General features: G+C 48.0%; 2 protein-coding genes, 2 long non-coding RNA genes and 12 other non-coding genes across 21 annotated transcripts; 9 read left to right on the forward strand and 7 right to left on the reverse strand.

The window, feature by feature from the left end:
• The first annotated feature begins 36,537 nt into the window (after positions 1-36,537).
• ZNF311 (zinc finger protein 311) lies at positions 36,538-46,409 on the forward strand. 3 transcript variants are annotated; one of them, XM_047858514.1, is made up of 6 exons: positions 36,538-36,971; positions 37,224-37,425; positions 40,929-41,005; positions 41,369-41,495; positions 41,853-41,957; positions 43,459-46,409. In XM_047858514.1, the coding sequence occupies exons 2-6, from the start codon at positions 37,359-37,361 to the stop codon at positions 44,841-44,843; spliced, it is 1,761 nt and encodes a 586-aa protein (XP_047714470.1). In that variant the 5' UTR covers positions 36,538-36,971; positions 37,224-37,358; the 3' UTR covers positions 44,844-46,409. The 3 variants fall into 3 exon arrangements, with proteins under 3 accessions (XP_047714470.1, XP_047714469.1, XP_047714471.1); XM_047858513.1 differs by having other exon boundaries at positions 37,356-37,425; XM_047858515.1 differs by lacking the exon at positions 41,853-41,957 and having other exon boundaries at positions 37,356-37,425.
• On the reverse strand, positions 39,782-54,247 carry LOC125165510 (uncharacterized). Of its 2 annotated transcripts, XR_007152141.1 has the most exons (4): positions 53,317-54,247; positions 41,944-42,075; positions 41,273-41,472; positions 39,782-41,045 (listed from the first exon to the last, which is right to left on the reverse strand). It is a non-coding gene; the product is annotated as an uncharacterized LOC125165510 (long non-coding RNA). The 2 variants fall into 2 exon arrangements; XR_007152140.1 differs by having other exon boundaries at positions 41,273-42,075.
• Positions 53,698-53,779, reverse strand: TRNAL-AAG (transfer RNA leucine (anticodon AAG)). The gene has a single exon. It is a non-coding gene; the product is annotated as a tRNA-Leu (tRNA).
• A 3,800-nt stretch (positions 54,248-58,047) lies between the features above and the next one.
• Positions 58,048-58,119, reverse strand: TRNAE-CUC (transfer RNA glutamic acid (anticodon CUC)). The gene has a single exon. It is a non-coding gene; the product is annotated as a tRNA-Glu (tRNA).
• Positions 58,120-58,652: 533 nt separating this feature from the next.
• TRNAF-GAA (transfer RNA phenylalanine (anticodon GAA)) lies at positions 58,653-58,725 on the forward strand. Its single transcript has one exon. It is a non-coding gene; the product is annotated as a tRNA-Phe (tRNA).
• A 10,753-nt stretch (positions 58,726-69,478) lies between these two features.
• TRNAM-CAU (transfer RNA methionine (anticodon CAU)) lies at positions 69,479-69,551 on the forward strand. The gene has a single exon. It is a non-coding gene; the product is annotated as a tRNA-Met (tRNA).
• A 2,080-nt stretch (positions 69,552-71,631) lies between these two features.
• TRNAK-UUU (transfer RNA lysine (anticodon UUU)) lies at positions 71,632-71,704 on the reverse strand. Its single transcript has one exon. It is a non-coding gene; the product is annotated as a tRNA-Lys (tRNA).
• Positions 71,705-73,534: 1,830 nt separating this feature from the next.
• On the reverse strand, positions 73,535-73,607 carry TRNAM-CAU (transfer RNA methionine (anticodon CAU)). The gene has a single exon. It is a non-coding gene; the product is annotated as a tRNA-Met (tRNA).
• Positions 73,608-74,034: 427 nt separating this feature from the next.
• On the forward strand, positions 74,035-74,116 carry TRNAL-AAG (transfer RNA leucine (anticodon AAG)). Its single transcript has one exon. It is a non-coding gene; the product is annotated as a tRNA-Leu (tRNA).
• A 3,690-nt stretch (positions 74,117-77,806) lies between these two features.
• Positions 77,807-77,878, forward strand: TRNAQ-CUG (transfer RNA glutamine (anticodon CUG)). The gene has a single exon. It is a non-coding gene; the product is annotated as a tRNA-Gln (tRNA).
• A 304-nt stretch (positions 77,879-78,182) lies between these two features.
• On the reverse strand, positions 78,183-78,288 carry TRNAL-CAA (transfer RNA leucine (anticodon CAA)). Its single transcript has 2 exons — positions 78,251-78,288; positions 78,183-78,228 (listed from the first exon to the last, which is right to left on the reverse strand). It is a non-coding gene; the product is annotated as a tRNA-Leu (tRNA).
• Positions 78,289-87,679: 9,391 nt separating this feature from the next.
• TRIM27 (tripartite motif containing 27) lies at positions 87,680-104,533 on the forward strand. 2 transcript variants are annotated; one of them, XM_047858525.1, is made up of 8 exons: positions 87,680-88,201; positions 89,247-89,342; positions 91,736-91,990; positions 97,836-97,858; positions 99,646-99,761; positions 99,893-99,925; positions 101,493-101,519; positions 102,950-104,533. In XM_047858525.1, exons 1-8 carry the CDS (start codon positions 87,782-87,784, stop codon positions 103,543-103,545), a joined length of 1,566 nt encoding a protein of 521 aa, XP_047714481.1. In that variant the 5' UTR covers positions 87,680-87,781; the 3' UTR covers positions 103,546-104,533. The 2 variants fall into 2 exon arrangements, with proteins under 2 accessions (XP_047714481.1, XP_047714482.1); XM_047858526.1 differs by having other exon boundaries at positions 91,760-91,990.
• Positions 104,534-110,633: 6,100 nt separating this feature from the next.
• Positions 110,634-110,739, forward strand: TRNAL-CAA (transfer RNA leucine (anticodon CAA)). The gene is made up of 2 exons: positions 110,634-110,671; positions 110,694-110,739. It is a non-coding gene; the product is annotated as a tRNA-Leu (tRNA).
• A 276-nt stretch (positions 110,740-111,015) lies between these two features.
• On the forward strand, positions 111,016-112,791 carry LOC125165509 (uncharacterized). Of its 2 annotated transcripts, XR_007152139.1 has the most exons (4): positions 111,016-111,033; positions 111,699-111,763; positions 111,947-112,098; positions 112,239-112,791. It is a non-coding gene; the product is annotated as an uncharacterized LOC125165509 (long non-coding RNA). The 2 variants fall into 2 exon arrangements; XR_007152138.1 differs by lacking the exon at positions 111,016-111,033 and having other exon boundaries at positions 111,608-111,763; positions 112,239-112,790.
• A 20,853-nt stretch (positions 112,792-133,644) lies between these two features.
• TRNAR-CCG (transfer RNA arginine (anticodon CCG)) lies at positions 133,645-133,717 on the reverse strand. The gene has a single exon. It is a non-coding gene; the product is annotated as a tRNA-Arg (tRNA).
• Positions 133,718-141,040: 7,323 nt separating this feature from the next.
• TRNAA-AGC (transfer RNA alanine (anticodon AGC)) lies at positions 141,041-141,112 on the forward strand. Its single transcript has one exon. It is a non-coding gene; the product is annotated as a tRNA-Ala (tRNA).
• Positions 141,113-141,523: the final 411 nt, after the last annotated feature.

A 141,523-nucleotide genomic window follows, 5' to 3' on the forward strand; every position in this document is an offset into this window, starting at 1 on the left:
TCCTTCTCAAGCTGTTCCAAAAAACAGAAATGGAAGGAAAGCTTCTGGACTCTTTCTACGAAGCAAGCATTACATTGATTCCCAAACCAGACAGAGACTCCACTAAAAAGGAGAATTATAGGCCAATATTCGTGATGAAAATGGATGCAAAAATTATCAACAAGATACTACCAAATCTAATTCAACAGTATATTAAATTAATTATTCACCATGACCAACTGGGATTCATTCCTGGGCTGCAGGGATGCTCAATATTTGCAAATCAACCAATGTAATATATCACATTAATAGAGGAAAAAATAAGAACCATATGATCCTGTCAATAGATGCAGAAAAAGCATTTGACAAAATACAGCATCCTTTCTTAATAAAAAAAAAACCCTCGAGAAAGTCAGGATACAAGGAACATACTTAAACATCATAAAAGCCATTTATGTAAAGCCCACAGCTAATATCATCCTCAATGGGAAAAAACTGAGAGCTTTCACCCTGAGATCAGGAACACGACAGGGATGTCCACTGTCACCACTGTTGTTTAACATAGAGTTGGAAGTCCTACCTTCAGCAATCAGACAACAACATGGAATAAAAGGCATCCAAACTGGCAAAGAAGAAGTCAAACTTTCACTTTTTGCAGATGACATGATACTCTACATGGAAAACCCAAAACCAAAAAGCTACTAGGACTGATAGGTGAATTCAGCAAGATACAAACTCAATGAACAGAAATTAGTTGCATTTCTATATACCAATAATGAAGCAACAGAAAGAGAAATCAAGAAATCAATCCCATTTACAATTGCACCAAGAACTATAACATACCAAAGATAAGCCTAACCAAAGATTTAAAAGATCTGTACGTGAAAACTATAGAAAAACTATGACAGAAGTTGAAGAAGACACAAAGAAATGAAAAAACATTCCATGCTGTTAGATTGGAAGAACAAATATTGTTAAAATGTTGATATTACCCAAAAGGTCTACCCATTCAATGAAATCCCAATCAAAATTGTACCAGATTCTTCTCAAAGCTAGAATAAACAATCCTAAAATTTGTATGGAACTACAAAATACATCGAATAGCCAAAGTAATATTGAAGAAGAAAACCAAAGTGGGAGGCATGACAATCCCAGACTTTAGCCTCTACTACAAAGCTGTAATCATCTAGACAATATGGTACTGTCTCAAAAACAGACACATAAAGCAATGAAACAGAATAAAGAACCCAGAATTGAACCCACAAATGTATGGCCAACTAATCTCTGACAAAGCAGGAAAGAGTATCCAACAGAAAAAAAGACAGTCTCTTTATCAAATGGTGGTTGGAGAACTGTACAGCAACACACAGAAGAATGAACCTGGACCATTTTCTTACACCATAACACAAAAATAAACCCAAAACGTATGAAAGACCTAAATGTGAGACAAGAAACCATCAAAACCCTAGAGGAGAAAACAGGCAGCAACCTCTTTGACCTCAGTTGTACCAACTTCTTACTCGACAAGTCTCTGAAGGCAAGGGAAATAAAAGCAAAAATGAACAATTAGGACGTCATCAAGATAAAAAAGGTTTCTGCACTGCAAGAAACAATCAACAAAACTAAAAGGCAACCAATGGAATGGGAGAAGATATTTGCAAATGACATATCAGATAAAGGGTTACTATCCAAAATCTATAAAGAACTTACCAAACTCAACACCTAAAAAACAAATAATCCAGTCAAGAAATGAACAGAAGACATAAATACACACTTTTCTAAAGAAGACATCCAGATGGCCAACAGACACATGAAAAGATGCTCAACATCACTCATCATCAGGGAAATACAAATCAAAACCACAATGAGATACCACCTCACACCAGTCAGAGTGGCTAAAATGAACAACTCAGGAAACAACAGATGCTGGGAAGGATGTGGAGAAATAGGAATCCTCTTGCACTGTTGGTGAGAATGCAAACTGGTGCAGGCACTCTAGAAAACAGTATGGAGGTTTCTCAAAAAAATCAAAAATAGAATCACTCTACAACCCAGCAATAGCACCACTAGGAATTTGTCCAAAGGATACAGGAGTGCTGATCCATAGGGGCACATGTATCCCAATGTGTATAGTAGTGCTTTCAACAATAGCCAAATAATGGCAAGAGCCCAAATTTCCACCTACTGATGAAAGGATAAAGATGTGGTTTTTATATACAATGGTATACGACTTGACAATGAGAACAAATGAAATACTGCCATTTGCAACAACATGGATGGAACTGGAAGTATCATGCCCAGTGAAATAAGTCAGTCAGAGAGAGATATCATATGTTTTCACTCATATGTGGAACTTGAGAAACTTAACAGAAGACCATGGGAAGGGGAAGGGGAAAAATAATTTCAAACAGAGAGGGAGGCAAACCATAAGAGACTCTTAAATACAGATAACAAACTGAGGGTTGAAAAACAGGGGCCGGGGAGAGGGGGAAATGGCTGATGGGCATTGACGAGGGCACTTGATGTGATGAGCACTGGGCATTGTATGTAAGTGATGAACTATGGGAATCTACCCCCAAAGCCAAGAGCACACTGTATACACTGTATGTTAGCCAACTTGACAATAAATCAAATCTTTTTTTTCATTTTTTTTAACATTTATTCATTTATGAGACACAGAGAGCACAAGCAGGGTAGAGACAGAGAGAGAGGGAGACACAGAATTGAAGCAGGCTCCAGGCTCCAAGATGTCAGTACAGAGCCCGATGTGGGGCCCAAACTCACAAGCTGTGAGATCATGACCTGAGACGAAGTCGGACGCTCAACCAACTGAGCCACCCAGGCGCCCCTAATTCATATTTTTTAAAAATTCTAAATAAATTAAAAATCACTTCCCCAAAACCAATGACTGGGGAGTCGTGAGGAACTGACTATTGAAAGTTTTTGCACAGTGGAGCTGAAATTATGAGTTTTTGGAAGTCTGTACAATTTGCTGAAGTAGATCTGGGAAAATGGTGGTGTTCCAGGGGAGAAGTGGGGGTAAGCCCATGGACAGTGGACAGTGAGGTGTGGGGATCCCCTGAGTTTCACTGGGAGAGAATGTTCCCCTTCCTGGAGTGCATTTGGAGGAGGTTATATTGCCTCTCCAAGGATAAAAGACCCCCTGGCAACATTGAGTGGTTCATTCAATAGCAGGGGACAGAGGTGCACACAGGGGCAAATAATGTGGTCGCAGCTTTTCTTGTGCTTCAACACAAACCCCAGGAGCCTGCGTGGTTGTGCAACTGCTCTTCTGGGATAGAACAGTACCAGGCACAGTGCCCTTAGGCTCTATTCCAGATGGGAACAGGTCTGCACCTTGCCAGGTCCTTTAAGATTTGGAGTTTTGAATCCCAGTCATGCGCCAGAGAAAAAACACTGGAAGGCTGTCAATGGCTCAGGAACAGAATGGTTGAGAGCAGGGATCTTATGAAACCCTGGGACACAGGAAGAGAGATTGCTTGCTTGTCTGTGAAGGCTACCTGAGCGGTGGTGGGTGTGAGCTCCCTTATATGGAACAAGAGTGGGGTGATGCCATCTTCCCAATGCAACCCCATGCCCACCAGCACAGTTGGACTTCAACGAGCAACACAGCACCCGCAGTCAAGGCTGAGGCCACTTACTACAACCTCCACTCCCCCTGCACCCTGCAGGGGCACCTTTACTAGGGCCAACACAGTGGGCCTCTCCTCCATAGGACCAACACAAGCCCCCACAATGCATGAACCATGTCTACCAATCATAGAGTGCTCCAAAGCATCAGCTTCAGTTTTGGTGGAAATAGGACCAGGATTTGTGGGGTTTTGTTTTGGGGGGAATCAGGCTTAAAGGTTTTTTCAATTTTTTTAAGTTTATTTGTTTTTGAGAGAGACAGAGACCATGTGAGTGGGGGAGAGGCAGAGAGAGAGAGAAAGATTCCCAACCAGGCTCTGTGCTGTCAGTGCAGAGCCCAATGCTGGGCTTAAAGACACGAAACCATGAGATCATGACCTGAGAGTCAGAAGTTTAACTGACTGAGCCAGCCAGGTGCCCCATGGCTTATAGTTTTGTTTTTTATATATATTTTAACGTTTATTTATTATTGAGAGACAGAGAGACACAGAGCATGAGCAGGGGATGAGCAGAGAGAGAGGGAGACAGAATCTGAAGCAGCCTCCAGGCTCTGAGCTGTCAGCACAGAGCCTGATGTGGGGCTTGAACTCACAAACTGTGAGATCATGACCTGAGTTGAAGTGGGACACTTAACTGACTGAGCCACCCAGGTGCCCCATATAGTTTTTTATTCATTTGTTTCTTCATTTCTATTTCTCGTTTTTTGGGATCAACGACCTCCTTCTCCCTGTCTCCCTCCCCCTCCCCCTCTCCTCCTCCTCCTCCCCCTCCTCCTCCTCCTCTTCTTCCTCTTCCTTTTCAGTTTCTTTTTCTTTGAAATCAGGCTTATAGTTTTTTGTTTGTCTGTTGGTTTGGGGTTTTTTGTTCCTTTTCCTTTTCTCTTTTTTTTCCAGATTAGGCCTTTTTTTAAATCAGGCTTATATTAACAAACAAATCAAAGCACATCTAATTAAAGGTCCAAACACTCCCCACTGCAAGGAACTCTGTTGAGGACTGGTCTGGGGAAAAGAACAGCCAAACACAACAGCAGAGTTAAGCATACATCAGAAACACTTCCTGAAGTACCAGGCCTTGGATAGTATATGGCCCCTTTCTAATATAGCAATACTCTCAGGAGCAGGAAACATAAACTAACACTCAACATAACATAACATAACATAACATAACATAACTCAAAAACAGAAACCTAGATAAAATGACAAGATGCAGCAATTCTCCCCCAAAGAAAGATCAAGAAGAAACAGCCAGGGATTTGCTCAAAACAGATATAAGCAATATATCTGAACAAGAATTTAGAACAATAGTCATAAGAATACTAGCTGGGTTTGAAAAAAAAATAGAAGACACCAGAGAAACCCTTGCTGCAGAGATGAAAAAAAAAAACCTAAAAACTAGTCAGGACATAGTTAAAAAAAAAAAAAACATGCTATAAGTGGGATGCAAAACTGACTGGATGTAATCACAATGAGGATGGAAGAAGCAAAGGATCAAATAGGAGATAGAGAAGATAAAATTAAGTAAAATAATAAAGCTGAAAAGGAGAGGTGGGGGGAAGCTATTAGATCATAATATAAACTTAGGGAACTCAGTGATACCATACAGCACAATAATATCTATACTATAGCAATCCCAGAAGAAGAAGAGCAGGAAAAGGGGACAGGAGGTTTATTTGAACAAATTATAGCTGAGAACATCCTTAATCTGGGAAAGGAAACAGGCATTCAAGTCCAAAAGGCACAGAAAACTCCCTTCAAAATCAACAAAAACAGGTCAACACTAAGACATATCATAGTGAAACTTGCAAAATACAAAGATAAAAAGAGAATTCTAAAAAGTAGCTTGGGACAAAAGGTCCTTAAACCACAAGGGGACACATATAAGGTTAGCAGCAAACCTGTCCACTGAAACTTGGAAGGTCAAAGGGAGTGGCAGGAAACACTCAATGTGCTGAATAGGAAAAATACACAGCCAAGATTCCTTTATCCAGCAAGGCTGTCATTCAGAACAGAAGGAGAGATAGAGAGTTTCCAAGACAAGCAAAAACAAAAGGAGTTCATGATCACTAAACCAGCCCTTCAAGAATTATTAAAGGGGGCCCCTTGAGTGGGAAAAAGAAACCAAATACAGCAAAAACTAAAAAGGAATAGAGACAATCTATAGGAACAGCAAATGTGCATGTAATACAATGACATTGAATTCCTATCTATCAATAATTACTCTGAATGTAAATGGACTAAATGCTCCAACCAAAAGACACAGGTTTTGGAATAGATTAAAAAAAAAAAAAAACAAGGTCCATCAATACACTGCTTACAAAAGACTCATTTTAGACCCAAAGACACCACCAGATTGTAAGTGAGAGGGTGGGGAACCATTTATCATGCTAATGGACTTCAAACAAAAACTGGAGTAGTCATAGTTATATCAGACAAATTCTATTTTCAACCAAAGACTGTAATAAAAGATGAAAAAGGGCACTATATAAAGGGGATCCATCTAAAAAGAAGATTAACAATTGTAAATATTTATGCCTGCAATTTAGGAGCAGCCAAATATATTAATTAAAAACAAACTTAAAGAGAAGAAGGAAGATGGCGGCATAGGAGGAGGCTGGGCTTACCGCATCCTGCTTAGATTCCACCCACACCTGCCTAAATAACGCAGAAAACCACCAGAAGACTACCACAATGGATTATCCGGAGCCAAGCGTAGACGAGAGGCCCACAGAAGAGGGTAGGAAGGGCGGAGAGGCGGTGCGCGCTACACGGACTGACGGGAGGGAGCCAGGGCAGAGGGGCAGCCCACCGGCAAAGCAGAGTCTGGCTGGCAAAAGCAGAGGGGCTGGACGGAGAGTGTTCTGACAGCAAAAGGGACTTATCATCTGGAAGGTTATAAGCTAACAGCTCTGCTCAGAGAACGGGAGGGCTGGAGGACAACGGGAGGGAGAGTTGTTGAGCCCTGGACGACAGAGCTCAGCTTGGCGGGGAACAAAGGTGCTCGCCAGCGCCATCTCCCTCTCCCTCGCCCATCCCCCACCAAACCCAAAGGGAACCAGTACCTGCCAGGGAACTGGCTTGCACCACGCAAACACCCAATGCTGTGCTTCTGCGGATCCATCCCTCCGGTGGCAGGTCGAACTCCCTCCTGGTCCCGCAGGGCCCCTCCCGAAGCAGATCACGGAAGGAAAAGCGAGCTGAGCCTGCCCCTCCCGCCCCTGTGCACCTTGCCGATCCACCCAAGCTAATACAGTGTGCAAATAGCCCAGAAAGGGGCCACACCACTCCACAGTGAGTCCTAGCCCTGGGAGAGGGGAAGAGGAGGTACACACGGGTCTGACCATGGCCCCAGCGGTGGGCTGGGGGCAGACATCAGGTCTGACTGCGGTCCCGCCCACCAATGCAAGTTATTCAAGATAGCACAGGGGAAGTACCCTGCAGCTCCGAACCACTCCAGGGACTATCCAAAATGATGACATGGAAGAATCCCCCTCAAAGAATCTCCAGGAAATAACGACAGCTAATGAACTTATCAAAAAGGATTTAAACAATATAACAGAAAGTGAATTTAGAATACTAGTCATAAAATTAATCACTGGGCTTGAAAACAGTATAGAGCACAGCAGAGAATCTATTGCTACAGAGATCAAGGGACTAAGGAACAGCCAGGAGGAGCTAAAAAATGCTATAAATGAGCTGCAAAATAAAATGGAGACAACCACAGCTCGGATTGAAGAAGCAGAGGAGATTATAGGTGAACTAGAAGATAAAATTATGGAAAAAGAGGAAGCTGAGAAAAAGAAAGATAAAAAAAATCCAGGAGTATGAAGGGAAAATTAGAGAACTAAGTGATGAACTAAAGAGAAATAGTCTACGCATAATTGGTATTCCAGAGGAGAAAGAAAGAGTGAAAGGTGCTGAAGGTGTACTTGAAGAAATAATGCTGAGAACTTCCCTGATCTGGGGAAGAAAAAAGGCACTGAAATCCAAGAGGAACAGAGAACTACCTTTAAACGTAACTTGAATCGATCTTCTGAGCGACATATCATAGTGAAACTGGCAAAATACAAGGATACAGAAAATTCTGAAAGCAGCTAGGGATAAACGTACTCTAACATATAAAAGGAGACCAATAAGACTCGTGACGAAGTCTACTCTCTACTGAAACTTGGCAGGCCAGAAAGGAATGGCAAAAATCTTCAATGTGATGAACAGAAAAAAATGCAGCCCAGAATCCTTTATCCAGCAAATCTGTCATTTAGAATAGAAGAAGAGATAAAGGTCTTCCCAAACAAACAAAAACTGAAGGGATGAAGGAATTCATCACGACTAAACCAGCCCTACAAGAGATCCTAAGGGGGATCCTGTGAGACAAAGTACCAGAGACATCACTACAAGCATGAAACCTACAGACATCACAATGACTCTAAACTCTTATCTTTCTACAATAACACTGAACGTAAATGGATTAAATGCGCCAACCAAAAGACATAGGGTATCAGAATGGATAAAAAAAAACAAGACCCATCTATTTACTGTCTACAAGAGACTCATTTTAGACCTGAGGACACCTTCAGATTGAAAGTGAGGAGATGGAGAACTATTTATCATGCTACTGGAAATAAAAAGAGAGGTGGAGTAGCCAACTTATATGAGACAAACTGGACTTTAAATTAAAGGCTGTAACAAGAGATGAAGGGCATTATATAATAATTACAGGGCCTATACATCAGAAAGAGCTAACAATTATAAATGTCTATGCACTGAACACGGGAGCCCCAAATATATAAAACAGTTAATCACAAACATAAGCAACCTTATTGAAAAGAATGTGGTAATTGCAGGGGACTTTCATACTCTACTTACAATAATGGACAGATCATCTAGACACAGGATCAATACAGAAACAAGGGCCCTGAATGATACACTGGATCACATGGACTTGACAAATATATTAAGAACTCTGCATCCCAAAGCAACAGGATATACTTTCTTCTCGAGTGCACATGGAACATTCTCCAAGATAGATCACATACTGGGTCACAAAACAGCCCTTCATAAGTATACAAGACTTGAGGTCATACCATGAATACTTTCAGACCACAATGCGATGAAGCTTGAAATCAGCCACAGGAAAAAGTCTGGAAAACCTCCAAAAGCATGGAGGTTAAAGAACATCCTACTAAAGAATGAATGGGTCAACCAGGCAATTAGAGAGGAAACTAAAAAATATATGGAAACAAACGACAATGAAAATACAACAATCCAAACGCTTTGGGACGCAGCGAGGGCAGTCCTGAGAGGAAAACACATTGCAATCCAGGCCTAACTCAATAAACAAGAAAAATCACAAATACAAAATCTAACACCACACCTAAAGGAAATAGAAGCATGAAACAGCAAAGACACCCCAAACCCAGCAGAAGAAGAGAAATAATAAAGATCAGAGCAGAAATAAACAATACAGAATCTAAAAACCTGTGGAGCAAATCAATGAAACCAAAAGTCTGTTTTTTGAAAAATAAACAAAATTGATAAACCTCTGCCATCCTTCTCAAAAAGAAAAGGGAGATGACCCAAATAGATAAAATCATGAATGAAAATGGAATTATTGCAACCAATCCCTCAGAAATACAAGCAATTATCAGGGAATACTATGAAAAACTATATGCAAACAAACTGGACAACCTGGAAGAAATGGACAAATTCCTAAACACCCACACACTTACAAAACGCAATCAGGAGGAAATAAAAAGCTTGAACAGACCCATAACCAGTGAATAAATTGAATCAGTCATCAAAAATCTCCCAACAAATAAAGACTCCAGGACCAGACGGCTTCCCAGGAGAGTTCTACCAGACGTTTAAAGCAGAGATAATATCTATCCTTCTCAAGCTATTCCAAAAAATAGAAAGGGAAGGAAAACTTCCAGACACATTCTATGAAGCCAGTATTACTTTGATTCCCAAACCAGACAGAGACCCAGTAAAAAAAGAGAACTACAGGCCAATATCCCTGATGTATATGGATTCAAAAATTCTCAATAAGGTACTAGCAAATCGAATTCAACAGCATATAAAAAGAATTATTCACCATGATCAAGTGGGATTCATTCCTGGGATGCAGGGCTGGTTCAACAGTCGCAAATCAATCAACATGATACATCACATTAATAAAAGATAAGAATCATATGATCCTTTCAATCCATGCAGAAAATGCATTTGACAAAATTCAGCAGGCTTTCTTCATAAAAACCCTTGAGACACTCGGGATACAAGGAACATACTTAAAGATCATAAAAGCCATTTATGAAAAGCCCACAGCTAACATCATCCTCAATGGGGAAAAACTGAGAGCTTTTTCCCTGAGATCAGGAACACGACAGGGATGTCCACTCTCACCACTGTTGTTTAACATAGTGTTGGAAGTTCTAGCATAAGCAATCAGACAACAAAAGGAAATGAAAGGCATCAAAATTGGAAAAGATGAAGTCAAGCTTTCACTTTTTGCAGATGACATATTATACATGGAAAATCCATTAGACTCCACCAAAGGTCTGTTAGAACTGGTACATGAATTGAGCAAAGTTGCAGGATACAAAATCAATGTACAGAAATCAGTTGCATTCTTATACACAAATAATGAAGCAACAGAAAGACAAATAAAGAAACTGATCCCATTCACAATTGCACCAAGAAACATAAAATACCTAGGAATAAATCCAACCAAAGATGTACAAGATCTGTATGCTGAAAATTATAGAAAGCTTAGGAAGGAAATTGAAGAAGATATAAAGAAATGGAAAAACATTCCGTGCTCATGGGTTGGAAGAATAAATATTGTCAAAATGTCAATACTACCCAAAGTATCTACACATTCAAAGCAATCCCAATCAAAATTGTACCAGCATTCTTCTCGAAGCTAGAACAAGCAATCCTAAAATTCATATGGAACCACAAAAGGCCCCGAATAGCCAAAGTAATTTTGAAGAAGAAGACCAAAGCGGGAGGCATCACAATCTCAGACTTTAGCCTCTACTACAAAGCTGTAATCATCAAGACAGCATGTTATTGGCACAAAATCAGACACATAGACCAACGGAATAGAACAGAAACCCCAGAACTAGACCCACAAAAGTATGGCCAACTAATCTTTGACAAAGCAGGAAAGAATATCCAATTGAAAAAGACAGTCTTTTTAAAAAATGGTGCTGGGAGAACTGGACAGCAACATGCAGAAGGTTGAAACTAGACCACTTTCTTATACTATTCACAAAAATAAACTCAAAATGAATAAAGTACCTGAATGTGAGACAGGAAACCATCAAAACCCTAGAGGATAAAACAGGAAAAGACCTCTCTGACCTCAGCCGTAGCAATCTCTTACTTGACACATCCCCAAAGGCAAGGGAATTAAAAGCAAAAATGAATATTGGGACCTCATGAAGATAAAACGCTTCTGCACAGCAAGGACACTATCAACAAAACTAAAAGGCAACCAACGGAATGGGAAAAGATATTCGCAAGTGACATATCGGACAAAGGGCTAGTATCCAAAATCTATAAAGAGCTCACCAAACTCCACACCCGAAAAACAAATAATCCAGTGAAGAAATGGGCAGAAAACATGAATAGGCACTTCTCTAAAGACATCCGGATGGCCAACAGGCACATGAAAAGATGCTCAACGTCGCTCCTCATCAGGGAAATACAAATCAAAACCACACTCAGGTATCACCTCATGCCAGTCAGAGTGGCCAAAATGAATAAATCAGGAGACTATAGATGCTGGAGAGGATGTGGAGAAACGGGAACCCCCTTGCACTGTTGGTGGGAATGCAAATTGGTGCAGCCACTCTGGAAAGCAGTGTGGAGGTTCCTCAGAAAATTAAAAATAGACCTACCCTATGACCCAGCAATAGCACTGCTAGGAATTTACCCAAGGGATACAGGAGTACTGATGCATAGGGGCACTTTTACCCCAATGTTTATAGCAGCACTCTCAACAATAGCCAAATTATGGAAAGAGCCTAAATGTCCATCAACTGATGAATGAATAAAGAAATTGTGGTTTATATACACAATGTAGTACTATGTGGCAATGAGAAAGAATGAAATATGGCCCTTTGTAGCAATGTGGATGGAACTGGAGAGTGTGATGCTAAGTGAAATAACCAATACAGAGAAAGACAGATACCATATGTTTTCACTCTTATGTGGATCCTGAGAAACTTAACAGGAACCCATGGGGGTGGGGAAGGAAAAAAAAAAGAGAGAGAGGTTATAGTGGGAGAGAGCCAAAGAATAAGAGACTCTTAAAAACTGAGAACAAACTGAGGGCTGATCGGGGGTGGGATGGAGGGGAGGGTGGGTGATGGGTATTTAAGAGGGCATCTTTTGGGATGAGCACTGGCTGTTGTATGGAAACCAATTTGACAATAAATTTCATATGTTTAAAAAAACTTAAAGAAATTCATTGACAATAATATAATAATAGTAAGGCAGAGGTGCCTGGGTGTCTCAGCCACTTAGGTGCCTGAGTCTTCAGTCTTCATTTTGGCTAAGGTCATGATCCCATGGTACATGAGATCCAGCCCCACATCAAGATCTGCATTGACTGCATGGAGCCTACTTGAGATTCTCTCTCCCTCTCTTTCTGCCTCTCTCTCTCTCTCTGCCTCTCTCTCTCTCTCTCTCTCTCTCTCTCTCTCTCTCTCAGATAAATAAATAAACTTATAATTTTAAAAAATAGTAGGGGACATTAACACCCATCTTACAGCAATGGACAGATTATTTAAACAGAAGATCAACAAGGAAACAATGGCTCTGAATGACATACTGTACCTGATGGACTTAACAGATCTATTTAGAACATTCCACCCTAGAGCAACAGAATATACATTCTTCTCAAATACACATGGAAGATTCTCCAGAATAGATCACATACTGGGTCACAAATCAGGCCTCAACAAGTATAAATAGATTGATATCATACCATGCATATTTTCAGATCACAACACTATGAATGTTAAAGTAAACCAGAAGAAAAAAATTGGAAAGACCTCAAATACATGCAAGTTAAAGAACATCTTACTGAAGAATCAATTGATTAACCAGGAAATTAAAAAGAAATTTAAAAATACATGGAAGCAAGTGAAAATGATATCACAACAGTCCCAAGTCTTTGGGATGCAGCAAAGGCAGTCATAACAGGAAAGTATATAGAATACAGGTCTTCCTCAAAGCAAGGAAAAGGGGGGCCTGGGTGGTTCAGTCGGTTAAGCGTCCGACTTCGGCTCAGGTCATGATCTCACGGTCCGTGAGTTCAAGCCCCGCATCAGGCTCTGTGCTGACAGCTCAGAGCCTGGAGCCTGCTTCTGATTCTGTGTCTCCCTCTCTCTCTGACCCTCTCCGATTCATGCTCTGTCTCTCTCTGTCTCAAAAATAAATAAACGTTAAAAAAATTTTTTTAAAAAAAGCAAGGAAAGCCTCAAATACACAACCTAACCTTTCACCTGAAGGAGCTGGAAAAACAACATCAAATGAAGTCCAGAAGAAGAAAGGAAATAATAATATTAGAGCAGAAATAAATGATACAGAAATTTTAAAAAAAACAGTAGAATAGATCAATGAAACTAGAAGCTGATTCTTGAAAATAATTAACAAAATTGATAAGCCCTAGCCAGACTTATCAAAAATAAAAGAGAAAGGACCCAAATAAATAAAATCATGAATCAAATAGGAGAGATCACAATTGACACCAGATAAATACAATTATAAGAGAATATCATGAGCAATTACATGCCAATAAGTTGGGCAATCTAGAAGAAATGGACAAATTCCTAGAAACATACACTACCAAAACTGAAACAGAAATAGAAAATTTAAACAGACCCATAACCAAAAAATAAATTAAATCACTAATTTTAAAACAACAACAACAACAAAGGGGGTTCCTGGGTGCTCAGTTGGTTGAGCAGCTCGCTCTTGATTTTGGCTCAGGTCATGATCTCACAGTTTGTGAGTTCAAGCTCTACATCAGGCTTGGTGCTATGTGGAGGCTGCTAGGATCTCTCTCTTTCTCTCACTCTCTCTCTCTCTGTGCCCCTCCCCTGCTTGCTCTCTCTCTCTCAAAATAAATAAATAAGCATTAAAGAAAATCTCCCAGGGCATCTGGGTGGCTCAATCAGTTAAGCATCCGACATCAGCTCAGGTCATGATCTCACAGGTTCATGAGTCTCAGCCCTGCCTCAGGCTTTGTGCTGACAGCTTAGAGCTTGGAGCCTGCTTCAGATTCTGTGTCTCCCTCTCTCTATGCACCTCCCCTGCTCACACACTCTCTCTCTGTCTCTCTCTCTCAGTAATAAAACATTTAAAAAATTAAAGAAAATCTCCCAACAAAGAAGAGTCCAGGGCCTGATGGCTTCCCAGGATAATTCTACCAATCATTTAAAGAATAATTAATAATTATTATAATATACATTTACTAATCAATACCTATTACTCTGAAACTGTTCCAAAAATAACAGAAATGGAAGGAAAACTTCAAAACTCACTCTACAAGGCCAGCATTACCTTGATTTCAAAACCAGACAAAGACCCCTCTAAAAAGAATTACAGACCAATATCCCTGATAAACCTGGATACAAAAATTCTCAACAAGACATTAGCAAATTGAATCCAACAGTATATTAAAAGAATTATTCACCATGATCAGGTGGGATTTATTCCTGGGATGCAGGGCTGGTTCAATATCCACAAATCAATCAACGTGATATACCACATTAATGAAAGATAAGAACTATATGTTCCTCTCAACAGATGCAGAAAAAGCATTTGACAAAACATGGCATTGTTTTTTTGATAAAAACCCTCAAGAAAGTAGGCATAGAAGGAACATATCTTAACATCACATAGGCCATATATGAAAGACTCACAGCTAATACCATCCTCAATGGGGAAAAACTGAGAGCTTTCTCAGTAAGGTCAGAAACATGACAGAATGTCCACTCTTGTCACTGTTGTTCAACATAGTAGTGGAAGTCCTAGCCTAAGCAATCCTACAAGAAAAAGAAATAAAAGGCATCCATATCAGTAAGGAAAAAGTCAAATGTTCACTCTTGGCAGACGACATGATACTCTATGTGGAAAACCAGAAAGACTCCACCAAAAAATTGCTAGAACTCATACATGAGTTCAGCAAAGTCACAGGATAAAAATCAATGTACAGAAATTGGTTACATTTATATACACCAATAATGGAACAGCAGAAAAAGAAATCAAGGTATCAACCTATTTACAATTACACCAAAAACGCTAAGATATCTAGGAATAAACCTAGCCAAAAAAGGTAAATAATATGTAAATTTATGAAATAAATTGAAGAAAACTCAAAGAAATGGAAAAACAGGGGCTCCTGGGTGGTTTACTCAGCTGAATGTCCAACTCTTGATTTTGGCTCAGATCATGATCCCAGGATCACGAGATCAAGCCCTGCGTCGGGCTCCATGCTGAGTGTGAAGCCTGCTTGGGACTCTCTCTCTCTGCCCCTCTCCCCCACTCACTTTATGAAAGAAAGAAAGAAAGAAAGAAAGAAAGAAAGAAAGAAAGAAAGAAAGAAAGAAAGAGAAAGAAAGAGAAAGAAAGAGAAAGAAAGAAAGAAAGAAAGAAAGAAAGAAAGAAAGAAAGAAAAAGAAAAACATCCCATGCTCATCGATTGGAAGAACAAACATTATTAAAATGTCCATACTACCCAAAGCAATCTACACATTCAACTGAATCCCCACCAAAATACCACCAGCATTCTTCACAGAGCTGGAACAAACAGTTCTAAAAAAAACAAAAACTGTATGGAACCAGAAAAGATCCTGAATAACCAAAGTAATCTTGAAAAAGAAAAGCAAAGTGAGAGGCATCAAAACTCCAGACTTCAAGTTATCTTACAAAGCTGTAAGCATCAAGACAGTATGGTATTGGCACAAAAACAGACATACAGGTCAGTGGAACAAAATACAGAACCCTGAAATGGACCCACATCTATATGATCAACTCATCTTCAACAAAGCAGGAGAGACTATTCGATGGAAAAAAGACAGTCTCTTCAACAAATGGGTGCTGGGAAAACTAGAAAAACATGCAGAAGGATGAAACTAGACCACTTTCTTGTATCATTCATAAAAATAAATTTTAAAATGAAGGACTTAAATATGAGACAGGAAACCACCAAAATCCTAGAGGAGAAAACAGGCAACAACCTGTTTGACCTCAGCCACAGCAACTTCTTACTTGACATGTCTCTGGAGGGAAGGGAAACAGAAGCAAAAGTGAACTATTGGTACCTCAGCAAGATTAAAAAAGAAAAAGAAAAGGAAACCTGCACAGCGAAGGAAACAATCAATAAAAGATATATGCAAATGACATATCAGATAAAGGGTTTCTGCTCTCTCCCTATTCCCCCCCACCTAAGTAGAACCTGGGACAATCCCTCTACATCTTCACCCAGAGGCTTAGATTTTTCCCTGTGCCAGAGTCCTAAGTAGGGGACCCCTGCCTAAGCTAACCTGACAAGCCCAGTAAGGGCCAGCCCTTCCCAGGCCTCTTATGGGGAGAAGGGCTTTAGGGATGATGTCCTGGACAGAGGGCCCCTGCCCTATTTACTGCAAGTAGAAACCAGTCTGCAGGTCCACATACAGGCTCTCCTACCTACGGTCCATGAATAGTTCCAGGCTTTGGGATTTAAGCAAGTTCTGAGGACTCAGGGACTGTGACCCAGGAAGCACCCAAACACCGACCCAAGCTGCAGACTCAAGAGACTGGCCTGCTTGTCCCGCTCTTGACTGATACTGATGTCCAGAGAGAGCTTTGGGAGTGGGGGAGGGTAAAGACAGAACTATGAAGCCTGGAACTGCTGAGAACAGGAAGTTCGATCTCCATAGCAACTTTTAAGAATGAGATGTGAAGGGGCACGTGGGTGGCTCAGTCAGTTAAGCGTCCAACTTTGGCTCAGGTCATGATCTCACGGTTGGAGCCCTATGTGGGGCTCTGTGCTGAGCCTGGAACCTGCTTCAGATTCTGTGTCTCCGTCTCTCTCTGCCCCTCCCCTGCTCATGCTCTTTGTCTCTCAAAAATAAATAAAACATTTAAAAATTAAAAAAAAAAAGAGCGAGGTGTGAATCACCCAAAACTGTGAATCACCCAAAAGCCAACACTGATAGTCTGCTAACATTTTCTGTTAAAGAGCCAGATAGCAAATATTTAGAGCACTGCAGGCCATACGGTCTCAAGTCCTATGCATGTGCTCAATCCTGCTGTAGCATGAGAGCAATGCATAAACAAATGAGCCTGGCTATGTTCCAGTGACATTTATGGGCACTGAAATTAGAATTTTCAGGGTGCCCAAGTGGCTCGGTCGGTTGAGCGTCCCACTCTCGGTTTCAGCTCAGGTCATGATCTCACGGTTGTGTGGGTTTGAACCCCAGGTCGGGCTCTGCACTGACAGCACTGCAGAGTCTGCTTGGGATTCTCTCTCCCTCTCTCTCTGCCCCTCCCCGACATGCACTGTCTCTGTCTCTCTCAAAATACATAAATAAACTTTTAAAAAAATTTTAAGAGCTTTATCATTTTCACATGTCACAAAATACTGTAATTCCTTGGATTTTGCTCAACCATGTCTACGTCTTTAAGACGCAGAAACCATTCTTCATTTGGAGACCATATAAAAACAAGCAATGTTTTTCCTGCCCTAGGGAATAGGGCGGCTACTGTCCAGCTCACAGCAGAGTGGGGGTCCTTCAGGAACAGCGAAGGAGTGGTTTCCAGTCACTTGAGGACAACGCGATGTTCATTCGGGTCTGTTTTTAAATATTGAATGTACAACATCTAAAAATCAGTTCTCACCGCCATCCTTTGGAAGACTTGCTCTAGCCTCTTTTCTACTAGACTTCCAGAATGCTCCTCATTGGCAGGAGGTTCACCGCCCTTGCGGGACCCAAGGAAATGGGATGACATTTTCAGGCTGGATAACTGGAGAATCCGAGGCTGATGCCAAAATCTGCGGCAGCCCGCTCCACCCGTCCTGGGCACTGGGGGCACCCGGATGTAGGCACAGCATCACGGGAGGAGAAGAGAGCTCGAATTAAAATCCCACGAGAGATATGAAGGCGCCATCTCACTGGACTAGGGAGGGAAAATCCAATTCTGTTCCATTTGAGCCGAGGACTGTACAGTCCTTCCTACAAACGCGGGCAGCTCCAAGGGCTGTATCAGCACAGTCAGCAGCGGGATTCGGGGAAGAACCTCAGCTGGGGGGCTTTGCCACTACCCCCCCGCCACCCCAGGACCACTACCCATTTCACGGTTGGCCTCCTCTCCCCGATTCTTCCCCAAGAAGATCAACCTGGGGGTGTGGGGGGAGCCAGGATCCCACATCCAGCCCGGCTCTGTCCAGGCAGCACGTCGGGGACCGCTCCTCAGGACAGGCCTCCCAGAGGGACCCGAATCTCCGTGAACACCCATCTGAGCCCCGGGGCAGGGGCTGCCCTGCGTGATCTGCCCACTGGCAGCGTGGCTCTGGACAGCCCTGCAACCCGAGGCTCCGCCTGCATGTCAGGCCGTGGGCCTGCAGGGACCAGCAGAAAGAGGGCCACGTCCACAGGTGCGCGTCACTAAGGAGCGTGTGGCCCCAGGGGAAGAAAAGTGGCAGCGAAAAGGCTAGCTGAGGCTCGGGTCGGAATCGGGGCGGTGCGGGCGGAGTCGGTCCTGGGGCGACACGGCAGCGCCCACCTGCCCGCTGGGCGGTCTCCTCACCTGTCGGCCAAGAACCGTATTGGGACTGAGGGGCAGGGACGGAGGAAGAGCAGAGGAGGAGCGGCCGCACGCACCTGCCACAAGCACCTGCCTCTGGCCCCACGCACCTGCCGCCTGCCGTATGCACCTACTGCCTGGCCTCACGCACCTGCTGCCTCCAGCGCTTCCCACCCGCACGCACCTGCTGCACGCACGCACCTGCCATAGGCCACACAGCCCGGCCGCCGGCAGCTCCTCCCGCCGCTCCCCACCCCCACCCGAGGCGCCTGCCGCATAAGTTCGCGCCCATGTCTCCATGGCAACGTGGGGCCAGCACTTCCAGGACCACAGACCGAGCGGTACACCGGCTGCATCCTGCTTGCTGATTTGGGGCTGTCACCGCTCTGAGAACAGATTAGCTGGAGTCTGAAATTTGTCTTCTTCGGTGTAGGAAGAGAGAGAACAAAGAAAGAAAACAGAAGCACGACTTAATCGCAATTACTTGAATGTCGCTCCAAACGCAGAGGTCTTGAAATGTTCACTCCTGCATCCCAAGCTCTGGGAACAGGTGCTGAAGAAACACTTGTAAAAGAATGAATTGAAATGGGTCTGAAACAAATTGCTGGAAAGCATCTTTGACTAATATCTGCATTTCCCTCTTCTCAGTAGCTTTATTTAAGAGAACCAGTGTTTCATACATTTAAATGTGCTATCATTCTTAGGATTACAAAGATCCAAGGCATACATTATAAGTATGCTGTATTTTCCAAAATATTACATTTCCAGCATATGGTATTTTTCTATATTTTCATTATGTTCTTTTTCAGTGTGATCAGCAGCAGAAACTTGAACAGAACATATTCCACGTATGTAATAAAGTTAAGCCCAAAAGATAAAAGTTTGAGGAAGTAGTAATACTTTATAGATTTTTCTTTCCCACACTAGAATATGAACTTTCTAACATATAAATTATGAGATATTCTATTTTTAGAAGGGGAAATAAAGAAATGTATTTCTAACTGCCAATATAAACAAAAGAAATCCATAAAATCAAAGCTAAACAAATACTTACCAAAGCTCTGAGTTGAACTGTAAAAGTAATAAGGACAATTAAGAGAATTATTAGAAGGAAAATGAAAAAAGCCTGTGACAGTTGTTAAAATCAAAAACAAACTGGCCAACCTTGAAAATTCCCTGTGCAGATAAAATCAGTTTAGTCACACAAACAATACTAGCTTGGCCTGCATCATTTCTTGCTTACGCCTCTGGGAATATAAGCAAAACGTAAACTGTTTCCCAAGGTTGATGTCAGGTAACCACTAACCAATTACCTATCATTTAAGAAAATTATAATATTATAACCAATCCCTGTGAAAAATAATCACTGCTTTCTCACTATGTAGGCTGCTTCATAGCAATGTACCCCTGAGCCTCATTCTATGCTTTCGTTTAAGTGCTTCTGGTTTGTAACATGTCTTTTTAACAAACTTTTACTAATTTCTACTGTGGTGATTCATTGGTTTTACTTTGGCTATTTCTTTCCATTTTTTTAAGGTTTATTTATTTTTGAGAAAGAGAGACAGAGCACGAGCGGGGAGGGGCAGAGAAAGAGGGAGACACAGAATCCAAAGTAGGCTCCAGGCTCTGAGCTGTCAGCACAGAGCCCAATGCAGGGCTCGAACTCACGGACCGCAAGATAATGACCTGAGCCAAAGTCGGATGCTTAACTGACTGAGCCACCCAGGCGCCCCTACTTTGGACGCCTATTTCTGAACTCTTGCCACAGTTAAAAAGAATGAGCTGAAGCTATATTTCATTAAGGATAAATCTAAAAACCATAAAGTTGAGTACAAAGTATATAGTTACCCCTATGAAGTATTCTAGAAAAAAAACACTGAACCTAAATCAAATTCAGCCCTTCAAACTTAAAAGATATGTACAGAGTGAAACTATTTGTATAAACTTTGTAAAACATGTAAATTATACTATATGACATTTGTGGCTATGCACATGTGTACTAAAAATATACAAACGTGCATGGGAATAATATCAAAATCAGGATAGGAGTTTACCTGAGAAGGAAAGAGGGAGTAACCATGAAGGAGCAGACAAAGGGATTTAATTGTATTTGTAATATTTATAACTTAAGCTGGATGTTGATTGTTCCTAATATTATTTTTTGTATGCCTGAAATACTTGTTTTACCCCAAAAGCTCCAAAAGGAAATGAATTTGATAATTTCAACAGATGGCAAATGAGCCATAGAATTACTTAACATCAATCAGGCTTCTATTTCTCCATCAAAGAGCATGACCTTGAAATTGGGAATGGTAAGACAAACATTAACATAAGGAAATTTAATATCAGATAGTAAAGGTATAACTATTTGCCTTGAATGAGTGCAAGTCTTCATACTGAGATAAAATCACTGGAAGGATCCTGAATGTCAGACAGATTGGCAAAGGGACCCCTGGAGGCCACTGTTAAGAAGTTTCACTAATGCGCGACTCAAAGGGGAGGAGCCAAGATAACGGAACAGCATGGAAGCATTTTGTGTGTCTCACATCCATGAAATACAGCCAGACCAACACTACACCATCCTATACACCTAGAAAAATGATTGGAAGATTAACACAACAAGGTGCACAACCTGAATCACAGAATTCAGCAGGTACGTGACACAAAGAGCTGAACTTGGGGAGCAAGAAGCCATGAAAGGTAGGGAACCCCTTTTGTGGGCAGAGAGAGGATGGAGACTGCAGAGGGGGGGGAGCATACAGGAAAAGCACCCCTTCCCGAAAGCAGCTGGAGAGAAAGTGGAAAATTGGATACAGCTGCAGGGACTAAAAGGGAGAAAGGAGAAAGGAGAAAGGAGAGGGTTTAAATTCCATTAAGACTGTAACCAAGGGAGCGCAAAGGCTGCAACTCCGCAGCTCCATACCTAGCAGTGCTGTGGTGGGAAAGGTGAATCCCCAGGAACAGAGTGGGGTCCGGAAGGTTCTCAGGCCACGTGGGGAAAAGCGGTTCCACTGCTGGAAGGACATTTGGTAGAGACTGTTGAAGCCACCTGGTCCCAGCAGACCCCCGAAGGCAGTCACATTCACTGGTGCTGGGGCAAGGTTGTTGAGGGTGAAGCCTGGTGCCAGATGTGTGTGGTGATTTTCCATAATCCCTGAAATGCTGATTCTACACTGTCTTGTGATCTTTTTCTGGAGCAGGCTGGCACCTGGCCACAGTCTCGGGGCACCAGCAACAACAGGGTCCAGCAGGTGTACCTGCGTGCAGCTGACATTTGGCCATTGCTCAGTGAGACCCTCCTGCTGAGGGGCGGAACAGATCAAATCCACACTCCTTCGGAAGTAAGGGGCCGGGGGAAACAGCCACATCTGAGACAAAACTTGGGAGAGAGGTACTGCCTGGGGCCTGGTCACGGAGAGTGGGAAAGCAGGGAGTGGAGGAGAGCTGAAGACAGAGTACCAGTGTGCCATTGCTGATGCGGGAGAACAGACTGGGTAGCTGGGTGGCGCCATTTTCACCGCTCCCACGCATGCGCACATGCACCTACCAGCCCCTCAACAATCCACTCCAGTAGGCTAGCAGCGCCATCTAGTGGAGAGCAGAACTGTTACACCGAGCCCCACCCAACTGGGCCAACTTCACTCTTCAAAAACACAAACCTCACCACCAGCTTAATTTATGGACTATAAAGAACTACATGGACTGACCTCTAGGGGAAAACAAAGCAATTTCAGTCCTACTCCAATCTGTTAGCAGGTTCATCTATTCAATTTTTTTCTTTTTTTTTTCTTTTTCATTTTTCTCTTTTACAATTCTTTTCTTTTTCATGAATACAGAAAGAGAAAAAACTCATTTTTATTTTCAATTCTTATTAAAAATATGTTTTTAATTTTTATTACTATATTTCTTACTTTTGTGTAAATTTTTGCAAATTCTACTTTACTTCCATCATTTTTTTAGTCTACTTCAGTGTACTCACCTTTCCAAATTTTCAAACAATTTCCTTTTTTTCTTTCTTTTCTTTTCTTTTCTTCATTTCTTTTCTTTTCCTTGAATGCAGAAAGAGAAAAACTTCATTTTTACTTTCAATTTCTTTTCAAAATATTTTTATTTAATTTTTATTACTATATTTTTTGCTTTTATGTAATTTTTTTCAAATTCTATCGTACTCCCATCATTTTATTTGTCTACTACAGTGTATTCACTTTTTCAAATTTTCAAACGATTTTTTTCTTTTCTTTTTTCTTTCTTTTTTTTCGTTTTTTTTTTTTCAACGTTTATTTATTTTTGGGACAGAGAGAGACAGAGCATGAACGGGGGAGGGGCAGAGAGAGAGGGAGACACAGAATCTGAAACAGGCTCCAGGCTCTGAGCCATCAGCCCAGAGCCCGACGCGGGGCTCGAACTCACGGACCGCGAGATCGTGACCTGGCTGAAGTCGGATGCTTGACCGACTGCGCCACCCAGGCACCCCTCTTTTTTCTTTTTTTATCTTTTTTCCCTTTTTCATTTATTTTCTTTCTTCTTACATACAGAAAACGAAAAAATTCATATTTTTAATTTTTATTAAAAAATATTTCTGTAATTTTTTTCTACTATATTCTGTACTTTTGTGTATATTTTTTCAAATTCCATTTTACCCACATCATTTTAGTCTACTTTAGTGTATTAATTTTTTCAAATTTTCAAATGATTTCCTTCACCCCCCCTTTTTTTTTCATTTCTCTACTCTGTCAAACCATTTTCAACACCCAGACCAAACACACCTAGGATCTAGCATGATCTATTCAATTTTTGTCTGTGTGTGTTTTTAATTTTTAATTTTAATATTTTTTTAATTTTAATTTTTTTATTTCAATTTTTCTACCTCATTAATTCCTTTTCTCCCTTCAAAATGACAAAACGAAGGAATTCACCCCAAAAGAAAGAGCACAAAGAAACAACAGCCAGGGATTTAACCAACACAGATGCAAGCAAGATGTCTGAACAAGAATTTAGAATCACGATAATAAGAATACTAGCTGGAGTCAAAAATAGATTATAATCCCTTTCTGCAGAGATAAAAGAAGTAAAAAATAGCCAGAAGGAAATGAAAAATGTTATAACTCAGCTGCAATCATGGATGGATGCAGCAGTGGCAAGGATGGACAAGGCAGAACAGAGAATCAGCAATATAGTGGACAAACTTATAGAGAATAACAAAGCAGAAAAAAAGAGGGAGATTAAGGCAAAAGAGCACGATTTAAGAATTAGAGAAATCAGTGATTCATTAAAAAGGAACATCAGAATCATAGGGGTCCCAGAGGAGGAAGAGAAGAGAAACAGGGGTAGAAGGGTTATGTGAGCAAATCATAGCGGAAAACTTTCCTAACCTGGGGTAAGACACAGACATCAAAATCCAGGAAGCACAGAGGACCCCCATTAGATTCAACAAAAACCGACCATCAACAAGGCATATCATAGTCAAATTCACAAAATATTCAGGCAAGGAGAGAATCATGAAAGCAGCAAGGGAAAAAAAGTCCCTAACCTACAAGGGAAGACAGATCAGGTTTGCAGCAGACCTACCCACAGAAACTTGGCAGTCCAGAAAGGAGTGGCAGGATATATTCAGTGTGCTGAATCAGAAAAATATGCAGCCAAGGATTCTTTATTCAGCAAGGCTGTCATGCAAAATATAAAGAGTGATAAAAAGTTTCCCAGACAAACAAAAATTAAAGGAGTTTGTGACCACCAAACCAGCTCTGCAAGAAATTTTGAAGGGGACTCTCTGAGGGGAGAAAACATGAAAAAAAAAAAAAAAAAAAATATATATATATATATATATATATGTCAAAAGCAACAAAAGATTAGAAAGGACCAGAGAACACCACCAGAAACTCCAAATCTACAAGTATCATAATGGCAATAAATTCATATCTTTCAGTACTCACTCTAAACATCAATGGACTCAATTTGACAATAAACTTCATATATTGAAAAAAAATAAACATCAATGGACTCAATGCTCCAATCAAAAGGCATAGGGTAGCAGAATGGATAAGAAAACAAGATCCATCTGTATGCTGATTACAAGAGACCAACTTTAGACCTAAAGACACCTACAGATTGAAAATAAGGGGATGGAGAACCATCTATCATGTTAATGGTCAACAAAAGAAAGCCACAGTAGCCATACTTATATCAGACAATCTAGACTTTAAAATAAAGACTGTATCAAGAGATGCAGAAGGGCATTATATCATAATCAAGGGGTCTATCCACCAAGAAGACCTAACAATTATAAACATTTATGCGCCAAATGTGGCAGTTCCCAAATATATAAATCAATTTATCACAAACATAAAGAAACTCATCATAGTTGCCATTTGCAACTACATGCATGGAACTGGAGGGTGTTATGCTAAGTGAAATTAGTCAGTCAGAGAAAGACAAAAATCATGTGACTTTACTCATATGAGGACTTTAAGAGACAAAACAGATGAACATACGGGAAGGGAAACAAAAGTAATATAAAAACAGGGAGGGGACAAAACAGAAGAGACTCATAAATATGGAGAACAAACTGAGGGTTGCTGAAGGGGTGGTGGGAGGGGGGATGGGCTAAATGGGTAAGGGGAATTAAGGAATCTACTCCTGAAATCATTGTTGCACGATATGCTAACTAATTTGGATGTAAATTTTAAAAAATAAAAAAGAAAGTTAAAAAAAATAAGTTTCACTGATGCGCAAGACTGGCAAATATCCAAATTTTCAAAAAGTAAAAAAGGTGAACTGTGGAATTAACAGGCTGAAAAGTTTGAAATGAATCCCTGACAAAGTTGTCCTAATTATTTCAGATCATTTATGATCAGTTGGGTTAACCAAGAACAGATAGTGTATATAAACTCTATTTCAATTGCACTATGTTATTAGAGTCCTGTACTAAGGGTCTGCTGTAGAAGTAAAGTAATAAAGTATCTTCACATCAGCAAAGGCTATGGCAAATGTACCCTGCAAATATATGTGAATTGGACGTTTAGGACTCTTAAGTAGATTACTATTGGGAAGAATGGACACTCAGCCTGGAGGTTAATAGGACTCTTAACTAGATTACTATCATTAGGAAGAATGGACACTCAGCCTGAAGGTTAATAGGACTATTAAGTAGATTACTATCATTAGGAAGAATGGACACTCAGCCTGGAGGTTAGTAGGACTGTTAACTAGATTACTATCATCAGGAAGAATGGACACTCAGCCTGGAGTTAAACAGGACTCTTTTTTTTTTTTAACAGGACTCTTACCTAGATTACTATCATCAAGAAAAATGGACACTCTGCCTGGAGGTTAATAGGACTGTTAAGTAGATTACTATCATTAGGAAGAATGGACACTCAGCCTGGAGGTTAAGTGACCATACAGAGCATCCTTCCTGCACCTCTTATTCAGTACCTTTGTACAGAAGGCCCTGAACTCAATTACAGAATTAGGGACTTCGTCTCTTTAGGAATAAGTCTAATCAAACTCAATTTCCTTTAGAGAAAGAGGATAAAATGTTACTAAATTGGAGGAATCAAGGAAATATTTTTGTATAATGATCTTTATTTAGCAATTATTATGAGCCAGGCATTTTCCTATATAATATATTGCATTTTCATCCTCACAATGAACTTGTGAGTGAAGGGTTTATTGTCACTATTTTATAGATGCAGTAATTGCAATGCTAAGGAGTTAAGTGGCTTGCCAAAAATATAAAGCTAGTGAGTAGCAAAGCCATTAATCAGGTCTTCTAAGATGGTACCATTTCTGCAATTCCACTTTTTAACCAATATGTCAATTGTTTCTAACCTCCTTTGGCTTTGAATAAACAGAAGGTCTGATTGGGCGGGAGAGGCTGTGTTTACATTCAAAATAACCCAGGTTTGAGATCCACGACTCTGGAGTCATGAGTTTCTTTTATCTTCTTTATCCTCCTTTGTAGTTTTAAACAAATTGTTGATCTCTTGGGCCTCAGTTTTCTTTTTTTTTTTTTTTATTTTTTTAATGTTTTATTTTACTTTTGAGAGAGAGAGAGAGAGAGAGAGAGAGTGAGTGAGTACAAGCAGGGGAGGGGCAGACAGAGGGAGACACAGAATCCAAAGCAGGTTCCAGGCTCTGAGCTGTCAGTATGCGGGGCCCAAACTCACGAACAGCAAGATCATGACCTGAGCCAAAGTCAGACACTTAACTGACTGAGCCACCCAGGCGCCCCTGGCCTCAGTTTTCTGAAGTGTGAAATAAAGGCATTGTACCCAGTGATCACTATGATATCATCCAGGCTTGAAAATCTATTATCCTAATCATGAAATTTGAGGCCAGACAATGTGTTAAATTATTTCAATACAGTATCTCAGTTAATCATCACAACAACTCCAAAAACTAGGCACTTACACTGGATCTATTTTGCAGATGAGGAAACTGAGGCATGAGGTATAATTGGTTGGGATGTCACACACACATACCAAGTGGATTAACCTGAATTCAATCCCATAATTAAATAAATTTTATTTCATTTTAATATGCTTTAAATGAAGCTAATTGTAACCATTCACAAAGATATGCAATCATTCACCCCACCAAAAGGAACCAAGACTCTTGGAGTAATGACTGATACCTTGGAGAAATGAAGCAGGAAATATACAAAATAAGCCTGAAGTATCTTGTCCTGCCAGAAAGTAAAAAAATTATCAAGGACTCTTAGAGTTAAATGAAAAGGACACAGGAGACAAAATAAAGGCACTCCCATCTGCCAAAGATGGAATGATCTGAACATCAAAAATAAAGACTGCAAATGATTAAAATTCCTTCAGTATTTTTTTTAAAAATTGATGCATTTGTGGCAGGGGGCCAAGATGGCAGAACAGCATGGAAGTTTCTTTTGCATCTCTCATCCCTGAAATGCAGCCAGATCAACACTAAACTATCCTGCACATAGAAAACTGATGTGGAGATTAACACAACAATCTGCATAACCTGAACCACAGAATTTAGCAGGTACACAGTGTGGAGAGGTGAACTAGGGGAGAGAAAAGCCGCAGAGGGTAGGGAGCTGTTTTTGCTTGTGAAGAGAGGACACAGACTAGGGGGAGAATACAGGAAAAGCACCCCCCCAAAGTAGCTGGAGAGAAAATGGAAAAGTGGAAACAGCTGCAGGGAATGAACTAAAAAGGGAGAAAGGAGAAAGGAGAGGGTTTAAATTCCATTAAGACTCTGTAAACGGGAGAAGCGCAGAGTCTGAAATTCTGACGCTCGATACCTGGCGGTGCTCTGGTGGGAAGGGTGGATCCCCAGGAACAGAGTGCTATCGGAGAGGTCCTCAGGCCACAGGGGAGAGGTGGTTCCACTGCTGGAAGGACACCTAGTAGAGGCTGTGTGGCCTCCCCATAGCCAAAGGCCCCAGTGGACCCCAGAGAACAACCATGTTCACTGGTGCTGGAACAAAGATGTTAAGGGGGAAGGCTGGTGCCAGATGTATGTTGTGATTTTCCACAATCCCTGAAACACTGCTGCTACACAATTGCATGATCTTTTTCTGGGGCGGGCTGACACCTGGCTTCAGTCTCTGGGCAACATCAGCACGATGGTCCTGAAATGTTCCTGGGTATGGGCGGGCACCCAGCCATTGTTCAGTGAGACCCTCCCACAGAGGGTCAGAACGGGTCAAAGCTGCAGTCCCTCAGAAGTGAGGGGTTGGGAACCAGCCCATCTGAGATAAAACTCAGGATGGAGGTGCCACCTGGCAACCTGATGGATTGGTCACTGACAGTGTAAAAGCAGAGTAGACAGAAGCCAGACACAAAGGAGGGGTGTGCGATTGTTGATCGGAGAGAACACAGTTCAGATACTAGAGACTGGGTAGCTGGGTGACGCCATTTTCATCCCTCCTGCACATGCACATACACACCTACAAGCGCCACAACAATCCACCACAGTAAGCTAAGCAGCGCCATCTAGTGGAGAACGGAGCTGTTACAATAAACCCTGCCATACTGGGCCAACAGCCCTCTTGGGGAACACCACAAGTCTCTCCACCTGCTTACTTTACAGACTATAAATTGCTTCATAGTTTGACAACTAGGGAAAACAGGATGTAATCTCAATCATCTTTCAGTCTGTTCACTGGTCCATCTATTCACTTTTGTTTCCTTTTTCTTTTCCTTTCTTATTCTTGATTATAGAAAAAGAACAAATTTATTTTCATTTTTATTTAATAAAAAAGATTTTTCTTTCATTTTTTAACATTTTTTTCACCTTTTTCTAAGCTTTTAAAATTTTATTCTACTTTTATGATTTCATTTTATTCTGATTATAGTATTCATTTTTTCAAATTTTCAAATGTTTTCCCTTTTTTTCTTTTCCTTTCTTTCCCTTTTTTCTCTATTGTAACAAGCTTCTTTCAACAACCAGACCCAAACACACCTACGATCTAGCATCATTTATTTCAGTTTTTTGTGTTGTTTTTAATTTTTTATTATTTTTTTTACTTTAGTAATTCCTTTTCTTCTTTCAAAATGATGAAACGAAGGGATCCACCACAAAAGAAAGAACAGAAAGAAGTGACAGCCAGGGACTCATCACAGACAGCAGCAAGATGTTCTGAATCAGAATTTAGAATCACGAACTAGCTAGAATTGAAAATAGATTAGAATTCCTTTCTGCAGAGATAAAAGAAGTAAAAGCTAGTCAGGATGAAATTAAAAATACTATAACTGAGCTGCAATCTCGAATGAATGCCACAGCGGCAAGGATGGATGAGGCAGAGCAGCAAATCAGTGATATAGAGCACTAACTTATGGAGAAAAATGAAGCAGAAAAACAGAGGGAGACTAAGGCAAAAGAGCATGATATAAGAATTAGAGAAATCAGTGACTCATTAAAAAGGAACAACATCAGAACCATAGGGGTCCCAGATGATGAAGAGAGAGAAAAGGTATAGAAGGTTTATGTGGGCATACATAGCAAAAAACTTTCCTAACCTGAGGAAAGACACAGACATCAAAATCCAGGAATCACGGAGAATTCCCATGAGATTTAACAAAAAAAAACAACCATCAACACGGCATATCACAGTAAAATTCACAAAATACTCAGGTAAGGAAAGAATCATGAAAGCAGCCAAGGGGAAAAGAGTCCTTAACTTACAAGGGAAGACAGATCAGGTTTGCAGCAGACCTATCCACAGAAACTTGGCTGGCCAGAAAGGAGTGGCAGGATATATTCAATGTGCTGAATCAGAAAAATATGCTGCCAAGAATTATTTATCCAGCAAGCCCTCATTCAAAATAGAAGGAGAGATAAAAAGTTTCAAATACAAACAAAAATTAAAGGAGTTTGTGACCACTAAACCAGCCCTGCAAGAAATTTTAAGGGGGACTCTCTGAGAGGAGAAAATACACAAAGAAAAAAAAAGCAACAAAGCCTAGAAAGGACCAGAAAACACCACCAAAAACTCAAACTCTACAGGCAACATAATGGCAATAAATTCATATTTTTCAGTACTCACTCTAAATTTCAATGTACTAAATGCTCCAATCAAAAGACATATGGTAACAGAATGGGTAAGAAAACAAGATCCACCTATATTCTGTCTACAAGAGACTTATTTTAGACCTAAAGACACCTTCAGATTGAAAGTAATAGGATGGAGAACCATCTATCATGCTAATGGTCACCAAAAGAAAGTTGGCATAGTCATACTTATGTCAGACAGCCTAGATTTTAAAATAAAGACTGTAACAAGAGATGAAGAAGGGCATTATATCATAATTAAGAGGTCTATCCACCAAGATCTAACAATTGTAAACATTTATGCTCCAAAAGTGGGAGTACCCAAATATATAAATCAATTAATAACAAACATAAAGAAACTCATCGATAATAATACCATAATCATAGGGGACTTCAACACCCCACTTACAACAATGGACAGATCATCTAAACAGAATACCAACAAGGAAACAATGGCTTTGAATGACACTCTGAACCAGATGGACTTCACAGATGTATTCAGAACATTTCATCCTAAAGCAGCAGAATACACATTCTTCTCCAGTGCACATGGAACATTCTCCACAATAGATCACATACTGGGACATAAATCAGCCCTCAACAAGTACAAAAATATCGAGATCATACCATGCATATTTTCAGACCACAACGTTATGAAAATCAAAATCAACCACAAGAAAATAATTGGAAAGGTAACAAATACTTGGAGACTAAAGACCATCCTACTAAAGAATGAATGGGCTATCCACGAAGTTAAAGAGGAAATTTATGAGGCGCCTGGCTGGCTCAGTTGGTTAAGTGTCCGACTTCAGCTCAGGTCACGATCTCGCGGTCCGTGAGTTCGAGCCCCGTGTCGGGCTCTGGGCTGATGGCTCAGAGCCTGGAGCCTACTTCCAATTCTGTGACTCCCACTCTCTCTGCCCCTTCCCCGTTCATGCTCTGTCTCTCTCTGTCTCAAAAATAAATAAATGTTGGGGCGCCTGGGTGGCACAGTCGGTTAGGCGTCCGACTTCAGCCAGGTCACCATCTCGCGGTCCGTGAGTTCGAGCCCCGTGTCGGGCTCTGGGCTGATGGCTCAGAGCCTGGAGCCTGTTTCAGATTCTGTGTCTCCCTCTCTCTCTGCCCCTCCCCCGTTCATGCTCTGTCTCTCTCTGTCCCAAAAATAAATAAACGTTGAAAAGAAAATTTTTTTTAATAAATAAATAAATAAATAAATGTTAAAAAAAATTTAAAAGGTCATGGAATCCAATGAAAATGGTAACACCACAACACAAAACTTCCTGGACACAGGAAAGGTGCTCATAAGAGGAAAGTATATAGCAATCCAGGCCTTCCTAAAGAAGAAATAAAGATCTCAGATACACAACCTAACCTTATGCCTTAAAGAGCTGGGGAAAAAAAACAGCAAAGAAACTCCAAAACCATCAGAAGACAAGAAATAATAAAGATTAGAGAAGAAATAAATGCTACTGAAACCAAAAAAACAAACAAACAAAAAAAACAGTAGAATAGATCAATGAAACCAGAAGCTGTTTTTTTTTAAGAATTAACAAAATTGATAAACCCCTAGCCAGTGTGATCAAAAAGAAAAGGGAAAGCCCCAAATAAAATCAAGAATGAAAGAAGAGAGATCACAACCAACACAGCAGAAATACAAACAATAATAAGAGAATATTATGAGCAATTATACGCCAATAAAATGAGCAATCTGGAAGAAATGGACAAATTCCTAGAAACATACAAACTACCAAAACTGAAACAAGAAGAAATAGGAAATGTGAACAGACCCATAACCAGTAAATAAATTAAATTAGTAATCAAAAATCTCCCAACAAACAAGAGTCCAGGGTTGGATGGCTTTCCAGGGGAATTCTACCAAACATTTAAATAGTTAACACCTATTTTTCTTAAGCTATTCCAAAAAATAGAAATGGAAGGAAAACTTCCAAACTAATTCTACAAAGCCAGCATTATCTTGATTCCAAAACTATACAAAGACCCCACTAAAAAGGAGAACTACAGACCAATTTCCGTGATGAATATGGATGCAAAAATCCTAAACAAGATAGTAGCCAACCAGATCCAACAATACATTAAAAGAATTATTCACCACGACCAAGTGGGATTTATATCTGGAATGCAGGGCTGGTTCAATACCCACAAAACAATTAATGTGATATATGACATCAATAAAAGAAAGGACAAGAACCACATGAGCCTCTCAACAGATGCAGAGAAAGCATTGGACAAAATATAGCATCCTTTCTTGATAAAAAAAAAATACCCTCAAGAAAGCAGAGATAGAAGAATCATCCCTCAAGATCATAAAAGCCATATATGAAAGACCCAACACTAATATCATCCTCAATGGGGAAAAACTGAGAGCTTCCCCCTAAGATCAGGAACATGACAGGCTTGTCCACTCTCACCACTGTTATTCAACACAGTATTGGAAGTCTTAGCCTAAGCAATCAGAAAACACAAAGGAATAAAAGACATTCAAATTGGCCAGCAGGAAGTCAAACTTTCACTCTTTGCAGATGACATGATACCCTATGTGGAAAACCCAAAAGATTCCATGAAAAACTGCTAGAAGTAATACATGAATTCAGCAAAGTCGCAGGATACAAAATCAATGCACAGAAATCAGTTGCATTCCTATACACCAATAATGAAGCAACAGAAATGACAATCAAGGAATTGATCCCATTTACAATTGCACCAAAAATCATAAAATGCCTAGGAATAAACCTAACCAAAGGGGTGAAAAGCTACACACTGAAAACTATAGAAAGCTTATGAAAGAAATTGAAGAAGACACAAAAAAATGGAAAAACATTCCATGCTCATGGATTTGAAGAACAAATGTTAAACTGTCAATACTACCCAAAGCAATCTACATATTCAATGAAATCCCTATCAAAATAACACCAGCATTATTCACAGAACTAAACCAAACAATCCTAAAATTTGTATGGAACCACAAAAGACCCTGAATAGCCAAAGCAAACTTGAAAAAGAAAACCAAAGCAGGAGGCATCACAATCCCAGACTTCAAGCTATACTACAAAGCTGTAATCATCAAGACATCATGGCACTGGCACAAAAACAGACACTCAGATCAACGGAACAGAATAGAGAACCCAGAAATGGACCCACAAATGTATGGCCAACTAATCTCTGACAAAGCAGGAAAGAATACCCAGTGGAATAAAGACAGTTTCTTCTACAGATGGTGCTGGGAAAACTGGACAGCCACGTGCAGAAAAATGAACCTGGACCACTTTCTTAAACCACACACAAAAATAAACTCAAAATGGATCAAAGTCCTATACATAAGACAGAAAGCTATCAAAATCTGAAGAAGAAAGCAGGCAAAAACATCTTTGAGCTCGATCGCAGCAACTTCTTACTCAACACGTCTCTGGAGGCAAGGGTAACAAAAGCAAAAATGAACTATTGGGACCTCATCAAAATAAAAAGCTTCTCCACATCGAAGGAAACAATCAGCAAAACTAAAAGGCAACCAATGGAATGGGTGAAGATATATGCATATGACATATCAGATAAAGGGTTAGTATTCAAAATCTGTAAAGAACATCTCAAACTCAACACCCATAAAATAAATAATCCAGTGAAGAAATGGGTAAAAGACATGAATAGACACTTCTCCAAAGAAGACATCCAGATGGTTAACAGACACATGAAAAAATGCTCAACATCACTCATCATCAGGCAAATACAAATCAAAACCACAATGAGATACCACCTGACACCTGTCAGAATGACTAATATTAACAACTCAGGCAACAACACATGTTGGCAAGGATGTGGAGAAAGAGGATCTCTTTTGCACTGCTGGTGGGGACACAAACTGGTGCAGCCACTCTGGAAAACAGTATGAAGTTTCCTCAAAAAACTAAAAATAGAACTACCTTAGGTAGTTCTATTGCAATTGCACTCCTAGGTATTTATCCAAGGGATACAGGTGTGCTGATTCGAAGGGGCGCATGCACCGCAATGTTTATAGCAGCACTATCAACAATAGCCAAAGTATGGAAGGAGCTCAAATGTCCATCAACTGATGACGGATAAAGAAGATGTGGTATATATGTACAATGGAGTATTATTAAGCAATCAAAAAGAATGAAATCCTGCCATTGGCAACTGCGTGGATGGAACTAGAGTGTATTATGCTAAGCAAAATTAGAGAAAGACAAATATCATATGAATTTACTCATATGAGGACTTTAAGACACAGAACAGATGAACACAAGGGAAGGGAAGCAAAAATAATATAAAAACAGGGAGGGGGACAAAACATAAGAGACTCTTAAATACAGAGAACAAACTGAGGGTTGCTGGAGGGGTTGTGGGAGGGGGGATGGGCTAAATGGGTAAGGGGCATTAAGGAAGACACTTGTTGGGATGAGCACTGGGTGTTATACATAGGGGATGAATCACTGAAATCTACTCCTGAATCCATTATTGCACTATATGCTAACTAACCTGGATGTAAATAATTAACTAATTAATTATGAAGAAAAAAAGAAGAGAAAAAAAACGATGCATTTGTAATGATATTCAAAAAGAGAGAACCAAAAAAAAGTAGTTACCAATTGCTGCATAACAAAGTACCCCCAAAATTCAGAATCAAACATCAAATGTTTATTACCTCACACAGTTTCTGCAGATCAGGAATCTGAGAGCAGCTCAGCTGTTGGCTTTGAGTCTGTGACCTGGGCTGTAGTCATCTGATGGCTAGACTGGGGGCTGGAGGATGCACTTCTAAACTCGTTCAAATGGCTGTTGGCGGGGGTTTCATTTCCTCACCACGTGGGCCACTCCTCACAATGTGACAGCTGGCCTCCCTCAGAGTGAGTGATCTGAGAGAGAGGGAGAGAGAGATCAAGCTGGAAGCCACAGTCTCTTTTATAACTTAACAAAACATTAGAAGCAACATAACATCACTTCTGCCATATTCAACTGGTAACACAAACCAGTTCTGGTACAATAGGCACGGGAGCTACACAGGAAAAGAATCCTGGAAGGGTTCACTGATAGCCATTTCAAAGGATGGCCAATGCATGGTCATGGCACCTAGGGCAAACAACTATTTACTCTGAATACTAGCAGTTAAATTAAAAAGAAAGTATTTACTTTTATTCCTGTATGGTTATTTCAGAATAATCAAATCACCCTGAATTGATAGGCTGAGAGAAAATCCTTCTTTTTAAAGAAATTTCTGTTCATAAATGTGACAAGACCTCTGGACTTAGAAAAATCACAATTCTGCAACCCCTGATGAAATGGTTGATTTAGGCAAAGATCGGTAGGTGAAACCACCAAACGAAAGATTGGTAGGGAACTACACATGGACAGACACAACAATCAAGAGCTGCACTCAGTGAACAATCTTAGCATCACAGAGTGTGGAACAAGTCAGACATTATACACCTCCCAATATAAAGCAAAAAGAAGTACATAGCCCCACCTAAAAATAATTCTTACCCATAAAAGTAAACCAAACTTGAACCAAACTTTTAGAGCTAACAGGGAATACAAGGCTAGAGTAATAAATGAAGACACAAATAGACAAAACCAGCAGCATGTGAAACATTTAGGACAAATACCCAATTTGTTCAGGGGGCATGGAATAGAAAATGGAAGAAGGTACTATTCTAGATCTAAATTAAAAGAAAATTAAAAGAACCAAAAAAAAAAAAAAAAAGCATGTAGACTTTGGATCTTGATTAAAAAATAAGCATGCTTTACGTATTTGGACAAGTTTAGCATGGACTCAGTATTTAGTGGAAACCAGGAACTTTTTAGGTGGGATAATGGCATTGTAGTTGTCAGAAAATGTCCATATTTTTTAAGAAATGCATTCTGAAAGAGAGGGAAACAAACCATAAGAGACTCTTAGCCACAGAAAACAAAGAGTTGACGGAGGGAGGTGGGGGATGGGCTAGATGGAGATGGGCATTAAGAAGGGCACTTGTGATGAGCACTGGGTGTGTAGGTAAGTGATGAATCACTGAATTCTACTCCTGAAATCAATACTACACTGTATATTAACTAACTAGAATTTTAAAATTTGGGGGAGAAATGTATTCTGAAAAGCACAAAATTGAAAAAGCATCTTTGGGTTTTGCTTTAAAATATTTTTGCATGGAAAACGGCAGGGAAACAGACCAAACCAGAATCCGAATCTTATTTATTGTTAAGTCTGAGTGATGAGCCCATTCGGGTTCATTAGTTTTCTCCCAACCTTCTCCCAACTTCCAATTAGGCTTAAATTTTCACAAGGAAGTTTTTAAGTTTTGAAAAAGGGCATTCCATTATTTATCTCGTGATTTGGGTTCCTAATTAAGTGACTTTTTCACCTATTTCTGTCTCCAAATTCCTGCGAAATCACCGCTGTGCGGACGCGCCGGCCACCGCCCAGGTCGCGGCCTCTGAACGCGCGTGGTTCGAGGACGCATGCGCGAGGGGCCCCGCGGGACTCGGAGCCGACTTCCCACCAGCGAGTGGCGCTTCCTAGAAAGTCGCCGGAAGTGGTTCCGGAGGACCAGAAAGCGGAGTTAGCGCAGGTGCCCGGGTCTCTGGGCGCCTGGAGACACCTGGGCGGGGAGAGTGGTGCCTCCACCCCGCGCGGGGCGGGGACGCAGCGGCGGGCTTTCGAGCCGCCCCAGGGGCGGCCCCAGGGCTGTGGCCGGGTCGGCGAGTCTCTCCCACACACACCTGCCCCGCCCCGCCCCGCCCCTGGCTCCTGTGGCCCCAGCCGCCCGGCGCTCGTCTTTGTCGCCCGCGCCCCTGCCTGTATTCACTCTCTGATCCGCGGGCGCGGGTGTAGACGGGGGTTCTGCGAGCACGGTGGGCAGAGCGCAGGTGTTAGCGGGGCACGTGGTGTGCGCATCCTAGCCCCGCGCGTCGCGGAGGGATGAAGAGCTGCTGAGCAGGCGAAGACGCAGCGAGTGCGGCGTCGGGATCCGGGGAGCACAGGGCCCCGGGGTGTGTCTTCTCGAGATACCTTGGGAAGCTGGGGGGAGGGGGGGCGGAGCGCCAGTGCAAAGGCCCTGCGGTGGGAGAGGGTGGACCTGGGAGGGGAGTCGGGTCTGCAGCATGGGGGGGGGGGGGGGGGGGGGCAGGGAAGGGGGAGTAAGGTTTTCTGCTATGAAGTATTGCGTTTCCTGGATGGCCTGGCGACCACCTAAGCTTTCCAGTAACAGACAGTAATGGGATGCCCTTTCTGTCTCTCCTCAGGGACGAGTCCCTGAATTCCTCGCCCCTCCTGATATTTCTGGGAGTTGACGTCCACGGACAAACCTTCATAGCTGCCCAGAGCTTTTTCCCCTCCCTCCTAACCTCCCGGAGTGTTTCTGTGCCTTGTGACAGGTGATGCTGTCAGACGGGAGTTCCGGACCACACCAGCGGGCCCCTGATGCCGAGCTCCTGCAGGAAGGAGGTGAGGCGCACAGGAGGCTGTGCCAGGGGCCCTGGCAGCTGAAACGGAGCAGGGGCATGGTGGGTAGGGTGCTTCCTGGGGCCTGGAAATCTCCTTATTGAGCATTTATTGGAAGCCTTCTATTTTTTTCTATACTAGGCTTGGATCAGTATTGAGAGAAACTAAATTATTCAGTTTCTGCCCTCATCTTAAATCAAATTTGGAAAAAATAATAAAAGACTCTACAAAGCCGGAGATGCCTGGGTGGCTCAGTCGGTTAAATGTCCAACTCTTGATTTCAGCTCAGGTCATGCGTGATCTCATGGTTTGTGGGATCAAGCCCCACATCGGGCTCTGTGCTGACAGTACTATGGAGCCTGCTTGGGATTGACTCTTTCTCCCTCTCTCTCTGCCCCTCCCCTTCTGTCTCTGTCTCTCTCAAAATAAATAAACTTTAAAAAAAAGTTTTTTAAGGTACTTCAGAGCAGTTTATCAAGGAAATGGAATGCATTCAATCACTTGTTTTATGTACAACTTGACACATATGATAAATAGCATATATGTGTGCATAAAACTTAAATAATTCAGTAACTCCTACCCCACCCACCAGTTTTACCAACGTTTAAATTTTGAGTGTATGTAATTTTACTTCTGTAACCTTTTTGGAACCCTGAGATTTTAAAGGTATAGAATGAGTACCTGGAAACAACTGGCCAAGAAGGAGCAAAGGTCTTGTCGTGAAGCTTTGGGAAAATGCGAGGCTGGGTTTAGAAATGCTCTTTGATGGGACATGTGCAGAGGAAGGTGGACAAGACTGTATAGACGCGGCTGCTGGAAGCAAAACCCAGGGCCTGGCGTTTAGCAATTCTGGAGTCCTACAGGCAGACCCTGAATGGCACCGACCTTTGGACAGAGGACGAGGCACCAGGCACCTCAAAAGTAGGCTTTTAGTATTTATTGTCTACAACGAAAAAAAAAGTATGTTATTGGCACTTCCAAAGGAGAAATCCTGACATTTCTACTGTATAAGGAATCATAAATGAATCAGTCTCATCCCAGATACTATCTGTGCCCAGCTTTAACAAATAGTTTTGTTATGGACTGAACGTGTCCCCTCAAAATGCACATGTCCCTGAACCCCTGTGTAATGATATTGAGAGGTGGGTGGGGCCTTGGGAAGAAATGAGGTTTAGATAAAGTCATAAGGATGGCAATGAAGAGAGTAGTGTCCTTATATGAGGAGGGGCCCAGAACTCTGTCTCTCCCATGTGAGAGGAGAGGGACGGAAGCCAGGAGGGGCCGACACCTGGATCTGAACGTCCAGCCTCCAGAACTGAGAGAAGTGAGCCAGCCAGCCTGGGGTATTTTGTTAGGGCAGCCTGAGCTGACCAAGGTAGTTTCATGTCGTGAGCACACAGCCTGTGTCCCAGATTCATTTTTAACTTGAGGGCAGAAACTGACCTTTCAAAATCTAAAGCTAAAAAATAAAGCCTAAGAATCACTGTGGTGACCAGGGACTGGGGAGGGAGAGACACAGGCAGGTTGTGTGATGCATAGAGAGTTTAAGTTTTGCAGGATGAAAAAGTTGTGGAGATGACTCACATTGTGTGTTTTCAACACTGCTGAACCATACACTTAAGAATGCTTAAGATGGTAAATTTTGTCACATATTCTGTGCCATAGTTCAAAAAACTTTGGGGGCACCTGGCTGGCCCAGTTGGTGCACCACATGACTTGGACTCAGGGTCGTGAGTTCAAGCTTCCCATGGGGCACGGAATCTACTTTAAAAACAAAAATAGCATGATGAACACTTTTTTAAAAGAAGAACCACTATGACTTAATGACTATCCCAATCTGTGAAGAAGATAGTCAAAATCCAACGGGGACATTTCTGGAGGGGACTTTGGGCCAAATAGGGCTGTACTTTGTCAAAACTCAGCCAATGGTACACTTACGACTTGTGTATGTATGTGTATATAAATGTGTATGTAAATTTACTCAAAAACAAGAATGTAAACACATACTGAACCCCAGTTAATGATAATTGGGAGAAAGTGTTTTGGGGTAAAGTTGCTCATGTCTTCATTACTTTGAAACTCAGCAAAGACGAGTGGATTAGTAGAGACAGGGCTAGTTAGACAGACAGAGGTTTATTGCAAACATTAATTGTGGAACATGAGTGGGGAGTATGTGGATGATTACCAAACAGTTCTTTCAGCTTTTCTGTATATTTGAAAACATTCACAATAAAATGTGGATTGAGGGGCACCTGGGTGGCTCAGTCGGTTAAGTGTCTGACTCCAGCTCAGGTCATGATCTCACAGGTCATGGGTTTGAGCCCCAAGTCAGACTCTGTGCTGACAGCTCAGAGCCTAGAGCCTGCTTCAGATCCTCTCTGCCCCTCCCCCATTCACGTCCAATCTCTCTCTCTCTGTCTCTCAAAAATAAACATTAAAAAAAAGAAGAAAATAAATAAAATGTGGATTGAACAAAAAACCGAGCTGGGAGGTTACATTTTTGATGTCATGAGGATCCTTGCAGAGCAGACCAGCCTCTGCTGTGAGCCCAATGGGTGTGGGACCATGTGTGACCAACAGTCACAGAATGCGTGGGCTTGTAGGTGAGACATGGAACAAGAGAGCAGGACCCATGAGGACTGAGACACAGCCCAGGTCTAAACCAAAGAACAATGTTCTTGGGAAATTTCTCTGGGAAGAAACCAGTTTGCTCCTAAATTGAAGTTCTGGTAAAATTGGAATGAAATTTTGGGGACCTAAGTCCACAGGGTGATCCTAGAGTCTTATCAGTTGGTGACCAATCTCCCTGGTATCTTCTGAAAGAGACTGCTCAGACTCGGATTGGGGATGTGTTGAAGAACTTTCTAGAAAGGTTAGTCACTGCAAACACAAGCTAAGGAAAGGTGGAGCTGGTCCCTGAGGAGTGAATTAGGGCTCCCTAGCCAGCTATGTGGGCCGGCCGAGGTGGAGGGCCGAAGTGCCCTACGGGCTGCCCCAGACACCTGGACACCACATGCTGCATACACTGCATGCACTGCAGCACGGTGAGGGGACGGTGGCTCCGTGCCAGGAGCTAACGGGAGACTCAGAGTCAGGACACGTGCTGCTTCTCTAATAAGAACAAGGGAAAATGGCCCGAGGTAGGCCAGCTAGTAAGTTACCTAAAGGAACAAGCTGTGGGCCAATCCCCACCCATCCCCATCCCTAGTCCTTCTGGAGGAAGTGACCTCAACACTCAGATCCTGGAAGAAGGTCATCGAACCAGCCAGGAGTCAGTGATGTGGGCTTGGGGACAGGCGAGGTTATTCTAGGATGAAGAGCGACCACAGAAAACCACGTTGTAGGTGAGGGAGAGCAAGCATTTACCGTCAGCATGGCTGTGTGCCATGGCCTGCTGCCCAAACTGGAAACAGGCTGGAGAAATGAGGGGAAGGTGTGGTCTAGACTTGCACGTTAGGGAAGAGGAGGAAAGCACGTGCCAAGTTGACTCATTTCTCTTCCCTCAGCCCTGCGGGCTCCTCAGCATCCTGCCTTTGCCAACGACGGAAGCCACGGAGACCGGCCAGGAGCAAATACCACACCGGTGAGTGGGGCCCAGGCGAGCTGAGGCCCCTCCATCCTTCCTGGAAATACAGCACCACGTCCTGAATACGGCCTTGTTTTCACTCGCTCCCTGACCCCTCCCCGCCCCCCCCCCCCCCCCCCCCCGCCCAATCCAGGCATTCCACTCACAAGGAACATTTTGTTGGATGCCACACCATTCGTGGACTGTTCCCGGTCATGATTTTCGCTATGCACAGCCTATGCCCCCTTCCACCGCAACCCCAAATATATGTGGAACAGTAACCACCTTTCATTTCTAGAAACCTCCTGAGAATCCCTTCTTCTGCGTCTGTTTCCTGGGGACTGGGGTTTCCTCCGGGTCAGCGGGAGCATATCCTTGCAGGACGCGGTGACGTTTGAGGATGTGGCCGTGTGCTTCAGCAGCGGAGAGTGGCAGTGTCTGACCCGCGCCCAGAGGCACCTGTACACTGACGTGATGCTGGAGAACTATGGCAACATGCTGTCAGCTGGTGAGGACACCCCGTGCTTGGCTTAGTCCTTTTTCCTGTCCTTACTCTTTACTTGCTGTCTATTGACGTCTCCGGGCCTCCCAGTGAAAGTCAGAGCCCTCATTCTTCCCTCGCAGCCACAACGGGGAAAATACAACCAAGTGACTGCTTCCTGGGGTCTCCTCCTCTGCCCTTCTGAGCGTGACCTTTCTGAGGTCATCCCTACATGCTTGCTTCCACCTTGGCAGACCCCCCCAACTACACCCTTTTCTCCCCCCTGCTCACACTCTCCTCTGCAGTGTGAGCAGAAGGGTCAAGGCCGGGTGTTGGGACAGAGGTGATCTGCTATGCACACTGACTTCCCTTCTCCACGAGCAGGCCTTGCCTGCCCTAAGCCACCCCTCATCTCCCATCTGGAGCAAGGGGCCGTGCCCTGCGCTGAGGACCTGCAGGACTGGGGGTTCCTGACCTGCTTCTTCCCAGGTGAGTGACGGGGAAGCTCCAGTCACCAGCCGTGTGCCGTGCGACAGCTGGTTCTAGTATGTTCTTAGTGCTGCGTCATCCATCCTCACCCTCCTGGAGGAAGTCCACTTAGAAAACCCTAATGGAGAGAAAACAAACAGCAGCAAATCGGACAATTATCCTGTCATTAATTGCTTCTGTGCACCCTATCTAACAGGCCCCTTTGCAATGTGGTCCTCTGAAAGACTCCAAGAATTCGTCTCCCTTCTGTGGATCAGTTACTCCAGTGCCCAGAAAGCCTCCAGCTTTCCTTGAGGACCTTCCCCGTGTTGGGCTTCTGACCCTTCCTTTCCCTGTCCCCCTCACGCTTCAGCTCTGAGCCCTGAGGTGGATGCACACAGTGCTCACCTGGGTGGTCTGGCCACCGACACATGCAACACCTCCCTTAGGTGTCAGGGCTAGGATTTCAGCCCAGGTGCTCCCACTCCAGAGCTGCAGACTTCACCCCCATCTGTCTGGTTCACTGTGGAGCGCCCCGAATGGAGCTAGGATTTCAGGCTAGATGCTCCCACTCCAGAGCTGCAGGCTTTACCCCCGTCTGTCTGGTTTACTGTGGAGCACCCCCGAAATATTTTATGCGAAGCAGTGTCGTGATAAGACCTTATTTTTTGAAAGAAGATTTTGGAAGCAGAGTAGAACACAGATGGTGGGGCTGCAGTGAGCAACCCGGAATGACCTGATGACCTGGCACTAGAAGTAGAGGGCACAGGTCAGGGCGGGGGTCATGGGAAGACTGACAGCAGGAAGAGTTAACCCCTGCTGGCTTCTATAAACACACACCTACTATCCCCCTGTGGGTCTGCCTGCCTCTGTCCCTCTGCCCCTCCCTCCCTGGCCCACTTTCCTTCCCAGTGGCTCAGTCCATGTGCCCACGCCTTCCCTCCCCTGAGCGGCTGGGGCTCTGGATATAAGTGCGAGCCCAGAAGCTAGGGAGGAGTCCAGGGAGCGCTAGCCCAGAGTCCAGGGAGGAGTCCAGGGAGCCGGGCCCAGACGCGAGGGAGGAGTCCAGGGAGCACGGTCCGGAGTCCAGAGAGCAGGCCAGGAGTCCAGGGAGCGGGAGCCCAGAGTCCAGGGAGGAGTCCAGGGAGCACGGTCCGGAGTCCAGGGAGCGGGAGTCCGGCTTGGGTCGGCGCCGGCCCAGACCCCCCCCTCCCCCACCCTATCCCGGCAGCAGTCATACCGCAGACAGGCCCCACGGGGGTAACTTGTACAATGTCCGGGAGGAACAGGGTTGAAGGCTGCGTCTCCTGCCTGAGGTGGGCAGGCGTTTGGATTTGCCACTCGCTTCTCTGGAGAGTCTGGGGAGCGAGCAGGTGTGCAAGGATCTTCATCAGGTTTATTCAGTGTGAACAGCGCGGTACTTGGGAACTTGCCACTACCGAACCCGCCCCAGCCTTTGGCGGTCAGATCACCCGGCCCTGACCCGGCTCCACCCGCCCCGGTGTTTGCTTCCTCTTTTCAGTATCGGCGGACCACACGCGGCCTGAGAACGGGGACCGCCGCGGGCCGGAGGCGAAGCGTGTCCTGGAGCGCGGAGGGGTCTGGGTCCCGGAGCCTGGGTCCCCGAGGAGGTCGCCAGGAGCGGACGGGGGGACTGGCCGGCCCGCAGCGCGCAGCGCCCGCCCAGCCCAGGGGCCCCGGCCGTGCGCCCAGTGCGGGAAGAGCTTCCGCGGCCGCTCGGACCTCGTCCTGCACCAGCGCGTGCACTCCGGGGAGAGGCCGCACGCGTGCGCCCAGTGCGGGAAGGCCTTCAGGACCGGCGGACAGCTGGCGGCGCACCTGCTCACGCACACCGGCCAGAAGCCTTTCGGCTGCGCGCAGTGCGGGAAGGCCTTCGGCAGCAGGGCGGCCGCGTGCCGGCACAGGAGGGAGCACGGCGGGGACAGGCCGCATGCGTGCGCGCAGTGCGGGAAGGCCTTCGGCAGCAGGGGCCGCCTGCGCCGGCACGGGCTGGTCCACAGCGCGGAGCGGCCGCACCGGTGCGGCGTGTGCGGGAAGGCCTTCGGCCTCAAGCACTGCCTGACCGCGCACGGCCGGACCCACACCGGGGAGAGGCCGTTCGGCTGCGCGCAGTGCGGCCGCGCCTTCCGCGGGAGCTCCGACCTGGCCAAGCACGCGCGCGTGCACTCAGCTGAGCGCCCGTATACATGCGGCCAGTGCGGCCGGGCCTTCCGCCGCCGCTCGGACCTCCGCAAGCACGCGGGGGTGCACGCGCGCGCGGTGCCGGCCGGGTCCCGGGGGGCCCCCGCCCTGGAGAAGCCCTTCCGGTGCGGCGAGTGCGGCAGGGCCTTCCGGCACGAGTGCCGGCGCCGCGCCCACGAGCGGGGACACCGCGGGGACAGGCCGTACCCGTGCGGGCTGTGCGGAAAGGCCTTCCAGGACCGGCACTGCCTCACCGTGCACCAGCGGGTCCACACCGGGGAGAAGCCGTTCGCCTGCCCCCAGTGCGGGAAGGCCTTCAGCGGCAAGTCCAACCTGACGGCCCACCAGCGGGTCCACACCGGGGAGAAGCCGTTCGCCTGCGACGTGTGCGGGAAGGCCTTCCCCCAGAGCTCCGTGCTCACCCAGCACAGGCGGATCCACACGGGCGAGAGGCCCTACCCGTGCAGCCAGTGCGGCCTAGCTTTCCGCCAGCGCGCGGCCCTGCTCGGGCACCAGCGCGTCCACACCGGCGAGAGGCCCTACGAGTGCGAGCAGTGTGGGAAAGCGTTCCGGGTGAGCGCCAATCTGACCGGACACAAGAAAAGAATCCACCCGGCGCGCAGAGCCCACGAGCTGGACGGCACTTTGGGGGCAGCCCTCGCCCCAGGATCGGCCCCGCAGACCCTGTCGGTGGTCGGGGACTGACCACCGGCACCCGGGGTTCCGCACACTGGTGCCTCCCGGTTCTCGGGCCCCTCCCTGACTGGGATCCCCAGAGCCCGTCCAGACCCGGCTGCTCAGGGACTCACTTCCAGGGCGCTGCCCAGTAGCCCAAGGCTTTGCCGCGCGTCAACTCACTTAACCACAGAACTGCCCTGTGGGATGAGGAAGCGAAGGCATGAAAAGAGGACACTCGCTCAGGATCACTTCACCGGGCGGTTCTGCACCAACGCCCCCCCACCCCCACCCCTCCACGCTCCGACTCGCCCGCACCACGTCTTAGATGCGAGGCGACAACTCAGCTCAGCACCCACCGTGTCCTACCTGATGAAACACTGACCATTTTTTAGCAAGGCTTTTCTGTGTTGTTTTAACTTAAGGGCTGAATGGTACTTCCCGTGCGGGGTCAGGATGGGAAAGGAAGGCAGATTTAGAAATCTGACGTAAGCAGGATGCACTGCTCCAGTAACAGCTTACATGGGAAAGAGCACAAAGCCCATCTCACTTTCCTATAAATACATCAAGATGTCAACGTGTTCATGTCTTAAAGATTTGCTATATTTATTTGTGATGGATGAAATGCTCTTTCAAGTGTCTTAGAAATTTGTGGCTATTTTTTCACATTTTTCAATATCTCTTTATACTTTTACTCTTCAAATGTCACAGGTACTTTCTACAAACAGAATTGGGACCCACGGTGAATAAGGCTGTCAGAGACTGAAAATCCTAGAAGATGCTCAGGTCAACATAATTAGCATAATGACCATAACTGAGAATTAAATGTAGTTCTAAGTTCCTCAGCTCCTGGGGCGGGCGGGGGGGGGGGGGGGGGGGGACAAGATGAGCAATGGGCTATCCAACATTTCTCAAAGGTGTTTTACACGTTAAAGTTTTTCAAGTGTATTTTTGAGAGAGACAGCGTGAGTGGGGGAGGGGCAGGGAGCGAGAGAGACATAATCCCAAGCAGGCTCTGCACTGTCAACACAGAGCCCAATGTGGGGCTCGAACCCATGAAACTGTGAGATCATGACCTGAGCCAAAACCAAGAGTCCAACACCTAGGTGACTGAGCCACCTAGGCACCCCTAAGTTTTTTAAAATAATGACTTTAGGAAAGGCTGGCTAGGGGTGGCTTTTTTAATTAAAGACTTCTCAGTTTATGATATGCTAATATCTTTTCTAAACCTTGAAAGAACAATAAAAAAAATTGCTTTCCAAAACTGACCACAGTCCTGTTTGAAGCATCTTAGTGGGCTCCTGTATCACAGAAAACGTTTTGGGAAATGGTTACAGGTTATCTAATACTGAAGGACAAAGTGTCCAAGAGATGCAATTTTCTAGTAACAATATGGTTTATCTTTAAAAAGGATGGATTGAAACATTGTTCCTTAGGCTCAGTTTCTACAAAAAAAATTCTTTTTATTTATGTGGCCATTTCTTACATAGTTTATTAGTGAAAGCCAAGATGAAAACATTAAAGACATAACTCAATGACATTGTCTCTATGGAGGAGATGATTCTGGATACGTGGCTTCTGGGTGAGAAAACATGACCTAAGGACAGAATTCACGGTATGTCGGGAGCACTGGCAGTGGTTTTCCAATAATTTTTTGAGTCTGAGGACCGTTTGTTTGATGGTCAACAAATACCAGCAGCACTCTCCCCCACATGAGCACACATGTTGTACTTTAATGCTCGATGGCAAAATATCATGCTTTCCTGGAAAATCTGAGGTTTTGTTTTTCACAGCAGGTACCTGCTCTTGGAAAATGCATATACGTGTTCATAACATTTATTTCTGCACCCACACGCTACGGTGTATATTGGGATTTGGGGCTCAAAGTCCTCAGCCCAACTTAAGAACCTGACGGGGCAATCCTTCATCTCCCTTCTCCAATGAGTTTTAACAGAATCTGGCAACAGGACAGATCCCATTTAAGTTCTGGACCGTCCTCGAGCGTGGACGTTTTGTGTTGTTGACTGGAGAGCTACATTTCAGACACCAGTTAACTACAGGGCATGGCCAGATTGTGAGAATTCAGAGGACTCTGTATTGATGAGCCCAAATAGAAGCCTTCTAGACTCACCCTCACCCATCCATCTTCAACATAACTATGTTTTCCTAGAATTCCGCCACGATCCTGACACCTGCTGGAAAGACTCTCAGTCCTGCAGTGAGAAGCTCCCATTACTGGCTTAAACTCCAGGAATCTCCTGGTGTTTCCTGAGCATTAAAATGAATATAGTGAAGAAACACTGAAGAAAGTTCAGATATTTTACCTTTGGGAAAAGTCTGTACATTTAAAAGAGGTCTGCCATAAGGTAGTAGGTTTGGCCTGAATGATGTGGAAGGAATTCAAAGGTGAGCAGCATAGTTGAATAACAAAACATGTTAGTGTTAAAACCCTAAGATTCTTGTAACTAATTCTGAGGAGTTACCAAAACTAGAGTTATTGATTTAGTTATAATTTACTTAAAAACTCACCAGGTAATAGTTTTTTAACCTAATTACATTCTAAATGCAAAATCTGAGAAAAATTTCACACTAAACATTGATATAATGAGATTGTTTTCACTTGACCTTCACAAAGGAAGTAGAGAATGCCCACTTCACTCATTTTTCAAAAGGAGTAAGATACAGGTTTCAGATTTAAAATCACCCATGTACAGAAATGTCTTTCTGTAGCTTCTTTTTTTTTAGAGAGAGTGAGAATCTTAAGCAGGTTCCACATTGACATGGGGCTCATTCCCACAACCCTGGGATCACGACCTGAGTGAAAATCAAGAGTCAGATGTTCAGTCAACTGAGTCTACTCCCAGGCACCCCCTCTTTCTGTAGCTTCTACGTGTGGGTGCAGTTCAATGCCCTGGGATCATTACAGAGCAATATTAACCCACTTCTCACAAGATACTCTTTCAAAATTTTCAAGACAAATCAAACACTTCTTTTTCCACCAGACAAAATACCTGAAATTTCTTTAGTACTTTCTCACGAAGTTTATTTTTAAATGTTCAAGAAACCTCAAAAGATTCCTGGAGTTCACGCCAGGAAGCGGGGTTTCTCACTGCGGGACTGAAAGTCAGCAAAGGATCTTTCAAGCAGGTGGCAGGACCCTAGCAGAATTCTAGGAAGACACAGTCACGCTGAAGAGGGGTTTAGGAGGGTTAGGGTCTGGAAGTCTTAGCCTCCCCTTCTGTTCCATTGGTCGACTGCCTATCCTTACACCAATGCCAAACTGGTTAATTACCACAGCTTTATAATATCTTTTCATCTGGTAGACGAAGTCCTATTTCTTTTTCTTCAAGACTGATTTGACTGTTCTTGGCCAAGACTATACTTGTTCATGCATTGGAAGACTCGGTGTTATTAAAATGTCAGTTCCCAAAATTGATCAATACATTCACTGCAACCTAAATAAAAATCCCAAGAGTGCATTTTTGTGGAAAATGGCAAACTGATTCTATAATTTATATTGCAATGTAATTCTTAGCCAAGAATTTGCCTTATGAAAGGCAAATTTTTATCCTTTTACAAGTAAATTTTGGATAATATTTGTATACCCTCAGGTCAAGAAAAGATTTCTCAAACAAGACACCAAAAAGGTTACTTTTAAAGAAAAATTTCTGATAAATTCGACTACATTAAAATGAATTTCTTTCATCAAATTCACCATAAAGAAAAGGAAAGTACAATTTTCTCATGAATTGAAAAAACATTTTGAACTCACATACTTGGGCAAATAATTGTCATCCAAAATATTTTAGGGTTAGTCACATGAACTGCCATATTTAGAGGTTGAAGAGTGGCAGTTTAATATGGTTTGACCTTATATAAAAACTCCTTTAAATCAATAAGCAAAAGACAACCTCAAAACAGGCAGAAGGCACCAAGAAGTATTTCACAGGAAACAGAGTGATGACCACACACAAAGGGTGTACAGTCTCGTAACCAGGGACTCTGAGCTCAGTGACGGCTGTGAGACTCCGCTAGGTTGAGAAAGATAAAACGGACCTGACCAAGTTTTGGCAAGGACACGGAGTTGTGGTACTCACTGGCCGCGCTGAAAACTGATGCAGGCACACTGGGAAACAAGCAGGCTCTCCTGTAAAGCTGAACCATGCCCTACAACTCTGTGGTTCCATTCCTAGGAACGCGCCCTGAGAGGGTCCTGCGCGTACGCACCGAGAGCCACGTGCAAGGATCTTCACAGCACATCTGCTCATAGTAGCAAAACCCCGGGAGCAGCCCAGTGTCCACCAACAGTAAGCAGGAAAGCAAACGTTGCCAGATTTAAAGAATGAGCATGTCACAGAGGTGAACGTGCCCACGAACATGGGTAGAGAGCGGACGTTCTTGTCGAGCGGGAAAGGCAAGTCCCACAAGACAACATGCGGTTTGGTACCATTTTCACAAGGTTCGAAAACAAAATAATACTCTGATTAGTGATCTATTCATAAGTGTAGATTATTTGTTTAGGTAAAGGAATGATAAGGAGTCAGTGACAAAAGGAATCAGTGATAGAGTAAGAGAGAGGCTCCTAGTTGGTGTGAGCATCTTAGTAACGTTCTAGCCCGGGCCGGTCCGACAGAGACAATGTGCCAGATCTGTGCTCGAATTCCTAAAACTTACAGTTGAGAAACAAATTCACAAAGCCGAGTTGTCCCAAACATACTTAGAAGTTTTCTAATAACAGAATGCAGAATTGTCTCTTAAATTTAACTTTTAAATAGTTAGAATTAAAAATTCAGTTCCTCAGTCACACTAGCCACATTTGAAGTGCTCCGTAGCCATAGGTGGCCAGTTGATACTGTGTTGGATGGTACAATTCTAGATTTTGAGTGACAAGTTCAAAAGTGCTCATTTTAATATTGCACTTCAAAATTTTTATACTTGGATATCTTCTGTAATGTATAAAATATAATAAAAAGAAAGCAAAAAAACCTAGAGGAGCAGTCTGGGGATCCCAGTTAGTAGAAGTTCCAAAAGAACAATAAAAACAGACAGGAAATTATCAACATAATCACGTAAGAAAATTAGCTCCTAGAGAGAAAGCCCTGCCTAGCACACAATTCAATGAACGGCAAAACATCTACACCAAACACACCAATGAGAAATCACAAAATCCTGTGCATAAAAGAAAGACTTCCAGAGTTTTCAGGCAGGGGAAAAAAAAAAAGTCAAATACAAAGGAGAAGAAAATAAATTAGCTTGGGAATAAACAAGAATAACACTTGAAGATGACAGACAGTAGAGCAATGCCTTCAAAATCCTAATGGAACATGTTTTTAACTTCAATTTCTATACTCAAAGGATTACCCCACTAGGAGGTAAAATACGTATCGTAAAGACAGGAAAGGTCTCAAAAACTTTACCTCACATGCTTATTTTATCATACACTCCGCCCAAACAATTCAATAAAATAAATCAATCAATCGAATAAATAAATATCCAAAAAGCAAACTTGCAAAAAGAAGCAGCCAAGGCAAACCACGGACCCCGGCAGCAGCCGATCCAGATCAGCGAGGCAGAGAAGGCTAAGAGAAAGATCTCCAGGGAAAAATAATAACTGATGCATTGGCTACTTGAGAAAGAGTATTTAGGAGTGTCACTGTTATTTTGAAGAATTAGGGGGAAATATCCAATAGTGGCAGGAAACGAATCAAGTGAAAACGTAAGGTAACGGGGGTGCCTGGGTGGTGCAGTCTGTTAAGCGTCTGACTTCAGCCAGGTCACGATCTCGTGGTCCGTGAGTTCGAGCCCCGCGTCAGGCTCTGTGCTGACGGCTCAGAGCCTGGAGCCTGTTATTGATTCTGTGTCTCCCTCTCTCTCTGCCCCTCCCCCGTTCACGCTCTGTCTCTCTCTGTCCCAAAAATAAATAGACGTTGAAAAAAAAAATTTTTTTTTTAAAAACATAAGGTAACTAACAAATCCAGCATGATCCAATTGCACGAGATGGCAAATATCAGGTATCTCATCAATGGCATCATCATTTCATACCTGTTTCAGTAGGAGAAAGTGCACAGTACAGAGAGGAAGGAAGACAGAAATCAGCTGTGGGATAGGTGCACAAATTCCAAAGCAGGAAGAAAAGACCAGTGTTTAAAAGGACAAGGATGGAAACAGCAACAGGAGGATGATGACTGTTTGGCTGACCCCTGATGTACTCCTCACATCTGGGTCCTTTTGCAGAACTGTAATCCCTGGATGCGAACTGCAGCTTGTACTTCTGTGCTACAATCTAAACACTACCATGTAAAAGTGAAAGCACTCATTTCTCTTTTCTCTGCCGGTTGACAATATGCATCTATCAAGTCTGATAAAGACACAGATTAGCCTGTCGGAGCACAAGAGATGTAAGAGATGTAAGCTGGGCAAAACTCTACCTCCTCTCTCTCAGGACCCTTACCTGGCCCGACGGAGGGCAGGAACAAGACAAAAACACACAAACTGAACTCGTGTAAGTTCTACACAACACATGAACCCTCCTAAGGAAACGAATATCAAACCAGTGGCAAAACTGAAATGCCTTTACATTAGGTTGAACAGAGAAGCAATTGTGGAAAGGAAACTAAAATAGGTGAGGCTAAAGGAAAAATTATTTTAAGGATGTCTGTGCAGAATTCTCTCAACTTCAGCCTCCTGCCCTCCATGATAAGAATGCTACTTTTGTGTTGGGATAGAAGGTGGACATCTTCCACATACGGGTTTTTTATCTCCTTTCCAGAAGAAAAAAGAGAGGGTCAGAACACCCTTCTTGCAGCTGTATTTGTAAGTGCCTTTAGCTCAAAATAATTCTTATGGCAAAGAATTATTCTACCACCCTACAGAGGCAAAGGACATTTTATTTCTCACCGTAACAGCAAGAACCAGGCTCTCTCAGCCTCTACACATTCCTCAAGCACCAGCTCCCACAGGGGTGACTCAGATGGGCTGAGATGAATGCCTGCACACACAGTGGGTAGCCACCCTGAGCACAGGGAGCTCAGTATGAACGTCTATCCTTTGCACCAGATGGAGACACTATCTCTGTCTTCCCAGGCCGTTCTTTATATGAGTATCCTTGAAAGACAGTCCAGGAGAAAGGGCAGTTACTGCTCTGGGGGATAATAAGAAATATATAGTTGGTCTTTGTCCCCATTTCCTGACATAACTCCTAAGTCCCTTGGAATTTCCTGGGTGCCAGGAGCCTCTTTTGTTCTAACAAGGCCGTGTTGGTAGGTTTCAGAATGGGACTAGTCACTAGAAAGACCAAGGCATAGTTAGAAGCCTAGAACTTGCAGCCCCAACCCCCATCCCCAAGCTTTCCGGGAGGGGAGAGGGGCTAGGGATTATAATCCATCATCCCTACATGATGAAACCTTCATAAAAACTCCTAAATGACAGAATTAGGAGCGCTTCCCAGCTGATGAAGGCCTGGAGGTGCTGGGAAGTGCCCCACCTGGTGAGGGCAGGGCAGCTCCGGATCCCCCCACCCCCTGCCCACCTTGCCCTGTGCATCTCTTCCACTTGGCTGTTTCTGACTTACAGTTGTTTATAACAAGCCAGTAAATGAAAGTCAGATGTGGGCCTGAGTTCTGAGCCATTTGAGCAAATTATCAAACCTGAGGAGGGAGTCTCGGGAACCCCTGATTTGTAGCTGGTCAGTCAGCTAGAAGGGAGGTCTGGGACCTGCAAATGGCATCTAAAGCAGGGTACAGTCTTGTGGGCCTTATGGGTGTCTGCAGAAAATCGGAGAATTGGTTGCTGGGGAGTGGAATCGGTACAGATACAATGCACGCAGAAACGGAGAGTCTGGTGAACAGTGTGGTGTGTGTCCTTCCATCCAGCCTGAGCCCCTGCTGTTCTCTAACTTCTCTGTTGTCCTAAATCCGGAACTTCAAAGTCCACATGCGAACTCTCTTTTTAGGTAGACATGTTACTATATTTTCGTAATAACTTATGTAATGCTTGTGAACCCCACTGGACTCTAAGCTTCATGGTGGAGGCGGAGGTTCTCTGAGCTCTTCTCCATATCCCCTCCCTAATACTAACCCTGTAGCTGATAGGAGGCAGAGGGAGGCCAGGGAAGGCATCCAGGAGAAAACAGCTTCCACACTAAGGACTAGAAGATGAAAAAGAGGCCTGTGTGCGTAAGATCTGCTCAGAGCAGGGAGCCCCCAAGCGGCGGCGACGTGCGGCGCAGCTGAGAAGAAGCAGAAAAGCACGCAGAGGGGAGGGGATTCGCCTCTAGAAATAGCACTCGGCGCTGGATGGCACCCGCCGCAGGGGGGCACTCGGCGATGGGGGCACCCGGCACTAGGGGTACCTGACGCTGGGGGTCACCTGCGGCTGCGGGGTACTCGCCACTAGGGAGCACCCGACGCTGGACGGTACCCGACGCTGGGACGCACCGGACGCTAGGGGGCACCTGGCGCTGGGGAGCACCTGGAGCTGGGAGGCACCCGGCGCTGGGACACACCTGTCGCCGGATCGCACCGGGCGCTGGCGGGTGTGTCCGGAGTCATGGGACCAGTACCCCCTCCGCGGGGGTCTCTTGTCGGATCTGCACAGGGTTCCAGACACGAGACAGCCGGCTGCCGGGGCCTCAGGAAGATCCGGAGCCATTCTGGACACATCTTATTCCTTCACAGGCGTCGGAGGATGTGCCTCGAGGTACAAAGGGATGCCGGAGTCTGTCGTACGGTCCTTCGTTCGTACTGAGGACCGCGAGAACAAAAGCACCTCCTGGCCGGGCTGCGGCTGTATCCGGAGTAAACACGAGTCAAAGGAGGAGAAAAAGGGGCCTGACTCAGGATGTGGGAACGGTCCACACTGCGCGTGAAGAAAGAAAAAGAAGCCCTGGCAGCGGTGGGATTCGAACCCACGCCCCCGAAGAGACTGGAGCCTTAATCCAGCGCCTTAGACCGCTCGGCCACGCTACCACTTCCGGCGGAGATGCTCCCTCCCGGCCCCCTAGAGGCGTGAACAGCAGCCGCCGGAGACTTCCGCCTCGCTAGGCCTCCACCCTCTGACCGGCAGCCCGCCTCCCTCACTGCGGGCGGGGACCAGGCAGTCCCTGAGGAGCCGGGCGGCGGTGGCGTAGCAGTCTCTGTGTCGTCACAGAGCAGATCGGCTGCTAAGCTGCGCCGCGTCTGCTCTGCGCAGGCGCGGGGCTGCCATGACCCGCACCTTTAACGAAGGCAGTTTGGTCCTTACGTGAGTATACGCTGAGGGCATTTTATGTCAGAAATAAAGTCGCAGTAAAGTTAGCAGCTGCAGTTTCTGTTTGATCTGCCTTTTATCTTCAAAACTTTCACGGAGTGTGTTTGCGGACATTCCAAGGAAGCCTAGCCTTTGGTACCATTTCCCACACTCGTTCCGGGAACTCACCGCACGTTCCCGCGGCTCCCGTCACTGCCGGAAGCCGCAGACGCGCGTGCTCTCGCGGGGATGCTTGTGCTCTCGCGCTAACGCGCGTGGTCTCGCGGGACATGCGCTGTCGGGGATACGCGTACTCCCGCGGTCCTGGAGGCAGAGCTGTGATGTCCTCGCGCGCAGGCTCTGGCGGAGGGGGTGGCGCCAGTCCCCTGGTGGCTGCCGGACCCTGGTTGTGGCCACATCCCCCCATCCTCCGAGGTCAGCATCCACGGCTCTCCTCTGTTCACACGGCCTCCGCCTCCTACAGAGGTCACCAGCTGCGCCTTACAGGGTCAAGCTGGAGCACCTCCCAAATAAGCGTGGCGGGCACACTTCACCTCCCCCACAGGAGCCCCAGGGCACCCCTGGAAACACTAGTTATTTTACCGGGGTTTGGCTGGACCGTCATCCTTGAGAGAGACCTGCGTAGACTCGGGTACGACCAGGCAGGTGTAAGGCGCTGAGGTTGACTTGTGCAGCAATAACGCCCCTTGGAAATGTTGGCCTGATAACCTGCTGACAGAGTCCCAGCAGCCTTCCCAGGTGCGACAGCGCCCACACCTACTGTCCTTGACAACGTGTATCCACCTGGACAGGAATAGAATATTCCAGATGGCGGAATATTCACACTGCGGATGACAGGACCCTCTCCGGCCAGACCCAGGAGCCCCATACTCCCAGCCAGGCACGGGGTGTCTTGTTTTAAGTTGTGGTTAAAAACACATCACGCACAACTGAGCATTTTAACCGTTTATAAGGGTAGAGCTCAGTGGCGTTAGGTACGTTCACATCCCGTTCCTTGCGTTCTCTGTCTCCTTTCCATTTTGTAAACAACCAGGGGATCACAACTCAGAGTCACAATTTGCCCAGAGAGCCCCACCCGGTGCGGGGGTGCCATCCCATCGATGGGGCTGGGTCATGTTTGTCCCTCTTCCTTTCTCCTTTGAATGGAGAAAAGGCGGCGCATGAAACAGCCAGTGACTGTGGAAGGAGGCTGAGGATTTCCCTTGGGAAGCAGGTGGGAGAGGGAGGGCAGGTGGGTGATCGATCATTGAAGTGTTAGTGTGGCTTCAACAAACAAATGTATGTCACAAAGTGATTCACTAGTATGTCCTCATCCTTAGTTGCAATACTGTAGTAATTACCTGCAAAACTTCTTCAGGAAAATGACTAAGAAAAAAGATTATCAAGAGAGCAGAAGCAACATAGTCACCCTCCGAGCTAAAGCCTCACTTTCCCTAGTCCCACAATGTATCCCAAGCTGCGAGCCCCCTTCCTCACCTGTGGTGTCTGCTGCCCTCACCTGGGCTCCCTGCCCAGTGCTCCCTGAATCCCTCACCATGACAGCAGTGTCCTCTCCACCATCAGGACTGTGTACTCCCATGCGTTCTGGATCTCCTGATGCAATGGCCAGAGCTTGGTACAGACCCACCACTTTGTGACCATATTTAATGCTTAGAGACACGGAGCAAGAATACCATCCTGCTACATGTTCATTGATTCAGTGCTTCACCAACTTCACCTTGATCCATCCAAAAACTGATTTCTCTCTCTAGTGTTTGCATTCCTCCATGATGAACTCAGAGGGGAAAACAGAAGGATGAAGTAAGCTGAGAGAGACTATATCAACAAGTGGACAACGACAGTCTACCCAGTCATTCAGCAAGTATTGACTGCTAGCTACAGAGAATAGTTTGCAGGGAGGGGGACAAAACATAAGAGACTCTTAAATACGGAGAACAAACTGAGGGTTGCTGGACGGGTTGTGAGTGAGGGGTGGGCTAAATGAGTAAAGGGCATTAAGGAGGTCACTTGTTGGGAGGAGCATTGGGTGTTGTATGTAGGGGATGAATCACTGCATTCTACTCCTGAAATCATCATTGCACTATATGCTAACTAACTTGGATGTAAAATTAAAAAAAAAAAAAAAAAAATATATATATATATATATATATATATATATATAATTAGAAATAAAAAAGTATAGTTAGTCAGCTTCCAGTATATAATATACGAGGCTATTCTGTGTCTTTCTGCCTAATGTTTCACAGGAAATCAGCCCTCTAGGCCTGAAGGTAGTTGCTTCCTGAGCAATCTTTTCACGTTGTCATATTTTGTCTTCTCTATATGTAGCAACAATCTTTGCTTCATTTCTTTTTATATTTATTTTTAGGGAGCAGTCTGGGTGGGAGCCCTGAATGTGCTTAATGTCTTTTTTTTTTTTTTAACTTTTCCACATAAAGCTAATTAGATTAGGGACAAGGGACTCTTCTTTGAAAGCTATATGGTTTTTCTCCTGTTATAAACTGTTACTTTTTCTCCATGGAGAAAAAAATTTCCCTAACCTGTATCTTAGCACAGTAGGTTCCGTTTGCTCTCCAGACTGCTACTTGTGGGTTTTGGTTTTGTATATATAGTCAGTGCCAAGCATAGTGCCCAGGTCTATGGTAGACAAACTTATTGGACAACTTAATCTTACATATGTGTCAAACTTTATTAACTGAGGGAGGTATTGGCAGGATGACAAAGGACTGCCCCAGCTCACAGAGGTTTGGGGATTTCATGACTTTATATAGAGGGGAAGGGGCGGGAATGTGAAACTAATCACAAAAAGAGAACTGCTTCCTTTAACATGATCATTAAAACATCGTGTCCCCACCTGTTGGTACAGTGAGATCAGGGGCACCACGACCTCGTGTGGCAGCAGAGAGGTCACGGTGCATGGAACTCGAGAAATGAGGAGGAAACAAGCACTACAACGTGGCTGCGATCTAGACGAGCCGAGTAAGAAGACTGGTGCCGCAGCGGGACAGACGGGACTTCACCGTCGGCTTCCCCAGGTGTGCGTTCAGGGACGCGGCGACCCCTCGTGCGTCCGTCCCGGCGGTTCCTCGGGCAGCTGTTGCCACCGACGTCCCGGGGAACAGGGCGTCCAGGGTTACAGGGCGTCCCGGGGGGCAGGGCCGCGGCGGGGGACAGAGCGTACGGGGGAGGGGGGGCGTCCGGGGTGCACAGGGCGTCCAGGCGTCAGAGCCACGGCCGGGGACAGAGCGTACCGGGGGAGGGGGGCGTCCAGGGTGGCACAGGGCGTCCGGGGGGGGGGGGGGGGAGGAGGGCAGGGCGTCCCAGAGTCAGAGCCGCGGCGGAGCAGGCCGTCCAGGGGTCATGGCCGCAGCGGGGGACAGAGCGTCCAGGGGGGAAGGGCCACGGTGGGGGACAGAGCGTACCGGGGCCGGGGGGGGGGGGGGGGAGGCGTCCAGGGGGCCACAGGGCGTCCAGAGGGACAGGGCGTCCAGGGGTCAGAGCCATGGCGGGGTTGGGTGTCCGGGGCTGGGGCAGGGAGGGGCAGGACGGCCTGCCAGGAAGGCTTGTCCGGGGCGACCCTGCTTGCATCAGCCGCCGCAGTCCTGGGCGCTCGAGGGGGGGGCGGGACACCCCCGCCCGGTGACTTCCAGGCCCCTCCCGGCCTCCTGCCCGTGGTCCAGGTGCTCAGCTCGTTCAAAGAGCCCCGCAGGTGACAGCTTCCCTCCGAACTTCCCGGCTCCGGAGCCCTTCCGTGGGGTCGGGGCCGCGGGACTCTGGGAACCGTGCGGCGCTGGCAGTGCAGCCGGGTGAGCGTTCGCTCATCGTTTTGTTTACACCACGGAGTTACGTTGTCATTTTGCACGTGCAACACCAACACTTGTGGAGGGTTGCAAAGATGCCTCACGTGAAAATGAAAAGTTAGTTCTTGTAGAATTGAATGCCAAGTGTACTTGCTCCTGCCGGGCCGGCGCAGGCAGAAAAAGTCACTTTCCCTGACCGGGAATCGAACCCGGGCCGCGGCGGTGAGAGCGCCGAATCCTAACCACTAGACCACCAGGGACGGTGCTAGGAGAGGCGCCGAACAACCCTACAGGCTGGATGCACCTGCCTCCGGCCTGTGAGCCGCTGCGCGACCTCGACCTCGGGGTCTATACCTGTGCGGGGGCGCGCGGGGGGGGGGGGGATGACTATGTGAACCCCACCCGCAGGGGGGACGGGGCGCGTGTGGACCCCACCCTCGGGAGGACGAGGGGCGTGTGGACTCTATCCTCAGGGGGGACGAGGGGCGTGTGGACCCCACCCGGGCCCCACCCGCAGGGGCGACGGGGCGCATGTGGACCCCACCCGCAGAGGGGACGAGGGGCATGTGGACCCCGCCCGGGGTTCATGGCGGAGCTAAACCAGTCCTTAGGGCGGTCTTCATGGTAGCTACCTGGACTGTCTTCCGTGCCCCTCCTCGCAGATCGCGGAGGGATCCGACACGAAACCGTTCCTTTAGCTTTGGTTTCCTCAACACGCTTCAGCACGCTGAATACGTAGAGAAAGACTCCCGTAATAAAGTCATCCGTCTTAGAAGAGGATGGAGTGGGCGGAGCCGAAATAGCTCAGTTGGGAGAGCGTTAGACTGAAGATCTAAAGGTCCCTGGTTCGATCCCGGGTTTCGGCAAAGAGATCTCTCTTTTTTTTTTTTTTTGGAGCCTGTAATAGTTAGAATATTGATTTTGACCTCAACAAGTGTGGCAATATCCGTTGAACCGAAAAAAAAAAAAAAGAAAAGGACGACTTTTTCTGAAAACGTGCAGACCAGGAGGATGGTGCGATAAGGACGCCCTAGGAGAGGCCGGAAGAGAACGTGTAAAGGGAGGAGCCACATGTGCTCAGGGAAAACCGCTTCCCTCCCTTCTTCCCTGCGGCATCTGCTTCTCTGGCTGCAGCTCGGCTCCGCACAAACCCGCCCTCTCTTCCCGCCCGCGGACTCAATCCCAGCACCCGGAGCCCGAGGCAGGAGGCCCGAGGCGCTCCTTTCCGCGTCATGACCCCGTCTCCCACCCCCAGCCCCATTCTCTGCCAAAGGCAGGGACTGCAGGTGTACAGGGGAAAGGGAAGTTTAATAGGAGGAATAGCAATTCCATCTTTTTCTCCATTTCACGTCCCTTCGACAAATATTTATTGAGTGAGTGCGCTCCACGCAGCTCTGCAGAGCAAGAGAGGCAGGAAAGGAGAGCACAGGAAAGGTTCCCGGGACAGGGAACTGGCTGAGAATGTACTCGCCGAGGCGGGGCGGGGCGGGGAGCGCGGCAGAGGGAGCCCAGACGCTGCCTTAGCCTCCCTAGCCCTCCTGCCGACCTGCCCGCTCTGAGCTGGGCCCAGTCTTTGCCTTGCTTCTCAGAGAAGAAGGTTTCCCTCATTTCCGAGGCTGATTAACACTCGTCTGAGCTTATGACCGCTCGGCCCATGCCATGCTGCCCTGGGTCTTGACCTCTCCCTTACCTGCCTCTTTTCACGGTAGGAATGCCTGAATCTCCATCTTCACACACCAAACACACACTTGCCCTCCGGCCTTGCCCTCCGGATTCTTCCCGGACTCCCCTTCACCCACCACCACACCCGTTGGAAGAACAGCATTTGTCTCCACTTCTTTGCCGCATCAGTCCCGCAGTAGCTGAGGTCTGCCCTCAGAGAACATTACCCTGCACTTGCCAGCCTTCAAATGCCTTGGTTCTTTTTGGGCCCTAAATTAATGGTGTGCAGGCTGCACACTGCTGGTGTCCCTCCCTGCCTCCAGCGCCTTCCCTTGGTCCTGGGACTTCCACTCCTGCCATCCTTCTCCGGGCTCTGTCTGCTCCGCTTCTGACTCTCCTCTTCCCCTCCTGTAAGGACCCCTAGAAATGGTTACTTTCCAGGTCCTGACCTCCATCATCTTTGAATTAAATTTTTAATTGTTAGACAACTGTAGATTCACATGCAGTTATAAATAAGGCACGGAGATCCCAACCAGGCACCCTTTACCTGGTTGCCCCCAGTGGTGACATCTTGCAAAACTTGAGTGCAATGTCACTAGCAGGTTGCTGATATGATAAAGTCAAGATACAGAACATTTCCATCAGCACTGGGATGTCGACCTTTTACAGCCACATCCACTTTCCTCCTGCCCCCCACCCCCACATATGTGGCAATCACTAATCTGCTTTCCACATCCATAACTGTAATTTCAAGAATGGGACATAAATGGAATCACAGAGCATGGAACCTCTTGAGATTGTCTTTTTGCACTCACTATGATAATTCTCTGGAGATTCATCCAGGTTGTTGAACGCATCAATGGTTTATTCCTTTTTCTTACTGAGTAGTATCCTCTAGTGTGAATTTACCACACTTTGTGTGAACTTCCTCCCACTGAAAGACATCTGGGTCATTTCCAGTTTGTTGCTATTATGAATAAAGCTATTATACACCTTTGTGTACAGGTTTTTGTGTAAATATCAGCCTGCATTCCTCTGGAGTAAATACTCAGGACTGCAACTTGGTACTTGCATGTTTGGTTTCTAAAGAAACTGCCAAACTGCTTTTCAGAGTGGCTGTGCCATCACCTGCCCACCAGCCGTGTACACAGCCTCATCAGTCTTTGGTGTGGTCAGTTTTACTCTAGCCATTCTGACAGGTACAGAATGATGCCTCGCTGTGGTGGTAATTTGTCTTTCCCTAGCAGCTAATGATGTGGAAACTTTTTTCATCTGCTTATTTGCATTTATGTATCTTCTTTGGTGAAATATCTCTTTAGGTCTTTTGTCCAATCCAGTAAGAACATTTGTGCGCAGGTTTTTGTGTGAGAAGCCCCTGAAAACAACTTGAAGTTCGGACTTGTTACCAACTGCCTTATTATATACTTGTCACAGCGTGCAATTCTTATGCAGCTGTATTTACAAAATGTGATACAGCCTTACTGCTTTGGGAAAGGCCCAGGGCACGATGGAGAAATCCCCACGATAATAGGCTGGTCAGAAGAGTTTCCTCCAGTCCCAACTGACTGCACCACCCTCCCCTGCATCAAAACCTAAACATCAAGCATAGGATAGTGTTTAAAAAATACTAATAATAAGACAACAGGCCCCAAATGGAGTGGCTTATGCTAAGCACCATGTCACCAAAACAAGACTTAATTAGTTTTGGCTCTTCCAGAGATGGAATCTTAAACCAATCAATCAGGAATTTCCCAATCAGTGTAAGTGAGGTAGTCTGCCTGATAGACACCACCCCCTCAACAAAAGAAGTTGGTAGCCAAAAAAAAAAAAAAAAAAAGGATTGTTCCGAGCAAGTGAACTTCCCATTGGGTAAGGGGCAGGAGAGTCTTAGGAGGATTACGTCAACTTTGTGGGGGGGCGGGGGGTGTTGAGAAGGCCCAAGTGACAAATTACCTCTTTGGTGCTGATCAGAAAATTCCCAACTGACCTGTTGAGACTTTCACTTCCAGAGGAGGCTGGAACTGCAGTCAAGTTAGGTGTTACGCCCAGGTTTGGTGACTTGGCCTATATAACACCATTTGGGGCCTGTGCTTTCTTTTGAACAATAAATATATATTTGGTCTTTATTGTGTTCCTGGCACTGAGCTCCCACACCTCTTGGAATTTCCTAAATTAGGAGAACTACAAAGGTGGGCTTTGTTATGTTAATGAGGTGACTTTTGGATCCCCAGGGGACAGAGACTGGTTGCCAGGGAAACCAATCAGGAAATGCACCAGTTACTAGTTTAGCTCGAGAGAATCAGAGGAACACGGGCCAGGCCGATGGAGGGAAGGTAAAGATGAGGCGGTAAAAGGAAGGATGACAGACCCACCTTGTGTAATAACCAGTCTCCAAAGACTGACCTGAATGTGGCACATCTGTCACTGACCACCCTGTGGGCCGGTCCCAGTGAACCTGGGCTGACCTCCTAGAATGTCATTGAAGTGGCCCTGTGACATTTCTGTAAGAAAGGGCAGTTAGTTAGTCTCTAAGAGGAAGCCTGGAGGCCAGCCCGGAGGAGGCTGTGCACAGCTGTGGGGTAGGTCAGAGTCCTGGCCAGGCAGCACTCCCCGGGGACCCCCATTACACTAGACGGGCAAGGTGGCTACAAAGTGGGTCACAGTTCACACTACTCCTTCATTATAGGACATTAACATACCAAAATCTCCTCCCTAAGGGAGCCAGGACAGGAACCCTTAACCAAATAAGGAGGAAAAGAAGCATGTAGCCCCGCTTCCAAGAAAGCCCTGTCCCAAGTAAGAACATTCCAGCCCCTCCTTAACCGCTGTCAGTAAAAAATACAAACCCAACCCCCGGGGCATGCAGCTCGCTCTAGCATGTTCCCGCGCGCTCTCTCTCTCTCTCTCTCTCTCTATCTCTCACTCACCCTCTCACATCTCTAGAGTGTACTTTTTGAGGAGGGAGCAAAAGGCAAGCTGACAAGCTGCAAACAGCCCCCCCACCACTACCAACCAGGTGGGACATGTGTGATGTTCCTCGGGCTCTCCTGGATGCCCAAGAACAAAAAAGGGGGGAAAACAAAGGGTTAACTAGAGATCGAAGTCCTGCAGGACGGGAGTCTCCATCAGTTTACAAATGTCTTAGTAACTAACAAGAAAAGGCAATCTTATCCATTGTCTAATCTCCAGAAACCTATAGACTGTTTCCTGGAGCCCCAACATCACCCTCTCCTCCACAGTGATGTGGGAACAAAGGCAGAAGGAAATGGCAGGTAGAACTAAGTTTCCTTATAACCTGCAGCCCATTGACAAATATTTGAGAGTAAAACATTTCTCCAGGAACCCCCTACTGTCTCAATGCTAATGCTTTGCTAGAGGGAAAACCACCACACCATGACAATAGCTAGGCCTCCAGTGTCCTGTGAATCTTCTCTAGCACATGAAAATCTCACTTGAAACTTCCCCTGTACTTTACCTGCCTCAACACCATAGTATATAACCAGTCTCTCTTCGTGGTCCTGGGCAACTCTTTCTGCCCATGGGTCCTGTCCCCATGCTTCAATAAAGTCATCTTTTTGCACCAAAGACGTCGTCTTCAGGAATTTTTTCTTGGCCGTCAGCTCCAGACCCCACCATCACCGCAAAAACCTCATCACTCTTCACTTTAATAAACTTACCTGCTTGTGTCTCTCGTCCAGTGCGTTGTGTCTACTCTTGAATTCTCTCTCCTGAGGAGACCCAGAGCCTCAGCGATGTCTTGGACAGGCCAAGTGGAGGCCTCAGGGCCCAGGGTCTCCCCAGTTCCCCAACAACAACTCCAGGCCTGAGGCCTGAGCCATAAGAACCCTTGCAGCTTCTCACTTGGTTTCCTGGAAAGCTCCCTCTCAGAACCCGGTAACCAAACTGTGGGAAAGCAGCCACGTGGCAAGGCCAAGGCGAAGCCCCCCAGGGAGCAGCTTCAGCTGAGTCCTAGTGTTATGGAACCAGGCTGGAACGCTGGCGGAAAAACCAAACAGCACTTGGAGATCTTGGTGGTTCGGAAATTTATTTAACACCGGCGGGCTCAAAGGAGACCATTTCTCCAAAGACCTGAGCCCCGAATGCAAGCGGGAAGGGTAATTTATAGTTGTCAGCCTCCATATCTGTGGAGGTTTTCTCGGGCACAGCAAACAGGGCAAGAAGAACCCGGAAGAGGGGTCTCCAAGCCAGAGACCAGAGCTTGTTTTAGTCCCGTTGGCCATCTTTGGCGAAGTACTTTATTCATTTCTCCAACACTAGTAGATCTGAAGCATCAACTGCCCCTGCCAGTCAGGTGAGTGCGCCCTCGGGGACATCCCAGCCCAATCATGCCTGCTGGGGAGGACTGGAGTTCCTGCTCACATCACATGAAACAATTGCCCAGTCAAGCCCACAGAGTCAAGAAAGAGAATAAAATGGGGTTTGTTTTGTTTTGTTTTGTTTTTGTTTTTAGAAATCATAGCACATTGCCGCAAACTTAATTGGCTTCAAGCAGCACAGATCTTGGACTCCTGTCGCCCCGGAGTCTGGTGTGGTCCCACCATGCTGAAATCAAGGCTTTGGCCAGTGCATTTCTTTCTGAGAGGCTTTAGACACTGATGTCTTTGTTTTCTGCTGGCTGTAGGCTAATGGCCATTCGCGGCTTCTAAAGGCTCCTAAGAGCCATCAGTGGGGTCCTTCTCAAATCACACCCCTGTGACCTACTCTCCGCTTCCCCTGCCACTTTTAAGGACTCTTGTGATCAAGGTCCTTGACCTTCATTGCGTCCCCCAAGTCCCTTCTACCATGTGAAATTCACAGGTTCCAGGGATACGTGGATACCTTTGTTGGGGGGCGGGGGGAAGGCATTATTCTTCCTTCCACAAGCCTCTATGCTTTGGAACTCTTGTTTACACTTTTATAGATCATCAGAACACATTGTGAGCTGTGTCTTGACAACGCTCCAGACTTTAAACTTGACCTCAAAGACCATGCGGAGACCGAGAAGTGTCCTTCTGGCCAGAGAGGTCGGTGTAACCGGTATTTTTGCAGGCTGGTCCTGCCAGTACTGTGGGAGCTGGGCCGCAGCTGACACACAGGTGCCTTTATGCAAATTATGTGACCCACATGGATGGATGAATTACAATAAAGTACCAAACAGGGGAAATGCCAACTCTTTTCAAGGACTCAGGGCTGGGGTCTCTGGGCTCAGCCCAACGTCAGCCCCTATTCACCTTCTCCACAATGGCTTGCAGGACACGTCAAGTGACAGGCCCTGAGTAGAGCACAGAAGAGGGAGAATCCATGGGACCAGGTCGCTGGAGGAACATGGCAAGTAAAATAGAACCGGGGGTTGAAAAGGACAGGAACATGATGATGCCATTCACCTGCCATCACAGCAGCTGGTCTCCTCCAAGGTGATGCTTTTCTTATGAAGATGTGAGATTGGAAAATCAGGGTCTAAACAGAACAACAGGCCCAGTCCACACAGGTGGAGAAATGCCATTGTTCACTGCCACATGGGAGTCCCCAAGGTCAGAAGACAAGTTTGGAAGTGAATGAAAGGAAGCCAACAGAGCTGATGAGGACGTGTTGCTGGGAATCATCTCCTTAACATACTTGAGAACTGGCTCAGAACTGAGGGGTCTCAGCAGGTGGGGAGGACAGAGCAGGAGATTGAGGAGAAAAAGGAGGGGAGAAAAGGATTAGAAGACAATGACAGGAAGATATTTCAGGATAAAATCTAGGCTAGACTAATTGTCAAAGAGGGAGAGAAATATTAACAATTCCCTTAATCTGAGAACTGTAGTTTCTTCCCCCTTAAGAATCACAGTTTCAGTAAATTTGCCTGCATGATTCTGTCAGGAGCCAACTTCTATACTTCCACCTTCTCCAGGTACATAGGAAACTTGTGAGAAAAAATCCTACCCATGCTGTCTTCTCTTTCCCTGCAGAGAGAGGATACGCCACAGCTTCCAAAACCTTGTTGAGCAAATGGGGCCCAGGTGTGCAAGCAGGATGCTGGTTCCCTCAGCCCTTCCTGCCATCCAACCCTCCTCTCTCTAGGCTTTTCACTGCTGAAGGTATTCTCTCCCTCCTCCCCTAGCGTTTCTCAAATTTTTTCTAGTAGGGTCCGTAATTAGAAACACTATTCACATCACAACCCTTACTTATTTGTAATGCATGCTGAAATTTTGCAACCTATTCTTTCATCTAAATTGAAATTCTAGTTGTGATCCACTGAAGTGATTCATGGCACACAAAGGTGTCACAACCTGCAATTTGAAAAACTCACCACCTTTGACCTTACACTTAAACTTCAAGTACCAACCCAAGATGTAAATTTCAATTATATCTTATACTGACCACTTCTGGCCTTTCTGGCTCATTTTCTCTTGCCTGCTGGCAAATTATTTAACGTGTCTCGTTCCATATGCAGCCCAGGTTTCATGGGTAATCATTAGAATTACTAGCAAGGATAGCCTTCATTTCCTTTCCTCACTCCCAGCCGCGGGACAAATCAAAAATGCACCACCACTTTCTCCAGACTCTGACTATCTGGGGGTCAAGAACACCCCTGACTGTGCTCCTCTTTTTAACCCATTCTAAACCAGACTTCTCCCCCCACTCCTCAGAAACCCTGTCATGTCTCCACAGACTCTATGCTGAGGAATCCAGTGGTCAATTCTCAATCTTCAGTTTGCCCACTTCTCAGGAGCGTTTGGCCCAGTTGATATTTCCTCTTCACAGAAACAGATTCTTCACTTTGCTTCCAGAATACCACACCCTCCCAGTCTTCCTTCTACTTAAACGCAGTTCCTTACTTCCTCGTCTTCCCAACCTCTAAAATTTGGAGTTCCCCAGGGCTCTGATGTGAGTCCACATACGTTCTGTATGTACACCCGCTGCCGGCCTGAGCTCACCTGACGACGTGACGGTAAGAACCCTCTGCCCTGATGCTTCCCATACTTAGACCTCCAACCCCATTTCCCACCGAGTGTAGTCAGTGATGTGACTGATGTCTCCTCCACTGAATGTCTAAAAGGCATGTGCTCACAGATGCCTTGATCTGCTCTCCAGCCTACAGGGCTGCTCCTTCCGCATTTGTCCTCATCTTGATAAAAACACAGCAGTAGGGGCGCCTGGGTGGCGCAGTCGGTCCGTGAGTTCGAGCCCCGCGTCGGGCTCTGGGCTGACGGCTCGGAGCCTGGAGCCTGTTTCCGATTCTGCGTCTCCCTCTCTCTCTGCCCCTCCCCCGTGCATGCTCTGTCTCTCTCTGTCCCAAAAATAAATAAACGTTGAAAAAAAAAAAAAACACAGCAGTAATTTGCTTTTCTTTTATTTGTTTGTTTATTTATCTTGAAAGACAGCAAGTTGGGGGAGGGCAGAGAGAGAGAATCCCAAGCGGGGTCCATTTGCACTGTCAGCGCCGAGCCCGAAAACACAGCAGTAATCTGAACTTGTGAAATAAAACTTGATTTTAAATAAGTTATACTTTTAGTAAATAAATTAAAAAAAGGTCCCGTTTCACCTGTTTGGCTGCCCTTTCCTGTGAACATTTTCTTCCTTTCCAAAGCAGTGTTATTTTCCCTCACCACGAGTCTGTGTCTGCATGTGTGTATAAACCTTTGTCACAATCTGCATCATACCATCAAACAATGTTGGAGAAAGAGCATATAAATTTCTGTTTTATTTTGGTCCTTTTCACTACTCTCACCCTCAAAGTGTTTCCAAATTAGAGGATATTCTCACACTTTGAAAGTGCAGGTTTTACAGGAAGCCAGCGGTTCGACATTTTTTTCCTATGGCAGATGGCACACAGTAGCCATCTGGGAGGCACATGCCTCGGTCCATTTCTATGAAGTCGGAAATCTCATTCAGTTCTTCTGCACATTTTGAAGAAACTACACAGTGACCATAAAGCTCCAAAAACCACAACAGCCTCAATATCACGAGGAAACAAACACAATTGTTTTTTAGCAGTGCTGTGTACAAGGTGTGCAGAACACTTACCAGATATTATCTTTTCATTTGCTTTGGTAAAAAGTTTGTAGGCTAAACAGAATTTGTCAGAATTTACATTTGTGCTTTTTGCCAAATATACAGATAGGCAGGCAAGGTCTAGTTTGTATTTGAACAAGATACCAACAACCATTTGTTTTATGTATCTGGTAATTTCGTTAAATCTACATACTGACCGAGAAGAAGGTTTTCAATGCCATGATGCAAATAAAAGGCATAGGGGCTGGGGGAAATCTTCTGTCTTGCTGCTGTATTTTGACGCATGACTTAAAGTGACAGCACATTGCAGACAGCAAGGTCCGCTGTGGAATCAGCTGCAGGCTACAAGGGGCCAGCACGTGGTACTAACGTGTCCTCTCTAGTTCATGCACCTGCTGCAACCTCTGACCAGGAAAGAGAGCAACCAATAAGATCATGCCTGTTTCTTCCTAGTATTAGACCCCATGCCATTTTCAACTGTTAGTGTCATTTGGGAGGTGAAAGATCTTTGGTTAGAACGTCATCGGACTTGTGGACTCAGTGTCCCTGTGCAGGTCCACACCTCCTCCCCCGTGGGGGGTTCCAGATCCTCTTCTCTAGTGAGGCTCTCCCTGTTTTGATTACATGGCTCATCCAGTTGTACCCGGTTTTTCATTTTAGAGCTTTTCAGCGATGTCTGGGTCGCACTGGGGCTCAAACGGCAATCATTCTCGTTTTCATTACCGGATCTCTTAGAAAACGTGGTCACACTATTCACAGTCTTAAGAATCACACTAGCATGAGAATGAACAAGTCACTGGGTGAAAGGCACAGCCCCGGGCCACTAGCCTGGCCTGGGCACCAATGGTGGCTGCACCCGTGCTGAGCACAGCAGAGGGTACAGACTTGCCTGGTCGCTGTGTTGCACGCCTGAAACGAGCACCTGTGTGTGTCAACTATGCTTCAATTAAAAGTACTTAAACTGCAGAATTTGATTCAAAGCACGCGAGTTAAGCTACAGGCAGAACACAGCTGCTCCAAAAATGCTCACTTGGCATATTGAAGTCATTCAGACGGCGTGTCTCTAGAATCCCAAACCACAGCTTGCAGACAGGCAGGGGGACAGGGACTCAGGAGCAGGAGTCGGACGGACGACAGGGGCGGGGAGAGGGGGGGCAGGCACTCAGGTGCGGGAGTCAGACAGTCAGACGGACGATGGGATGCGGGGGGGTGGGACAGGGACTCAGGTGCGGGAGTCGGACAGACTACGGGGTGGGGGGATAGAGACTCAGGAGCGGGAGTCGGACGGACGACGGCGGGGGGGGGGGGGACAGGCACTCAGGTGCGGGAGTCGGACAGACTACGGGGTGGGGGGATAGAGACTCAGGAGCGGGAGTCGGACGGACGACGGCGGGGGGGGGGGGACAGGCACTCAGGTGCGGGAGTCGGACAGACGACAGGGGCGGGGGGGGGGGGACTGGGACTTAGGTGCGGGAGTCAGACAGACTACGGGGGGGGGGATAGAGACTCAGGAGCGGGAGTCGGACAGACGAGGGGGGGGACAGGCACTCAGGTGCGGGAGTCGGACAGACGACAGGGGCGGGGGGGTGGGGACTGGGACTTAGGTGCGGGAGTCGGACGCGCCGCAGCCACCCCTTTCCGGACGCCTCAGCTTCTGGACCGCGCGGCCGGGGGTGGGGGGAGGCCGAAAACGGGCGGGACCTGGGGCTCCTCCTGACACTGGGGGTCGCAGTCGTGTGTGTGCAAGGTGGTCCCGCGGGCGGGCGGGCGGGGTCCCCGAGGGAGTTCGGGACAAGCCGGGGCGGGGGGCGCGCGTCCGGGTCCTGGGCCTCGGCCTCCGTGGGCCCGAGGGTTTGGCAGCTCCGGCCGGAGGGCGTTTTCTGCCCCGGGCGGGGGCGGCGCGAAGCTGGGCCACGTGCAATCTGGGTAAAACCGTGCGCCGAGGGCGTTTTGCCACCTGCCTCCTTAGCGCAGTAGGCAGCGCGTCAGTCTCATAATCTGAAGGTCCTGAGTTCGAACCTCAGAGGGGGCAGCTCACTTTTGCGCCCTGGCGGGTGGGCCAGAGAGAGGGAGGGGGGTCTCAGATTTCTGGCTCCTGGTCCGTCTACACCCGCCGCGACTTATCCTCACCTCTTCCCAAGAGCCGGATCTTGTGTCCGAGTCCCTCTGATCTCCGTTCTTCCTTGGGGCAGTGGCCTTTACCGGTGCCACTCAGCGTGTTGCAAACAAGATGGGACGAGGAAACGAAAACCTGACGTTCAGTTTTCCCGGCGAGGCCTGTGGCCTCCTCTCACATACACCGCAGGTCCTGGCCGCGGCCTCCGTGGAACCCGGCCCTGACTACTTTCCCACCTACACGCACCGCGCTGGCCGGTGCTCCACAGACATGCGTGTCCGGCGTTGCCGGGACCACCCCGCGCGGGGAAGACGCAAGGAAGGGTTCTTCCCCAGGACCTTCAGAGGGAGCGCAGCTCTGTCAATACCTTGATTTTGGACTCTAGCCTCCAAAACGTAATTAATCACTTGACTTCTGCGAATAGAAAATGAAGCTCTAATTGTGTTAAGCCACACAGTTGGTGGTGATTCGAGCCGTCAGCCCTAGAAAAGTAACACACCAGGCCTTCTCGGCCTCTGACCTCCCAATACACCAGAGCACCTGTGTTCTTTTCTTCACAGCACTTACTGCTGACCTGCCTCGTCCTTTTATTCAACACGCTTACTATCACCCACCCATGCCCTTACCCTGTACACTCCACGAGGGTCCTCCCGATGTGTTTTGTCCACTCCTGTAGCTCCGGTGCCTATACCTCACTACCTGACCATGAGCCCTCGTCAAATAAATCCATGAGTTAATTAGCATTTTAACTCTGTCTTCCATATTCCCTATCACTCTCTTACTCCAGGCAATCAACATCTCAAATTTGGATCTTTGCAATACTGTGCACAGGGGACACACCTACTGAAATCCAACACCTCTCTGGCTTAGCGCTGGGAAAAGACAGGGCAAGACCTGGATTGTTCCCCCAAAACGTCTGGGCCGCCGAGACTTTGTATTTTGGGAGAGCTCTCTCAACAGGCTGCCGGGATGCAGACTCAACACGGCACATCTCAGTGTCTTCAGGCCCCTCAGCCTCTGGTTCCAGAAGCCTGTATCCCCACAGCTTAACGGATGCACTTAAAGATTTGGGAGACACCAGAGGGCTGGATGGGCTGGGTCTTCAGGCAGTTCCTTAGAGAATGATCCTTCCTGGTGCCATCGCTGTTCAGAATCTGTTCCTCTCCTTTGCAGAAACAGAAACCATGTTAATTCACCCCAGAGTTTTTCAGGCCTGGAGGACAGACACACTGTAACCAAATGTCAGAGACATTCCAAGCCAGGGTGTGAACGTATTTCAGCCACATTCGTAGTCGATTAGCATATTCTCATCTATGTAAAGCAGACTGCAGTGGAAATCAAGTACATTGGAAGATTGCTCCATGCATCAGTGATACAAATCAAATATCAATGACTATGATATCAGGCAATGATGGTCTTGGCCCATGTGGTTGGCCCCAGGGCAGACATGGAAACCCTGAGTTCTGATCATAGCATGCTATTTTCTTAAGCAAGTTTACAATATTACGACACCTTTACACAATAGTGTACAATACAAGGCTACATGAGAGTTCTGTTTAATTTGTATCCTTGTTACCCTTACTGAACTTGAACTGAATATCCAAAAACCTTCCTCAGCCCTTCACTTACAAACCAACTCTTAAAGACACCTGTGCCTCACTCAGGAATCCTACAAACAGCCAACCACACCCTTTACAAAGTGGGTGTAGTAACTACTCCAGCCTTTTTTTTTTTTTTCACTTAAATGAGATTAATAGGCAAAGATTATGATCCTGGTGCTATGTTCACGTTCGTTCCGTTCACAAAGATCTCAACCAGCCATCTACATTAGTACAAATCCCAGGTATTCCCACTATCTTTACTTTCTATGGGAGTCACTTACCCATTTTGTTAGCTGAAAGATTTGACCCTTGGGGGTGTTGCAACCTACCTAATCTGTCCCTGTTTCTGCACAAAACAACACCTTCACAAAGGTGGGGCCTGACACCGGCAGACACGCCCGAACAGGGACTTGAACCCTGGACCCTCAGATTAAAAGTCTGATGCTCTACCAACTGAGCTACTCGGGCCCCTGCTGCAAGGTATTTCCTCCATGTCCTAGTGTGAAATAAGTGTTTTGTCCAGAGTGCAAATGTCTTCCTTTTTGTTCATTCATTTATTTATTATTTCTAGCCCTTCCCTTTAAATTCTGTCCGTGTTCCTTTTCCTTATTCCCAACCCTATCTTCACTCCTTTGAACATGGCTCCAGGCTATTTGTGGCCCCAGGTCACTGGGGAAAAGTAACTTACCAATCATCCACCAAAGACTGTCCTGTGGCTCATTTCTAGGTATGTGTTTATTCATGCCACCACTTAAAGCAGATTTGCTGTGGTCTTCACAACTTCACTATGATAACATAAAGTGGAAAATGTTAATGGACTTAAATTAGAATAAAGGAATAGAGGCAGAAAATTAAGAAAAAAGTATGCTCACTGTACATAGAGCCCCCCACCCTACCCACATCTCCAGTTCAGCCGACGGTAAAGGGATGGCACCTTTTCAAGGGGTAAGAGGACACTTCTCTGGGGGAAGTATTGTCTAAACAGAGAATCGGAGGGTTGGTATAAGACGCTGGACAAAAATGTGGCTCCCGCATCCCAGGAAGAGGGAAGAGCACAGCACCTTCAAAGAACTGGAAGCAGACCTGAGGTGCTGGCAGGCAGGGCGGGTAGATGGTGGGGGAAGAAGGCAGGGACACACCCGAGAGGACAGGTCCTGAGGTTACGGCGGGAGTGTCGACTGGAGACCTCACCCCTGCAGCAATGCCTAGGTACTGGGCATTTCAAGCAGGGAGAAACAACCTGATCAGAGATGATCCTGGAAAGCGTATGCTGGCCTCACATAAAGAATGGGCCAGAAGGGGGCAAGAGGTGATGGGGACCCACAGAGGCCGTGCAGATTTGGCCTGGTGGCTCTGAGGCAGTAGCCGAACGGTGCAGAGCACGTCCTAGGCCCAGGACTCCAACATGTTGTTCACCTGACTGCATTGAGGTCTCCTGGCAAAGGGGTGGGACCTGTGGGAAGGGCAGAGGCCCAGCCCCAACATCACAGCACAGAGAGCACAAGGGTGGGCTTGAAAGCTGAGAGGGAATGGATTCACAGGGAAGGAAGGACACAGCTTTGCCTGGCACATAGTAGGCCCTCAGTAAACACCTGCTGAATATTTCCTACACAATAGGCTGAGAGGCTAAGGGTAAGATACTAAATTTCAATCGTGTTCATTTTGGTGTGAGTTGGGTGCTTATCTTGACTCTCGAAATATCACTTCAGTGTGTTCGCTTCTTGTCTCTCTGTGGGTGACTTAGAGTCCAGTAAACGTAAAAGAGCAGGAGAAGGGGACAATGTGGTGAGACTGGGGGCGGAGTGGGTACGGATTCCCTGTCTTGTGGGATGTCCCTGGTGACCTAAGCAATTCCAGAAGAATGGTGAGAGAGGACCAATCGGTAATTAATAACAAAGGATTGCACCCCACGGTACACTCCCCCCCCCCAAAGAGCCCTCCCTCCGCGCCTCGTCTCTGGGCCCCAGAGCCAGTAGGTTTCTTGACCCTGGTGTTTTTGTAACAAAAACAATTGCCAAGCCTATCTGAAAGGCATTTAAATAATGTCCTGGCTGTGTCTGAAATTGGTATAAAAAACAACCGTGAGAATTTTGGAGCATTTGGTTCTCGGTGGAAAGTCACTATTTGTAACTGAGCGTCACGTGGCCCCGTTACACAGCAGTGAATTGTCCGTCAGTCTTACCAGGCGATTCCCGCGGTTGAAAAAGCACACTTGTGGGAGAAAGGGATGGAGAAGGAAGGCAGACTCGTCCCCCACCCCATCCCCCGCATTGTCGTGGGGTCGGGGAAAAAAAGACATGCCCCCTCTGAGGTTCGAACTCAGGACCTTCAGATTATGAGACTGACGCGCTGCCTACTGCGCTAAGGAGGCGCCTGCTCGTGCTTCTTGCGCACACTCCTACAAACATACCGCAGGACCCAGCTCCTGGGCGGGTCGGGGTCGCGGCTGCGCGGGACAGGCAGGGGCGGGGGTCACGCTGCGGCCGCCCCGGGGCACCTCGTCCGGGCGCGATAGGGGCTTGCGCTCCTTCCTTGGCTGCTGCTGCTGCTGCTGCTTCTCCGCAGCGGCTCCGGGGCCGGACCCGGACGGCGGGACTTGCTCGCTCCTGAGGCCGGGGGGCTCACTCTCTGCCGGCGCCTGGCTCCCGCGCGGGTGAAGATCGGACAACGCCAGGAAGGCGAGCGCGCGGGTCGAGCGCGCGACCTGGGCAGGACCGAGGGGGCGAGGGGCACGCGGGAGGGCGGGACCTGCGCGACCTTGAGGTCGGGGAAGCGCGGGCAGCCCGAACCCTCAGGGCGGTAGCGTGGCCGAGCGGTCTAAGGCGCTGGATTAAGGCTCCAGTCTCTTCGGGGGCGTGGGTTCGAATCCCACCGCTGCCAGGATGCTTTTACTGCTCTGTCCACGTACCTGCCCGCTCCTTCACTCCCCGCTCTCGCCAGAGTCCCCCAACAGGGCATCGGCCCCCAGTCCATGATGACAGTGAGAGAGCCACACATCGGCTGTGCGGGCTGATGACCCCCCGATCCTGAGTACCCAACGTGTGGCACACCTCCACTTTACTGCTTTATTTTAGAAATACTTGGGCGCCTTCTTCGTGCGCTGCGTCCTCGCGGGGGCTCCCTCCTCTCCTGCGCGGTCCACTTGCTTCTGCCCTCAAGGTCTCGGCTTGGAAGGCGCTTTCCCCAGGAAGCCTTCCTTGATCTGTCCCTCCAGAATTCCAGCCAGTCAACGAAGGCACGTGAGGAACGGGAGTGAGGTTCCCTGCGCCGGTGCCTAGGAGGGGGACAAGCGTTAGACACTTAATGGCCCCTGGATGACACAACTTCCGCAGAGAATGAGCTGAGTGACATTCTAGATCTGCTATCAGGACAAAGAATGTAATCGAACATACGACCGCACAAGGTACAGGGAAGGACGCGATTCCAACCTTTCAGGGGCTCACGGTGTCAGAGGAGAGACAAGGTGGGGAGGGACTTGTTAGAGTGAGTGCTTATGTGTCTCATGAATCGAATAAGCGGATTCATGAATTTATGAATGAACTTTTAAAACCCCAGTGTGGTAAACACAGTAAAGGAGCAACGCAGCGCGCTGGGGAGGATGCAGCAGGCCCGGGCGTGGCCAGCCTTTCCGCGGCCGGCTTCCCTCATTTGCGCCTGGCGTCTGGTGGCCCACTCCTGTGGGCACGCCCGGGGCTCTTGGTGGCACGCTGTGGGCACTTGGTGGCCCACTCCTGTGCGCACGCCCCAGGCACGCTCCGCTGTCGTTCAGTCGGTCTCTTGGTATTTACCAGAACTTTCGGAAACTTTTGTGTAGTTGTCTGCTTTGCCTCATGTGTCATAAGCTTCGTCAGATACACAACCACATTTCTCTTGCTTCCCCATGTCATGAAAACTAGGTACATGTTTGTGTTAAATTCCAATGAATAAATATATGAAAGAATAACTTGCTAATTTGTGAGGAGAGCAGGGTATACAGAGCTGAGGACCCAGCTCTGGCAGGGCCATGTGTCCCGAAGGCCCGTTTCTACAGGACACCCCCGGTGAACTGGGTTGTGAGCGGCTGATTACACCACACTGACCTGATCCTTGGGGGTTCTCTCTGCTACCAGGTAACTGCAAGCCATTCTTGTTTAGGTCACCAGGGACCAGCTTGTTTCTGGACTGTGGGGCCCAATCATCTCTCCCCTTCCCCAGGTAGCTCCCCCTCTGTGTCTTCATTTGTTTGCATCTGCCCTGCAGTATTTGTTAGCCACGCACAGGCAATCCAAGGAAAGGGTGCAGCCTTTTAAATTCCACACTCAAAAATAAACCAACCCCATGCCTTCTTTTCCAGGTCTTACCCACTGTCCTTTCCTAGGGAATAAATGTGCTAAAGTTGAAAAACCAGTCATTCCTACCCCTCCCCTTGCCTATCCTCAGAATATTCTGGCATCCTTTTAAAACCAGTGGACACTTTCTTTTTCTTTAAGAAATAAGGATGTAGCTCATCCAAAAAATAAAAACAAATAAATAAATAAATACAGGATGCCCCCTGAGCTGGGAAAAAAAGACGGGAATTATTGGATCTAAGCTAGCTTAGACCATCTTTTAAAGACAGGGGACTCATGAAGAGGGAGAGTTATATGTGTGGACACTTACAAGAACTTTACAGTCACCTGGCCAAAAGTCCTTGGGTTTGACTGCTTCTCTCTACGCCATATTTAATAAGCAGCTATTTTGTGACAGGCGCCTTGCTTGGCTGGAGGTCGAGCAACAGGATGAATTACAGAAAATGACTCAGGGATTCCTTAGCAACTCAGCCTTGGGAGACTACCAGAGGCACATTGAGAACATGACCAATACTTAATATTTAGGTTGAGTAAAGAGTAATTTATACCTGAATATTTCATGCTGTATATATGATCTCTTTGTTATGTGTTGTTCTTACAGTTACTAGGTAAATAATCATGGTATCTTAACAAAGTTAAGATTTTGAAAAATAAGTGAGTATGTCTAGCAAGATCATGTCCTTCCTGTCTTGTTCACCAACGCCTGAGGACACCTATGTAGGGGTCCACATGAACACTGGAGTGTCCACTGGGAGCCGTGACCTGGCCGGCACAAAAAACAAGCAAAACCAAACCAAATATGCATCAGTCATCCCCTTTAGGCTTGTCAGATTTAGCCTATGGAGGAATGGGAAAGGAAACCCTCCCGAAAGTCTAACCCTGGGCTATCCCTCTGAGCAGTCATGCTCGCATCCTTTCATCTACACCTTCAAGCAACAAGAATTGATGAGACTTCTATGCCCTACCAGACTTGGGGCATCAAAGAGGAACGAGACCGGGTCCGACACTTAAGACATTTTGCAGTGGGAGGACACATGTTCAAATTCCGAGCCCATGATTACAGCTGAGCAGGGAGGTGCCAAGAAAGTCTAAGGTTGCTCCAAAGGCCTTGGCAGGTATTTTGAATAAATAACTGAGGCTATAGAAAGGAGATGTTATATTTTTCTTTTCTCCCTTTTGAACTGTGAGATGAAAATCCAATTTATTTTTGCATGGATCAGAAATGAAGGCAAACTCAAAACCACCAGAAGTAAGAATATCCTTAGGACTCCATGCTTCCCCTGACATCAAGGGTAAGAAACCTGGGGGTTCGGCCCAGTGGAAGGTCAGTGCAAGCCCCCTCCCACCACCTGCCCCCCATCTGCCTCTCTTGTATTTGGCTTTTCCATCGCCTTCAGGCTGGAAAGTGTAGGAATTTTTCCATCCGCCAGAAAATGCCTTCATAAATTTAAGAAAGAAAGAAAGAAAGAAAGAAAGAAAGAAAGAAAGAAAGAAGGAAATTAGGAGGAAGCGGCAGAGCTTTTGTTTAAAGTGGTGCTTGATTCCTCAAAAAACTACCCTAGACCCAGCAATAGCACCACTAGGTATTTATCCTAAGGATACAGGAGTGCTGATTTGAAGGGGCACATACAGACACCCCAATGTTTATAGCAGCACCATCAACAATAGCCAAAGTATGGAAAGAGTCCAAATGTCCATCAACTGATGAATGAATAAAGAAGACGTGGTTTATATATACAATGAAATACTAGTTGGCAATGAGAAAGAATGAAATCCTGCCATTTGCAGCAACGTGGATGGAACTGGAGGGCATTATGCTGAGTGAAATAAGTCAGGCAGAGAAAGACAGATATCATATGTTTTCATTCATATGTGAAATTTAAGAAACAAAACAGAGGAACATGGGGGAAGGGAAGGAAAAATAAGATAAAAACAGAGAGGGAGACCAACCATAAGAGACTCCTAAAAACAGAGAACAAACGGGTTACTGGAGAGGACGTGGGGGGAGGGGCTAGATGGGTGATGGGCATTAAGGAGGACACCTGTTGGGATGAGCACTAGGTGTGTATGTAAGGGATGAATTCCTGGGTTCTACTCATAAACTCTACGCTGGGTGCTAAGTAACTAGGATTTAAATCAAAACAAACAAAACTGGTGAAATGGTGTCTCATTTTCAATCGTTAGGACAAGGCCACAGGAGGAAGGTCTCAGATGGATGGTGCACAAGGTCTCTTTCACGTGGGGTTCCATGGTGTAATGGTTAGCACTCTGGACTCTGAATCCAGCGATCCGAGTTCAAATCTCGGTGGAACCTTCCTATTTCCGGTCCTTTTACATGACTTCACTCCCAGGCCTGGACTTTTGCGTTGCTGCGTGGCCAACCCAGGCACTCAGGGAAGGCCGTGCCCACCGAACAAAAAGCACGCCGAGGGCAGCGAGGTCGCGGGGACAGTAACCAGCACTGGGGAGTGGGTAAGGGGGTGGGCGGGAATGGGGGAAGTGGAGGGGGGGGAGGGGAGAAGAGGGGAGGGGATTGTAAGCGGACAGACCTCACGGGCCGCAGAAGGAAAGCACAACTCAAACCGAGGACAAAAACGGGAAAAAAAAAAAAAAGCATGTGTCAGAAGTGGGATTCGAACCCACGCCTCCACACGGAGACCAGAACCCTCGAACCGAGGAAGCGAAGCTTGAGTCTGGCGCCTTAGACCACTCGGCCATCCTGACACCCGGGGGTACGCTCTGCGCGCGAACAGACTCTTTCGTCGTCTCCAGCGCGCGCCCCGTGCGCGCCCCCGGGGTTCAGTGCGCTGTGGGGTGGATCCCTGGAGGCGAGGAGCTGCGCCCCTTCCTCGGCGGGTCGGAAACTCCGAGCTCCGGTGCTTCGCTCCCCGCCGAGGCTGCGATTGGGGTCCCTCCCCGCGCTCTGCCCTCCCTGCCCCGCGGGTACCCCAGGGCGCAGGACGCTGGCACCCATAACGACCCCAACTGGCCCTGGAGAAGCCGTTCGTCTACCAGCAGCGCAGAACGGGCGGAGCTCAGCGCGGGCGGGCGAGCGGGTGTAGACCCGGGGAGAACGGCGGCGGTCGGGGTAGACTGCAGCGGGGAAGGGCGGGGCGGGGAAGGTCCAGAACTGCCGGTGGCTTCGCGCGCGGACGCGGGAACCCGGCGCGGCAAGGAGGAGACGCGCCGCTGGGCTCTGGCGCCCCCTGCCCGCAGATCCCAGAGCCCGGGGACTTCCCTGTCCTCTCGGGGCCCCGGGGATGGTCTATTTCTCCCAGAACCCCGGGGAATTCCCTGTCCTCTCGGAGCCCCGGGGACGGTCCTGTCCTCCCCGAGCCCCGGGGACTGTCCTGTCCTCTCAGAGCCCCGGGGACGGTCCAGTTCTCCCAGAACCCTGGGACTGTCCTGTCCTCCCAGAGCCCTGGGGGATGGTCCTCCCGGAGCCCCGGGGACTGTTCTCCTGAAGCCTGGGGACTTTCCTGTCTTCCCACAGTCCCCGGGGATGGTCCTCCCAGAGCCGCGAGGACAGTCCTCTCGGGGCCGCGGGGACGATCCTCCCAAAGCCTGGGGACTGTCCTTCCAGAGCCCCGGGGACTGTCCTCTGCGTCCGCCTGGGGCCGGGGCTGGGCTGGGCCGTGCTGGCATCACGGAACAGACCCAGACCCCTGACCCTCGGAGGCCCCGCACCCACGCGGCCAGGTCCCCACATCAACCTTCTCCACCCGAAGGAATTCCGCAGCTGGGCTCGTAGTCCTCACTTCAAACAGGAACCATCAGATGTCTGTGAAAATATTTCTGGAATAAAGACAAAACCAACAGGCAGGAGGTGGGACGAGAACTAAGGCAAAAGAAACACCTTCGGGAAACTGGATTTTAAAACCGTAACTAAGTCCCGAGTGACGTAAGAAACAACATTCATGAAACACGGCGAGAAGGGGAGGCGGGAAAAAATTTAGTGCAGTGATTTCAAAGCAAGGTTGTGGAAAGCCCTGGAAGAGTGTGGTGCAACGTGGAAAGTTGTCTCTACTGTATTATCTGCCTACAAAATAACAGATGCTTGCAGTCAAAATAAAACACACATCGCAGAAAAATGGAAGTTAGAAAGCAGACATCAGTCAGCATCTATGCCTCCTTCCAGTCCTGCTGACACGTCACACCCTTATTAATTGGGGTTAAATTTCCCTACGGATTTCTTTAGTGTGTGCACGTGTGCGCTATTGTCTTATAAAAAATTAATTCATTCCACACAATGTACCACAACTTCTTTCTAACATAGCAACTACCAGGGATGTCTTTCCATGTCGGTACACACATGCTTTTTAACGACAGAATAACATCGAGCATGCACCGTAATTTTTAAACTAATACATTTTTGATGATTTTTTTCTGTGCTGCTTTCTTTTTAACTATTTTGGTTCTCCCTTTCTCACTAGACAAAAAAAAAAAAAAACACAAACAAACAAGCTAAATTTGAGTAGTAAAATAAACCTGAAAATAGCAAGATACATGCTGTCTTAGAATGGAAGTGTTCAGACTCTGAGGAATGCACAAACTGTTATCTCCGAATGAAATATCTCAGGCTTCTTTTACCGTTAGAAGAGATTCCAGAGCCTGTTTGTAAATGGACCAGTATCTCTCAAAATCAAAGTGTAAATTTCTGGAACAAAACTCACTCCTTTATTCAGGCAAAACCATCACTGAAGTTTGAAGTTCAGAATAGAATACCCATTTCTCTGTGCTGAAAGGGTGCTTCACATCCTTGAGGATTCATTCATGTCCTTAATACAACTTTTTTTAATTTGCCTTGGATAAGGAAGGTGTGCATGTGGTACAAAACTCAAAAGCTACAGAGGACTTTTCACCCCAACGCAGAAAGGCCCCCATGTTCCTGGGAGTCTGATCATTTCTCTGCAGGGATTTTTGTGGGCCTGGCCAGCCCCCCACCACGCTGTTTGCACCCCTCCTGGCCCCTCTACATCAGCCTGAGGGCAAAGGACAGAAGGCGAAGAGGGCCGTTCCTCATGTGTCACTTTTACACGCTGCCCTGAAGTGCTCACCCAAGATGAGTGGTGGCAGTGCAGTACCAGACTTGAGACACTTGGAATATTTCTGTTTTCCTCATCTTGTGTTCACGGTCGTTGTGCAGTAAGGAATCTGGCCTCACCTAAGGAGAGGTCTGGCCCTCATCTTCTCCTGGAAGTAAGCTGCAAACATATGAGATTCCCCTAGGGACAGCAGCCCCTGTGGTCCCTGTGGGCCCCTCCCAGCACCTGCGACAGACAGACAGACAGACAGACAGCGTGTGCCGCCCAGACTCAGCCCATGGCCCACACACTCCTTGGGTTCTCTGCACAGGCACTCCTGGCTTCAGGATGCGGGAAGGTGTTGGAAAATGAAGACACAAGACAAGACAGGCCCAGGGAGGGTTTGGCCGCAGCCACGTTTCACGTGCTATTTGGAGTGACTTCAGAGAGATGGGTGAAAGGCAAGAGGTTTCATAAAACTCTGAAATCGGGTCACAGACCTTGCTAACTCAGGGCTGGTGACAGAAACTGCCAACAGCCATTTTCACCTTCCTCCTTCTTTGCCTAGGAACCCAGATGTTTATGTTGGGTCAGCAAATGTGCCCAGGAAGCAGTGCACGTCCCAGCCTCCTTTTGCAGGTGCCCAAGACATTTCAGTGAAAGTTGCTGTGGAGAAGAGCATCGGGAGTAGGATCCTCGAAGACCCTGTGATGATTTGTCTCAGTTTATCTGGGATGATGTGATGCGGTGTTGGGGTCTGGGAGCAAATAGTCAAGAAAGAATCGTGAGCCATTTTCGGTACAAAAAGGTGGTTTCACGAAAGCACGAGGACAGGACCCGTGGGCGGTTGGGGGGTTGTGAGGAGTGACAGGTTCCCAGGGCCTTGAGGGGCTAGCTGCTGTTAGGTCACTGACTACAGTGGAGCGAAACCTGGGTCCTGAGACCCTCCCGCTGTGTATCAGCGGCCATAAGCCTGGAGGATGATTGCAGGCATAAACCTTGGGGGGGGAGGGGGAGGTAAAGGAGGTTCCCAAAGGAATTTTATATGTCAAAGTGGATGTTGGCTGATGTCCAGCTAAGGTTGCCTTTTGCCTCCAGTAAAGTAGGAACCTGGGGGCCACTGAGCTTCCAGAGGAAGGTGGCTGTTTCAAGTACTCGTCGATGGGCTGCAATTGTAAGGAAGTTTAATTTTTCTGCACGTCTGTTGCCTTTGTTCTCCACATCCTGGGACACTTCCTATTTGAATAATGCTTTGTGCAGATATTTGTGTGAATGTAAGTCTTCATTTCTCTGAGATAAATTCGCAATAACAGACACATTTGAGACTCCAAACTGTAGCAGCCATTTGGTTCCCTCATAGGGGAGGCGCCCCCTGACTGCTCCGTATAAAATAACACCCCCATCACTGCTCCCTCCGTATCCTGACTCCTTTTTCATGGCATCTTCCACACGCTGCATTTATTTCTTGGTTTGCTTTTTGTCCATCTTTCTTTCTAGAAGGCAACTCTGAGCACAGAACTTTATTTTGTTCCCTGCAGTATCCTGGAGTCTGGAAGACAGTCAGGCACATCCTGGCCACTCAACAAATATTTGTTGAATGAATGAATGAGTGAGTGAGTGAATGAATGAATGAATCCCAGACATCTTTCCATATTCGTGTACTAAGATGTAACTCATTCCTTTGGGTACCTACATAGTATTCCATGGCAGGTGTGCATTCAGTGTCTTCCATCAACCCATCCCCTCATGAAGCCTATTTATGTCGGTTCCAATGTTTTACAAACCCAAACAATGTTCGAATTACAGTCCTTATACAATCCATCATCTCTGTGCAGAGGGGGCAGAAGTGGACTGGATGGTTCAAAGAGTATGTGTATTAAGATTTTTTTAGCCATTGCCAAATTGTTCTCAACAATGTTCTCCCAGCTTACACCTGGCGTTGTCCTAGAATGCCTCATTCTCACCAATAACCAGTATTGCAGTTTTCTAATCTTTACTAATCTCATAGATACAAAGCATCACATTTTATCTCATTAACTTTGAGTGAGCTGAACTTTTCACATGTTTAGTAACCAGTTGTTCTTCTTCCTACACTGTCTTCTCAGCGTTTTCTTTCTGTCTCTTCTTACTTATATTTGTGAAAGTATTTTCTCTCTCAAGGAAATTCATCCTTTGTGTTATTTGCTAAAAGTACTTTTTCCTAATTTTCCTTCATTATTTGACTATTTGCTTGAGAGGAGGGGGAGGGGCAGAAAGGGAGACAGAATCCCAAGCAGGCTCTGCACTGTCAGCACAGAGCCCGACCTTGGGACTCAAACCCACAGACTGGAAGGTCATGACCTGAGTTGAGATCAAGAGTCAGACACTGAACTGACCGGAGCCACCCGGGGGCCCTGATTGCTCAGCTGTTTAAAGGTATTTTCCTGGGGGCGCCTGGGTGGAGCAGTGGGTTAAGCGTCTGATTCCAGCTCAGGTCACGATCTCTCGGTCCACGAGTTCGAGCCCCTCGTCGGGCTCTGGGCTGATGGCTCAGAGCCTGGAGCCTGCTTCTGATTCTGTGTCTCCCTCTCTCTGACCCTCCCCCGTTCATGCTGTGTCTCTCTCTGTCTCAAAAATAAATAAACGTTAAAAAGATAAATAAATAAAGGTACTTTCCTGTACAGAAGTCAGTCGGTTTTTACTTTTATGTAACCAAATGTATCCATTTGATGGATGGCTTCTGGGTTTGTGGTCCTATTTAGAAAGACCTTCCTCTAGACAACATTTTTTTTTAATCTTTTTTTTTAAAAAGAGCTTTTATTGATTTGTTTTTTAAAATTTAAATCTTTCACTGATCTGAAATATAATTTGGTGTAATAAGAAGATGAGATATTTCCCCCAAACAGGATCATTTGTTGAAGGTAGGACACCAGTCTGAACTTTCCCTTTTATCCAAACTGAACTCTTATTCTGACTTGGGTCCACAGGCCAGCTTCTATTCTGTCCCATTGATCTGGCCATCTTTTCCTTAATTATCCTAGCCTTGTGTTTCTCCTGACTGGTCTTTATTTTTATTTTCCAGACTAACTTTGGTGTCACATGCTGAAGGCAGATAAGAGGAGCAGAGGAAGCACAAATACCTTAGGCATCACCAGGCCCTACTCAGTTTGGAGCCCAGAGAAAGAGCAATCCAAGAAGGGAAGGGGTCAACCCTGTCAAATGCCTCAAAACCTGTAAGGTAAAGACTGAGGTGTCCTCTGGTTTAGCTAATATTAGGAGCTCATATTTAGCAGCCAGATTGAGTAAAGAGAGTAGGTAGGAATTTATTTTAAAATAAAATAGCTTAGGGGCACCCAGGTGGTTCAGTCTAATAAGCATCTGACTCTTGATTTCGTGCTTAGGTCAGGATCTCACAGTTCGTGAGTTTGAGCCCCCACATCTGGCTCTGTGCTGACTGGTCCTCCCCTGCTGGCTCCTGCTTGCGAGCATGCTCTCTCTCTCTCTCTCTCTCTCTCTCTCTCTCTCTGTCCTTCTTCCCCTCAAAATAGAGAAAAAAAGAAAAAGAAAATTGTTTATTAATAAAAACTGTATATTATTAGTTAGGGTTGGTTTTAGTTGCATATGCAGACCATCCAAGTAAGTGGCTTAAATAAGACAGTGGCTTTAGCGGACCATGAAGCCTGCTGCAGACACTCTGCAGTGTGTAAGGACCCAGGCTTAGTCGCCTTTCCACTGCACCCTCCTAGTCGGCTTCTGGTGTTCCAGATTGCTTCCTGGTCCAGGACAGCCGCTCAAGCTCCTATCATCTCGTGCACATTCCAGGCTGGAAGAAGGACAAAGGTTAATCCCAGGGTCACAGTGCAGTTCGTTAGGCTCTAAGGGGAAGCCTGGAGGCCAGCACGGAGGAGGCCACACCCAGCCGTGGGGAGGGTCAGAGGCCTGTCTGCCACGCACTCCCCGAGAAGCCCCAGGTGGCACACCAGGACAGGAAGCTCCTGGTCAAATAAGGAAGGGAGCCCCCAAACCCTGCTTCCAAGAATCCCCGCCCCAAGCAAGGGATTCTCCACAGCCTTGTTAACAACTGTCAATAAAAGGCAGAAACCCAACCCCAGGGCGTGCAGCTAACAGGCTTGCACCCTGTGTCCTCTGGCTCTCTGCCTACAGGCAGCTCTCTCCATCCATCCCTGTCTCCGGCTCTCCCAACTCTGTCTTCAATAAACTTTCCTGCTGTGTTGCTCGTCCACTGTGTTGCCTCTGCCCTTGAATTCTTTCTCCTGATGAGACCAAGAACCTTTGGTGACATCTTTGGGTGGGGCTGGGTTGAGGCCCCAGGGTCTCCCCGGTTCACCTGATAACAACATATCCATAACCAGTTGGACAAGGTAACACTGCCTTCAGGAGGTACTTTCGCACTGGCAGCAAAGGGCCCAGGAAGTGTCTTTTATTGAGCATATTGCTATCTGGAATAAAACTGGAAGGTACGAGTGGAGACTGGCTGTAAAATATTATTCTGTTCAGACAGAAAGGCACTTATTAAAATAAATATGTGTCCCAGAGCCCCAAACTGGAGACCAGGAGGTCAGTTTCTTCTGCAGAGATATTTTTACAATCTTTAGTTTTCAACACTTAAAAGTCAGTAAAATTTCGTATAAAACTCTAGATTCCTGCCTTCTCTTGAGCTAAAACTTTGGCAGTATGCTGGGCCCGCATTTTCAACGGCAATCTTTGGTGAGATAGGAGAGTATCTCCTCTCCTGGAAGGGACATCTGTTCTACAGTTAGTCACTGTCCCCACTTTGCCTATTGGTTCCTGGTCTGGGCTGCCTAGTAAATTCCCCTCTTGCCTCTGGGCGCCTGGGTGGCTCAGTCCATCAGGCCTCTGACTCTTGATTTCAGCTCAGGTCATGGACTTGTGGTTTATGGGACAGAGCCCCACGTCCGGCTCTGTGCTGAGCATGGGGCCTGCTTAAGATTGTCTCTCTCTGTCCCCCCCCCCCACCCCAACTCACACTCTGTCTCCTTTCTTTCTCTCTCCAAATAAAATAATAACAATTTTTTTTTAAAAGTCTCCCTCTTGCCTCTAATAGGCATGTGTGTTTGAACACTGGTCACTTTACAACGGAATAAATAAATTATTTTCAGTCTGATTAGAGCAAGTCGAAATAGAGAGCATAGACAGTCTGGAGAGGACTCTCCTCTTTGAAGTACCTTAGTGTCTGGTATCAGTTTCCTATTTATGAAGTATGTTGGGCTGTGTGAGGGCTAAAGTCACTTCCTACTTTAAAAGTATGCTTAGGGGGTAAAATGGAGAAACATTGGGCGGGGGGATGAAAAAAGAAAGAAAGAAAAAAGTATGTCCTGCTTTAGAACTTTGATAGAGAGGTGAGGGTTCCAGGCAAGGGAGCTGAAGTCTCCGCCTAGAAAACAGCCAAGTGCTCAGAATCTGAGGTTCCGCGTGAACGTGGGAGACTCACAGGGGAAGAGAGCCGTCAGTGTGCTGTTTGCTTAGGTTACACTCTGAGGAGGGGTAGGATCAGTGAGCAGGCCTGCAGAGGGCTGTGGTGGGCACCACCTAAGCCCTAAGAAGCTGGGTTGGGGTTGTGGCTTCCTGAGAGGACAGTGAAGGTGTTAGTCTGCGGTGGAGGCCAGAGCACTCCCTGGAACCTGGTGCTCCACGGTGTGGACAATGTCTGGGAGGCAAAAAAAAAAAAAAAAGGGGGTAGCTTTGGAGATTTGAGTGAGAAGTGACAGAATGAAAGGGGCATTTGGGGGCTTTTCTAAGGAGGAGTCCCATCCTGGCAGTGTCAGTAGGGAAATTACTGGAAATGCTCAGTCACCTGGCTACTAACTCACCTTAAAACGTCTGCAATCTGACAGTGTTGAAATAACTTCGGTCACGGTGTAACAACGGAAATTAAAATAAAGAGAGGTCTGTAGAGAGAGAAAGCAAGGCGAGACTGTCCGGATTGAATGAAACCAAGAGGATGAGGACAGTAGTGAGGAAACAGCAAAGGAGACCAGGAAATCCCAAGGTGGGCGCCCTTGTCCAGTGGTGACCAGGAAGGGGCAGGCTTGCGGGTTTCTAGCCGATTCTGTGCCCGGTGAGCACTTTCGGTGTAATGGATAAACACCCTTATGGCTAAAACACTAAACGGGGTGGGCTCCCTCCTTGTTGGGCTGTCGTGATCATTCCCATTTCTCCGGAGAGGATGCTGAGGCTCTGGCGGTAAACCCGCTGGCTTGGGAACAGTGGGAAGGAGCCGAGGGGCATGGGTCTGATTCTGTGTTACAGAAATGTTGCCAGCACACAGGTAAGACTTCCTTTCTGGAAACAAAATTGCGAGGGTTCCGGCTGCTCGCATGCTCCAGCCTCCTGGAAACGCCACAACTGTCCTCGCCAACCCCACCCCCCACCCCCGCCCCCCACAACTAGGCTGAGGCCGGGGGCCGGGCAGGGACCCTGAGCAAAGCCCGGGTGAAGGTGGGGGGAATCCAGGCTCAGGGAGGGGAGGTCCGGGCCCGGGGAGGTGGAGGGGCGGTCCAGGGCTGGGGAGGTGGTGGTGGTGGGGTCCAAACGCGGGGAGGTGGGTGGAGGTCCAGGCTCGGGGAGATGCGGGGGTGGGTGTCCAGGCCCGGGGAGGTGGAGGCGGGGTCCAGGCCTGGGGGGAGGGGGGACTAGGCCCCGGGAGGTGGAGGGGGGTCCAGGCCCGGGTAGGTGTGTCCAGGCTCAGGGAAGTGGGGGGAGCTCCAGGCCCGGGAAGGTGGATGGGGAGGGAGGTGGATGGGTAGGGAGGTCCAGGCCCGGAGAGGTGTGTGGGGGCGATCCAGGCCCGGGGCCGCGGGAGGCGAGGCGCGCACGGACCCGGGGCGGTGAAGGCGCGCGGGATCCCGGCCCAAACCCCGCCCCCGGGCCGCCCCTTCCGCTCGCGCCGGGATCCGCTCGGACGCGGCCACGTCGTCCTGCGCGCCCCGAGCGCCGGCCGCGCGAGTCCGGCCCGCGGCGCCCCTCGGCGGCCCCCCCCCCCGCCCCTCGCGCAGCCGCGGGACCCCCGCCCCCCCCCCCGCCTTCCGGCCCCCCGGCCCCACGCCCGCTCGGCCCCGGGGGCGCGCCGCGGCGCAGGGAGGGCGCGGCGCAGGCGGGGGAGGCCCAGCGCGCGCGCGCCCCGGGGTCCCGGCCCGGGAGGCGCCGCCCGGAAGCGGGAGTGGGGCCGCGCCATGGCCTCCGGGAGCGTGGCCGAGTGCCTGCAGCAGGAGACCAGCTGCCCCGTGTGCCTGCAGTACTTCGCCGAGCCCATGATGCTCGATTGCGGCCACAACATCTGCTGCGCGTGCCTCACCCGCTGCTGGGGCGCGGCGGAGACCGACGTGTCGTGCCCGCAGTGCCGGGAGACCTTCCCGCAGCGCCACATGCGGCCCAACCGGCACCTGGCCAACGTGACCCAGCTGGTGAAGCAGCTGCGCACCGAGCGGCCGTCGGGGCCCGGCGGCGAGATGGGCGCGTGCGAGAAGCACCGCGAGCCGCTCAAGCTGTACTGCGAGGAGGACCAGATGCCCATCTGCGTGGTGTGCGACCGCTCCCGCGAGCACCGCGGCCACAGCGTGCTGCCGCTCGAGGAGGCGGTGGAGGGCTTCAAGGTGAGGGCCGCGCGGCGCGCGGACAAAGGCGGGCGGGGGCGGGGGCGGGGGGCTTCCTCCTCCCCGCCTAGAAAATGGCTGAGCCGGACGCGGGCGCCGCAGCCGTCATTTCCTCCGCGGAGCCCCGGCGCCCGCGTGCGGGGGAAGCCGGGGGTCTCCCGGTCCCCCCCACCCCCGGGCACTTCCCCGCGGAGACCCGCCCCCCCTCCCTGGACCGAGCGCAGGATGCGCGTCAGACCGCGCGCTCCGCACACGGATCGCTCGCGCGGAGCACACGCGCACGGTGACCGGCAGGTGCTCGCGTCCCGCAGGTGCGCGTGCCTCCGTCTGCGCGCGTTTCCCCGGCCCTGGCCTGGGCTCCGGCCTGTTCTGGAAGCTCACGGAAGGCAGCGGGGTCCTTTCCTGCTGGAGGCAGTTAAGAGCCCCGAGGCTCCGGAGTTAGCAGCTACTATGAAGGTTGAACGAAACAGCACGAGTGGGTGGCCCTTGTGAAGCGTCGAGCCAGCACGCTGGCACAGCCAAACAGCCACATGGAAACAGAGTGTTGAGTGTGACAGTTGTCAGGCTATGTGTGGGGAACGCATGTGCTGTTGTCCGTGTGTTTGAGGGCTGCGGGAAAGGCACACGAGCAATGGCCTGTGTGTGTAGGTGAAAGTGACTACATTCATGCATAATTAGTCACGTAGCCTTTAAGGTACATGCTTTCAGGTACATTATTTTAGGCTGGTGATAACCTTCGAGGAGGCTGCGAAGGTAGTGGTCAGGGCATTTTCTCCGTGTGCGCCTCGGAAGAGCCCCCGCTTACCCCTAAGCCTCCACTCACCTTTTCGCTGAAGGATGCCTTCCTGGGATAGGCAGGCCCCCCGCAGGTTTAAGACACACACGCTGACTGCCGAAGAGAGGAGTGACCCCTGTGCCCTGGGGATGGCGGTGCGGTCCCAGGACAGGCTCTAACCAGGGAATATGGTCTCGCGTGGGTAATAGGCACAATGGCCATGCTGAGGTCTGCCTAATTTCCAACTGTGCAACTTTTTGCTTTTGCCAGGAGCAAATCCAGAACCAGCTGGACCATCTGAAAAGAGTGAAAGACTTAAAGAAGAGGCGTCGGGCACAGGGGGAGCAGGCCCGAGCTGAACTCTTGGTAAGGGAACTTGGGATTCACTGCTAGTATCGCCACTGCTGCTCACTCTGTCGCGTGTGAGGCTGTTACTTCCCTTAACATATCCAGTCAAGTCATCCAGAACTTCTGGATGCAGATGAAACAACCCCACATGGCAGTTGGGGACTCACCTGGAGAACCGAGGGGTTCCCCACACTTGGGAAGAGCTGAGGTTGGGACCCCTGGAGATCTGACCTATCAAAAGTGTAACCTGTTAGTTTTGTGTACATGGGGTTGATCCTTGACGACACTGATACACGTGAAATTCTTGGCCATGGTTAGCTTCCTTTGGTGCCATTCTGCTGACAGTGGCTTATGAAGTGGCCTCAGCAAGTGACTGATGTCCTAATTTGTGATCGAGATGTGTGTGTGTGTGTGTGTGTTTATTTTTTAACAGCCAAAACAAAATAAACTAGAAGTACAGACTTTTTTTTTTTTTTTTAATATTTACTTATTTTTGAGACAGAGCACAAGCAGGGGAAGGTCACAGGGAGAGCGAGACACGGAATCAGAAGCAGGCTCCAGGCCCCAAGCTGTCAGAGCCCATTGTGGGCTCGGGGCTCGAACTCACAAACGGTGAGATCGTGACCTGAGCTGAAGTTGCTTAACCGACGGAGCAAACCAGGTGCCCCCATAGACTTTTACGATATATACTTCTATATCCACCATGTAGGTGCTTGAGTAATTTTTTAAAATAGTAAATAAAATACTAGAAATTCCCTTGGGGTGCCTGGGTGGCTCCGTCGGTTAAGCGTCCGACTTTGGCTCAGGTCGTGATCTCGCAGTGTGTCGGTTTGAGCCCCGTGTCGGGCTCCGTGCCGACAGCTTGGAGCCTGGAGCCTGCTTCAGATTCTGTGTCTCCCTCTCTCTTTGCCTGTCCCTGCTCACTCTGTGTCTCTCTTTCAAAAATACATAAAACAATTAAAAAAAATTTTTTTTAAGAAATTCCCTAGAGGTGCTCACATCTGAAAGGCAAGTCTTAGACTAGTAGAGTCTGGCACCATCTTGTGAAATTTTGCCAGTCCTGGACAGGGAACTTCTCAGGATGCCTTCAGACACCGCCGTTTCCTCTGCCCACACAATCCTCCGAGACCTCAGCTCCCCTTGCTTGAAAATAGTTCTGACGGATGGAGAGTGTCCTAGTGAGCCTGAGTGGACTCAAGTCACCATGCACACAGCCATTGTGTCCCCTGGGGGACGGTTGTCAGAGGGGAGGAAGACCCATCTCTGAGAACCAGGACTCTTGCACATGCTTCTTGGCCCTGACACTAGCCAGTTGGGTAGATGGAGAGAGTGATACGCCCTCCCTGGACCGGTCTGCTCCTCTGTGAAATGGGCAGGCTGGCCTCGTGGTTTTTCAGCAAGGCTGGTACTGCTCGCTCCTTCCCTCCAGTGCTGTGTGGTTTGGTTGTCACTTGAGGAACTGAGTGACTGGGGAGGGGAGGGCAGAGATCCTGAATGTCCTGCAATGGGAGAACAGGGTCATGCCAGGCAAACTTGTCCCCCCACCAGAGTGCCAGTAACAACCCCTTTGAGAAGCACTGAGTCAGTTGCCCTTTAAGGTCTCTTTCAGCTTTAATTTTCCATTTCTAAGATTACATTGTATCCTTTATATCTTTAAAAAACTCAGTGTAGCTAAGGAGAGGTGTGACCTTGTGGGAAGGATTTAAAACAAGTGTGTGAGCATCACTGTCCCACAGTGAGTGCTTAGGAATGGCGGTTAGTCGGATGCTTCACGAAGGGATATCCTCAGGAGTCTGGCTTAGAAAGCTTCTGTAAAGGGCCAGATACTAAGTATTTTTGGCTCTGTGGGCCGCATCATCTCTGTCACAACTGCTCAACTCTTGTAACTTGACGACAGCTAAGTACAATATGTGAACGATGGGTGTGGTTGTGTCCCAATAAAACTATTCCACAGGAGTAAACAAAGGGAGTTGAGCAGAGAGCTTTAAGGGAGGCCTGTCATTGGGAGGTGGGGTAGAGAAGGGAGGGTGGACTGGCTTTGGCAAACAGGTCTGCACCAGGAGGGAACACACCCAGAGCCAGGGAGGGGGTAGTTGATGAACACCCCTGAAGGACAGAAAGAAGGTACGGGTGACATGGGAAGGGCCTCAGTGACGTGGCCACGGTCACGATGCAAGGAATAAGTGTTCCAGTCCGTCCCCCGTACCTGACCCGTCACTTCCTGGCAGTCTTTCATGCCTCCCAGCCCCCTGCCAGGCAGGTATGTTCTCCTCTCTTACCTTCTGTGGCTTCTCTGTCACTGCGTGTGCTCCGCGAGAACACTGGGATGGGATGATGGGGGGGGGGGGGGTGGCGCTGACAGTCCAGGACAAACACAGAGGGCACTAGAAGTGAGCCTTCCCTCTCCTCAGTGCCCCTGCCTGTCCCCTGCGCAGAGCCTGACCCAGATGGAGAGGGAGAAGATCGTCTGGGAGTTTGAGCAGCTCTATCACTCCTTGAAGGAACATGAGTACCGCCTCCTGGCCCGTCTGGAGGAGCTGGACCTGGCCATCTACAACAGCATCAATGGCGCCATCACCCAGTTCTCCTGCAACATCTCCCACTTGAGTGGCCTGATTGCCCAGCTGGAGGAGAAGCAGCAGCAGCCCACCAGGGAGCTACTGCAGGTAAGCGTCAGCGCACCTGTCCACACGGCCCGCAGGGAGCTCAGTGGACAAGTGCTGTGATCACAGGCAAGGTTCTTGGCTTCTCTGGGCCTCAGTGACCCGATCTCCTGGTGGAAGGAGGGCTTGGGCCCACATGCCCTGTAAAGACCACCTCCGTGCAGTATCTCGTCATTTTCACGTGCACACACGTGTGGGCACAGCCAGCAAACGGTCGGCACTGGAGCCGGGGCCATTGGCCCAAGCCGCCCTGGGAGTCGAGCCTGGGGTAGGGCCTGTGATACGGCTGGGTGGCCCCCCAACCCAGCCAGACCAGGACAGAGCTGGTGTTCACTCTGTGCGTGTGGATAGTCTGCTCTGGGTCAGGCCCTGGTCCAGGCACGGGGTGAATGGTGCAGGGGCTCTGCTGAAATTCATCTCGTGTGGAGGTCGGACAACAAAGGAGTGAACAGCGATAGAAGAGATGTTGATAAACGCCGTTAAAAGGGAGATGATGGCCCAGGTCAAGGGTCAGCAAAGTGCTCCCCTCCTGTTTTTCTGTGGCCTGCGGGCCCAGTGTGGTTTTTACACTTGTAAGTGATTGGAAACCATCAGAGTTTTATTTTGTGGAGCGTGAAATTATATAAAATTCTAACTCCGTCGTGTGCGTGCTGTCGGCACGAAGCCACACAGTGCATTGTTGCTTTTCCACTGCCAGAGCAGAGGGTGCACCTGTGAGACCCACACGGCTCGCAAAAGCAGAACAGCGTGCCGTGTGGCCTTTGAGAGCTAGTGTCTGACTCCTGCTTTAGGATAAGAAGGCCTAGCCTTGAACCTTAATGAGCACCGGTATTTCATCGCCAGGGAGCAAAGGAGGACTTTGCAGAGGGAACACGTGGCCAGCGTGTGTGGCAGAACGTGACCAGGAGGAGGGAGGGGGACAGCAGGGTCCCACGCAGTCGAGGGCTGACATCCACTTGGTTTAAAGCTGTGGGCACCACAGATGCTCTTCTGTAGGAACACTGGACAGTGTGGGGCAGGACCCACGTTGGGGACAGTGGTCACTGGCAGGGTGAGGGACACCACAGGGGCGGGTGAGTATGTCGAGGAGTAAGACCATGAGGAGAGGCAAGAAAGTACTCGGAGGTGGGGTGGGGTCGTGGGGCTTTGCAGGGAGGGGATGCTTAAAGAAACGAGGTAAACAAGCAGAGTCTGCTGTAAGGATGCGGGTCGGGAACATCACTGAGGCTGTAAATCACGGCTGTCTGCCTGAGAGGGAGGGCAGAAGGGAAGGAGGACCGATGTGTGCATAGGAGTTAGTTCAGGAAGATCTTTAGGGGGACAGGAGGGTGAGGGGAGGATGCAGGCAGGGTGAGGCTGGGCAGGCGACCCTGGTGTCTCTTGTTCTCTTGACTTTGGAAAGCAGGATCCTCTATTGTTACCGAGCAGGAGTTTGGGAAAATGTGGGCTTTGGAGAATGGGGGGAAGGTTTTAAATAATTGTTTCAGAGTCTGGGAAGACCAGGTGCTTTGTGAGACATGGGAGGGTCACTCGGTCAGGGAACGTCAGTTTATACTGGGGCCAGTCTGCCCTGTCGTGTGACATTTCTCTGAGACCACGACTGCTGGGGTACAGGCCCAGGGGAAGTTGGAATTTGCGTGTATCCAGGATTAGGGCTTTATAAGGTGGAGTGGAGAGGTTTTTTTCGTTTTATTGGGAGAAAATTTACATAAGTTCATCATTTCAACCATTTCTTTTTTTTTTTAGTTTTTTTTATTTTTAATGTGTATTTATTTTTGAGAGAGAGACAGAGTGTGAGTGGAGGACGGGCAGAGAGAGAGAACCACAGAATCCGAAGCAGGGTCCAGGCTCTGAGCTTTCAGCACAGAGCCCGACGCAGGGCTCGAACCCACGGACCATGAGATCATGACCTGAGCTTAACAGAGTCACCCAGGTGCCCCCATTTCAACCACTTCCGAGTGTAGGACTCATGGGGGCACATGGGTGGCTCAGTTGGTCAAGGATCTGACTCTTGGTTTCAGCTCAGATCATGATCTCTGGGTCATAGGATCAAGCCCTCTATCAGGCTGAGTGTGGAGCCTGCTTGGGATTCTCTCTCTCTCTCTCTCTCTCTCTCTCTCTTTCTCTCTTTCTCTCTTTATCTCTTTCTCTCTCCCCTCCTCCTCCTCCTCCACTGCTTGCACTCACTCTCAAAAAAAAAAAAAAGTGTACATTCAGCAGTATTTAGTAAACTCACAGTATTGTTCGATCATCACAACTCTGTAGTTCGGGAAGGCTTTCATCATCTCAGAAGGAAACCTTGTATCCATCCGTTGAACAGTCACTCGGTTCTACCCACTGGCGACCGTGTCTCATGGGTTTGCCTGTTAGAGTCCGGCACCCGGAGGCCTTTTGTCTGACTCCTTTCACTCACAAACCTTATTCTCGGTTCAGCTGTGTCAGTGCTACATTTGCTTTCGCGGCTGGGTAACGTTCCACTGTGCGGATACGCAGCGTGTTATGTTTCCTCGTGTGGTATTCCGTCCGTGAGTTGGCGGACGTTTGGCGATTGTGAATGGCGCTCTGAACGGCAGCGCCTGACTCGCTTCCCTCCTGGTTGCATCATGTGATCAGGGGCCACGTTCCGGTCTGAGTGGATGTGCTGCCAAAGTGAGCGCTCGGCGTTTTAAAAATTATCATTACTTAAGGCCGATGATACTTGCGAGGACATTTTTGAAAGGATGGATCTGTTGAAGAAAAGGGCCGTGGACATGGAGGAGGGAGAGGGTCTTGATCACGACCAGAGTGGCTACGGTGGACAGCATGGGAAAAGTGGGCTGAATCTTACTTCACAGGGAATTGTTAGAAGCATTCCCCGTGAGGTCAGGGACAGGACAAGATGCCCGCTGTTGCCTGCCTCTACTTAACATTGTATTGGAGGCTTTTGTTTGTTTTCTCACAATTTTTAAAATGTTTTGTTTATTTTATTAACTTTTTTTTATGTTTATTTTTGAGAGAGAGAGAGAGACAGAGTGTGAGTAGAGGAGGACCAGAGAGGGAGACACAGAATCTGAAGCAGGCTCCAGGCTCCAAGCCGTCAGCACAGAGCCCAACGCGGGGCTCGAACTCACAAACCGCGAGGTCATGACCTGAGCTGAAGTTGGACGCCCCACCAACTGAGCCACCCAGGCGCCCCTAAAATGTTTTATTTTAATGTTCATTTATTTTTGATAGAGACAGCACAAGCGGGGGAGAGGTCATGACCTGAGCTGAAGTTGGACGCCCCACCAACTGAGCCACCCAGGCGCCCCTAAAATGTTTTATTTTAATGTTCATTTATTTTTTAAAAAAAAAATTTTTTTTTTCAACGTTTATTTATTTTTGGGACAGAGAGAGACAGAGCATGAACGGGGGAGGGGCAGAGAGAGAGGGAGACACAGAATCGGAAACAGGCTCCAGGCTCTGAGCCATCAGCCCAGAGCCTGACGCGGGGCTCGAACTCCCGGACTGCGAGATCGTGACCTGGCTGAAGTCGGACGCTTAACCGACTGCGCCACCCAGGCGCCCCAATGTTCATTTATTTTTGATAGAGACAGCACAAGCGGGGGAGGGGCAGAGAGAGAGAAGGAGACACAGAATCCGACAGTCTCCAGGCTCTCAGCTGTCAGCACAGAGCCTGATGCAGGGCTCGAACTCCCAAATTATGAGAACATGACCTGAACGGAAACCAAGAATCGGATGCTTAACCGACGGAGACAGCCAGGTGCTCCCAGAGTAGCAAAATTTTCCTAATTCGATATGCTGTTAGCAAAGATGTGGGAGAGAGAACTCCTATGCTGGTGGGAAGACCAAGTGTTTGGCAGTATTTAACAAAGTATGTGTGCAATTAGACCTGTACCAAGGGTCCTTGCAGGAATTTACCTAAGTATGAAAATAGGTACAAAAATGCATACACACAAAGTTACATGATGTAATATTGTAATAGCAAAGTCCTGGGAAAAACCCACCTTCCAGACTGAGACTGGCTGAATCAATTCTGCATGTGTACACGCGATGGGATAGTAGGCAGCTGTAGGGAAGAGGAAGGAAGATACCCATGAGACCCATGCACTGATGCAGTGTGTCCAGGAATGTGTTAAGTGAAAAAGCGCAAAATGCAGCATATGCTACTTTCTGTGGAAGAAAAAAGGTAATTGAAAATCATGTATCTGCTTATTTTTGCAGAGGAAACCATGGAAGGATAAACCAGGTGGGGGAAATGGATGGAAAGGGATAGGGTAAAAAAGTGACAGAGACTCTGGCCAAGTCTCAGTTTTTAGCACCAAAATAAATAAGAACAGTGATGGATTATAGCCTATTAAAGTAAGAATATATGAGTCCCATACTAATAATAAATAGGAGGAAACTACTCTTTCCAGGAGAATGTCGATTAAGTGATATGGGAGGAATTTGGGGGGCGCCTGGGTGGCTCAGTTGGTTGAGTGTCCGGCTTCATCTCAGGTCATGATCTCAGGTTTGTGAGTTTGGGCCCCGCGTCCCGCTCGCTGCTGTCAGCACAGAGCCCACTTCAGATCCTCTGTTTCTCTCTCTCTCTACCCCTCCCCCACTCGCACTCTTTCTCTCAAAAATAAACAAACATGTAAAAAATAAAATGAACTTTGAAGCTAGAAAAGGACCAGTTAACAACCATCATAGAAGTTAATTCAGACAGTCGTTATCAGTGGATGTTAAATCTAAGGGAGGAAGTTTGAGAAAGATGGGAATAGTAACACAATTTCAAAGTATCACTTTCACATTGCTTGCTAGTTACAAGAGGAAACACAGTACCTAGCCAGTGATCAAAATATCGCCAGTAAGGGGCCAGGGAATATCATGTGTCTTTAGGAGGATGCACCATACACTCCTCAAGGGGATACAGCCTGGATTTAATCATGAGGGGAGTGTCTGAAAGACTACAAAGGACGGGCGACATTCTGGCGTAACAACCAGGGTCAGTGTCGTGAAAGCAATGCTGGGGAGCCACTCCAGATGGAAGGTAGTGTCAGGATAGCTGAATGCGGCAAATGGTCCTGGGTTACTAGGGGGAGGGGACTAGCTGTGAGGAACTTTGTTAAGATGAACAGTTGGGGCGCCTGGGTGGCTCAGTTGAGTGTCTGACTTCGGCTCAGGTCATGATCTCCTGGTTCCTGGGTTCGAGCCCTGCGTCGGGCTCTGTGCTGACAGCTCGGAGCCTGGAGCTGCTTCGGATTCTGTGCCTCCCTCTCTCTGCCCCTCCCCACTTGCACTTTCTCTCTCAAAATAAGTCAATAAACTTAAAAAAAAAAAAAAAAAAGATGATTAGGGGTGCCTGGGTGGCTCAGTTGGTTAAGCGTCTGCCTTAGGCTCAGGTCATGATCTCACGGTTCGTGGGTTCAAGCCCCGCATTGGGCTCTGTGCTACCAGCATGGAGCCTGGAGCCTGCTTCAGATTCTGTGTCTCCCTCTCTCTCTGCCCCTCCCCGGCTCATTCTCGGGGCGCCTGGGTGGTGCAGTCAGTTAAGCGTCCGACTTCAGCCAGGTCACGATCTCGCGGTCTGTGAGTTCGAGCCCCGCGTCAGGCTCTGGGCTGATGGCTCAGAGCCTGGAGCCTGTTTCCGATTCTGTGTCTCCCTCTCTCTCTGCCCCTCCCCCGTTCATGCTCTGTCTCTCTCTGTCCCAAAAATAAATAAACGTTGAGAAAAAAAAAAAATTAAAAAAATAAAATGGGAAGTCACGACAGTATCTTCCCCACATCAGGCTGTTGGATCATTAATTGGAATTATGAAAAAAAAAAAAAAAAAGAAAAGCGAAGTTACAACTTCTCACAGTTACCCTTCTCCTTTCTCTCGTAGGACATCGGGGACACGTTGAGCAGGTACAGTGTTCTCTCCCCCCAGTGTCCAATCGAGTGCAGGATGGCGTGTCCCTCACACTCCTAAGTCCCGAAAGGAGCCCAGAGCCTCGGAAGAATATCTTCCCCAAGTGACATGTCCTGCCCGTCTCTGGACTGAGTCACTGTGTGCAGAGAGCCACATGGACCATGGATCTTCTCAGTAAAACTCAGGAATTACTGACAAATTGTGAGGGTGAAGGATGGAATTGTGCTTGTGGTTTGTGAGGACACGTCTGGGGACCTAGTGAAGGCTCCCAGGGGCCCAGTCACTTCTTACGGGTTGCAGAGTCCTGTCCCCGACACCCCTCCTGGTTCCATGATGGGGAGAAGAGAGTGGCTCAGGGTTACATAATTACTGCCCCGTTCCGGGGATCCCGGCCTTGTCCTCATTACTCCTGGGCTGTGTCTGCAATGGGGAGTGAGGGAGAGCTCCCTGGATGCCGGGCCAGGAAGGAGCAGGGGCACCCCCGTGTGGGCAGGTGTTTGCCGGGCAGACAGTGAGGGCCAGTGGGCTGGGCCTCGGGGACACGCTGTTTGGTGCAGGGGCAGAGACTGACTTTGAAGGAGCCGGACGCTGAAGCTGCTTGACATGCTGAATGGTGAAAACCTCTGGGGGGCTGCAGCTGGGCTGTGAGGGAGCACTCCCCAGGGACCCTGAGGGAGCACTTCGGAGCCTCATGAGGGAGCACTCAAGAGCTGTGAGGGAGCACTCGGGCCCTGAGGGAGCACTCCAATAGCTGGGGCAGGGCCTCGTGCGTCCGTGGAGTGACTTGGCTGGGAGGCCATGTGGATAGAATTATGTTGGTAAAATTGCTGGTTTTGAGGAGACGGGTTAGAACGCGTCCAGTCCCAGCCACGTGGCCCCGGTGATTACGGCCCTTACTTGTTGCTTGTGCTGTTTGGTGCCACGGTCCATCCTGGCCCAACCTAGGGAAAGCAGGTCCTTCAGAGCCCAGCACCTCGTGACGTTCGTGTTTGGGTTTGGCCACGGGAAGTAGGGAACCCAATATCTCATTGGCTTAGGGCTTACACATGATACAACGTGTGTCGCCGTGTAAGAGACGTGCAGGTAGGTGGCCCGGGGCTCGTCTGCTGGTTTCCTTGCCTTCGCTCTTCTGCGGTGCCCGAGTTGTGGTCCTGGATCTTACAGTCTAAGGTGGTTGCTGGAGCGCTAGCCAGCCACACTCCTCTTAAAGCAGGCTTCTCAATGGGCACAAGACCCTTCTTCCGTCTCATTGGTCAGAACTCAGCCACAAGGTCACATCTAGACCGGGCAGCCAGGAACCCAGGAAAGCTCAGAACATGGGAGAAGGGGTATCCGGGAGGCAGTTGGCAATCGGTTTTCACCACAGACCCACCACCCCCCAACCCCCACAAGCAGGGAGCAGAGCGGGCACCTCTCTGAAGATGTTCTCCCCGTGTTTGGGAACCTGAGGGCACTGGGTCATTGTCCAACGTGAAGCTCAGGTCTTGGATGGAATCTGGTGCTTTCTGGCAAAGTCAGCCTTATGTTCAGTTCAGGTGAACCTTCCTGAGGACAGGCCATTTGAAAATCCCTGAGCTACGTGCTATGGGGGGTTTGGAATGAGCAAGATGTTTCTTCTGCTCTTGTCGAGAGGATCACAGTCTAGGAGGGGAGCAGGGAAAGAGTTGTGGTGGCTGCTTTTAAAGACCGTTTGCCAATGTATCCCAGGCTTTGTCTGGGATCCTGAAGTTGTGGGGTTGGGGGACGTACTTACTCATTGTTTTGTTTTGTTTTCTTAACTTAGAGCTGAAAGAATCCGGATCCCTGAACCGTGGATCACACCTCCAGATCTGCAAGAGAAAATCCACATTTTTGCACAAAAATGTCTGTTCTTGACAGAGAGTCTGAAGCAGTTCACAGGTAATGCAAGCAGAGAGATCCAGTGGGGGAAATGGATTCATGCTCTGAACATCTGCATATTGCCTGAGGGGAAGATCGATATTCCAGCCAGCTGTGGGATGCAAACTGAATGTCTCCTTTTCTCCCCTTAGAAAAAATGCAGTCGGATATGGAGAAAATCCAAGGTAAATACGTACATTTACTGGGCTTTTGATGTTGAAGTTTCCTGGGAAGATGAACATCTACTTAAAAAAAATTTTGTTTTAATGTTTGTTTATTTTTGAGAGAATGAGAGACAGAGCACGAGCAGGGGTGGGCAGAGAGAGAGGGAGACACAGATTCCGAAGCAGGCTCCAGTTTCTGACCTGTCAGCACAGATCCCCACACGGGGCTTGAACTCACAGACCAGAGATCATGACCTGAGCCCAAGTCGGATGCTTAACCGACTGAGCCACCCAGGTGTCCCATTTAATAATTTTTTTTTTTTTTTTTTTAATTTGAGAAAAAGAATGAACAGAAACTATGCCAGTTGTACTTGATGTGAGCCGGTATTTAACAAACATTATAACTTCTGCCCGTGGGCACTGGTGCTGACCAGGACGGGGGGGGGGGGGGGGGGGGGGGGGGGGTGTCACGCGGCGCCTGCAGGGCAATTGCAGGAACAGGGTTTCAGGAGTCAGGCCACCCAGGGCCCAGCTCTGGCGCTTAGGAAGGATTCCACACTGTAGTTTCCTTGTCTGTAACGTGAGGAAAGTAGTTCTCACCTCACAAGGCTGTAGAACTAAGTTAGTTACCATTTCTAAAGCCTTTGGAATGGGGCCTGACACATGATAAATCCTGTATTTTTGTTTATTAGATAAAGTGTTTTAGGTATTTAAGAGAAGCCCCTTTAAATGTAAAATTTTCTGGTCACGAGCCACATTCAGTTAGGAGTTGAGTTTATCCTAAATGCTAAAGTTCCTAGGTGGTCTTGTGGGATCCGAAACCCTTAGATGGAAGTGAACCCTTTTCTTGTTTATTACAGCTTACAGATCCCCATAATCTCTGGTGGTTTCCTGTGTGACGTATGCTAAGACCTTGTTTGCATTTTATCTTTTCAGATACACACTCTTTTGGCATCTTAGCAACACTTAGGTAGGGGACACCCAATGTCTTCCACAAGCAGACAGATAGGGAGAAACTCTACCAGAGACTGGATGATCCCAGAAGTGGTCAGTTCAGTGGTCAGTGCAGACCAGACCTTCCTTGCTGTGGCTCTCCTGCCACTTAAAAGGCTCGTGAGAGCTCATTTGTGAACATGCTTTGTCCACTGGGAAGTGCCTTTCAAGTGAGTGGTCCTGTTTTCCCAGCACGGTAGCGGCTGTCACGCAGCCCCTCGAGCAGAGGCGGCTTGTGGAAGCCAAGAATTCTGTACTGTGTGAACATGGAACCGAGTTTCCGCCTGCAGAGCCAGCTGGCCCACTTTGGGGTGGGGTCCTTGATCTTGGCTCAGTTTGGCCCCATTTGCTACCAGCCTCAGGCACATGGTTATCCTTCCCACCCACAGTTCCCAGCCCCCCTTCCCCTCGGATTCTTGCTTGAACGATGGAGTCACGTGCCATGTAGAGAACTCTATGCATGATGGCAGCAGGGATTCTGGGCTGTGTAATGAGGCCACGGCTTCATGGTGATGGTGACCAGAGCCCCTTCTGTTAGGCATTTCTTGGAAATACTCACATGATGTCCATAACTTCTTCTCTCTTGTTCTTTCAGAATTGAGAGAGGCTCAGTTATACTCAGGTAGGTGATGGAGACAAAACTGTATGGAAACGGGTAAAAACCCTAAAGCCCAAACTACTGTCGTGAATGATTTGAGAAACTGCCTAAATTTGGGCTCTTCAGGTTATGTGTGTAAAAGTGATAAACACAACCAGATAAAAACCATTGTCTCTATGTGTTTGCAACGTGTTTGCTTCCTAAAATGCCCCAAAGCTGAAGCCAGTGGAGGAAGTGGAGGCCAGGAGCTTGAGAAGCCTCTCCCCCTTCCCACTGTGCCCTGTGGCTCTGCGGCCCAGCCTCACTTAGTGAGCTCGGCTTTTGTTCTCAGCTGGGGGTCCAGGAATGTCGGGTCCTCCCATCTCTGGGCGGGAACTGAACGAAGCCCCCTCCCCATGACCGTCACTGTCACCCAAGGGTCAGGGGACTGGGTCCCAAGGACCCAGAGGCACTACATCATGGGTGTGTGCTGTCTGCAGTCATGTGCACCCCCCGCCCCCCTCAGGAAGACAGGTGCTCTGAGCACAGCAGGTCTACGTTCGTTGGTGTTGGCCACTGTGATCCATATTCCACTGTTTCAGCAGGTGCTAAGCGCATGCCTTGTGTGTGTCCTGCCCTGTCTGACACCGCGCAGGGTGCTGTAGAGGGAACAAAGGAGCAGGAGACACTGTTCTGCCCTGGAGTTTAGTGTCTGCTGGGAGGTTCAAGGCACACCCACGGCATGGCAGACAGATGACTGTGCACAGATTGTTGAACCACGAACCCAGTGTGGGCCCAGGTCACCTCCCCGGTTGCCCATCATGAAGCTTTCATGGGAGTCCTTCAGCCTGCCTGGGCTGTGGTTTGGAGTTTTCCTCCCGAACAGGATTTGACAGGCATGTGAGAGCCCCTGGCAGTTCAAAGCGGGAAGTCCCCACACGTTGGCAAGGTGCACCCAGGGATGTGGCTTGGGCGATAAATCATGTCGGGCCTAAGGGAGGGAGAGGGTGATGGCACGGCTGGCTAACAACAACTTTTTGATGAAGATGTGGGTCTTGCACCGGACGTTAAAAAGAGATGACTGGGGTTTTTTTGCACGGTTGAGTAAGGATACAAAAGAGTGATTTGAAAGGCGGGCAAATTGGTAACAGGATTGCAGTCCCTTATTCACATACCTCGGATCCCAAAAGCTGTCTGGGAGATTCAGCCGATAATGGGTAATGTGGCTTAAGATGTAGAAGAAAGAGAATGGAGGTAAGACCTCGGCACTTTCGACATATCTGGGCTTGGAAAGGTGATGAGCTAATGCAGAGTCATTTGGGGGATGTTGAGTCCGGGACGAATTTGAGGTGAAGGCAGCCTGCAGGGGGCGCTCGTCTTCTCCCCTTGGGGAGGTGGGGGAGAGGCCAGGAGCCCTCCAGGCGCTCTGCGGGCCCTTGGCTCACCTGCCCCTCGCCTCCCCTCTGTCTGTGCAGTGGACGTGACTCTGGACCCGGACACGGCCTACCCCAGCCTCATCCTCTCCGATAACCTCCGGCAAGTGCGGTACAGCTACCTGCAACAGGACCTACCTGACAACCCCGAGCGCTTCAATCTGTTCCCCTGTGTCTTGGGCTCTCCGTGCTTCATCGCTGGGAGGCACTACTGGGAGGTGGAGGTGGGAGACAAAGCCAAGTGGACCATCGGCGTCTGTGAAGACTCGGTGTGCAGAAAAGGCGGCGTGACCTCGGCCCCCCAGAATGGATTCTGGGCCGTGTCCTTGTGGTACGGGAAAGAGTACTGGGCTCTCACCTCCCCAATGACTGCCCTCCCCCTACGGACCCCTCTCCAGCGGGTGGGGGTTTTCTTGGACTATGACGCTGGCGAGGTGTCTTTCTACAACGTGACTGAGCGGTGTCACACTTTCACTTTCTCTCATGCCACCTTCTGCGGGCCCGTGCGGCCCTACTTCAGCCTGAGCTACTCGGGGGGGAAGAGTGCGGCCCCACTCATCATCTGCCCCATGAGCGGCATCGATGGGTTTTCCGGCCATGTTGGCGACCATATTCATTCCATGGAGACTTCCCCTTGAGGAGGTGAACTCAGGCCACCGGGGCTGGCGGCCGTGATCCCACCCCGGGCGGCAGGCGGCTTGCTGCCTCGCCGCTCCTGTTGTCTCAGCCGGGCGCCCTTAGGCTCCCCAGGTCCTGCAGCGGGACGCGGGGTGTCCACGTTCTCCACCCTCTCCCCCTTCCCGTGCAAATTGTGAGATGTAATGACACGTGCCAGAGTGCCCAGAAACAAAAACCGGATGTCCACCTCCGTTCAGCCCGTCCCGGAGGGGAGAGAGTGTGGACGGCCCTTGGAGAGCCGCTGGGGACACTTCACCGGGGCTCCGCCCGGCACCCTCTGTTTTGGCCCCACAAAGTGGTCACGGATATTTGCTGTTTTCTGGGCTGAGGCTCCTTTTTAAGAACCTGGAGAGGAACCACAGGGCCCTGCCAGCATGGCTCCCTCGATCCCGGGTTCTCCTTGGGGAGTCGTACCTCTACCCCGTTCCCATTCTGCCGTAGTTTTATTAACTCCATTAAAGAGGCCTCTGTGTTTTGATTAGTTACAGTTATTTTACAGTAACGGTGGGAAATGGCGCCACCTCTGTTATGAGATAATGTTCTAATCAATGTGCTCTTTGCCTCTGTCTGTTCCGAGGGCTTTGTCTGCTCCCTCCATTCTGACCGGTGCACATCATCCAGGATAATTTCCTGCCAGCACTATCCACTGTCCCCAGATCCCCCTCACACTCCCATTTGTGGACTGACGGTCAGTCATACCCCATCCCTGGAGTGATTCTGAGGCACTATTCCAGGGATTCATTGACTTTTTGCCTCCTTTTCTCCATTTCCTGTGGGGAATGACCTTTCTAGTATGTGTACCATTGAGGGGCAGCTCTATCCCCATAGCCGTCGGGTCACGAGGCTAAACAGATCACTTCAGCAGGCCCCCACGATGGCTCTTCGTCCTCCTTTCCTTTGGGTATATGCCCCTCTGTTTGAAAATAAAGTGACCATGGATGTTGTTTACATTGTTGTTGCTTTCCGGGTCTTGGTAGGATTGGGTTCAATCCTAGATGTTGGGGCGGGGTTGAAGGGGTTGGCTCGCGGTGAGTTCCCTATGGGTCCGAATCCTGGTCTGGCCAATGTTTTACTTCCACCTGGATGATAAAACAAGTTTGGGTGCCACGTCCCTGCTTCCTAACGGTGCCGAGAGAGCAGTGTCAGCTGTTCACTGTCTTGTAAGTTCACCAGGAAAGGGTTCTCAAGTCCTTCTCTTTTAAGTTTATTTATTTTGAAAGAGAATGTAAGCAGGGGAGGGGCAGAGAGGAGAGACACTCTCAAGTGGGCTCTGCACTGTCAGTGCAGAGCCCAATGCGGGGCTTGAGTTCACGAACCATGAGATCATGACCCAAGCCAATACCAAGAGTCGGACGCTTAACTGACTGAGCCACCCAGGTGTCCTTCCCAAGTCCTTTTTATAGCTGGCGGTGGGATAATGCAGCAATGCTTGGCATAGATCAGAGGGCCCAGAACTTGCTTCCCGGCCCAGAACCACCAACCTAAGCCCTTGGGGGTACAAAGGTCACCACGTACTGAGGAGGAAAGATCTGGCTGAGAGAATAGCTTTGTTCCAGGGATTTGGGTCATTTCTGCTTCTGGACACGGCCTCGAGAAGACAAGACCTTATGGTCTGTACTCAGTCCTGTTCCCACCGTTGTTTGGGAAATCATATAACTAGGGCCTACAGAGAGGGGCTTCGATGAGGGTGTAGGGTATGTATGTGGAGCACCACGAACTAGACAGACCAATGCACAGATAGTTCTTGAATGTTCCTAACAACCCTACAAAGTGGGTACTATTGCCCTTACTGTACAGATGCAGAAACCGAGGCACGGGGTGAATGGCTTACCCCAGACACAGCTGGGAAGCCGTGGAACCGGGACTCACACTAAGATGGAATGCTCGACCGCACACACCTGATCGCAGCCCTCCACACATGTGGATTCTGCTTTCCCGAGTGGGAAACAGAGCGATGAACAGAGGCCTTAATGGCGCTGGTCCGTTGACCCGGGGCACCTGCCTTCAGCAGGAAGGGTCTGCAGCTGGGAAGCTGGGTGGGGTCCCCATCAAAATTGCATTCCAGTGTCACTTAATTTAGTCCACTGGGGCAGGGAGGAGGAATACAGGCCCGCAAAGAGGGCACCTTGTGGGTATCCAAGAAAGGGTGTATCTGGGGTGGACTGTGGTCCTCACAGCCAGTGCTGGGGCTGTCTGAGGGGCTCGCAGTGGGTCTCATTGGTCCCCAGTAGACCCAGAGCTCCAGGAGCAGCGTCGTGATGCGTTTTTGTTAGCAGCAGCAGCCAGAGCAGTGCTAAGTCTGTCAGATTCAACAAAGCTACTTCCCATGTGAATGTAGATGTGTCCCAAGAGTCAACGATCCTAACCATGCTGGGTGAGGAGTGTCTGAAGACCAGATACCTTACGATTGATTCCCATCTTGTAATGTGAACAAAAGGACCATGGGAGGATGCCACAGAGGTGGAGGCTTAGGTTGATATGTGTTATTGGTTACCTTCCGTTCCTTGTGGTGGGTTCATACGTATTTAAAAATTACTTAAATTTTTACTTAAACAACAACAACAATCCTGCCATTTTGGATAAGGTTGAATGAATCTGCAGATGAGTCTAAATGTACTCATCTGCAGAAAGGTGAGCAAAGCTTCAATTCAGTGAATCAGGATTTGGGGCCCGGTAGCATCCTTTTGGCTCCTATCTGGTTCTTTCCTCAGAACATCCCAAGTTAACTACACATTAGGATTCCAACAGCCCAGTCTTTAGAGCTTTTGCTGCTCCAGGGTGTTACTGTGTCTGCCTTCAGCTGCTGCTTTTTTCTTTAAAAAAAATATATATATATATATATATATATATATTTACTGTATATTTATTTGAGCGAGAATGAGGGAGAGAGCATGCGAGCAGGAGAGGGGGCAGAGGGAGAGAGTCAAGCAGGCTCCGCACTCCGCACAGAGCCCAACATGGGGCTTGATCCCACGACCCTGGGATCATGACCCCATCAGAAATCAAGTGTCAGTCGCTCTACCAGCCGAGCCCCCCAGGTGCTCCTCTAAGGTTCTGTGATCCTGGCCTGGCAGGCCGAGAAGAGCATCTTCCCCAAGAGCAGACGGTCCTGCAAGAGCCCAGTTTGGAGAATAAAAGGAAAGTGTGCCTGGCCCCCTGCCCTCCAGGATGTGCAGTTGAGAAGATGAGAAATACTTGGGGTGATTACTGCCTAACACTTAAAGGAGCCATGAAATTGAAAGCAAATCTCTGTCCTCACAGTAAATGAGCCACTTGTCAGGGCAGTTATCTGTGGTCCAAACCCAAGACGCGACGGAAATCACACATCTCTTCCCAGCAAAGAAAAAACCTGAAAAGGTTCTTTCTTCGTGTACTAATGGTGGGTGCATTGCCTCTTCACAAATGAAGGACAAAGATTCTTTGATTCAAAGGGCACAATCACCCAGTGTTGGGTACCCCGGCTGAACTGGACTCCCCAGGAAGATACAAGAGAACGTGGCTTCTGTAATAAAGTCAGTTAAGAGGAGAAAAAATAACACGAGAAAGAAGTAGAAAGCAACAAAAGCTGATTTGTGGGCGAGGGGACCGAGCGCTGCAGACCTCCTGTGCAGCCGTGGGGTCCGAGGTGGCTGAAATCCTAGGGCTCCACTTCCTAGTGGCCCCTTTTCTGGAGGTGGACAGGCTGGTATTCACTAGCTGAGGGCTGCAATACAATTCTACCTGACCATGCAATCAGATCACTAAACCTGTGCGCCTCCTTCAGCCCAGGAGTCCCCCCTCCACGCGGCCTCGGTGAGGAACAGCAAGGAAGCCAAGCCAGTGTAGGTTACTGGGGACCTTTGCTAGGGTGTTCATGGAGTAGCTGGATTTCAAACCGCAAACTATAATGGTATTGGCCCAGTTACATTTCCTTGTTCTCCATTGAAGAGAAAAGCGGCTTATTTGCTGGCTTAATTTTACATTGGAAGTCTGAAGTGTAGCCAAGGCATGTGAAGGTAACTTTTTGAGGTATACTCCTCTCTCCCTGATTCCTCATTCAGAACACACAGGATTTGTCTGGATAATAGTGGGGGAACAACAGCCAAACCCACTTTGGGGTTTGGGATTCACAACAAGAATGTAATAGAAAAAGAAGATAATTTATTTTAGGGTAGAGATTTCACATTTTTCAACCTACACATTAAAAAAAAAACCAAAACTGGAGCAAAATATGCCAAAGTATTAACAGATGCTTTTAATGAGGTTATAGGTGATTCTCATCCCCACCCCCCATATTGAACTCTTCACTATGGAAACCTTTAAGCACACACAAAAAGTGAGGAAAATACACACTGAACTCCCCATGGTACCTCCTAGCTTCAACAACTATCAATTTACGGCCAATCCCATTTCCAATATAGCCTCTTCTGCATTCCTACTCCCATGCCTGTTACTTTAAAGTAATTCTCGGACATGATAATCCGAGAATCAGATGTGTTTACCAGCGTCACATAAAACACTCATTTTGAGGATGGGGATTAAATTCCGTTTTTCAAATTGGTGTAGACCACCACCATCAGCTTTTCTTTTTAGTTCCCTCCACCCTTTAAAATTTTCAGGTCTTTCAAAGTCCCTCTTGTGGAAGATGTTTCCATTAAAATTTAAGGGGGCACCTGGGTGGCTCAGTCAGTTAAGCATCCCACTTCGGCTCAGGTCATGATCTCTTGGTTTGTGAGTTCGAGCCCCATATCAGGCTCTGTGCTGACAGCTCGGAGCCTGGAGCCTGCTTCAGATTCTGCATCTCTCCATCTCTCCGCCCCTCAGCTGCTCATGCTCTGTGTCTGTCTCTCAATAATAAATAAACGTTAAAAAATATTTTAAAAATAAAAAAATAAATATTTAGGATGGGGGAGTCCTATTGCATGATAATTATTAGTAAATAGTAAAAATAGTTACATGTTTAATTATACCTTACCTTATTCCAGAAAGGACTTCAAGCCATTTAAAAACCAAAATCAAGGTAGCAGTTTAACATGCCATAAAAGGAAGAGAGATAAGGATGGGACAAAAGTGACCAGAAATAAAAGTAAATGTATAGCCTGATTAAAAAGGACCTTAAATATGGACCAGAGTTCGATTTTTAAAGATTAATAAGGGAACCCTGTTAATTGTATGACTCATAGTTTCTATGAAAATTGGCTGAATGTTTAAGGGACTTAATGAGATTAAAAGGTAAAATATAGTGAAAGATAGGAATTTCTGCCTGGGTTCTTGATAAATAGAAACTGTCACAAGGGTTTATGTTTCTTATAGTGAGTTTTGCAAATCAATACGGAGAGATGAACACTTCAGTTTGTTAAGCAATGTGAGAACCCTTCAAACATGAACCTTGAACCTCACTCAGAGTTGCAGAATGATGTCCTGTCACCTTTCACCCGTTAAAATGTTTTGTTGTTTAATCAACCCTTTGTTGGCCAGGTTTGCGGTATCCAGATGGCTTCAAATTTTCTGGTGGCGGCTGGACAGCATGTATCAAAAACTTTTTAAGACTGGATAAACTTTAATCTAGGGACTCCACTTCTAGAAATGTAAGGAAATAATTATGGATATTTGAAAATATTCATCTACACAGGAATGTTCCTTGAAGCGTTTGCTGACGAGAGTGAAAAATTAGAAATAACCCAACGTTGGACAGCACCGGTTTGACGTGGGGTATCTGCAGTACCTTGCAATTAGGAAACCAGTAACAATCCCAGCTTTTTAAGAGGTTACAACTGCCACGCCTAGCACGTCTAGAATCACTTGTGGGATGACTTCCTTCCCACGGAACTACAGCTTCTTAAAGTACAGCAAACCTCACACCTTGCAGAGAGGGAAATTAGGAAACCATGTGCTTCTCACTCCCATGTTCTCTTTCACTGTCAAAAACAGGTGTGAAACCAAGAGAGTCTGGGAATCTAAAACAGGGCCTATTAAACCTCAAATTAGTTCTTCTTCGTGAAGAAAGAGTAACCTGTGCCTCCCAGAAAGAAAACGTTTGTGGGTTAATACAGAAAATAACCCATCGGGACAAAATGTACTGAACACTCTCAAATCTGTCCCTACTCCCTGAGCTTAGCCCGAAGCGGAGCTGCAGAAACAAGGGTCAGATCCATTTATTGGGCCCCTACTTTGCACTCGGGCACCGTCCTGGACCCTCATCGGGCCTGCCAGGGTTTCTCCGCACAGTTTACCACACCCCCAGGGTCTCTCAGTCCAGCTGCTGGAAAGGGTTTTCGAGCTTGTGGTCCAGGCCCGGAGCTCAGATTACTCCGAGCAAAGCGGAGAAAGCGTGAAAGCCTGCGTGCGGAGGCGTGGCGCTGTTGTCCCCCACCTGGCAGCAGACGCGTGGGGCTCAGATCCCAGCATCCGGGAGCAGCCCGAGGGCGGGGAGGGGCTCCTGCACCCACACTGTCACCCACACCTGCACCGGCTCCCGAACCAACACTCTCATCTGCACCCGTACAGGCACCCGCACCTGCACCCGCACAGGCATCCGCACCAACACTCTCACCTGCACAGACATCCGCACTGTTACTTACACCTGCACCCACACAGGCACCCGCACCCGCACCTGCACCCTCACCCGCACAGGTACTTACACCTACACCCGCACAGGCACCCGCACCTGCGCAGGTGGGCGCAGGCACTTTCGGAGCCCAACAAACTCCCCGGCGCGTGCGAGCACTATTGGGGAGGAAGAGGCCGCGCCACGGAACTGAGGTGTTTTGTACGTTGGTTGTTGTTCCTCCCTCTCCTGAAAAGAAAACCAGCAGCGCGCCCGGAGGCTGGGACCGGGCCGGGGGCTCGGGACGCCCGCGCTCCGGCCGGCCGGCGCCCCAGCCGCGTTTACAAGAACAGCTCCTCTCCTCCCGCCGGCTTCCTCTCCCGGCCACAGGTGGCTCTCTGCTCTTCCAGCTGCTGCGGGCACCTCTGACGTCAGCGCCGCCTCCGGCACAAGCGTGTGCGTCACAGAAGCGCCCGGCCTGGACATCTACTTCAGTAGAAAATCTCTCCCCTTCCGCAGGGTGTCAGGATGGCCGAGTGGTCTAAGGCGCCAGACTCAAGCTCCGCTTCCCCGCGCTGGGGATTCTGGTCTCCGAATGGAGGCGTGGGTTCGAATCCCACTTCTGACACATCCTTTTTCTCCTCCTGCAATTTTCTACGCAACGGCATCGACTTGAGAATTATGCATGGAGCTCTCAGAGACCTTTAGTATTAAAAATGGACTTAAAATTTTCTCACAGAGGCCGTTAAAACACCGAAAATAGCGAAGGCGAAAGTATCGCGATACTTCTTGAAAGCCGAGTGATTTGGGAGCGGAGATCGCCAGACGTTGGAGCCGCTGAGACATCGCGATAGATTGGGAAACCGCGAGATTTGGTCCGCGTAGCTGCCGGCGCTGCGGCGCCGGGAGGAGGGCCGTGATGGTGGGTGTGTGTCCTCTTACCCGGTCCACACCTGGCGCTGCCCGGCGCGCGAGGCCCGCGGACTGCCGCCCGTGCAGCCGTACACGGGTGCTTCGTGCTGCCCTGCGCTTTCCAGTCGTGGAGCTAGTCTCACGGGTGGACGACGCGTGCGCCCGCGGTCAGGGCTGTGTGCCCTAGGTGCCCTGGGCGCCGCGGCAGCCACACCGCGCTCCTGCATCCCCACTCTGTCCGTACTTGCACGCGTGCCTGCACCTGTGTTCCCGCGGAAACGCGGTCACCGCGCACACTCCCGAGTCCCACTTCACGGACTGCGTGTGAAGTCCGCCCGCTCACGATCGCGGTGCTGCGGGTCTCTGCGTGACACGACCCGTCCTGCTGCCTCTACCGTCCATCCAACAAGTGTTTAATGAATGCCTACTGTGTGCCAGGGGATGCAGCCCTGGTTGGGCCAGTGAAAATACAACATAGGATGGGACAGGGTGGGATAGGATGGGTGGGGCTAGGATAGGCTAGCATAGGGTAGGGTTGGTAGGGTAGGGTGGGGTGGAGTGGGGTAGGGTAGGGTTAGGTAGAGTGCGATAGGATAGGGTAGAGTAGGGTGGGGTAGGACAGAAGATAATTTAGAAATAATAAAATTAATTTCTGCCCTTGTGCTTCTATTACAGTTAAATGACTTTTGGTTTTGCCTCGGGAACACATTCCAGCCTTGCCATATCACTCAGGATAAGAAGTAAGTCCTGAATGTTGAGGTTAAATGTTTAATGCCAGGGCTAGAGGATTCATGTCTGAATGGCCATGTGTGTTCCTGTCATTGTGACCACTGATGACTCATCACATTATTGATTTTATGCTCATCAGTCAAAATGCGAGAGGCGGTGCAGGTGTAAAGAAAGCTGTTTTTGTGCAACAATAGGATTCCCAGGACATGTTCATCATGGACAGGATCCAGCGTTCCCATTTGGAGGGCCATGTTCTGAATGCAGATAGCGGGAACCACATGGTTCAAGTACTACAAGACAGGCTCACTCCCTGCAGTATGAAATTAACTGTGGTCAAGAGAAATAGGTAATGAAACATAAAAGCTTAAGGGGGGGGGGATGAAACTAATTCTGGCAAGGTGTCTCCTGATTAAATACGTACACATACAGCACATCATGTATCTTACGCACGTATAACCACTGCCCTCATAAAATTATTTTTTGCAGGAGGAGACAAATGGATTTCTAAAGACTTTGGAAGAATTTGTAATTTCTGACAGAAAACTGGGTGACTTAGAAAAGAACGGGAAGATAATGTGAGGGGGAGGAGATAGTAGCTGGAAATCTCTAGAAGGAAAAAAAATGATGCTGTTCTCATAAATGACTTTTTATATGCCTAGTATATTGGATCTTAAGTTTGATTTTAGTATGATTACGTGCACCTTCACAGAGCTGCTGGGTGAGTGTGTCTACTGGGTTCCAGGTGTAGACATGAGAAGAAGGAGTAGAGAAAGCCCTTCTAGTTTCAGATCTAAACCATGCTCTTTAGTCTACATTTGCCAGCCACAAGTTGGTATTTTGTTTCTGCCTTTGGTGTATACCCCCTGTTTCCAAATTGTTAAAAGATTGTGTACTTAAAAGAAGGTAAAATTGTAACTCTCATACAAATAAAAATGAGTATGTGTCAGTGTAACAACCAGTAAGAAAATTTGAAGTACTACATATTTATAAGCAATCTGGAATGCTGAAGTAAATTTATGAATAGATTTACTTTTTTTTACCTGTCAATTTCTAGGGCAATGATCTCCTGCATTCCACTGGACACGATTCATTTGCATTTCTGTGAATGAAAATCATTTGCACTGTTAGCAGTTTGCTACAACTGGAAGAGTTGTAAGGTAGCTGCAAATATATGACAATCTCTGTTATGGACTGAATGTTTGTGCCCCTCCAAAATCCATATGTTGAAACCCTACCTCCTGGCATTAGGAGGTGGGATCTGTGGAAGTAATTAGGATTAAGATGTCATAAGGGTAGAATCCTCCAGAATGGGATTAGGGTCTTGGTAAAGAATCCTGAGAAACCTGCTTCCTCACTGTGCTCTTCAGCCATGTGTGGACACAATGGAAAGGCGGCCTTCCAAACACAGGAAGGGGCCCTCACCAGAACCCAGCCTCTCGGACCACCCTGATGTGGGACTTTACACCTTCTGGAACCAGAAGATACAAACTTTGGTTAGACAGACCACCTGGTTTGTGACATTTTGCTACAGGAGCCTTTCTAAGACAGGAGTTCTACTCAAGTATCTTGGAAACTTTGTCTCGTCCATTTCAAACTCCTTTCAAAATAGAACACATCCTTCCTTAGCTGGCTAGTACACTCACGTGGAATTGGGTTTTACAGCTGCATTTATTAAAGTGGAAATAGGCATTTATTCACCACATCTCAGCAAGCACCTCCAATCTGCAATAATTCTGTAGACAACCAATGTAATTATTTTTAAGATTTTATGTTTAAGGAATCTCTATATCCATTTTGGGGCTTGAATTTTACAACCCCAAGATCAAGAATCTCATGTTCTACCAACCGAGCCAGCCAGGCACCCCAATGTCCTTCTTTTTTGTATGCAGTAATAGATGTTTACTGAGCAATTCTACAAAATTTACATTATTTTACATGCAAGTGCTTTATATATGTTTTTCAGGTAGCTTTGTTTCCATTTACACAAGGTAGCCATGTTGTCAGGTGCCCTAGGGAGACCCCAAGCCCAGAGGCCTCTGCCCAGCTGGTCCCAGGGATGTTGCTGGAGGATCCGAGTCTTGTCGCAACAAATAATTTAAGGACAGACCAGACACAATGGTTGAACGATGCAAGTAGGAATGTTTATTAAACTGAGCACACCCTCAAGATGTCAGAGTGGGTGAGCTCAAGGAAAGCCATATGCCTCAGGTTGGGGTTTTGATCTCTTACTGACAGTTGTTGGCTGGGGGGTGGAGTATTTATTACTGGGGGAGGGGGTTTGGGGGCAGCTTTCCCCACCTGTTCTCCCTTAGTCGGTCAGGGTTTGTAGCCTCCTTTGTCTTGGGTGCGTCTGGTTTGATCTGGCTTCTTGTGGATTTGTTGTGGGGTGCTGCCAGACCAGTCTTGGACTTCCCCACAGCTGGGCACCACTACCCCTTGGCTGGCCTCCAGGCACCCTGTTAGAGCCTAACCTACTGCCTACTCTAACCGTGAAAACAAGAAAGAAAAGAACAGGAGACGAAATGCCTAGGACTTTCATCTAATTCAATCATTCAAGGTTTGAAGTCTTTTTTAATTACTTAGTTAATTTTTGAGAGAGAGAAAGCATGAATCAGGGAGGGGCAGAGGGAGAGAGAGAATCCCGAGCAGGCCCCGCACTGTCAGAGCAGAGCCCAACTCAGGGCTCGAACCCACAAACCATGAAATCATGACTAAGCCTAAGTAGGAAGCTCAACTGACAGAGCCACCCAGGCGCTTGAAGTATTAACTCCACACTAGATGAACTTGAGCTAACAATTTCCTCCATGAAACTTGTTTCTCGACTCCTTCCCTCCTGTCCCCTTCCTTTTTCTGCCAGACCCCTGTTAACTCTGGAATCCTGGATGTCCTCTTGCACACTTCACCTCCTCAAAACTATCTTCCCCAACAAGAAAAACAAAGAGCAGATTAAATAAAAGAAAGGAGATTCAAAATTCCTTGCAAAGGAATGGGTATGGAGGAGGATGTGGTTTCTTATCCAGAATCCGTCTTATATGCCTGGGTCTACTCTACTCCCTGTGATGTTCCAGTTTCTGATTCTTGCACGGAATGAGAATTATTCTCAGAAAAGCTTTCACAAAACTTAAAGAATCTCCCACTTGTCATACCCCTCCATTTGCAAAGTAAAATGGCATTTAATCTACGAGGTAGGACACAGGGAATGCCTGTTAAATGTCTTTTCTTCAGAAACCTCCAAAGAGCCCCCTCCTCCCAATGTTAATGTGACTCCTTGAGAAAACGTAAGATAAACTCCTTGAGACAAGGAACCCAGGATGCAGTTGTACTACAGTGTGATGAGTGATGGAGGAGCTCGAAGAGAAAGCTTTCTTGAAGTGCTAAGTGAAGACCTCAGTATAAGGCAGGGAAAGCCTGAAAATGATCTCGGGGAGTCCGATTTTAGCAGAGGGAACAACATGTACAAAGGCCCAGAGGGACCCAAAGTACTTCAAAATGGTATTTGTGAAGTGTTTGCTGCAAGGATGTGGTGGGGGGAAAAGTTGGGGAGATTAGCAGGGACCCTACACCCACTGTGGGGCTCAAACTCACAACCCCGAGATCAAGAGTCCCACTCTCTACTTACCAAGCCAGCCAGGTGCCCCCAGAAAGCTTAATTTTGTAGTCTGGACTTTGCAATACTGAGGAGCTCAGTCTCCATGCTGGGGCTGAGTGGGGTCATCTATGTCTATAGTCTGTTATCAGTTGAAAGAATCTGAGAGTGGAATTAGAAATAAAATAAATATGTAGTTCCTGAGCTGGAGAAACGTGTTAGCAGAGTTTGATCTGGACAGCTCAAGGAAGATGTCCTTACATGTTATGAAAGGAATGGGTATAAGATGGGTATTCCTTCCTTTCAGATCAAGAGATTATCATCAGGAAAGGGATCAGAATAAAGCATGAGTTTGAACGGCAGCAAAATATACTTTTTTTGGCATAAGGATTTCTTTGAGAAATAGACACAAGAGAAGCCCAGAAAAGAGTACAAGTTAACCTTTTGTAAGGATGTCTTGCTCTCTGTGAGGAAGAGAAGGTCGACCCCGAGTCACAAGAAACAAGAAGGCACTAACAAACCTTACTCCTGTTCATACCTTTCCTGGTTAGCTCCCACACCTGGTCTCCCTTGCACGCTCTTTGTTCTGTCTTTAGCTGCCTGAATTCTCAGCCACCTCTGAGAGTCACTCATTTTTCCCTAGGTCTCTCCCACGTGTACGTGAGATATACACATTAATAAACTTGTGTTTCCCCCTCCTTAATCTGTCTTTTGTTACCGGGACGCCAGCCAAGAAGTTAGAAGGGTCGAGGGAAAATTGTGTTTTCCTCCCTTACAAGCGTCAAAATTCTACACGAGCGTTTTCTGGGCGTGTCATCCATTGATTCATGTACTGGTCGCTAGGGGAAGCAATGAACATTTGTTCAGGTTTCAGAGCCCACGCGAGCCTGGAGAGGGTGTGGAATACGAGATAGACCATCAAGGTGTCAGGCTGCAGAACCCGCCCATCGTGGGGCTGGGACAGCACGGCGTCTGGGCACAACTGGAGATTTCTGGCAACAAGCTAAGGTTCTCCCAGCTTCCTGCCTTATTTCCAGCATCAGGGTGCATGCCTCTTCCCAGCACAAAGAAGGGGGTCTGCAGGCGCTCTGGGCCGTGTTGGTGGGAGAAGCAAACAACCCTGGAAGGACGGGCGCACGGTTGACAGCTGCGAGGCCTGGGGGCGCTCTGGGCGCAGCAAACGCAGACTACGGCACCAACGAGAGCGGGAGGCCGCCCGCGTCCTAGAGAGGCCGCCGAACCTCTAGGTTTCCCCTTGCCGGCTGCTCTAGGACCCACCTCGGCCAGACCCGGGGGCCGCTGATATTTACTTCCGGCTCCGCGGCGCGAGGCCCGGCTTCCGGTGGGAGGGGCTCTGCCGGCTGGAGGGGAGGGGAGCCTGCGGGGAGGGGGGGAGGGGAGCCTGCGGGGAGGGGGCGGCCGGAGCGGTGCAGAGGCCGGATTGGGGCCTCGCCGGCACGCCTTTCCGCTCCGAAAGTCGCGTCCAGGCGGGCCACCGCCCCCTCCTCCAGGCAGGCCGCCCCCCTACCCTCCAGGAAGACCTTTCCCCCCCACTTCTCCAGGCCATCTCCCCCACCCCTCCCGTTGGCCCCTCCGCCCTGCTCCAGGCCGTCTTTCCCCCTCCTCCAGGCAGGCACCCCCTCCTCTTCCAGGCGAGCTGCTCTCCCCTGCTCTAGGCAGGCCATCCTCTCCTCCTCCAGGCAGGCTGCCCCCCTACCTTCCAGGCAGGCCACACCCGGTCCTCCAGGCGGGCCGCTCCCCCTCTGCTCCAGGCAGGCCACCCCCTCCTCCTCCAGGCGGGCCGCCGTCTGCCCGCCCCCCCCTCCCCCCGCTCCAGGCAGGCCACCCCCTCCATGGGGCTCCCGAGTGTATCGGTTGTGTCGCACGGAAGACGCGTGAACCCGAGACCTTCCTGTTTCCCCCGTGTCGAGGCCCGGAGTTACTTGGAATTACTGATCATCTGTCTTCTGAGCTCCCAGCCTGTGGGGCTGTGACGTCACGGACGTGGGGGGAGGGGGAGGGCCTGGGCCCGGGTCCCCTCGACCCTCCCCACACGGTCCCCGTCGGGGAAGAGAACTGCCCGCCTCCAGCACACCCTGCAGGAACGCGGACGCGGGTGTGGCCACAGGCTGGCCGACCCCGGACCAAAGCCGTCTGCACCCGGAGGGGCCCCAGCGCTGACCTCCCCCCTCTCCCCTCATTGTAACAGTAAATGTCACAACCGGGGTGGCGATCACAGCCAGGGCCCCCTCCTCCGCGCGCTCACTCTTCACCCCTCTCCCGCCCACCTGTCCTGGGGCGTCCACTTGAGCCCACCATCCGTCCCGCGGCCTCCGGGATGCAGGGCAGCAGCCCCAACTCAGCCGAGCCCGACGCTCCTGGTGGGCCCCGCGGGTCAGCTCCTGCTGCGGGGCGAGCCTAGGGCCCTGCTGGGCAGCAGGAGCGCGTCAGAACCTGAGGGTGTACCTGTGCTGTTGTTGCGTAGACGGGGAGCTCAGCCCCTACACGGAGGTAGGCGTGCAGAGGGTCAGTCCCAAAGCGCAGGTGAGCAAATCCCTGGGGGGTCACAGAGGGAGGGCAGCTAGTTCACCGGGGGCAGGAACAGCAAGAATCTCAGTGTGGGGAGCTCCAGCGTGTGGTCCCTCGTCTCTGACAAGCTTTCTTTGCTTAGGACAGCTCCTCTGGAAATGTTTCTGGTAGCATGCAAGTAATTTTAGCATTTATTTTCTAACTATTTCCGCGGTGTTTCCTGAGTTAGCATGTATCTGGCTGGCATCGAGCTCGTCCCGTTAGGAGCGTTTCCTGCTTCCTCGCAGCTGGAAAGAACCTCGAGGGAAATCTCTCAAGGAGAGTGTAACGGGCCCTGTGTGGGGGTGTCTCAGTGCAGCAGAGCATGAAATGAAGCCAAGCGCGGCTGGCGCTTTGACCCCAAGTTCCAGAGGAGCCCGTGGGGCTTGTGACCCTGAAGGTGAAGGATGAACATGTGTGGAAACGAGAATCCAGCATCGGAAGGAAGGAACCTCATTCAGGCAGTTTTGCTACCAAGAGGCGCCTGGGCCCCGGGAGGCGCTGCGCCGGCTCCGCGAGCTGAGCCGCCAGTGGCTGAGCCCAGAAACACACACCAAGGAGCAGATCCTGGAGCTGCTGGTGCTGGAGCAGTTCCTGACCATCCTGCCCGCGGAGCTCCAGGCCTGGGTGCGGGGACAGCACCCGGAGAGCGGAGAGGAGGCGGTGACTGTACTGTAAGGTCTGGAGCGGGAGCTGGACTGCATGAGGCCGGCCAACAGGTGGGGGAAGATGTGAGCTATCCCGCGGGGGGGGGGGGGGGGTGTCGGGGGCACGTCTCTGCTCTGGGGGAGGCATCTACCCAGCAGTTGCAGGGTGAACAGGTTTCAGTTTTCTCTAGACAAATGCAGGGCTGCTAGCTTCAGGTTTTGTTCTTGTCCTGCCAGTGTTTTCTGGGATTTTTCTCTAACCTCCAAGATTCTTCACTCTAACCAAAGCCCTCCGAAGACAGGCGCAGAGTGCAGCGTTGCTTGGGCAAATACCTAGCTGCCAAAAGGAATACAGAAAGTGACCTTTTCAGCCTAGAAATGAACCTTTCCGTTGCAAGTTCAGCTTTCTGAATAGAGGGTTCTGGTGCCCAGTAATGCCTAGAATGTGTGCAGGGACAGAGGCTCAGATTCGGTGCAGTTAGGAGGGACAGAGTGTGGAGCCAGAAGATCAGTCACACAAACCCTCACTAGGACTTCTACACAGAGAAACCAGCCATGGATGGTGGCTTGCGTTTCTTGCTGTTGTTGGGTTTGTTTTTTTTTTTTTGAAAGAGAGAGCAGCGGAGGGGCAGAGAGAGAGAGAGAGAGAGAGAGAGAGAGAGAGAGAGAGAGAATCCTAAGCAGGCTCCAAGCCCCATGCTGTCAGCACAGAGCCCATGTGGGGCTCGGACCCATGAACTATGAGATCATGGACTGAGCTGAAGTCAGATGCTTAAGCCACTGAGCCACCCAGGTGCCCCTATTTTTATTTTATTTTTTTAAGGTTTATTTATTTATTTTGAGAAAGAGAGAGAGAGAGAGAGAGAGGGAGAGCGAGCATGTGCCAGTGGGGGAAGGGCAGAGAGAGAGGGAGAGAGGATCCCAAGCAGTCTCCTCCCACTGTCAGTGCTGAGCCTGATGTGGGCCTCGAGCCCACGAACTATGAGATCATGACCTGAGCTGAAGTCAAGAGTGGGATGCTTAATGGACTGAGCTACCCAGACGCCCCATGTAATTTTTTTTTTAATCTAAGTTTTGTAGTTTTCTTCATATAGATGTTGCACATAGTGTATTAGATTTATACTGAAGTATTTCATTATTTTGGCATCAATGTAAATGGTATTGTGTTTTTAATTTCAAATTCCAGTGGTTCGTTGCTGATATACAGGAAAGCAAGTGACCTTCGTTTATGGACCTCGATCTGTCGACCTTGCTATCTGTAGTCACCTTTTAGTTCCTGGAGTAGATTTCTTTTTCTTGACTTTCTGAGACTTTGTGTATAGATTAGCATGTCCTCTGTGAACAAAGACAGTTTTATTCCTTTCTTCCCAACCTCTATACCTTTAATGTCCTTTTCTTGTCTTGTTGCATTAGTTAGGACGGCATCGAATGGGGATGTTACCAGGGGACGTCCTTGCCTTCTTCCCGATCTTAGTGGGAAAGCTCCTAGCTTCTCACCATTAGGTAGATGGAAGCTCTAGGGTGTTTAAAAATATTAGTTATCATCCTGAGAAAGTTCCCTTCTCTTCCTAGTTTGCTGAGAGTGGTTATCATGGAAGAGTGTTGGGTTTTTTCAAATGCTTTTTCTGTTCATCTTCTCTAGCCTGTTGGTGTGATCAATTATACTGATTCATCTTCAAATGTTAGACCAGCCTTGTATGCCTGGAAGGAAGCCTATTTGGTGATGGTGTACAATTCTTTTTATACGCTAATAGGTTTGGTTTGCTGGTATTTTGTTGAGAATTTTTGCATTTGTGTTCACGAAAGACATTGTAGTTTTCCTTTCTATAATGTCTTCATCCGATTGTGGTATTAGGGTGATGCTAGCCTCTTGGAATGAATTAGGAAGTATCCCCTCTGCTTCTGTCTTCTGGAGGAGAGTATGGGGAATTGGTACCATTTATTCCTAAAACTTTTGCTAGAATTCACCAGTGAAACTGTCTGGGCCTAGTGCTTTCTTTTTGGAAGGTTATTAATTATTGATTCACTTTCTTTTTTTTTTTAATTTTTTTTAAACGTTTATTTATTTTTGAGACAGAGAGAGACAGAGCATGAACGGGGGAGGGTCAGAGAGAGGGAGACACAGAATCCGAAACAGGCTCCAGGCTCTGAGCGGTCAGCACAGAGCCTGACGCAGGGCTCGAACCCATGGACCGCGAGATTGTAACCTGAGCCGAAGTTGGCCGCTTAACCGACTGAGCCACCCAGGCGCCCCAATTCACTTTCTTTAATAGTTATAGGCCTGTTCAGGTGATCTTTCTCCTCGTGTGAGGTTAGGTGGATTGTGTCCTGGGATTGGATCAGGCTTCTGGTGCCTCCCATCCTGGGAGTTCATTCCCTGCGATCTCCTTCCTGTGTTTTGGCCACGGGATCCCTCTGCAGCCCATATACCTAACTGCTTTCAGGTTCCACTGTTCAAGTCCAGTCCTTTGAGATGCAACCCAGGAGCTCCTCCACACGAGGCAGCAACGGGGGGGCCGGGGTGGGGGTACCTGTGGAGCAAGCTGAAGGCAGTGAGAGTGTCCTCAGCTGCAAGCATGTGCCAGCTGCAGGGCTCCAACTGGTTCTGTTCCTCATCTTTGTTCAGTAGAGCTGCGGCATACAATGCAGAGTTTAATGGGTTAAGTCGTGTATTAACAATTCCCTGCTGAGCGTCCGACTCTTGATTTCGGCTCAGGTTATGATCCCAGGGTCATGGAATCGAGCCCCTCGTCAGGCTCTGTGCTGAGTGTGGAGCCTGCTTAAGATTCTCTCATTCCCTCTGCCCCCTCCCCCGCTTGAGCTCTCTCAAAAGCCAAAAACATTACAAATAATCCCAGTGTGGGGGTGCCTGGCTCCCTCAGGTGGTAGAACACATGACTCTTGATCTCGAGGTCATGAGTTTGCACGCCATGTCGGTGTAGAATCTACTTAAAAAAATGCACTCGATTGTTCTTACAATAACCATGTAGTAAATAATAATACATTTAAAAAAATCTCAGTGTAAACATCAACAAGTCAGTCTCTTGTCCAGGCAAATTATTTGCATTATCACGAATCCTGCTTTGATGTTCTTGCTGACTACATGCTCACGTACTCCCTCTCTTTCATTCTGCTGTTTGTTGACATTGCTACTTTCTTTACCCTTTTCCAACCTGACAACCAAACACAAGCTTCAGGGGAAGACAGTTGAAAGCAAAGTTGCCTAATTTTCTCACAATTCAAGAGAATAGCTCTCTTTTAATCTAAACCAGCTCCTTTTTCCAAATTCTCTATTTCTGTCAGTGATGTTCTTGGTCCTCCAGGCTCCCAACCCAGAGGCTTTCCTTAACTCAGTTCAGTCCAACAGATGTCTGTTCAACTTTGTTGAATGTTTGAGACCCTGTGCTTCGGGAGAGGGTGATCATGCCTGAGTCCCTGCCCTCCTAGCCCTGATTTGCAGTTAGACTGGCATGGGATGCCAGCTATGAATTTTCGTCACAGATCAGCAAAATGGTTGAGTGGCAAAAATATGTCAACAAATAGTGGGTTAAGAATCTAAGATCTTCAGTGACTTCAAGTTTGGAGCTATTGCAAAGACTACCACTAGGAATATCCGTTTGGTGTGCATGTATATGCGGCTCTGGCTGTGCACCTGATGGTGGAGGGCTGGTCCCTGATTATAGTAGTACTTGTTGAACAATCTTCCAAAATGGTTCTATTACCAGAAGATGGTTCCACTTTCTCTACAGCCTTATCACTACTCGGTTTTGTCAATCTTTTTACCTTTAGCCACTCCCATGGGTATCTAGTATTATCTCTTTATAGTTATCATACATGTTTTCTTGATGACTAATGAGGATGAGCACATTTTCATGTATCTACTGGCCCTTTGGATGTCTCTTCTTGTAGCAGGTGTATCTGGCTCTTTTGCCCATTTTTTCTGTTAGATTATTTGTCCACAGCTTTTTTAAGTGTCATATACATCATTTAACTCTTTTGTTTGTCTCTGAAAACTGTAAGGGCTGATAAGTTTTTATTAGTCTGTCTTATTATTTTTTCCAAGAGTAAGATTTCCAGTTTCTAAACCTGTTTTGACAGTAGCCAGGTCAAAGGAGAGAGTTTTATGTTCTGGGTCTTCTGGGCTCTCAGGAAAGTCCCAAGAAATGCCTGTACAAGAGCTGTGTTCAGCACAGTGACCTCAGGGCTTGGCGGGGGAAGAGGCGTGAGGGTACTTGCTCCTGTAGAGAAGAGAGAGTGTTGCCATCTTCGTAGGGGTCACTGCTATCTGAAGACTCTGGCATGTGAACTAGAGGCAGGGAACATTGGTTGTTAGTGTAGAAAAGTAGATAAAAAGCCCTTAGAGCCAGGGACGTCTTCAAGGAAGATAGATTTTTGAAGAAAATGCACTGTAGCTAACCAAGGCTTTGGGAGAGTGGCAAGTGTAATAACAGCACAAAATCACTATCCTACTCTTTAATCACCCTTCCTGTTCTCAGAGATCACTCTAGCTTTGTCTCTGAACATGATTCCTGTACATGTTGCTGTCAGAGATGAGATGCCCCAGGGACCCAGCCTTCCTCAACAGCTGTCTCATCTTCCCATGTTACAGAAACAAGTCTACTTTTGACCCTACTCATTTTGTGATTTGTGTATGTCCAAGAGTTTGAACCTAGGAAAGACTGAAAGCAAGGATTTCCAGCCATAAGGTGCAGGAAGGGGTAGTTCCATCTCCAAAGGAAAAGTTGAGAAAAGAGGCTGATTTGGGAAAATATGATCACTGGGTTTTGAACAGGGAGAAGGAAACGGAACGTCCTAGTGAAACTGAGCTTTTGACCTCTGCCAAAGTACAAAACTTGAGCTTAAGCAACATTAGGGCTATTTGTGAATATATAGGCAAGAAAGATTAAGCTGTAAGATTTGCAAGCCAGTCAAGTCAACGTAAAGAGAAGGGTAGTGGGGTACGGGCTGCCAGAACACAGCAAGAGACAAGAGACATAAAAGGGAAACCAGTCCTCTGGTTAGAAGCAGGACAGTCACTTCCTGGGAGCTTGTAAATCTCATCTGGTCCTTGTAGCCAGTGGGTCAGTAAGTTCTACCTGACTCCCTTCAAATGTTTACACTCATCTCTGCCTCCTTCGATCTCGAATCACCACCTCCTTGGAGCCCTCCTACATTGTTCATGTGGCCTTGGAACCAGTCTCCCTGTCTCCAGCCCTACCCCCATCCACCTGTTGTGTGGGGGTCCATCTTCCACACCATCACCACAGCGACGGTCGTAAAACCCAGAGCCAATATCCTGTACCACCTCAGCATCTGCCGACGGCTCAAGACTCTTCATGTCCAGCCTCCTCTTCCAGCCTCGTTGCCTTTCCCTTTCCTACTCAGTCTGTACATCTGTTGTCCCAAAGGACCATTTCCAGAATGCCCTGGTAACTCTGCGCATACGTTCCATCTGGAAGGTTCTTACGTCCCATGTCTAACCATCCGTACTCATGTTTTAAGACAGCCCAATCAGACGGTGCTTCATGGAGCTTTGCGGTCGATTGTCTCAGAGTTAGATCCCTCAAGGGCTCTAACCCTCCCCTTCGTCAGAGCACCCGCCATATTGCATTGTACCTGCATACTTACCTGTGTGTCTCGTCCCTCCCAGAGCATCTTCTTGTTTGCTCAGGTACACAGCAAGGAACAGTGCAGGCTTGGTGCAAGCCACTATTCAGGTGTAATACAAATAATTGTGGCATCCTAAAATCCAAGAGAGTTTCTAGAAATATCGAGTAACATTTCTTAATCTTTTCTAATGTTTTGCTTACACCACCAGGCGGGTCGTGTGAGGATTCAGCTAACTGCTGGGTGGTGTTGGACAAACACACACCAGGGCACCAGAGAGTGAATCCCTCCTTAAATTGTGTACCCTAAGTGCCTCACTTGCCTCACCCCTGCTCTGATCCTGATATGAGTTGAATTTCTGAAGGATGAATGAGAGTTCAGAAAGCAGAGAAAACAAATATGGAAAGGTACGGTCAAGGGGGTTGCGATGCTTTCCTGAAACTGGAAGTCTCTGAATGTGACTAGAAAGAGGGGGGAGAGTCAGAGATGAAGCACCAGAGAGGCTGAGTAAGGGCTGAGCTGGGGGCGCCCCGCTGCTCAGTCGGGAGAGCATGCGACTCTTGATCTGCAGGTGTGAGTTCAGGCCCCACGTTGGGCCCAGAGCTTCCTGAAAGAAGAATTGCATTGTAAGGGCCAAGCTAGAGTCTTGTCAGATGATTAAAAGCTAGAGTCTTGTCAGCCAGCAAAGCAGGCTGGAGATAGGATGGCAATTGATGTTCTGTGTCTGACTTGGTAGTGACAGGTAGGGCTTGTGGCAAACACAAAAAGACATGCTCCATTCACGATCAACGTCAACCCCCCCAAAAAAGACAAACAGAGAAAGAAAAAGCACCCACTGGCGTGGGGGCCAGAGCTTCCCTGAAGCCTTCCACAATTACGTTCCTAGTGTTCGCCCTCGGTGCCTCTGAAGGCCGGTCACAGGGGACCCTGTTCCTGGTGTTCGCCCTCGGTGCCTCTGAAGGCCGGTCACAGGGGACCCTGTTCCTGGTGTTTGCCCTCCGTGCCTCTGAAGGCCGGTCACAGGGGACCCTTGAGGTTTTATACGATGTCCTCAATTGCGTCCTTTCCTCTCCCTGACATGTTCTCATGTCTAAGAAGGTTTTCACAATCATGGAAGCTTTACCACTCTCTTCGTGTTCACAGCGGCCTCTCCGTGGCGTGGATTTGCTCATGTGAAACACACAGGAGCATGCATGTGCCTCGTGAGCTGGTGTCTGGAGAGCGCCATTCCGTCCTCACAGTCGTCACAGTACCGGCCCCCGGGGGGGGGGGGGGGGGGCATCATGACCCTGCCCACACAGGCGATTTGTTACCACTGTAACAGATTTATTAAGCGCAAAGTACTTGTTAATGTAACTATTCTGTTCTATATAAAACTATGATACGGTGTTGAATTTCTCAAGGTTACCTCTCTCCAGGAGATACAGTCAATGTGCTCAACTTCTTTGTGAAATGGCCTTTTTTCACTTTTTTCACTTTACTGCGCTTCTTTTATTTATTTATTTTTTAATGTTTATTTTATTTTTTTTTTTTTTTAAATTTTTTTTTTTCAACGTTTATTTATTTTTGGGACAGAGAGAGATAGAGCATGAACGGGGGAGGGGCAGAGAGAGAGGGAGACACAGAATCGGAAACAGGCTCCAGGCTCTGAGCCATCAGCCCAGAGCCCGACGCGGGGCTCGAACTCCCGGACCGCGAGATCGTGACCTGGCTGAAGTCGGACGCTTAACCGACTGCGCCACCCAGGCGCCCCTTTAATGTTTATTTTTGAGAGAGTGGGAGTCGGGGAGGGGCAGAGGGACAGGGAGAAACAGAATCCCATGCAGGCTGCATGCTGTCAGCACAGAGCCTGCCACGGGGCTCAGACCCACACACTGTGAGAAATGACCTGGGCTGAAGTCGGACGGACGCTCCAGTGACTGAGCCACCCAGGCTCCCCGGGCTGCTGCTTTTAAAAGAAGCTAAGAGGGGCTCCTGGGTGGCTCAGTCGGTTGAGCGTCTGACTTTGGCTCAGGTCATGATCTAGTGTTTTGTGAGTTCGAGCCCCGCGTCGGGCTCTGTGCTGACAGCTCTGAGCCTGGAGCCTGTTTCAGATTCTGTGTCTCCCTGTCTCTCTGACCTTCCCCCATTCATGCTCTGTCTCTCTCTGTGTCTCAAAAAATGAATAAACGTTTAAAAAAATTTTTAAAGAAGCTAAGAAATATGAATCTCGCTTCCAAAAGGGAATCAACTTTTAATTAAAAGGAAACTGCAGAGCAAGTCGCATGAAACAAAACACTTTGTTTCTTCAAGCAGTAAATCGGCTGCCTCTGTGCTAACATTCAGAGCATTGCCACCTTCTTGTCTGTTTGGAAGTTTATTTAGGGCATGTTTTGGTTGTCACAGTGACTGGGCTGTGCCACTTAGGTTTTGTGGGGGGGGGGGTCCAGAAATTCTTCACGTTACGGTATCTTACCTGCCACATATTGTGTGTTGTACCGGCAGTTGTCCAGAGGAAGAATTTTTCCACCCAAAAGGCTACACCTCTGGTCCCTTTGGAAAACACTGAAGTAAAGAACGGGGCGTCTTTCCAACGCAGGGAGACAAAGGTTTGTTCCTTAAACTAAGGTCAAGTTACAAGCAAGCTTAACTGTGCTCTCTTCTTTACCAAAAGTGACGCAGTGCTTTTAATGCCACATAGTGGGACGAATCCATTAGAGACGGACACGACACACACCACGAGGCTGACGTGGCTCCGATGCCGTGGCGGCCGTGTAAGTGAACCCGACTGTAAGCCCGTCGGTGCCTCCTCACTTTGCTGCTGCTCTGGTCCGCGGCCCTCCTCAGCTGCTGGGGGCCTTCCTGGCTGCCTCCGGCCTCGCGCCGCCTGAGTCAATCCAGTTGTGCTTCAATAAAGTCTTAAAATGTTTGATATGCCTCCGTTTGTCTGTTGTCCGGCGCGAGGAGAAGATCACTTGTGTTCTGCACCTGAAATGCAGACCCGTTGTGTCTGCAGAGAGATCACGGTTTGCAATAAGTGTGGAAAGTCACAGCCTCGGTGCTGGTTGTTGTCCATCGTGGGAGCGTTGTCAGTCAGCCGTCACTGACGCTGGTTTTCTCTTCGATGAAACTCAAGCTGAAATGAATTTACTGAGGCAGCTTTTCACTCGTTTTCCAGGCAAAGCCGCCTCCTTGTTTCACCCCCGCGTTTTCGGACGGCACAACTCCTGGTGTTAGACTTCGGCTGCACGCGCCCCCCGCAGCGGTGAAACTAAAGATGGTCTGGATACCCTCCAAACTCATACACCACACGCAGCTTTGCTCAGAGCCCATCGTCCTGTCACCCCTGTGAGCCTTTCCTGGGGCCCCCTACGGCCAGGCCCCGTGCTCCGCTGGCCTGGGGACACAGAAGCATGTGGACACGGACAAATGGGGGAGGGTGAGTCTCTTCGCTCTGCCTGCTGGCGTGTGGGGACCGTGTGCAAGTCCTCCGGGAGACCGCTGCAGAAATAGCCCTCCTGCACTCCCCACCTGTTGTGCGTGTCTGTGCACGAGGGTGCAAGATGCCGCTGTCAGGCTCTCACACACACCCTGACCCGCAAGCCCCTTCTGCACCCTCCGGTGTCCCCCATAGCACCCTGTGGATGTTACCGTCATAAGTTCCCTGGGCTCTGTTCCTCTGTAGGTTAACGTCCTGAAGAAGGAATCATGTCTTTCATTCATCTGCAAATTCTCAGCGCTGACCCTATGACCCAGAAAATGGTACCGATACACGTTCACGTTTCCTGCCCTGCGTCTAACTGGTCCTGAGGTTTACTCTCTCCTGGTGCTTGGATCTGTCTCCTCCCTGCACCGCCCCCCCCCCCCCGGCAGGGGGGGGTCACAAGATCCCTGTTTAGCTCCAATTTCAATGTCGATTCCTCTCAGCTCCTGTACCTCATTGTCCCCAGCTCATTGGCACACTGAGCTGTCGTCCCCTTAGACACCTGTTCTAAATCTTTGGAAATTTATTCTAACCTGCTTGTTTGAAATACGACCCTTCCAGCTTAACTATAATTTCATTCAGTGCAAACTTATTACAAATAAAACTTCCCCTCCCACAGCAAAGCTCAGTCTAGTTCACTCAGGGTAGACTCAGTGTTGTCTAAGTAGCAAAATGCAGTTACGTGTAATATTTTATTTACAATACTCTGTGTGGACATTGGAAAGACAAATATTGGACAGTACTTGAAGTCATCTTACATGATGAAAATCTCCAAAAGGGCAGAAGGCTGGGCCCTTAGTTTTTACCCCAAGGGACCTTTGTTTCGAATGCTTTTTGTTCTGTGTAATCTGAGCCTACTTTGCAACCAGTTATTTTGAATAGGATTTGATATGTTTTAGTTAAATATAAAGCTGTTGGTCGGAAGTACACATTTTTTTATTACAACCATTAACATCTAAAGTATCAAAGCAAAAGAAAAAGCATTTTAAATATCAGAACTGAAAAGCACGTGACCAAGAATAAAAACCCTTAAACTAAGTATATCTAATTTTGTGGAAACTTGTCGCATGGTCTGCTTTTTTCTCCTTTCCTTACAGATGCATGAAAACATCATCACATGCATTTTTGGTGTTTATATTGAAAAACCAGTGTCCTGGGGCACCTGGGTGGCTCGGTCGGTTAAGCATCCGACTTCGACTCAGGTCATGATATCACAGTCCGTGGGTTTGAGCCCCGTGTCGGGCTCTGTGCTGACAGCTCAGAGCCTGAAGCCTGTTTCAGATTCTGTGTCTCCCTCTCTCTCTGCCCCTCCCCTGTTCATGCTCTGTCTCTCTCTGTCTCCAAAGTAAATAAACATTAAAAAAAAAAAAAGAAAAAAGAAAAACCAGTGTCCTCTGCTGATAGAGCCTTTCAGCTTTCTTCTGTCTCGCCCCTTCCTCATTCTCTTTATGTATGTATGTATCTACCTACCTACCTACCTACCTACCTACCTACTTAGCAGCCTCTGGCACCCAACATGGCACTTAAACCCACAATCCCAAGATCAAGAGTCACACACTTTCCCACTGAGCCAGCCAGGGGCCCCTTTTATCCTTTAGAAGAATAGACCTCTTGGCAGAATGAAAATTTAGAAAAACTATGAATTGGGGTGGACAGGGCTTTAGAACAACCCATGGATTTTGAAAGAAATAGTAGTCATTCTCTCTGGAGGCCATCAGTGTTCCCAGCATTCAACCCCAGATCAGTTCTCTATATTTCCTTGGGTCTTTACACAGAGCAACTTGCCTGTAAATTAATCCAGTGGACTTGGGCAAAGCCACGTGGTTGTTGAGTGAGCGTAAACAAAGTAGGTGAGCTCAGGCAGTGGAAGACTCCTGGGAAAACCACAGTACAAGTGTCCAAACTTGATCTCTCTCTGGGTCATTAGGCCAGATTTCTTTCTTTCTCTTTCTCTTTCTCTTTTTCTTGCTTTCTTTCTTTGTTTCTTTGTTCCTTCCTTCCTTCCTTCCTTCCTTCCTTCTTTCCCTCCTTCCCTTCTTCCCTTCTTCCCTTCCTCCCTTCCTTCTTGTTTATTTATTTTGAGGGTGAGAGTGCAAACCAGGGACAGGCAGAGAGCGAGGGAGAGAGACAGAATCCTAAGCAGGCTCCACACCATCAGTACAGAGCCTGACATGGGGCTTGAACTCATGAGCTGAGAGATCATGACCTGAGCCGAAATCAAGAATTGGGATGCTGAAACGACTGAGCCACCCAGGTGCCCCTAGGCCAGGCTTCTTTAGTAGAGAATTCAGCTAAGTCCTTTGTGCTGGGATCATTCAATTTTTTAAATAAATTTGATGTGGAATTTATTGAAATGGGACAGTACTCCTATTTTAACTCCATTTCACCCAATTTTATTATGGACATCCCCCTTTCATGGAACATGAGATGAGAAAGAGATTGGTTCACCACTTCAAACAGTATGCTCTTCCTCAATATGATAAAGAGCATCTATAAAAAACCCACTGTGAACATCATCCTCAATGTTGAAAGACCGAAAAAGCGTTCTCCCTAAGATCAGGGATGAGACAAGGATGCCTTCCTCAACACTATGCTATCCAACATTGTACTGAATGTTCTAGCCAGAGCAATTAGACAAGAAAAATCAATCTAAGGTGTCCAATTGGAAAGGAAAAAATAATACTGCCTCTACTCACAGGTGACATGATCACAAAGAATCAACAGGAGGTAATAAGTGAACTCAGAAAAGTTGAAGAGTACAAGATCAACACACAAAAATCAGTTCTGTTTCTGTACACTAGCATTGAACAGGATTCCATAAAGAAAACTAAGAAAGCAATCCCAGTTATAATAGCATTAAAGAATAAAATACCTGGGAATGAATTCAACCAAGGAGGTGAAAGATATGCACATTGAATTCTATAAAACAGTCCTGAAATTAGGATCCAAAGAGGATGTCCTGTGTTCCTAAATAGGAAGACAATATTGTTAAGATGTTAATACTACCCAAAGTGATCTACAGATCAATATAATCTCTATCAAAATTCCAACAGCTTTTTTTTTTTTACAGAAAAGAGAAAGCTATTCTTCAAATTCATATTAAACTTCAACGTGAATTGCTGAAGCAATCTTGAAAAAGAAGAACAAAGGTGGAGGACTCACACTTCCTGATTTCAAGACTCAGTAAAGGCTAAGGCAACCAATACATTACCAGTATGTGGTACTGGCATAGGGACAGACATACAGACCAATGGAACGGGATTGAGAATCCAGACTAAAAACCAAATAATCCAAGTAAGAAATGGGCAGAAGACATGAACAGACACTTCTCCAGAGACATCCAGATGGCTAACAGACACATGAAAAGATGCTCAACACCACTCATCATCAGGGAAATACAAATCAAAGCCACAATGAAACACCACCTTATACCTATCAGAATGGCTGACATTAACAACTCAGGCAACAACAGATGTTGGCGAGGATGTGGAGAAACAGGATCTCTTTTGCATTGTTGGTGGGAATGAAAGCTGGTGCAGCCACTCTGGAAAACAGTATGGAGGTTCCTCAAAAAGTTAGAAATAGAACTACCCTAGGATCCAGTAATCACACTACTGGGTATCTACCAAAAAAATACAAAACCCCTAAATCAAAGGGATATTTGCACCCCTATATTTGTTGCAGCATTATTATAGCCAAAGTATGGAAGCAGCCCAAGTGTTTGCCGATAGATGAATGGATAGAGGATATGTCATATGTATGTACAATGGAATATTACTCAGCCATCAAAAACAATGAAATCTTGCCATTTGCAAGGACCTGGATGGAGCTACAATGTATTACACTAAGTGAAAAATAGCATATGATTTTACTCATATGTGGAATTTAAGAAATAAAACAAATGAACAAAGGCAAAAAAGAGGGAGAGAGAGAGAGAAACCAAGAAACAGACTCTTAATATAGAGAACAAACTGATGGTTACCAGAGGGGACGTGGGTGATGGCGATCAAGAGTACACTTATGATGGGCACTGAGTATATATAGAATTGTTGAATCGCTAAGCTGTAGACCTGAAACTAATGTAACACTACATGTTAACTATGCTACAATTAAAATAAAAATGTTAATTGAAAAAGAACTGAGAGTCTAGGGGCACCTAGGTGGCTCAGTCGGTTGAGCGTCCGACTTCGGCTCAGGTCATGATCTCACGGTTTGCGCCTCCCCTGCTCTGCCCCTCCCCGCTTGTGCTTCACCCCCCACCCCGCCTCTCTCTCAAAAATAAACATTAAAAAAAAAAAAAAAAAGAACTGAGAGTCCAGGATCCAACCTCTAGGTTTATGGCCAAATGATTTTTTTAGGATGAATACTTACATATGTATATATTTAAATGTTTATTTAGTTTTGAGAGAGAGAATGCGAGTGGGGAGGAGCAGAGAGAGAGGGAGACACAAAATCCAAAGCAGGCCCCGGGCTCTGAGCTCTCAGCACATAGCCCAACGCAGGGCTCAAACTCATGAACCGTGAGCCGAAGTCTGACACTTAACCTACTGAGCCACCCAGGCACCCATTATTTTTTCAATTGTGAATTTAAAGCCCATAAAATTTACCATCTTAACCGTTACTGCTGTTCAGTAGAGTTAAGTATTCCCATATTGTTGTGGAACAGATCACCGGAACTCTTTTTATCTTGCAAAATTGAAATTCTACAACCATTAAACAACTCCTCTTTCCACCACAGAATGGTAACTGCCGTTCTATTTTCTGTTTCTATGAATTTGACTATCTTATTTATTTTTTTACGTTTATTTATTTATTTTGAGAGAGACAGAGAGAGCATAGGAGGGGCAGACAAATAAAGAGGCAGAGAGAGAGAATCCCAAGCAGGCTCCATGCTGTCAGCGCTGAGCCCAACCTGGGGCTCAAACTCACCAATCTCATGACCTGAGCCAAAATCAAGAGTCAGACGCTCAATCGACTGAGCCACCCAGGTGCCCCCTGAATTTGACTATTTTAAATACTTTATGTAAGTGGAATGATACCACATTTGTCTTTTTTGGTGACTAGCTTATTTCGCTTAACAAAGCATCCTCAAGGCTGATGTATGTCTAGCCTGTGACAGGATTCCCTTCCTAAGACTAGGTGATACTCCACTGTAAGTATCACGTTCTGTTTATTCATTTATCCTTCCAAGGACACTTGGGTTTCTTTCACCTCTTGGCTGTTGTGAATAGTGCAAACATCTCTTTGACACCCTGCGTTCACTCCTCCTGGATATATACCCAGGACTGGAATTGCTGGATCATATTTTTAATGCTTCTGTTTTTAAGTGTTTTGAGGAAACTCCAGGCTGTTCAGACCCATTTGCGGCATTTGTTCACCTGTTGAAACTGAAATCATCTCGGCTACACTAGCAGGAGTTGATCTGGAGGACAGTTGGGTCTGGGATAAAAGCCTTTGGTGGCTTCTCTCTGAGATCATTGTTTGGGAGATGGTGGAGTTATGTGCCTGGCAGCTAATGACAATCTGGAGAACCCCGATTTCAAACCACGTTTGGAGCCACGGTCATAGGGAACCCTAGTCAGAGATCTTGTTCCCAGAAGTGCAACTCAACCTTACCCCTTTTCATTGATACTTTAGTGAACCCCTCCTCCTCCCCCAACAAAAGTGTCCAGTAATGTCAGCTTGGGGAAGACCAGGTCCCTCCAGGAACATCCCGCCTGAGGAAGCCCCGTCCCTACTCTTATCTCAGCCTGACGCTCATCCCTTCCCAGGGCTTGCAAGTAGTTGTGGTCACTGTGTTTCTGTTCACCTGATGCCACGTGTCGGGTCTACTGGAAAGAAAGCTCCGAGGACGCACCTGCTACCTCCGCCAGGTTCTTTCTGAGGCACCTGTCACCCAGCAAACATCTGCAACTGTCACCCCAGAGGGCACTGCCCTGTCACCCCGCGGACACCCGCCGGTTAAATGAGGAGGAAAAGTCTGCCCGCCGGGCTTGAAGCATCACCCGCGGAGGAAAACAGCGACCACGAAGGGACTCGAACCCTCAATCTTCTGATCCGGAATCAGACGCCTTATCCATTAGGCCACGCGGCCAGCTGACAGGTCGCCCCCGCCACGTTCGACACAAAGAGTAAGTGGCGCGGTGGGGAGGGGTCCTTGCGGACGCGAGCTCTGAGGATGCTGCGGGGGCGGGGGGGGGGGGGAGCGTACGACCCCAGGGCGCACACCTGACCGCGGGGACCGCGGGGATGCGGGCGGCTTGATGGCGCAGAAGGGTGCGGCCGTCACCTGCCGGGACCCGCCGGGGGCGCGGCATGGGGGCCCCCAGGAAGGCCGGCCGCTGGGTTTCCGCGCGCTCCGGAGAAAGGAGTGGGCCTCGGGGACTGGCGCGTGTGGCTGGTCCTGGACGCGCGATGTCCCCGCTCCGTCTGCGGCCTCATCCACGGTCAGGGCTCGGGAGGAAGCTCGCGGTCACCGGGAGGGAAGGGGGGGAGGGTCTCCCGGGTCTCCGGTTTCTCCGCCGCGTCTCCCCTGCAGGTGGGCGCGGTGCCCCTGGTCGCCCAGGCCTTCAGTCTCCATCTTCGGCGCGCCCACTGTGGGGGCCGGACCTGGGGACGCGACCCGCGGCAGGTGCGCGGCGGGGCGGAGGTGGGGGGGGGGGGGGATGGCCCGAGGGGGCTCGGGCCCCTCGCTGTCACTAGCACGCGGCGCTGTAGAAACGCAGACACCACACCTCGTTCATTTCAGGAAGGGGGTGAGGGGACGGAAACGTGACCCCCTTCGGGCCTCAGTCTGGACACGGAACGGACCAGTAGGTGGACAGGAGGGACACACATGTCTTTCGTGTCAGTTTGGGGTCACCTGGGAGCCTTCCCAGGGAGAGGAGGAAACCGCGAAACCTGAGTGTCTCTATGCCGGGTTCGACGAGAAGGGGGCGAGGTGGGCTGGGACAGGCAGAAGGCAGGAGGTCAGAGCGGCAAGTTGGGGAAACTCAGCCAGGCCCGCTGGTTCGCCTCCTTCCTGAGTCCCTCTGTCTCCTCGGGTGAGGGCGCTCCTGTCAGCACAGAGAAGGCAAGGCGCCTCTCACTTGATGGGGTCTTTACCTGCTTGGAGGGTGGGGGTCAGAGTGACCTTCCTGCTTCTGCCATTTTCTCAAACTCCTTCAGCTGAAGATACCCAACATGCCAGGATGCCTCGTTTTGGGGTAAGGCCCTGAACCCCATGGTGTGAAAGAGTTATAGTTCCTGTTCACCAAGCATTGTCACTCGAAAGTATGTATTTCCGCAAGGGGTGGGGGCCCTCAGCCAGTTACTCTGGGAGCAGGGCCACAAGAAAATAATTTCCGCGACTCTGAAGACCTAACCACAGAACTCCAAACCAGTCCAGTGCTCTGCCAACTGAACTGCTTCAGTTACTAAGAACATCGTGTGGACGCTTTGCGCAAGTAAGGTGATCTTTGTGTCGATGGGCTTCCGAGTGGGCTAGTCATGATCAGGGAAAGCTGGCCGAGCCCTGGGGAAGGCCGCATAGACCGAGAAGAATGAATGCATCCTTTGTTTTCATACGCCGAAGTAGTAGTTGGGCCCATTTGCCACAAACCTCCCTGAAAAAAATCTTCACACGTTCTCTCTAAATCTACTGGACCCTAACTTCTGTCTCTCTTCCTTTCCCCTCCTTTGCCTCGTTAACAAATTTCCCATCCCCCATCCATAATTAGAAATCAACGTATTTGCAGGGCCTTGGTGTTTACACTCTACAGAGGGGGAAAAGGAGGAACGAAAAGAGAAAAAAAAAAAGGGAAAACATTCCTACATAATAGTATTTACATCTATAGTATCTTTCTGTCTGATCCCAATTTGATAAGTCACATGGCTGCACAAATTTCCGGCTTTTTTTTGGCCATGACGTACCCATTAGTCCTTAGGTAGGCAGGGGAATGCTGCTTTCCACCAAAACAGAAACCTGGTTTCAAGTCAGAGCTTTAGTCTGAAGGGGTGATGGTGGGGGGCAGGTTGGGGACAGACTATAGCCCTGCCAGTTCTGTTATGGCCCAAATGGCAGAGACGAAGCCATCTGACACAATATTCTATGACCAAGGACGTGCTAGAATTCATGATTCTAGTAAAAATGTTTGGGTCAAAGAGTGAGAATACAGACGGAAGGAATCTTACCATCCCTGGCAAACAAATTTACAAATTTGAAGGTGGACTGCAGATCCCAGCTGGAAATAAGTTTTGCATGACAATTAGGTAGCACTCTTTGGAAACAGGTGGTCGCCGTCCAGAGGAGATAACATTACATTTCAGAAGTCTAAACTCCTCAGGGGATTCATCTGGATTTTTATCTAGACATCATGACATACATCATCCCTTCCCCAATTTTGTATTTTTTATTTCCTTCTTCCTTCCATTATTCTTGTACTTGGTTAGACTAGACCGACCACAGTTTTCCTTAAATATGATGTTGGCTTTGGATGCATATGGATGATCTTGTTTCCATTAAGAAAACATTTGCTGTTTAGTTTCAGGATACAGTAGAAGCATAGAAGCAATCTTCTCCAACCTGCCTGGGATAGCTTTAGATTTCTGATTTTTTTTTTTTTTTTCCATTTTAGTCACCGTGCTGCACATCACATGCCAGGACTTACTGATCTTATAACTGGAAGTTTATATCTTTCTCTCCCTTCACCCATTTGGCTCCCATTCTGGCAACTACTGATCTGTTCTCTGCATGTATGAGGTTTTTCATTTGTTTTGTTTTGTTTTAGATTCTACATGTAAATGAGATCGTACGGTATTTGTGTCGCTGTGTCTGACTTACTCTACGTAGCATAATGCCCTCGAGGTCCATCCATGTTGTCACAATGGCAGGATTTTATTCTCTCTTTATGGCTGAGCAATACTGCATTCTGTGTGTGTGTGTGTGTGTGTGTGTGTGTGTATCACATTTTCTTTATCCATTCATCCATTGATGGACACATAGGTTTTTTTCCATATCTTGTATTATTGCAAATATTGCTGCAGTAAACTTAGGGGGCACAGATATCTTTTCTATTAGTGTTTGTGCTTTCTTGGACACATACCCAGAAGTGGAATTGCTGGATCACAGGGTAGTTCTATTTTTAATATTTTGAGGAACCTCCATACGGCTTTCCAGAGTAGCTGCACTAATGTGGGTTTTGAATTTTTCCAAATTCCTTTTGTTACCTATTGAGATCATGTCATTTTTTTTCTCCTTCAAGCTATTAATTCACCTTAGTAATTGTTTTCTTTTTCCCCTGATGATAAATCATTCTTGTGTTCCTGGAAAAATAATTTGTTTGGGTCAACATGGTGTTTGTGTTAACATGCCTGTATTTTATTCATAATTTTTGCAACAATACACATGAATGAGATTGGTCTTTGATTTCCTTTTCATTCAGCTTTGGAAAGTTTTGGAGCAAGGGTTACCCTAGCTACCGTAAATGAATTGAAAACCTTACATTTCTTTTTCTTGCATTTTTTTTTAGTACACTGCAAAAAAGCTTAAACGGTATTAGAAGTGTGTATAAAATTGTTCCAAAGCCTGCCCTCGTTTTAGGTGACCACACTGCTTTTCCTTCACCAGCTCCTCAAGGATTTCTGAAAACTGTTAGTATGTCCTGAATATGTCTGGGGTTCTGTGCAGGATTTGGAGCTGTCTGAGGCTCCTGCCAGAATGAGCTGGGGATATTTAGTATCAGCTCAGTTTCCCTGAAAACACGCAATTTCAAACTTATTTTCTTTCTGGGTTACAGAATTGTCCAATAAGAAATTGTTTCATGTTGGACTACCTCAGCTTTGAGAAAGTCCATCTCTAGCAGGAAAAGAAAGTCACAACTGAGGTCAGGATGCTGACATTCAAATTGGCCTCAGGACTTATCTTGCTAAGCAGTACTGGGCACCAGGAAGGGGTGTGGTCCTAATACTGTCTTCTCTAACACAGTCTAACAATTAGTGTATCTCGGCCACAAATAACTCTTAACAGTAGGCTAGGTTAGAAGGCAAAGGTGTTGTGAGCAGGACTGGAGCTTGTAGAGGGAAGCCCCAGCCGGGTCCGAGCCCAACACCTTAGCCATGTGGTCATCACAGCATCCGATGTCTCAATTCCTTATGTGTCTATATCAATCATAACATTTTGCTTCAACATCACAATGTTTTAGGTAAACAGGTGTGATTTTTAAAATTCACTGGCAGGGGCAGATCCATGTGTTATGAGACCTAAAGCTCATATATAATATCAGGGATCACCTTTAAGAAAAAAAAATTTGTATTCAAAACGACGAATACAAAGTCAACGGTGAAAGTAAATATTTATTTAGAATAAGAGCATAAACAGAAGCAGATTACAAACTTTAAAAAACTGATGGATTCCACAATCACAGAGATAGCTTACTGATATACCTCTATAATATGTTTCTCCTACACGGCTTCGCTGCATTATTTTTATTACCTTTCATATAACAACAATTGTGTCATATTATTTTCTATAGGTGGAAGTAGATAACTCAGCCTTTCCTCTAACATGGCTGGATTATTTTGTAAGACATAATTTGGAAAAGGATGTTTTCAGCCTCACAACTGATTGTTAGCAAGGCCAAGCATACTTATTTGTTGAATTGTTGTTCACATTGGGAAGTCCTTGAAGCTTTTTCACAATGAACTGCTCTTCCCACTCTCCCACGCAGCATGGGAAGAGAGGGAAGTCCTTGGTGAGTTAGGGCTGGGGTACCAGAAGCTCCCAGGAGCCTGTCAGCCAAGACCTCCAACTCTTGATGCTTCGAGGTCATGGCTCATCCTGGCTTTTCTGGTGTTTAAAAAATGATTAAAGAAGACGAGTTAGGTGATACAAACAAACTTCAGTGCTTCATGAAGTGGACAGTCTCCTTTCAGAGAACTGCAAAATGGGGTTAAAGGTAGAGGAAGCTTTTATAGCATAAAGAATAAAGAACAAGGAAGAGAAAACAAAACATTTCTGATTGGCTGGGGCCGCATGGACCTTGTCTGGAGAGAGAAGGCCCAGTTGACTGGGCGCTGGGGAGTGGCAGACTGGATACTCTGCGGTTCTGGTCAAGCAGATCATTCACAGGGACACGGAAGTTACCTATATTTTGCAGACGTTTACAGATGTGCCTCCCCCCAGCCCCCCACCAGCAGGAGTGGCTCCAACATGGGCCTGGAAAACTATTTCAACAAGTGTTTATGTAAGAAGGAAATAATAGAGAAGTTACTTGGAAGAATTCCAGGATGACCTGAATCCCCTCAGTACCTTCAATAATTGCTGATACTTGTAGAGATGCAGAAAAAGAGTCCAAATAAATAAAATCAGGAATAAAAATACCTGTGGGGGGATGGGCTAAATGGGCAAGGGGCATTAAGAAGGACACTTGTTGGGATGAGCACCGGGTATTACATGCAGGGGATGAATCACTGGGTTCTACTCCTGAAATCAGAATTGCACTACATGCTAACTAACTTGGATGTAAATTTAAAAAATAAATAAATAAATTTTTAAAAAGAACTAAGAATACCTAATTGTCTGGACAGGGATTGGTAAGAATTCCCTTCTCTCTTCCCTTAACATGGAGCTGGAGTAATGGAGGCACAGGTATGGGTAATCATTTCAGCCTAGTTTCCTCCTTCCAGCCTTTGCAAGGACCTTTCCATGAGCAACGTCTACGTGGGGTTGGCTCTCTCAAGCTGAGGAAATTTCTCTTACAGTAAAACAAAAAGACACAGAAATGGAAAGTGAATAAATTCAGAGATGATTCCAGGTAGTTCAACAGCCAACTAATAGGAATTCTAAACAAGAGAAGAAAGGGAATGAGAAAAAAGAAGAAAGGAAGAAGAAAAAAGAAGAAGGAAGAACAAAAGGGAGAAAATTATCAAGGAAATATTTTTTTCTTTGGACAGAATTCTTTTTCTTTTGATGTGGACAAAGACGCCCACAACAGTCAAGCTATGTGTGTGTGTTTCTAAGTGCACGCTATCTTCTCAAGCCCACCAAGACTCTAATTCCTGTCCATTCACTCTCCTTGTCAAAAGGTCCCATCCTTCCCATCCCTCGCCTCTGCTGCTTTAGGCCTTGAACAGTGCTCCCCCGATAACCGCCGGACAACCTCCTTCTGTGCAGCAGGCCAGAGCAGGGTTGAACGGCAACCGTGGCTCTCCCTCGTCCCCCCAGTTCTGCTGTTCGGATTTGTTGTTAGCCGGCAGGTGCGAGTACCCCGGGCCAGCCATAAATGTGGAGTCTCCAGGGCCAAGCCCGATTTCGTAGCTTTACGCCTGGAGGAGAAAGATAATTTGCATGTCCACGGATAGAACCTGAATCTCGGCTCCTGCAATAAAATATGCTTAGATGCTTACATTCAGAAACTTCGTGTTTTGTTTTGTTTTGTTTTGTTTTGTTTTGTTTCCTGAGAACCCTGTAAAGCATACGCACTTATCTACACTTGTCTCTCCTCATCCTCTGCCCCAGGTCCCCAGCTCAACACGCTGAAGACACGCGAGCTCCCGGGGTCGGTATTCCCCGCTGCCCCAGCGGCCCGGGCCGAGGCAGGTGCACCCCCACCCCAGGACCCACAGCGCGGCAGCGCAGACACACGGTTGGCTTCCCTGCCTCGCTCGGGAAAGACGCCCACGTGTGGTGACCGAGCAAGCAAGTGCAGGGGAGGGGGGGGAGGAGCCGTTCTCCGGAAGCGCAGACTTAGAGGACTTGGAGGGGAAGCAAATTCACCAAACATAGGGACAGGCACGCTCGGCGAACACGTTCGCCGGGCTGTGCAGAGACGTCTTTCTTACCAAGAGTGGCAGCGCTCTTCGCGGTAGGGGCCCCCGTCCAAACCCTTCGTGCAGCTCGTGACCGGGAAGGTCAAGAGCCCCCAGAGTCGGCAGCGCCTCGAGCGTCCCCAGCGGGAAATAATCCACCCGCGGGGCGGCGCACCGGGACCCACACGGCGGGAGCGTGCACACCGCCGGTCCAAGGGCCGATTCAGGGAGCCGGGTTTGCAGACCGAGCCACCTGGACACGCCGGCCCCGCGCTCCTCGCAGTCGGTGCGGCTCGGCCCGACAGGGCGCTGCGCTCCGCCCGCTCTGCCCGCGTCCCCGGCGCATCTCCGGGCCCCTCGGGTCCTGGGGGGTCCTGGTCCCCTCATTGCTCCTCCCCCTCGGCCCTCGGCCGCCTCTCCGGACACACGGCTCCTCCCAGACCTCCGCCTGGGCGCGCAGTGAGGTCCCACACGGGACCGCGGTGCGGCCCGGGTTCTCCTCCCAGCGCGTCCTCGGGGCAGTCTGGTACTGGGCCCGTGCACCCGCCTCGGCGCCGCGAAGGGTTGTGAGCCGCCACCGAAACCCGCAGCGAACATTCATAGGCGCATTTCCGGGCTCCTCTCTGTGCGAGGGGGTGTAGCTCAGTGGTAGAGCGCGTGCTTAGCATGCACGAGGCCCCGGGTTCAATCCCCGGCACCTCCACTTTTGAAGACGCAGGTTTTGCTCCAACAGCTCTCCGGCCGCCTCACCACTTACTAAAACGTGTCTGCGCCTGTCTCTTGTCTCTTTGTTTTCTTGAAGTCCTCCGAACCCACATGAAAAACAACGAGAATCACCCGACCCCACTCTGTTTGCGGTGCGCGCGCGTCTCTGCTCTGGGACTGGGCGTGGCCGAGTCTGCAGCCACCTGCTGGCGGGTTCTCCACCGGAGAACCACCGCAGCAGCGACGACCCGGCGCACCTGCAGCGACTTCACCTCGCGGTACCGTCGGAGAGCAAGACGCACGGAGGCGCAGCGCACTGGACCCTGTCCTTCGATGCCCTCCTTCTCTGAGCTGCTGGGGCGGGGCGGACGAAATTGTGCATTCCCAGCACCCGCTCCCAGTCACAGCC

Source organism: Prionailurus viverrinus, chromosome B2, assembly GCF_022837055.1.
Source record: "Prionailurus viverrinus isolate Anna chromosome B2, UM_Priviv_1.0, whole genome shotgun sequence".
NCBI lineage: Eukaryota > Metazoa > Chordata > Mammalia > Carnivora > Felidae > Prionailurus > Prionailurus viverrinus.

What these genes read in the sequence shown, in the direction of transcription:
- ZNF311 (XM_047858514.1), top strand. Translation starts at nt 37,359, where the DNA reads ATGCTGTCAGACGGGAGTTCCGGACCACACCAGCGGGCCCCTGATGCC. An exon ending in CGAGCTCCTGCAGGAAGGAG is followed by an intron (nt 37,426 to 40,928) that starts GTGAGGCGCACA and finishes CTCTTCCCTCAG; the next exon opens with CCCTGCGGGCTCCTCAGCAT. An exon ending in CCTGACCTGCTTCTTCCCAG is followed by an intron (nt 41,958 to 43,458) that starts GTGAGTGACGGG and finishes TCCTCTTTTCAG; the next exon opens with TATCGGCGGACCACACGCGG.
- TRIM27 (XM_047858525.1), top strand. Translation starts at nt 87,782, where the DNA reads ATGGCCTCCGGGAGCGTGGCCGAGTGCCTGCAGCAGGAGACCAGCTGC. An exon ending in CCACCAGGGAGCTACTGCAG is followed by an intron (nt 91,991 to 97,835) that starts GTAAGCGTCAGC and finishes TTTCTCTCGTAG; the next exon opens with GACATCGGGGACACGTTGAG. An exon ending in ATCGGGGACACGTTGAGCAG is followed by an intron (nt 97,859 to 99,645) that starts GTACAGTGTTCT and finishes TTCTTAACTTAG; the next exon opens with AGCTGAAAGAATCCGGATCC.